This window comes from Lycorma delicatula, chromosome 1 (genome assembly GCF_047948215.1).
Source record: "Lycorma delicatula isolate Av1 chromosome 1, ASM4794821v1, whole genome shotgun sequence".
Classification (NCBI taxonomy): Eukaryota; Metazoa; Arthropoda; class Insecta; order Hemiptera; family Fulgoridae; genus Lycorma; species Lycorma delicatula.
The window spans coordinates 295460601-295604779 of NC_134455.1; the positions used below are offsets into that span (position 1 = coordinate 295460601).

At 31.1% G+C, this 144179-nt stretch overlaps 4 protein-coding genes across 14 annotated transcripts in view; 2 read left to right on the forward strand and 2 right to left on the reverse strand.

The window, feature by feature from the left end:
- Positions 1-1281: 1281 nt before the first annotated feature.
- LOC142333099 (zinc finger matrin-type protein 3-like) lies at positions 1282-62327 on the forward strand. Of its 5 annotated transcripts, XM_075380021.1 has the most exons (10): positions 1306-1336; positions 6818-6910; positions 11205-11388; positions 27551-27633; positions 34147-34281; positions 46855-46997; positions 51265-51384; positions 55576-55700; positions 58640-58726; positions 61961-62327. In XM_075380021.1, exons 3-10 carry the CDS (start codon positions 11322-11324, stop codon positions 62098-62100), a joined length of 900 nt encoding a protein of 299 aa, XP_075236136.1. In that variant the 5' UTR covers positions 1306-1336; positions 6818-6910; positions 11205-11321; the 3' UTR covers positions 62101-62327. The 5 variants fall into 5 exon arrangements, with proteins under 5 accessions (XP_075236120.1, XP_075236150.1, XP_075236136.1 ...); XM_075380005.1 differs by lacking the exon at positions 6818-6910 and having other exon boundaries at positions 1282-1336; XM_075380035.1 differs by lacking the exons at positions 6818-6910; positions 61961-62327 and adding an exon at positions 61599-61901 and having other exon boundaries at positions 1282-1336.
- A 16369-nt stretch (positions 62328-78696) lies between these two features.
- LOC142333120 (dnaJ homolog subfamily C member 30, mitochondrial-like) lies at positions 78697-82750 on the reverse strand. Its single transcript, XM_075380049.1, has 2 exons — positions 81527-82750; positions 78697-79165 (listed from the first exon to the last, which is right to left on the reverse strand). Exon 1 carries the CDS (start codon positions 82581-82583, stop codon positions 81975-81977), a length of 609 nt encoding a protein of 202 aa, XP_075236164.1. The 5' UTR covers positions 82584-82750; the 3' UTR covers positions 78697-79165; positions 81527-81974.
- A 7835-nt stretch (positions 82751-90585) lies between these two features.
- Positions 90586-108282, reverse strand: Polr2K (DNA-directed RNA polymerases I, II, and III subunit Rpb12). The gene is made up of 4 exons (XM_075380052.1): positions 108099-108282; positions 99662-99754; positions 91243-91285; positions 90586-91104 (listed from the first exon to the last, which is right to left on the reverse strand). Exons 1-3 carry the CDS (start codon positions 108154-108156, stop codon positions 91263-91265), a joined length of 174 nt encoding a protein of 57 aa, XP_075236167.1. The 5' UTR covers positions 108157-108282; the 3' UTR covers positions 90586-91104; positions 91243-91262.
- A 257-nt stretch (positions 108283-108539) lies between these two features.
- Positions 108540-144179, forward strand: part of LOC142333132 (sphingomyelin phosphodiesterase) — a 217670-nt gene continuing 182030 nt past the window's right edge. For 6 of the 7 annotated variants that reach the window (XM_075380078.1, XM_075380063.1, XM_075380101.1 and 3 more), the window contains exons 1-2: positions 108540-108691; positions 114255-114323. The gene's annotated coding sequence lies outside the window, so the exon portion shown is untranslated. Of the gene's footprint in view, positions 108692-114254; positions 114324-115254; positions 115405-144179 lie in introns of all 7 variants that reach the window. The other variant, XM_075380071.1, reaches the window with a different exon arrangement.

Below are 144179 nucleotides of genomic sequence, written 5' to 3' on the forward strand. Positions count from 1 at the left end.
TATCATATGGTACAGGAAGAATTCTCTTAAAGCAATAATAGATACACAAGCAATGTGACTTGTAGTGCCATCTTGCTGGATACACATAATTTGTAAAAATCAAATTATTCTTGCCTCAAAAATGACATGACCATGCTTGTCTAACACGCTGCAATGTATGGGTTGTAGTGTTTCCTTGACTTCATTAAAAGAAGATTGGTCCAATAATCCCAGATGATAAAAATTCACACCACACTGTGACCTTTGATCTATGTAGTAGTTTTCCATTCAATTGAAGTGGCTTTTCTGTGCTACAGTATCAAATATCTGCTTATTTATGTAGGCATTCAGGCGAAAATAAGCTTCATCTGATATCAATTTAATCCACCATCCAAATGGTGGATTAAGTTTTCATCACTATCCAAACACTGCAACATTTCTTGCCAAAAAATTCATGTAAGCAGTCAAATCAGCATGTTCTAATTTCTGAACAATTTGAATTTTATAGGAGGTGAAAACTTAAGTCCTTATGTAAGATTCTATAGATCAATGATTCACTGTCATTTAATGCACAGCAAGTTTAACAGAAGAACATTTTGGACTGCATGTTATGGCAGTTTGAACTCTATCAATGTTTCCTGGCTTCTAACACTTTTTGCTGCAACTTTATTTTTTTTAAAATTTAATGTGGATTGCCTTGGTCAAATTTTTTAAATCAAATAATAATTGCATTAACAGACAGCACTTAACCATTACATAGGATATTGAACGAATTGTGAAATAATCTTTGTACATTTGTCGCAGTCACCATTTATATAAAAAAATTTAATACTGATTTCACAATGTACAGGTGACCACTGTTCCATTTTTACTAAGTGGCACTGAATGACTGTGACAATGTACTATAAAGTTTGGTGCCCTCACCCAAACGTTAAATAAATAACCAAATTTTCCCGCTTCACGATGTACACTACAATAACAGAATTGTAACAAAATCTACTATTATAATTAAAATTAAAATAAATTACTTACGATTAGTCTCGTTAGAATTAATTTATTTAGTGATAGCAACTGAAATTAATTTGTAATATTGATAACGCCACATCAAACGTGTTTCCAATTGTGAATGACTAAAATTTTTTTTTTTATTTAAATTGTAAATTTTTAGCATTATATTGTATATTTTCTATTTTGAATACTATTTGTTATAGAATAATGTATAGTAATTGTACATGTTAATTTTAGTGGAAATAAAGAATTTGAATTAGGGAAATTTTTGTCTTAAAATTTTCTCCTCTTTAAGTTGTGTTTACGTTTTGATTTTAATGATGCTTACTATCGTATAACTTTTTGTGAAGTGAGTTGTAGTTTTCACTGTTAACGTAATCAAGTTTTTGTTCCTATGTTTTCTAAAGTTTATTTTTATATTTTCTAAAGTCCGATTATTGGGTTTAAGATCCTTTTTTATGCAACAGTTAATCTAAATGAGGTTATGTTGCGTACGTTAACCTATTAAACTTTTATCGCTTCTATGTGTTTATTTATTTATTCATTAGTTACGACAATCATCGCCCAGTTATAAAAGATGTTTAATTCTATATGATACAAGACTATTAAAATGATATTTATCAGACGAGATGTGTGATAAAAGATGGTGATAAGTTAAGGTTAATTTTCTGGTTATATATACCAATTCATCTGCAAAACAATGGTGTATTATCATTTATTTCTGAAATCATAATTAAATTGTAAAATGTTTTTGATGCGGGTGTTGATAACGCTGTGTCCGAAGACTTAGTAATAAAGTTGAATTAAATTGGGTTTTAATACCAAATTGCTCTAGTCAATTTCAAAACCTCTTTGGTATACTAGGTTACACATATTTACTCATTGTATATTTATAATTGCTAAACTATAAAGAGATATCAGTTTTATTTATGGATTTATTTTAATGTATTCTATTACTAGTAAAAGATTACACTCATTCAAAATTGATAGTTAGGTTGAATATCTAAGCATACTGAATATATATGATTAAAAGTGAATGTAAATTTTGGCAATTGCTTACTAGTGGTGTGTAGTTGGTTTTGCATTTCATTTCAAATTGCATCTGTTAGGTACACGTGTTTTGTTCTATAGTTAGGGGCCCATATATTTTGTTTTAAAATGTTTAATGTTAATTTTCTAATGTGTTTAAAAAATTCTTAATATAGCTTAGCAATTTTTCATTGATATTTTCTTACTCATCTCTTAAGGTGTAAGTTACTAGAACTTTGAAAAAACTAACTTCTGTTCCATGCCTATTTAATTAATAGAAATAAAGAAAAGCTCATGCTGTGCAGGGATTGTGCAGTCATTTTAATCACTGTGTAATTTTATGCATGCGTGCGTTCATTTTATTTTAATCATTTTGCTAAGTTTATAGTAGGCTCTTCTGAAATTTTTTATTATTGTATGGTAAATGTATAAAAATCAAATTTTTGAATGACTTACTTCTGCACAAGAGTGTAAATTTATTACAGAAAATTGGTTAATTAATATTGTGAAACATATAAACTAAACAAATGAGATATATAACAAAGTCATTTCACATGTTCTGTTATTTTTCATTTTACTTTATAAGTCACAATAATGTTACCTTGACCAGCTATGTTATATTATTTCAGACAAAGTGTAACTTTCTTTACTAAATAAATTTTCACTGATGTACTGTTTCACTTATTGTACACTGTCTAATGCTACAGTTTAACATGACATACTTTTTCAGTTATTTGTTAGAACATCTGTCGGCCCTACATTTAGAATTCCTAAAGTGATAATATAAATTTATTATAAGTTTATTTATTATAGGCAATAAATATTTGGAATTTTGTTTCTGTTAATTTAAACTTAGTTAATTTTAATATTTTAGCAAGTTTGAAATGATTCTTCAAAAATTTTTAACAGAAAAACCCATAGTTGCTATTTCAGCTTCCTCTTTTGTGGTGTTGAAGATGACAACCTACTTCATTGTTTGGAATTAAATAAATTGGAAATAGAAAAAAAAAACAAATTGGAATCACATCTCATCATGCTGATTAACCAATATTTTTATCTCTTATAATATCCTACATCTCCTTTCTTTTAACTTGCACGCAGACATCCTCTTCAGTATAAGTCAGTTGAGTTTATAAAATAAAAATCTGTACTACAGACATTATTTGAAATCCTTTTATTTTTAAAGTTATTTTCAGAAATACCACAGCTTATAACATTACAGCTACAAAAGGGTTCTGTGATCATAGTTTAAACTAAGGAATGATTCCTGTAAGGCAGCGTTTCTCAACCTAGGGGTAGCTGTGATATGAAAGGGGGTAGTGAAATTAGTCTACAACTTTATGCATAAACAATAGTGAAATCATTTTTTGAGAAAAAAACATTTTACTTACATTTTTATGTACACATGTAAACAAATAAATTAGTAAGATGGTTGCATTTGTTTTTCATTTAAAAATTTCTCCATACATGGATCTATATTAAAAACACTCAAAAGCAAATTGTTTTCAAGAGATAAAAGATCAAAGTTATATTTAATTTTTAGTGCAACCACAGACAAAATTTCCATATTCACTTTGACGAGCAAGCCAAACTATACGATAACTAAATTTTTAGATATTGATTGTAGTTGTAATATTTTATCAACAGATATTTAGATGAGCCGGTTGTAAATTGTAACCTGGCAACTTAGCAGCTGCAACATTTTACTAAATGGATTCAGTACCCATCTCTTTGAGGACTCATTTTTATCTTCCGAGAAATATTCCACTAACTGAATTTTTAGCTCATGCAAATGTATCTTCATGTTATCCAAACTGTAATGAACAATAGTGCTTTATTCATCCAAATCTTTCTCAATATAATTGAAGTGAGTGGAACATAAAAAAAATGTTTGCTTTGAAGGAAAATAAATCCAGATATCAAACTTCTTAATGAAAGCATGAACTTTGTGTCGTTAATAAAATGTTTTTATCACGTCCTTGTAAATTCACATTCAAGTCATTTGAACGCGTAAATACATCAGCTAAATAAGGCAACATCAACAACATACACTCATTATTCTGTAAAAACATTGAGAATGGCGTTTGCTTAGCCCAGAAAAATATTATTAATTCATCTCGCAATTCCAATAACTGAATTAATACTTCCCCTGCGATAACCATCTGACTTCTGTATGGAAAAGGAGAGATTTTTTTTTTTACTCATTTTATTGCATAGTTTAGCTAACAGCCTGTTCTGTAATGGTCGACTTCTAATAAAATTAACCAGTTTTACAAAGAATTTGTTGGAGATTTTCCAGAATATTTTTTGCAGGAAGAGCATGGTTGTGTAGGAAGCAGTGCATCCATTCCACCCTTGGTATAAGGCGATTTAATTTTTCCAGAAATTCACTGTTCTTTTCACCTTTGCACAATCACTACATATTGCAATAGATTTTGTCTAATCTATCATAGTTTTTAGTAGCTTCATAAAAAACATCAAAAAGACATTGTCCTATCGCATGATCAGGTATTGATTTGTAAAACAACATATTTCTTTGATTGATCTCTCCCTATGGCATTTATATCCCACAAAACAGAACTGAAAAATGTTTGCCACATCTGTTGAGATTCATCAATTTAATACTAAAAAATTCACTTGCAGAATTATGTAATCATGAATGTTAGCAGCCATGTCATGATTCACCTTGATACTGTATCGTTGGTAAGTGGAATTTTTTTTGCTTCTTCTACACTATTAAAACGCTGACCATATCAATTGCAGCAAGCAATATGAGGTTTACTGCGATTGTATGGTGTTTAGGCATCTTAGCCTTAATGTTATGAAATAAGATGCTTCAACTGTACTTTTATCATTATAGCTGGATGTACAAATAGAAGCTTGTTGATTTCTCAAAGTATGTAATTTTCTTAAGAAAAATTCTAAGAGTTTGCTTTTATGATCCGGATGTTTAATTTTCTAGTGTCGAATTAATTTACTGGACTTTCATTCATTGAATTTTTAAGGATTACCTTCTTTCACTACTCAAAAAATGGAAGAACATTGTTGAAGGACTTAAATGAACTTAAAGGATCACTGTTCTTTTTTGGTCCGTGTTAACAAACTAGCTACTATTTTTATATCATTGCTGCACTGACCTATTGCATTATGGCATCATACTACAAAGTGTTGGCCATTCTTTAAACTATGAATATTAATGTAGCCGATTTACAAACAGTGGCACAATATTTAAAGTTTACAGTCTTCCACTTCTAAGGTTTTCGTTTTACTTTTACTTTATTTTTAACCTCAAGAACCACCGTTGGATATTGCTTCAGACAATGAGATGAATGACAAGTAGTGTGTGAAAATGCCATGCCTGACTGGGATTCGAACCTGGTACCTCCGGATGAAAGGTTGAGACACTACCATTCATATCATGGAGGCTGGCTTGACTTTTCCTTGTATTTACTAAATTTAACTTTGCTATACATAGTATCTTTTTTTTTTTTTGGAATGCAACTAGATAAATGATAATATCAATAAGAACAGTACAAATGATGCAAGCATTTACTTATTAAAAAAAACATAAAGTAAAACAATAAAACAATAAACTCTAACACCATTAAAAAAACAGCCAATATGGTATATTAAGTCTTTTTTTCACTAACAAACAAAAAACCATACTAACAGATGTTTTATTTTATAAAACATATGTTGATAAATATTAATAAAAGAAAAAGAACAATTATTAAAATGAATAATTTCATTTTTTTTATCTTGTACCACTATAGCTGTACTTCCTAAGGAAATATATTATGCACTCCTTTCTTTTAGCATAATTTTTGATGTAATTGTTTTTGCAAAATATTCTGGAAAGAAAGTAGATCAGATTGTTTTTTTTTACTGATGAATTAATTCACACAGAAACTTACAAATATGCTTGTACGTGGGTATATGAACATGGAAATTTGTAGCATATGAAAAATGACTGGGATTTTAACCTGGGACTTATGGATGAAAGGCCAAGATACTGCCACTCCACCACCATGGAGATCGGCATTTGTTTTCTGTAATAACAGTATAATTTTTATTTATAAAAAACTAAAAGGAGCCATGTAAACTGAGGACTACAAATTAGTTGATCCTTTTAAAATACAGGAGGTAGTTGTGTATTTAAATATAAACAAATAAATTTTTTTCTAATTTACTTTAGTGATAATGGTAATTATATATAATGTAATGATAATTTTATATATATATATATATAAAGTTTTGCCAATTATCATTGAAGTAGTTATAGGGTTAAGTGTAATGAATTTTCTACTGTATTTCACATGTATGTTTGTTAATTTCAGTGATATAAGCATTTTAACATTATTCAAACCATGTTTGAAACATGGACAAAAATTTCCATGTTTCAAATGTCTGTGGAAATAAAAAATATTTTTTAATTTAAATATTAAAAACTTTTTTTAAAAATTTAAATCTATCTTGCAAGTTATTCATTGCATTTAAAATGTAAAAATTTCAATTTTTTTACGCTAGAGCTCTAGGGCTCATTTAATATTCTAACTCGAAACATATTGTGACAGTAGTAATTTTAGACTACCAGTCCTATTAAATTCTTGGCATTTAACTGGTATGATAATGGTTATATGAATTTGAATACTAGATCGTGGATACCGGTGTTCTTTGGTGGCTGGGCTTCAATTAACCACAAGTCTCAGGAATGGCCGACTTGAGACTGTACAAGACTACACTTAATTTACAATCATACATATCATTCTCATTTATCCTCTGAAGTAATACCTTACGATAGTTTCAGAGGCTGAACTGGAAAAAAAAGGTGTGATTGGAAAGAAACTTGATTCAGGTTGACATACTAAGTTTGCTTCATTAAACAACTGTATAAGTATGTGGAATATTGATAACCTTAGTTGACATGTTTTTAGTTTCTGACAATTTTTATCTAAAAGTTAATGAGTTGACATTCTAAGCAGTGTGATGGAATGTCATCCTTGCTATTTCATTTTTGTTAGTATTCGATAAATGTTTATAAAAATAAAATTTATAAAGTATGATTACAACTTCAGTCATATTTGGATATGGATGTAACCTTTCACGATAAAAAGAAAATTTTATGATGGTTAAATTTGTACTTTGGGATGGGCAGGACATTACTGATCAATAGCTTTTTTTTATGAATACTTTTTCAATTTGTAAATTTCACTGTGAAAGACTTGTTATCATTCCTGCCTTTTTATTTGAAGAATAAGTATATTTAAGAAGGCTTTAATGTTATTAACACTCAGGCTTTGTTGACTTTATATCATACGAAAGACTTTACCTTCTGCTATCTTTAATATTTGCATGTATTAAATAACTATGTGCATCTATCTGTTGTTTATTTTTTACATAGTAATTCTTTAATTTTATCTTGCTTAGATTACATTATAGATGACTCCTATTATATTTTAAATAAATTAATAGTTTACTCCTATTTTTATTACTTTTTTTTGTATACAATATTATTCTGTATTTGAAACAGTCAACTCATCCATTGTACCTATGGTCAACCGTAAATCTTTAAACTTGTATTCTTGTATTGGTATATTAATAGATAAACTAGCAGAATGTTGGATTCTAGGTTTATTTATTGATGAAATTTACCACAAGATATTTTTTGCATAATTCTAATTATTTTTAATACTTTTTTATTTTCACTTGAAAACAAAATTGTTATTTATATGTAAGTACTGAAGTGATATCTAAATTTGAAATTTTAATTTAAATAAATGTTGAATTTTAAACACTGTTTACTGAATTCTAAATAAACATTATATGAATATTTAGGATCATAATGACTATAACATTTAAATGTTAAAAAAAATAATGATCGATTGTAATCATAATTAATTAGTAAAAAACTATTAATAAAAGGATAAACTAATTATAAATTTGCCCTAACAGTCTTTGTGAACTATTATGAGCTAGTGATAATGCTAAGCATTGAGGAAATTTATAAAAAGACATTAATGAGCAAATTACTTTTTAGTAGTTAATAATATAAGTTAGAATTATCAGAAAATATCACTCTTATCATTCATCTATTTTTAATTTAAAAAATTATTATTTCAGTAATTACACTGCAATTTTTATTTCTTAATCCAAGCCCTGAAGTCACACTGTTTATGTTTAAGAATCCAATAGACACCATCAATATTTATTATCAATATTGGCAACTAATATTTTATTTTAATTAACTTAATTATCAGTATTTATTTTAAAAATAAATAATTTTAATTTTTTCTGAATATTCTATTTCATTATTTTCTGGAATGAATTTCCTTGTTAGTTTTACATTTTAATTGGTATAAAACCACTGTTTCAATTTGATTCAGGACCTGGATGTTTTTCATGATTCATCCCTAACTTTCTCTAATCACACACTGACTTGATAAAAAAGCTCAATTAAGGCCATTACATCTTTATATGTTGTACTGGTAAGGTCAGCAGATGAGAAAATTACTAATTTTTTAAGTTTGATGTATTATCTAAAATTGGCAGTTTTGTTACACCATGGATTACCTGTGATGAGCTTGATGACTCCTTATTCTCGGAAAATTTCAGTTCTATATTCAATATATAGTTCTAGATATTTATTTTATAATAAGCAAAATGTTACTAAATATTCACTTAATTCATTTCATGTGCTTGTGACAGCTTGGACTCAGATTTTACCATTGGAGTCTCAGGTCATTTGATCTATTATTGATGCAATCAAATAAAAATTTAAAAAAATCCCTTTTTTATGTTGTGTATGAGCATGCGTGCTCTCACACACATCTTTATATTTTTTCTGTTTCTATCTTTCCTTATTATTCTACTTTTCATCATTGCTGCTTATAATCTTTAATGGTAAAAAAAAGAAAAATTATTATTTTTTGGATCGTGTTATATCATACTTATACTGATATACAAGGACAAGTTAAAAATTATCTACACTTTCACCATAGGTTGTTATACTATCTTCTGCAAAATGTCTTCATGCATGCTTAGAGTTTATATGAATATGGTCATGTGTGTGCAAAATTTGATCGCGACATCATAGCCAGAAGGCAAATTACATGGTATCATTTTGTAAAAAATAAAGTTTAATGAAGACAAGTAAACATGCTCCTCTAGCAGTTTGAACCTTAATGTAATGAGCAGTGGTCTGATTTATGTGGTAGGGTGGTGTGAAAGGGGCTGAAATTCATTATAGACTTTTATCGCAATATAGGTCAGTGGTTTATCATGTAAAAGTGTTTTTCCCTGGATCGTGAAGTTTAAAATTAACTGGACGAGTGTGACATATGAAGAGAGAGATCATAACACCCGTCAGCCTCCAATGCGGGCAACAAGGTTCAACAAGCTTGAGAGATGGTTCTGGGAAATAGGCAAGTTACCATCAATGAGGTAGCATCTTCTTTGAACATTAGTCATGATTCTCCCCATAATTATCCATGATGAGCTTGGCTTGCATCAAGTCTCTGCGCCAAGACAGCTTACTGCAGAAACAAGCTCCAACGTGCTGACATCTGCCAACACGTACTTGATCGCTTCAACAAGGAAGGCGTGACACATTTTAAGCAGAATAGTCACCGGTGATGATACATGGGTTCATCACTATGAGCCAGAATCATGAGAGAATGGAGTGGAAACACCCAGGATCTCTGGCGAAGAAAAAATTCAAGACTGAGTTATCAGCAGGAAAGGATATGCTAACCATGTTTTGGGACACAAAAGGGCATATATGAGAAAACTTCATGAAAAGTGCACTACAATCAATGGCCCAAGTTCCAGTGAATTGTTGAATAACAAGCAGAAGTTAGTCATTCTCAAAAAACACTGTGGTCTATTGTCGAAGAAAGTGTTTTTGTAGGACAATGCCCACCCACACACAGCCATCCCACTGTTCAAACCATCAAGTGGAATTTTGAGGTAATATAACACCCCTACAGCCCAGATTTTTCTCCTTCCAACTTTCACCTGTTGGGCATCTCAAAGATGCTTTGTGAGATCGTTGATTTTCCACAGACTTAGACATGCAGAAAGCAGAGCAAAAGTGGCTTCGCGACCAACCAAAAACTTTCTTTTTGAAAAGAACAAACAAGTTTGTGGACTGCTGGACCAAGTGAATTGACATGGGAGAAGACAGTATAGAAAATTAATGTACATTTTGAACCAATATCTTTGTGTAAATCGATTATAGAATGAAAAGTGCCAATTTTTTACTCTTCCTCGTATAAATCTGAAAGATTTTTACTCAATCATGAAAAAACTACTTCAACTGATTTCCATAAATATTATTTTTATATTCATACTTTTTTTTGCACTGAAGCTTAAAAAATTCAGTATTATATGTTAATTTTTTGAAAAATTAAGAAATTATGTAATTTTGAAAAACATTTTCAGTTTGTGAACTGTGTAAATTTCTTCATTCAGGAAGTATTACTGGGTCAATTTCAATGAGTCCTTTTTTTTTTTGATAGAAAATACTTCATTTATAGGTTTCATTGTTATAAATATGTGTGCAAAGCTACAGGTGGTAATGTTTATACTAATACCGCCACTAATTCTGTATATTTACACTAAATATATTGGGTTAAGTTAATAATCGTTTTTTTGTGATATCATTTTCCACTGCAATTGAGTTAAACATTATTAGATTTCCTATTATGGGCAGGTAGGTCACTAAAAAATGAATAAAATACCTAGATTAAAAAAATATTATTTATACTATAGTTTTTATTTTAATGCACTATCCAAAAAAATTATAACATTTTAATTTAAACTGTAATGTATAATTTGGCTCCTGATTTTTTAAACTATATTTGTGTTACAATAGACTTCATGGTTTACAGAACTTCTAAATTTTGAATAATGATCTGTTTGGATTTACTGTTTAACTAACATATAATGTACTAATGTACATAACATTATATGTACTAACATATAATGTACTAATGTACTAATTAAACAAACTCAAAAAAAAAGAACATTTTAAAAGTAGATTTTTATAATCATATGTATTGAGGTCTAAGTATACAAGTATTATAAATTAAATAAAAACATTACAATGAAATCTTGCTTTATGCTTTTTCATTGAATCATTTTCACTAATAATTGGGTATAATTTCAAATGACGTGCTTCTCTGTTTCAGAATAAATTAAGTCAGAATAAAACTTGTAGTCAAACTTGAATAAAACTTGAAGCTGCTACTGCTTCTGTTAATTTACTCAAATTTTATTAATCAGCTACTTTTTACTTTCTTATTATTATGGATAGAAAACGGACTTATAATGAATCATTTAAATCAGAGCAGAGCCCTTCTAACAACAATTCAGGTATACTAGTTCAATTTTTAGATATAAAGAAGTTAAAATATTAAAGTATTTGCCATTTAAAATAAATTCTTTTTATTTTCTAAATTTCCTTTAAAACATTTATACAATTTTGTGTGAGGATGTATAAATGTGCTTCATTAGTTTAGAATATGTTAATGTGATTTTCTTTTTTATGTATTATTTACAGTAATGAAGAGGAATTTTTAAAATTATTGTGGAAAGTACTACAATGATTTTGATAGTATTTTGGGAATATTATGAAACTAAACACTATTTCTGGTCCTGGGCCCAAAAATTAAATATTGAGGTAAATTGAACTACCTCAATCTACTCGGATTGATAGCTTTCCAGTCATTCCTTTTTATTCTTCACCTCTTTTTCATTACTGGTTTTGTGGATGTGAGTCTCACCCTGCTAGATGTTCAGTGTTGAGAATGCTGGAACCTGAAGAGCTAGTGCATCCCAGTGTCATCTGATATGCCTATGAGCTAGCTAAAGGACTGTTTATCTCCTGTTTGGTGGTTGTTGAAGTTTAATGACTTTAGTGCCTTTGAATAAAAGCAGACCTCCTAATCCTCCCCCAAATGCAACTACCAAATGATTGTACATTTGTATGTTTCTTGAGTTAACACTGATCATCATTCCTTGCATGTACTATGACTTTGAAATGTTTTAGACAACTGCCAATACCATTATGAAATCAATAGATTATGTTTACATCTTGTTGAAATCTTGTAGTTGGTGAGAGTTTAAAATGCTAAATGCGAAATACACATTGAAAACTATATGCAATGTTATATTTTTTCTTTAAGGGAGACAGTGTGGATTTTAATTTTTTAGGGTATACATACGAGGTTTGATAAAAAAATACATGGAATTTTAGTTTTTCTCAAAAAATCTTTATTTAGTCATCAGTATTGTTTTTTCACTTTTAAAGTACTTTGCTTCAGATATACTACATTTGTGCCAGTGCTTTTTCCAATTTTGAAGCATCTCTGCAGTTTTCAGTATAGTGTTTAGCTCCTTCAGTGATACTGTTTTATCTCTTCAGTGTTGGCAAAATGTAGTTCTTTCATGGTTCTTTTCAGCTTGGGGAATAGGAAGAAGTCAGTGGGGGCCATGTCTAGCAAATATTGAGGTTGAGGCATTATAATGGTGTTGTTTTTGGCTTAACATTCATGAACAAACAGTGAAGTGTGAGCAGATGCATTACTGTGGTGCAATTACCATGAATTGTTTTGCCATAAATCCATTTGTTTTCTTCGGATTGCTTTACACAAATGGTATAGAACTTCTAGGTAGTACTTCTTATTGACCATACAACCTGGTTGCCAGGTTATACGGTCAACCTGCACGTTATTTTGCTCCCACACGTTTCATGCCTAAAACATTTGAAAAAATTGCTTGGCATGAACCAGATGATATGCCAACATCATCAGAAATTTCTCTGATAGTGATGTGGCAATTATCCATAATCATTTTTTTCACTCTTTGATGTTGTCATTGGTTGTTGATGTGCTGGAGCGTCCAGGATGCTTTTCATCTTCCAACATCTTCACAGCCCTCTTGGAAATGTTTATCCTACTTGTAGACTCTTGTTTTATTCCTAGACGTATTGCGAAAAGTAACATTCAACATTTTCCAAAGTGTTGCTGCACTTCATTCTATTCTCAAACCAAAATGTAATGCAAATTCTCGGTTCTACTTTTTCTACAAGTTAAAAATCACCAACCATATCAAAACACGTATAACTTTTTTGACAGCCAACAATAAACTAAGCTTCCTATATGATTACCAATGTTAATATATGTACAATTGTAGCAACACAACAAAGAAATTGTGACAATTGGACTTGTACAGCCTGGGAAATTAAAAAATTCTGCCTATTTTTTTACTAAACCTCATAAGATACAACTAGCTTATTTTTCTGTTAACCTTTGATCATCATGTGACATTGTTTTGATCACAGACTGATCAGTAAGAAAAGGCAAGACTATCTCACAATGTTTTGAATTTTTCATACAATTGCACACTTAGTCAAAACCTATCACACAAAGGACAGTATCCACCATCCATCCTATAAATTGGGTGTGTAAATTCACACTAGACTACACTCATTATTGATTATGTTAAATAATTAATTTTCATAATCAGAAATAGTACTGTGTTAATTTTATGAATTATGTTTTTTTATTACTGTTTAAATTTGAAACTGTCCTTTATCTCACATATGTACAACACTTGTTTCTGAAATCCATTATCTCATACGTTGTCATTTTTTATACTTCACAATCTACTGTGTTTTTTGTACTTCACAATCTTGGAAATTGTGTAAATGAACCCACAATTCAGAATCCTAGATCCTGGTGAACCACTACTATGGACATTTAACATGATTCATCTATGGAATGATTTTTGTTATCATATTTATAAATATTTCTTAATTGGAAATATTTTGGATATTTAAAATGCTTCTTTGTGTACTCTATTGCTTGTTATCCAAATTTTAAATACAAGAACTGTGAAACTAGCATAAATTTACTGTCAGATATATGAAACGTATGCTCAGATTGTTGTGAAGGATGTAATGATGAGCAAATGTATCTGGCAGATCAATGAAGGATGTGAAAATGTGCATAGTGACCAATCATCTGTGATCATTAATGGTTTGATGCTTTAACTGATTGAAAACTTCATGAGAACCAGACCATTCACTTTACCTTCTACTTGTAAAGGGTGTTTCTATCAAATACCCTAATAATCATCATCATTGAAAAATATATGTTTTTATTCTTTTGCGTGTTTGTATTTAATCATATGTGGTATTTAATCATTAATGAGGTTGTTTTGAAAATTTTCTTAAATTTTCAACCTTTCCTTTTCTTTTCATTCCTTGATCATTTTATCTATATTATTTGATTTGATTGTTTTTAGTGTGGTTTTTGGGAGATTTTTCTTTTCATAATTTTACTGATATTTTTTTTTCATTTTAAACAGAAAATTTCCTTGCATGATTTTGGTTAACTCATCAAATGTTTCTAATGATTTATATTAATTATTATTTTACCTTAGTTTGTTATTTGGTAAATGTTTGATTAATAGTTTTTAAGGGCGTTTCATAATGTTCTTCGGAGTTTCAAAAATTCATTAACAAAAAACTATTTCACTCATAAGAATAAAACAAGTACTGTACGAAAAAGTACTTCAAATAGTTTTTTTTCCACATATACTAGGCAGTTAGTAAACCATTTGCTCGCTAGCTGACGACAGTGGAGAAAATGGCTGCCATGGGAAGCGAGAAGTCGTTTTGTGTGTTAGAATTTCACTTGTCAAAGTCAATAATTTCTGTGCAACGTGTGTTTTGGTTGAAATTTCATAAGGAGCCACCAAGTGACAATTCAGTTCGTGCATGATATAAACAATTCAATGAAACTGGTTGCTTGTGCAAACAAAAATCAACTGGTCGTCCATCAACCTCAGAAGTCAATGTCGAACGTGTGCGTGCAAGTTTCATTCGCAACCCGTCAAAATCGACTGCGGCTGCAGGCAGAAAATTAGGAATTCCTAACAGTGTGGAGAGTTCTCCACAACAGTGTGGAGAGTTCTCCGTAAACATTATGCAAACCGTACCATCTTCAATTAATCCAGCTTCTTTCTGATGGAGAAAAAACATGTAGGCTCGATTTTTGTTTACAGTTACAGGAAAAGATGTTGTTCGATGAAGGTTTTGTAAGCAAGATAATTTTCAGCGATGAAGCTACTTTCCATATTAGCGGCAAAGTAAACCGTCATAATGTGCAAGTTTGGTGAACTGAAAACCCACACGCTTATGTGGAACACATTCGGGATTTTCCGAAAGTAAATGTTTTTTGTACAATCTCTCATGAGGCAGTGTATGGGTCGTTCTTTTTTTATGGAAACGACAGTAACCGGCATGATATACCTGGATATGTTACAATTATGGCTTATGCATCAGCTACTCAACGACTTCATTTTCCAGCAAGATGGTTGTCGTGCCCATTTTCATAACGAGGTTCAACAGTACCTTAACACAACATTACCTCGGCGCTGGGGATGTGCGTCTGAAGAAGACCAACACATTATGCTGTGGCCACCAAGATCACCAGACCTTACGCCATGTGATTTCTTTCTCTGGGGTTACGTGAAAGATACAGTGTTTATCCCACCAATGCTGCACGATATCGCTGAGCTAAAGGATCACAAAATCAATGCAATCAACTCTATCGAAAATGACATGTTAGAACAAGTTTGGCAAGAGCTAGACTTTCGTGTTGATGTGTGCTGTGTCACCAGGGAGCACATATTGAACATTTATAGATTTTAACAAAAACTGTTTGATTCCCTGCATCACCTCGTACAACTTTCATTTAGGTAAGTGAAATACTTTTTTGTACTGAATTTTTGTAACTCCTAAGAACATTATGAAACGTCCTATATATGTAGTTACATTTAAATAAGAAAATATTTACGTTATACTTTCAGTATCTATGTCATATGTTTCTGTTATAAGTTACATTATGTGAAGTATTAGTGCTTTCTAAATTAACATTTGCAATTTAAACAAGTAAGAAGAGTTCTAAATTTTAGATTATTGTTTATACTATCTTCAGTGTCGTATAGTAAAACAGAGATATTAATAAAACATATTGTTTCTTAATCATAAAAAGATATTTTGCATTTTTGTAGTTAATTTTGTGATTTTTAATACAATTTTTGTTTTATTTATTTTGAATATCAGAGAGATGGCTACAAATAAACTCAAAATTAATATAATTAAATTAAATTGTTTGTTCCTTTTCTATTCTAAATCCCATTTAGAAGTTAAAACTTTAAAAATAAATTTTTTCTGCAATAAATTTTTATAAATTAATTTTTTACAGATTAATTTTATATGATTAAATGATATTGTTGATTTTTGGTTTGGTTAAAAATTTTCATAACTTTCTTTTTCTTTCATTTGATTGGTTTTGATTTTTAAATAAAGTCGGAATTACTTATATATATTTGTTTTAAATAAAATTTATTTACATAAATTTGTCAAAATTAAATTGTCTAAAAGTGTTGTTGGAAAATTTGATTATTAACAATATAAAATTTAATTTCTGCTGTACTTAGAGGAAAGTTTGTTTTTTGAGCTACTGATCGTATAATTCTGGAACTACTTTTAAAAAAATGTTATGTTAAATAACATATAAAATCTCTTTATTAGTGTATCTTAATTTATTTCCCAATAATTTAATATAGGATTATTTTACCTTCAGAGCAAAAATTAGAGAAAAATTTTGTTTTGGATGAAATTAAAAAGCAGATTTTGTAGGTCCAAGTATCTAAAGGATTTTATCTCAAATAACTTCTGAGGAAAACTTCATGATAATCATTCTGTTTGCATATTTTCTAGTTAGAATAATAATTGATAAATAGATTATAGTTTAGATTCTTTAGCAATGATTAATTTTAAGCACCTCATTATTTGTTTCCGATAGGGAGTCTTATTCTTTAAGACTTTGGGGGATTGGCGTCCCCACAGGCCTAGCTTTTGCAGCTTTTCTTCCTACTACACACAGAGCTACAGAGCACTTTACATTATACACATAACTCTATACCAAGAACACTACACAATTTACAACATATACCCTTACACAACAACATCCTAAACTGTCTTTTCCTACACCTACACTTGGTAGTGTTGCAACACATTACAAAATGCAACCATAACTCAAGGTGGAAACTGTCACGCTGATGGGTGGTTAACTCTGTTTAGTGAGTCTCAAACGATGGACTTGCAGTTGATCTGTAAGAGGATGAGTGTCCTCTGGGCACCTGGGTGAACCCAGTTGTATTTAGCTCTAGCTCCTGTACACGTCCACTCTACTGGAGTGGTTCTTTTTGTCGCCAGTACTCATGGGAATCGTATATCAGTCTCAATTTCAAATCTTACAGTGGTTGTTGGTTCACTTGAAAAAACCAACAAAATCTGAAAGTTTGAAAACCAAATCTGAAAGTTCAGCCAACCTTGTTGGCCAAAGATGTATAGAGCAATAAGGAAACAAGAGATGTAACTGAAAGTACCAAGTTATTTAATATCCGTTTCCTTGTAGTGAAGTGTAAGCAAGAAGGTAGTCTCCATTCCTAATAAGCAAGTTAGTTTCTTGGTTTCTCCATTCCTAATAAGCAAGTTTTTGTAGCAGATTGTGGGTCACCAAAGTCATTAAAAAAACTTAGGAGTGGTTCCTTGTAAATAGAGGTAAATAATGATGAACAGAGTTGAAAGCTTTTGGCCCTTAGGTCTATAGGCAAGGACGAAGTAATAGTAGAGCCACATATCTCTAAATTCCAGCAAGGAAGTGATCTTTTGCTGAAACTTAGCAGATGTTGAACTGCCAAAGATCTTGGAAGAACTGTCACCACAGTCTTTTCACTTCTGTGCAGAGGATCATGAAGAAGGATAATGGCGTTGATGTGTCAATGTCCTCATTTATTCTTACCTTCTCCGCTCCGACTGAGAAAATAAGAATTGGCTACTTCTCTGTTCGTGTGCAACCATTCATACCTACGGTTTTGGTCACAACAAAATTGGTTGCACTAAGGTGCAAGTTTGTGTGCATTGTAGCTCTACAGGAAATTACGATAGTGAATGCACAGAAAGGTGTATCAACTGTAAGGGCTTACATTCAGCAAAATCTCGAGAATGCTCTGTTCATAAGGAGGAGCAAGCTATATTAAAGATTTGTATTGAGCAAAAAGTATCCTTTCTTGTGGCTTGTTGGGAATATAAAAAATCTCTGAACATGAGAAACACAATACAACCCAGCGTTAGTTTTGTACAAGCTCTCTTCAGCAAAGTACAGAAAGAGAATGAGTGTGCATCGTGCAAGGAACTGACCTAGTTGGTTCAAGCTTTATTGGACCAGGTAAAAGCCTTCACTTCTGCTAATGCATTGTTGAGTATATGCAAGAAAAAATATATTTTTGGTGGAAAGGCCAAGAGTAGTTTAACAAAAACCACTCCAGTTGCTACACCACTCAACAAAATTTCTGCTGCATCAACAATGCAGAACACCATTAATATCCAATGAAGGAATCTACAAAAAAATTGTCGCTTGGTACAGTATCTCTGGCCTCCCAGACTTCCAAGTCACTACCACTATCTCGAGCTCTCTTGAAGAATATGGAGGCAGATGAAGTGTCTGAATAAGCGCAACACTTACTAAAAATTATTAAAAGCAAAAAAAAAAATTGAATAGTGCTTACAAATAGCCTGCATGTAGTTTATGTATATAACAGAAAAAGAGTATTTATGGCTACAAATATTATTTATTGGAATGTTTGTAGTATCCATTCTTACTGTGAGGATATTGAATTCCTAATAAAGGAAGAAAATCCTTTAGTACTGTGTCTGCAGGAGACTCACCTCCATCCCCAGGATGATGTTTCTTTTTGTGCATATATTTGCGAAAGATACAACTATCAGACTGAGGGCAGAAGACGAGAAGGTTTTCCTGAGGGAAATCATTATAGCCACCCGTGTCCCACTAGTGACAAACATCCCTCCAGTCTCAGTGAAAATATTGGTGCCGTTTCAAATGAGACCATTTCATCTGCAATTTATATCTTCCTCCAAATTCTGATATTAGTGAGGATATCAGAATATCAGGATATAAATCTGTTTTCCCAAATTCCTACACCCTGCCTAATAACTGTTGATTTCAATCTACATCACGATTCTCGGGGCTCATCATCATGTTCATCCTGAGTTAATATAGTTGATTGACTGAGTCAGAACTTAGATCTCTGCTTACTGAACAATGGATCATGCATGTTTATGTCATCTTCATCAGGTACATTTTCATGCATCAATCTGTGGTTCCATTCAGCAGCCTTACTCCCATGTCTTGCCCAGTACATTTCCAATAACTTCTCTAGAAGCAATCATAGACTGGTTGTAATCTCAGTCGGTAATTGTGATTTGCCTCAGAGTCAGCCATGCTGATGGGTAGTTCAGAAAGTGGACTGGATTGGGTACAAGGACTCCTTTGGCTGGTAGGGTAATCCACCAACTTGCCAAGTTTACATACCAGAATTCTTGATAGCATGAATGACTTCATTCCTTTAACATCTGGTAACCCGAGACAGCCTGCTGTCCCTTGGTGGGATTAAGAGTGCAGATGTGCACTAAGAGATCGGTGCAGAACTTTATGAAATTTCAATCAATGACCAACAAATGAGTTGCTCTCTGCCTTCTACAACGCAAGAGCTGTTTGTTGTGTGCTAAATAGAATTATTGGCTGAATTACACTGAAACCATTTCTTGAACAACATCATCATCAGTTGCGTAGAGAAAGGTTCGAACCATGTGTGGATCGGTACAGTCAATACAGCTGATACAACTGCAAAGCAGTGAAAACTTTGTTATCTGCCATTTGATGTTGTGGCCACATTTGGAAGATCGTTTAGGGCAATTTTACTTACATCATCGTACTGCCCTGAGTTTGTGAGGTATAAGTTGCAGGTAGAAAATATCCTGTTGGTGATAGGAGTTGCTAAATGAATTAAACATTTCATTTTCTTACAGTGAGCTAAGATATACTTGAATAATTTTTGTGATACTTCCCTTGGAAATGGTAATATCAGGCACAGTATGTTATTACACCTCTCAGATGGTGCACTAGAACATCTTTTGTGTATCTATAATAAAATTTTCTCTGACGAGATGTTTTCAGATTCTTGATCAGGCACTGGTTATCCCCTTACTGAAACCCAGTAGGGATAAATTATGCTTGACAAGTTATTGCCCTATCTCCTTGACCAGTACCCCGTGCAAGGTGATGGAATGAATGGTAAACCATCATCTCATGTGATACCTTGAGAGAAACTCCCAGATTGCCCCAGAACAATGCAGTTTCCACCAGGCCATATCATCTATTGATCATGTAGTTGTCCTGGAAGCTGCTATTCAAAACACCTTCTTACGTTGCCAACACCTGCTGACTATACTTTTCAACTGAAAAAGGTGTATAACACCACATGAAGGAGAGGAATTCTAAATACACTTAATGAATGGGGTGTACAAGGTAATCTCCTTGCATTTATCAGGGATTTCCTCAGTAGTTGATCCTTCCGAGTTTGAGGAACAATTGTATCTGAAAGCTTCAGACTAGAAAATGGAGTTCCTCAGGGAAGTGTCCTAAGTGTTACTTTGTTCGCTGTATACTTAAATAGTATAAAAAACAGCATGCGAAAACTGGTTATGTGTTCTTTACTTGTAGATGATTTTACAATTTACATAGTATGTATAACATTAGCTACAGGTGAAAGACTGCAACAAAACATAATAACCTGCTTAGAATCGTGGTGTAAATCTACTAGAAAATCATTTTCCCTGGAAAAAACAGTGCATTTGCTTTTCCCAATTGAGAGAACATGTTGACCCTTAACTGCATTTACATGGTGAACCAGTTGAAGCATGCACATGGGTTAGATTTCTAGGTATGTTGTTTGACCAATGACTAACATGGGTAACACTTTTGAAGGAGCTGAAAGTAAAATGATTAGACATGCTGAGAGTTCTGTCTAATACCCCTTGGAAGCTGATCATGTATGCATGTTGCGCTTCTATTGAGTTTAGATCTGTTCCTGCCTGGACTACGGCTGCATACCTTATTTGTCAGCGAGGGCCATGCACTAAAGATGCTCGATGCAGTCCATCATTCATTCATCTGTCTTGTCACAGGTGTTTTTTGCTCAAGCCCCAGTGTAAGTCTGCTGGTGGGTAGTGGTGAGCCATCTCTTTGTAATAGATAGAAGCAAATGATATGCTCCCGTGAAATAACATTAAAACACAACCAACTCACCCAACCTTTGTTGTGTAATTCTCAAACAAGTATTGATTTGATTGGTATTGATTTTAATCAATACCAGGAACAGCTGAGATCTACTGCTCTAGTAGGCATAAGAGTTCAATGCCTTTTCTCAGCTCTAAGTATACAGTTGCCTCCAGTCCTTACTGTTGCTCCATGTTATTACCCTCCTTGGCAGCCCTCTCACATTAATTACTGCTTTGATCTTTGTCAATGTAATAAAAAGAATAGAAATCTGGTTGTCTTAAAAATTAATTTTATAATATTATAAATAGAATGAAACCTATGTTATAGTTTATACGAACAGCTCTTGAAACGTTAATTATGTTGGTTGTAGCTTTGTTGTTGGCAACAGAACATACATGTTTGGTCTTCCCAACATTACCAGTATTTTCGTTCCAGTACGGTATGCCATTAAGAAGACCTTACATATAATTAGCTCAGAATATTGACATGTTCTTGTTTGCTCATATTCCATGAGTGCCCTACAGATGATTAATGAGGTGTACTCTAGACACCCTGTTGTCTGTGAGATTCATTGTGTCATTTCACTAATGACTAGTTGTAATACAACAGTGAGCTTCTGCTGGAGCCCAGCCATATAGGAATTTCAGACAGTGAGTGCGCAGACAGTGCAGCAGAGGGGGCTTGTCTCCAGCCTCCTTTCACTGATTGTGTAACTTCTAACAATCTTATATTTCCTCTTTGAAGAGGGTGATTCATGATGATTGGCAAATTGAATGTGATGCTACTATGAACAACACATTTTGCCTAATTAAGAACACTGTTTCACCATGGAGCTCCACATGCAGAATTAACGGTCAAGAGGAGGTTATTATCTGCCGTTTGTGAATAGGAACACTAGCCTCACGCATGGATATCTGATGGCTTAAACAGATTCTCCAGTTCGTGCTTGCTGTGACTGCCGACTGATAGTACACCACATCCTTATGGATTGTATCCGTTACATGGCATTACATCAGAAGTTTAAGCTGGGGGATAACATTCGAATGTAGGGGATGATGAAACAAAGTTATCTTATGTTTTATGATTGCTTAGGGCCATCATTTTATATTAAACTACTTGAATTACTGTTTTTCAGCTATTTATGCCATAAAGCAGATGGTAATTTTATTATCTTATCAGATATACAACTTGATGTATCTTTATGTTTTTATTCTTATCTTGGCATATGCTACAAGTTTTTTCATTTTAAGATTTATTTTAATTGTGAATTTTAACATTTAATTTTTTTTTTTAAACACATATGTCATGTTCGAGTGACAATAATGCCCAAAGCATTTTTTGCCAAAAAAAAATCAAAATTAAAAAAATTAATTTTTTTTAGTCTGGGTGGAATAATATATATGTTTCTGAATATAATATGTTAAAAAAATATTATCCTTATTTTGCTATGCTGAATGGTTTCATAGTGTATATTAAACAATTGATGTGGTTTTACTGTTTAAAAAATTACGCTATGCTAAACTATATGATGCATATTGTATTTATTTAAACATATAATTTAAATCAATAAGTTATTCATTATCTTTTATTCTTATCAGTTTATGTGAAGTCAGGTAGTTTGAATTATGAATGAGAGTGTCTGCACTGTTGGTTTTCTGTGCATTTTGAGTATGGTTTGTTGGTTGTTTTGATTACGTTGAGGTTAAGAAAATTTATTTGCTTATTGTGTTTAATAGTTGAGTTGTATTTAATGGAGTGGTATATTTTATTTATTCAAGTTACTGTTTCTTTACATTGTTTTATGATGGCTTGGTATAATAAAATTGTTATCAGTATATCTGTGCCAGTGTATCATTTTGAGAGCATGTTTAGTGCTTGTGAGTGTGTGTGTGTGTGTGTGTGTGTGTGTGTGTGTGTGTGTGTTGGAAGATGTTTGCTAGGATGCTGAAAATGTGGAGCCTGTAGGAAGGCCATCAGGTTGTGTGCATTATATAACAGATGACCGTATCCTTACGCACAGATAACCAACAATAAGATGCACAATACCAAAAATCATCCAAACTCATCATATAAACTAGTTGCATTTGATTGCCTGATTCACAACTACATCAGCATTATATCAACATTCTCATTACTTGAAGTCCATAATTATCTTTATAAAAAGCTAGTACTCATAAACAGACTTAACACCTCATTACTCATATTCCCTCTTGAATAATTAAAAAAAATTAAAATAAAGACCAAAGAATACATTACATATTTATTATATTCATACACATAAATACCTAGAAAAAAGTACCTCAAATTAAAAATATGGCTTGCAGAACAATGAGCAAGAAAAAAATATTTAACACAGAACTCTAACAGAATCTCTGAAGTCAACTGAACTATAATGCATAATGTTCTAAATTTGTCAAAATGACAAAATTTGCAAAGATATAATAAATAAAACCTTTTAATAATACTAAGTCATTATTTATCAACCATCTCGTAAACAAAAATTCATCATCATTGACATTAATCATAATCTACATGTATGAAAAAGACCATATTTTAACACTTTCAACAAATACACAAAAACAAACAACCACATTGTGGTGTATTTTGTTTATTTACATTAATACCTTGGTTACATTGGCTTGTGATGTGTAGGCATAATAAAATTCTGTCATCAGCATATCTATGCCAATGTATTATTTTGAGAGCATTGAGGACATTGTACTGATTAAAAGACAATTCATATACAACTCATGTTTTCAATACATCTCTGCTGACTAAAAAAAAACTTCCAGCACTAACATCAGCTGATGCCTGTGTAAAAACTTCTTTGAAGATGATCCTTGAAGACTGAAAATTTTTTAAGAAAGTTAATTAAAATGAATTTATAAAATTTATGTTGGTATGTTGTTCAGTTTTCAGTTCTAAATGACTTCTTTTTAATTAAATAAGAAATAATTTCATCAGGAAGTCTGTCTTGTTGATATAGAAGACTTGTTACAGATTTAAATGAATTATATGGTAATGACATTTCTTCGTCATTTTCATCTTCATCTCAGCTAATTTTTTCTCAATATTGTTTTTGTTTTATAAAATCATTGATTATTTCATCTTCTCTAAGATACTTAGAGAAGTATCTTTGTCAGTTTCTTTGTAATCATTCAGTCAAATGTCATTATATGGAACTGTGACGTTCTGTAGTCTATTGTTAATTTTCAATCAAAAGATTTGGAATTTCTTCATTACATTGTTCAAATTCATCACATTCCAGGTTAAAACCAGCCTTACAAAACCAAGACAAAATCAAATCGTGATCATGCTTTTTGTTACCTCTTTAAAGCAATTTTCTTATGTTACTACATTATTTAGATTGATAGATTTACTCGTCTTCTTCGACATCCTTTTTTATTTTTGTTGATATTCTTTTAGGTTAGTAAACTTTGAGATTCTTAAATCTTGAAAGAATATTTAGAATACGTTTGAGAAGTAGTTTTTTTTCATCTGCTTAAAAAATAATTCTGTTCTTCACATTCTTGCAAGATTTTTGTCAAAACATAATTTTTCCTATAGACAGTTATTATTAATTATATAATAGTCCATTGACCTTAGAATGCTCTACATATGTAGCTTTTGAATCTTGTCATGTTTTGATTTAATCTTTTGCAATCGGCTAGAATTGGCTTGAAATTCAGATGAGTTTTTCTTCCATTATTACACTGACATCTTACAGTTTAAAATTTTAGTAAAGTTTCATTAACATCATATCCTCTAGATTTAACCCATTTCTTAGATTTAAAATATTTGTATGAGATATAAACTTACATATACTTGATGTTTTAAAATTGTAAAAGTGAAGCATGCTTGATTTCCAAAATTTAATAATCTTTTTACTTATCTCCTTCGTGGAGTTTTTTCAGTTGTTTGTTATTTGTTTTTTAATGCCAATGTATTTTTGCTTACAATTATAAATATCGCTTCATAAAATTTTAAATGAATTACACTGTTCAAAAAACTATGAAAGACTGACTGAAGGTTTAAGTGCTGATTGCTTTTATTTAAATATATAAGGGATTTTGTATGTGGGGTTTGTATTGAGGAATATAATTTATCAATGTTTTTTTGTTTTTTTTTCATTAAACTACCTTCACTATTTTGTTGTACAGAAATTCTACTTCTTTAATTATACATATTTTTATATGCCATAACGCCTCTTATGTTAAGTGTTCAATAATGTATTTTTCAAACAAAGAAATTCACTTATTACAATTATAGAGGCCTGACTATACAAGGTACACCCAAAACTTCCTGAAGTTTGAAATTATGTTCTGTTGCAGCATTGTAATGCAGGATAGTGCAATTTGTTATACAATCATTTTATTTTGTGTCAGTGTGTTCCAACTTATTTTACAACTTGTAAAACAAGTTGTGTCCACATTGTTTTACAACTTGTAACACAAGTTATTTTACAAGTTGGAACACACAGTCGCCAAAATAAAAATTAATGCTATTAAATAGCAACAAATTTGTATCAAATTCTCCTTCACACTTGGCATGATGATTCCATAAACTCACAATGCTAAGGCAAAGCATTTAGTAAACATGCTTTTGTTCAACACAAACGTACAATTATTAAAAAATTTTAAAAATGGACAACACTTGGTCATTGTTGTCAAGTGTTTGGTGTTTGCTCATCCTTGTGCATGACTAGTGTTTGATCGTCTGGTGCATCCTCTAAAACCAAATCAGTGGTTTTCAATTATTAACCAAATCAGTGGAATCCAATTATTCTGGAGAATAACCAGTAACATATACAAGACTGCAAGAATGCTGTATGGTGTTTGTCAACAAATTCACTTGAGCTCAACGTATACATTGCTGAAACATTGTTCCAAAGCTGCTCAGTATTGAAAAGAAAAAACCATGTACAAGTCAGCTCTGAGTTGAAAGAACTTTCCAAAAAACCCCAGACTTCATCCTTAGCATCATTACTAATGATGAATCATGGTTTCATGAATAAGATCCTGAATTGAAGCACCAGTCATTACAGTAGAAAAGTCCATCTGTACTATAGCCAAAAAGAGCAAGACAAGTTCAAAGTAACATTGAGTCAAAGTTGATTAGTTTTTTTATTCTGTTGTCATCATGCACGAAGTTTCTTCCTTCAGATTTAACTGTGAAAGAATAATTTTACTGTAACATACTGAAGAACTTAAAGATGTCCTTTTTAAGTTCCTTCAAGCCTTTGTCCAAATGGCCTGACAATTTTTAACAAAATTTTGGTGTTTTATTAAGTCAGTGTACCCACTCATTTGACAGTTAAATTATTTATGCTTAATTTATTGGTATTTACTAACGTGATATCCCACACCCTCCCTACTCACCAGACCTCGGCTCATGTAATGTCTTCCTGTTTTCAAAGATGAAATTGAAGCTAAAGAGATGAAATTTCAAGACAATAATAAATCGAAAGTAAATTGCAGGATGTAATGAATACATCCTGATGAAAAAGGATTTCTAGAACTGTTCAGTCATGGGAAAAACTGTTAGATCATGCTGTCCTTGCAGAAGGTGTTGATGTAGGCCAATAATTTTTAAGATAATGAATTCATTTTTTATAGGCTAACTTCAGAAACTTTAGGATAGCACCTCATAGATATCATGCGCACAATCATACTTGGAGCACATATAATTTCCTGTAAATGTAACAAACCTCTGTTGTTGCTCAAAATAATTACTTTTAAATAAACTTGTATCTGGCAAAATCTTAATGCAAATCAGTCTAACCACTGATTTGTATTATTTGATGTATATAAATACTGTAAATGTATAAACACTATGATGTTTGTATAAAGTAGTGAATTGTGACTGCCATAAATTTTAAATTATAGCATTTAGGATTCTGTTTTTGGAACATAGTAAATATATTATTAAAAAGAAACTTATGTGGACTGTTGATTTTGAATTTACATCTTAATGTTATTAAGGTTTGTTAGATAAATTAAATCTTTTTTCAGATTGTGTCTTCAGATAATAATAATAGTTTTAAATTGGCCAAATAAAAATTTATTAACCAGATTAAAAAATGTTACACCATGGCAGAAGTTATTCAGTCTATCCATGTGTCATCTAAGGGTTATATTAAAGAACTGAATGTAAACTTAAGTGAAATAATTCTAGATTCTACTTTCTACATGTACAATTAGTAACTACCATTATGTTAAATAACTATTAATTCTGAACTCTTTTCTTAGTATGCAGCAAAGCAAAGTGAATTTTGTTCTATACATGATTTTTTTTTTTTTTTTGTTATTGTTTGACAGGTGGAGAGAATAAAGATAATCGTTTACCTAGAGAACTTACCGAAAAATTTGGACCATTACATTGTAAACTATGCAATATAACAGTAAGTCTCTTATTTAACTATAGAGGCACTATAATTTTTTCTACTGTTAATGTTATTTATTTTTATATAATACTCTTTACCTTTATAAAACAAAAAAGTCTTGTAAAGGTTAAGGAAACCTGTCTTCTTTTGGATGTGTGTTTCCCTCGGTCAATATGAATTATATAGAATTGCCAAGCCCAACTTCCCAACTGTGTTTTGGCTTAAGGTTGTTGTAGGTAGCATAATTTTTTGTTAAAATGGTGATAAAACAAATAATAAAAAATAGTTGTGAATAAAACATGCTGATATTTATTTAAAAAAATAATTTTTAATAGGGTTTTTAAGAAGATATTAAGACTATATTTATATTTAAATTCTTTTGTTAACCTAAACTACACCTGATGTATCAAATTTTTCTTCATTAAATAATTTTCCCTCTTTTGCCGTATTTTTTGTGTTTGTTTATTATTTTTTACTTCTTTATATATACTTATGGTTATACTTTTATTTTCCTTATTTTTTTATTTTCCTTTAAATGGAAGAATTTATTCATATAAATTGGTTTTTCTCTGAAAAAATTAATTATAATTTTTATTAAGGTAAAAAAACTAAATTCATCTTCATTTTTGAATTCACCAGAAATTCTTATACAATAATTTATATTGTGAAAACAAAGTGATTAAAGGTTTCTTTTTTGTAAGTAGAATAGCTATTATTTGTTTTTTATAAAAAGGTATAACATTATTTAGGTTAAGAGTGCTAAGAGTCGACTGCTAAGCATACAATAATTGAAAATAATACTGTATATCCGTTTACTTCTTTTGTGAGATTTTAGATAATTGGTGTACCAAACCACGATTCTGACACTTCATTGAAGAGCAACAGTTTTAACTTATGAAGTTGGCCTTGTATGTTTGCACAGCTAATCACACTAATCTATAGTGTTACAGTATACTATGGGGCAGTTGAGATATGAATAGATCATAACATCTTCAGTTTACACAAATTTAAAGAATATCAACTTATTTGTTTAATGTGAATATATCATGGTTTTAACAAAGCCATTAAGCTATCAAAATAATAAACTTTTTTTCTTCTTCAGTCATTTGACTGGTTTGATGCAGCTCTCCAAGATTCCCTATCTACTGCTAGTCGTTTCATTTCGGTATACCCCCTACATCCTACATCCCTAACAATTTGTTTTACATATTTCAAACGTTGCCTGCCTACACAATTTTTTCCTTCTACCTGTCCCTCCAATATTAAAGCGACTATTCCAGGATGCTTTAATATGTGGCTTTGAATATGTGGATGCTTTAATATAAGTCTGTTTCTTCTTTTAGCTATATTTTTCCAAATGCTTCTTTCTTCATCTATCTGCCACAACACCTCTTCATTTGTCACTGTATCCACCCATCTGATTTTCAACATTCTCCTATAGCACCACATTTTAAATGCTTCTAATCTTTTCTTCTCAGGTACTCCGATCGTCCAAGTTTCATTTCCATATAAAGCGAAACTCCAAACATATACTTTCAAAAATCTTTTCCTGACATTTAATTTTTGATGAAAACAAATTATATTTCTGAATGAAAGCTCGTTTCGCCTGTGGTATTCGGCATTTTATGACACTCCTGCTTCGTCCATGTTTAGTAATTCTACTTCCCAAATAACAAAATTCTTCTACCTCCATAATCTTTTCTTCTCCTATTTTCACATTCAGTGGTCCATATTTTTTATTTCTACTACATTTCATTACTTTCATTTTGTTCTTGTTTATCTTCATGCGGTAGTTCTTGCGTAGGACTTCATCCATACCATTCATCATTTCTTCTAAATCCTTTTTACTTTCAGCTAGAATTACTATATCATCAGCAAATCATAGCATCTTTATCTTTTCACCTTGTACTGTTACTCTGAATCTAAATTGTTCTTTAACATCATTAACTGCTAGTTCTATGTAAAGATTAAACAGTAACAGGGATAGGGAACATCCTTGTCGGACTACCTTTCTTATTACGGCTTCTTTCTTATGTTCTTCAATTATTACTGTTGTTGTTTGATTCCTGTAAATGTAGCAATTGTTCTTCTATCTCTGTATTTGAATCTAATGTTTTTAAAATGCTGAACATTTTATTGCAGTCTAGGTTATTGAATGCCTTTTCTAGGTCTATAAATGCCAAGTATATTGGTTTGTTTTTTTTTAATCTTCCTTCTACTATTAATCTGAGACCTAAAATTGCTTCCTTTGTCCCTATACTTTTCCTGAAACCAAATTGGTCTTCTAACACTTCTTCCACTCTCCTCTCAGTTCTTCTGTATAGAATTCTAATTAAAATTTTTTATGCATGCCTAGTTAAATTAATTGTTCTGTATTCTTCACATTTATCTGCTCCTGCTTTCTTTGGTATCATGAGTATAACACTTTTTTTGAAGTCTGACGGAACTTCCCCTTTTTCATAAATATTACACACCAGTTTGTATAATCTATCAATTGTTTCCTCACCTGTACTGTGCAGTAATTGTACAGGTATTCTGTCTATTCCAGGAGCCTTTCTGCCATTCAAATCTTTTAATGCTCACTAAAATTCAGATCTCAGTATTGTTTCTCCCATTTCTTCCTCTATAACACCATTTTATAATTCATTTCCTCCGTATAACTATTCAAAATATATTCCATCCACCTATCGACTTTACCTTTTGTATTATAAATTGGTGTTCCATCTTTGTTTAACACATTGGATTTTAATTTATGTAACCCAAAATTTTCCTTTACTTTCCTGTATGCTCCGTCTATTTTTACTAATGTTCATTTCTCTTTCCGCTTCTGAACACTTTTCTTTAATCCATTCTTCTTTCGCTAGTTTGCACTTCCTGTTTATAGTATTTCTTAATTGTCAATAGTGCCTTTTATTTACTTTCTTCATCACTAGCATTCTTATATTTTCTACGTTCATCCATCAGCTGCAATATATCATCTGAAACCCAAGGTTTTCTATCAGTTCTCTTTGTTCCGTCTAAGTTTGCTTCTGCTGATTTAAGAATTTCGTTTTTAACATTTTCTCATTCTTCTTGTACATTTTCTACCTTATCTTTTTTACTCAGATTTCTTGCGATGTCCTCCTCAAAAATCTTCTTTCCTCCTTTCCTCACGCTTCTCTAAATTCCACCAATTCATCTGACACATTTTCTTCAGGTTTTTAAACCCCAATCTACATTTCATTATCTCTAAATTATGGTCGCTATCAATGTCTGATCCAGGATAAGTTTTGCAGTCAACGAGTTGATTTCTAAATCTTTGCTTAACCATGATATAATCTATCTGATACCTTCCAGTATCGCCTGGCTTTTTCCAAGTGTAAATTCTTCTATTATGATTTTTAAATTGGGTGTTGGCAATTACTAAATTATACTTCGTGCAAAATTCTATAAGTCGGTCCCCTCTTTCATTCCTTTTGCCCAGCCCGTATTCACCCACTATATTTCCTTCCTTGCCTTTTCCAATGCTTGCATTCCAATCTCCAACTATTATTAAATTTTCATCTCCTTTTACGTGTTTAATTGCTTCATCAATCTCTTTGTATACACACTCTACCTCATCATCATCATGGGCGCTTGTAGGCATATAGACGTTAACAATCGTTGTCGGTTTAGGTTTTGATTTTATCCTTATTACAATGATTCTATCGCTATGCGTTTTGAAATACTCCACTCTCCTCCCTATCTTCTTGTTCATCACGAAACCTACTCCTGCCTGCCCATTATTTGACGCTGAGTTAATTACTCTAAAATCACCTGACCAAAAGTCGCCTTCCTCTTCCCACTGAACTTCACTAATTCCTACTATATCCACATTTGTCCTACCCATTTCCCTTTTTAAATTTTCTAGCCTACCAACCTTTTTCAAGCTTCTAACATTCCACGCTCCGACTCGTAGAATGTTATTTTTTAATTTTCTGGTGACCCCTTCCTTAGTAGTCCCTACCCGGAGATCCGAACGGGGGACTATTTTACCTCCGGAATATTTTACCAAGGAAAGCGCCTCCATTATTGCTATGTGAAAATGCAGAGAGCCACATTTTCTTGGAAAAATAGCAGCTGTAGTTTTCCATTGCTTTCAGCTGCGCAGTACTCAGAGGACTGAGTGATGTTGATACGGCCGTTTAAGTCGTCCTGACTCACGCCCCTAACAACTACTGAAAGAGCTGCTGCCCTCTTTCAGGAATCATTCCTTAGTCTGGCTCTTAACAGATACCTCTCCGATATGGTTGCACCTTCGATCCAGCTACTCTGTATCACTGAGCACTCAAGCCCCCTCACCAACGGCAAGGTCTCATGATTCATAGAGAGAGAATAATGAGCTATGAAAATAATATTCACTGTTGAGATAGCCATTAAAGGACACCCATAGCATGTAGATACAAACACTCCAATAGGTCATCTATTTGTAACTGAGAATCAAATATGTGAAGCAGAACAACAAAAAAAATATAGAAAGATTGTTGCAAACCTGTACTTAAGAACTAGGCCTTAATAAACCAGTTTATAGAATTTTTAATGACTTTACTTATAGGTTAAAACTTAAGAATTTACTTGCCTGCTACCCAAAAATACACAGTCATGAATAGTTTTTAACAAAGTAAATAATATTTCAATCATAGTAATAAAATAGTAGCATTTTATGGGTCTGATCTTGTTCATTGATGTAACTTCTGGATGTAAGCTAATGAATAACTTATTGCCTTATTGAGCACAGCATTACACCCCCAAAATGAATTTGTGGTGTTTCCTTACATATCATATTGTAATGGTCATCCAATTTTCTTTTCTTAAATAGTGTGATGTTACATATATATGTGTACGTAGTAGCCAGCCAAAATTATTGGCGAAACTATTATATTTTAATAAGATGATGTTTCTCCACATCATATAATATCATTGAAAGTTTCTGGATGAAACATTTCAATAGCATTGTATAGCATTGGTGAGTAAAAGGAACAATTATTGCAATCACCAAAACTCATATCTACAGACTTCTACTGTTGTAGTTACATTTAAAAAAAAATAATATACATAGGAGGTGTGATCAAAAAGTCTTCAACCTTGGCTCATAGAAAAAAATAATACTTAACATATTTAGTTCAGTGACTTGTCCCCTTCAAAGTAAGCCTTTTATATTGTAACATGGTTAACCCAGCGATATTTCCATTGTTGAAACAGTTTTCGAAGTCACTTTTAGTGAACATTATTCCTCCTGTTGTATTTCTTTTGATTCTTCTTTGTCTTTAAGTGTTTCCTCTAAGCAGAATTTTAAGGCCAGGAAAGAGCCAAAAATCACAAGGAACCATTCCTGGTGAGTAAGGAGTCTGCTAAAATCATCTGATTCATGTTTTGCATAGTTATGATGTATGGAGGAGCATTGTCTAGATGAATTTTCCATCTGCAATTTTCCTAAAGCTGTGATCTCTTGTGTTGAGCAGCACCTCTTACCACACTATGAACAGTACTTTTTATTGACAGTTTGTTAAGCATATTCGTGTTGAGTCATGTCTTGGTAATCAAAAAATGACTGTCAGTAAGACCTTTCATGATTGTCTGGCTGTCTTTAGCTACAAAACCTGAAATTCTGGGATAATTATGCCATTGTCTAAGGATCTTACCCTTAGACCCGTGTTTCATCTCTGGTTATTATTTTTCTCATTACATCAGGATCACTATTAGCCCATTCCAGTGTGCACAATTTGCAATCAGTTTTCCTTTTGTTCATGAATGAGAAGTTGTATGACAAATTTTGCTGCTATTTGTCGCATCCCAAGATCTTCTGTTAAAATTGATTGCACCAAGCCAAATGAAAGTCATACTTCATCTTCAAGCTCTCTGTTATTTGGCGATCATTCATTGCCATTTGTTGAACTTGCTCAATTTTCCTTCGGGAATGGTTGCAGGTAAGAAAATTTGCCAGAGTGTTTGTCACTTTCAACAGACATTCGGCCATCTTGGAAATGTTAGTATCACTCTTTAGTTTGTTTAACATCCGTACCTTGATCTGCAAATAGCTTTTGGTGATCAAGCTGGCGACTGGCAGCAAAATAGTGAATCATATGTAACAAATACGAGTCAAGGTCACATTCCACATTGGTCCCTCTTCTGTGTTATAGCTGGTTACCACAATAAAAAATGAGGTCAGATTCTTTTTGATCATACCTCGTATTATGTCTGATGTGTTTTATATGTGTGGCAATGATAAATATCTGCAGGAAAACAAATAGAAATCATCTTTGAATTCCACTAAACATATAACAAAATTGGCAGTTGGCTGCTTCATTTAGCATATATTTAAAATGTTAGTCAGTGTATGCGAAGATAGTTCTCATTCTGAAACATTCATCATGAACAGTGACAATGCATAATTATTGTTTGTTCATATATATTTCAGTTTTACAGTATTGCAGTATTCTGTGTACTGTTAATTTTTAAGAATAATGTAAGAGTAACGTCTATATTATTTACATGATGAATTTTGAATTTTAGGCCAGTTCAACTGTCAGTGCAAAAGTTCATTATGCTGGTAAACCACATAGAAAAAACATGAGAAAGTTTCTAGAAGACTGGTCTAAAAGAACTGGGGAACCAATGCCAAAACTGAGTAAACCTGAGGAAGTTGAGGTAATTATTATTTTATTTAGCTTGTTTACATGTATCAAAGTAATGTGTATGAATTTTGTTGAATTAATTGTTTTTGAATAACTTTTGGAAAAATGCTAGTAATAGGTTGGATTTTTGCATAGATTTTCCTAAACAGTATAATAAAGATTTCCACCAGTTAGACTAAAAATATATCGGCCATTTTCCTTACCTTAAATTGTCTTTCTAAGAGAAATTATATTAATTTATAAATTTTTGTAAAGAGGTTATTTTATAGTATAAATAATTGAATGAATAAATTAATGTAAATATAGTGAAACATGAGAAAATTATTTCACAACGAAGAAACAATTTTTTCTTACCAGTAATATATGAGATTATAACTACTTTCATTATTGTGAATATTAAGGACATGTCAAGATGATTCGTAGCAAATGAAGATGACTTTAATTCAGAAAATATTTTTGAGGAATATAACTAAGATTATAGGGCATGAGACAAAATACTCCTGAAACTGGTAGAGCAGTTTTCAAGAATAGCAAACATCTGTATCAGGCTTATGAAGAAAAGTTAGAAATGGTTTCTCACGGCCTTCTTCACTGAGTCAAATGTGCTATTGTCCATCAGGATGGCAAGCCCACTTAAATGTAAATGATATTTAGCTCTGAAGATGTTAGCTCCACTTGTTTATTACTGGCCTTGTTATGAACATCACTTCTCCCAGTGAAAATAGCTCTGACTGATGCCTCTTGTACATCAGGCTCTTTAAATATGTCTTAGCCATAAAAAAAAAAATTAGGACATATGTATAAACCAAAAAATTACGCTTCACCTTTCTATTATGAAACAATGTGTTAATACTTGGGGGAATTAAAAAACTCTGAGATTATCTTATAAAGTATACAAAGCACATCGTGATGTGGATTTGCAGCAGCTACAAGCAGTGTCTCTTGTGTCAATATGTTGAGGAATTTCATTCTATATACAATGGGATCTGTGCTTTTGATCGCATCTACAGTTGTCCTTTCTGCTCTGTTTTGTGGTAGGTCTGATCCAGCAGGCCTATTGAAGTAAAGCAATAACCCAGGTAGGTTGTTTTGGGCAGCACCTACATTTCAAAGCAAGCTGAACATCTGTGAGAACAAAAAGAGGTGAGTAATCCTCCATAGAGGAGTAATCCTCTATGGCCACAATTCTTGAAAATGTGGACAAAATCAATTGTTTGTCCTTGATCGTCAGATTGCCATTGCCAGATTTGATTGTAATGTCTTGAAGCGTCAGAGGGTGGACATTTAGCACAAATAACCTGTACTTCTGCAGTAGGGTGATTGGGTGTTGTCGTTACAATAATGCTCCTACCTGTACAGCTTAAAATACTCATGAGTTTTTCAACTGCATCTTGTTTTTTCCTTCATACCCCTGAAGTCACTCCTTGTGACTTCTTCTTCCTCTAGGTGAAGCCCAAGTTGAAATGTTCCAGTTTTGACTGCATTGTAGATTCAGTGAGTCATAGAAAGTGATATGATTAAAGAATAGGATTTCCTCAGAGCATTGCAACAGTGAGAGAATCGCTGGGAGTAGTGTATGCCGTACAAGAAGCCTATTTAAAAAAGGATAATATTTCAATTTAAACTTTGTAATTTTTTATATATTAAGTCTCAGAATTGTTTAATTGCTGCTTATGTACACTGTCTCTTCAGTAGAAGAAAAAAAAACAGTGTTTATGTTAAAAAAGAAAAACAGAGGAGGTAGATAAGAAATTTAATAAAATGTAAAAGTGTATAAGATCGAGGACTATCCTTAGTGGGAGCTGTGTTGAAGTTTACTAAACAATAATAACCTAAGGTCATCTTAACACTTTTGCATGAAAAGAATAAGAACAAAATGTTGTATTAGTATGTAATAATAATAAATTTAAGTATATTCTATTAGTGAAATAAAGTAACAATATTATCTGTTACTAATAATACTATATTATCTAAATTAATGACTTGACATTATTGGCTTGCTAAAATCTACATACGAGGGTAAATCAAATATAAACAGGATTTTATTTTTTTTTTAAATAAATTTTTTGAAAAATAAAAGGCAAATATAATTTATTTTTCTACATAGTTTCCTGCTTTAGAAATAAATTTTTCCCAACGAGAAGGAAGGTTTTTTAACGCAGCATCGTAGAATGAAGCTGGTTGCGTCAGGAGCCAGTTGTGCACAAATCCCCCCATGCTCTTGTCATCTACAAATCGTTGCTCTCCTAGAGCTTCTTTAAGCGGCCCAAACAAATGAAAAGCAAGGCGATAGGTCGAGGCTGTAGGGAGGATGATCAAGTTGAATTCAATGCATTTCTTCCAGTTTTGAGACCATTAGAGCTGCAGTATGTGGTCTGGCGTTGTGGAGGAGGTTGGCCTCTCGAATTGGTTGGTCTCACCTTTTGTGGTGATATGCATCCTGACCCCCATAGGAGAAGATGCCACCCCCTCCATTTCAAAATGGGCTTTACTGGAGGTCATCTTTGAAACCTTGGCTTTTACATATTCCAGTCTGCCTTGGCCAGGATGCCACGATGCGAATGCCACGAGTGACATTCCCATCAGTGTACTACTGTTTAATGAACTTAAAACAAAACACATCTCACCGAGTCTTAAGCAAGACTGAAAATACCTAACTAAACAAAGGAATTGAACTACTTACCCACAGAAGGTAAAAGTGAGTTCAATACCCAACACGAAAAATAAAAATATTACACAGAACAATATAACAACACAGTAACATTGAAATAAAACAAAACAAATGACAAGAACAACAACAAAAACATAATTTATAAAACAAAACATCAACAAAAATAGAATAAAAGATAAATCCAAGCAGAGCTCTAGATCCCCTCAGCAATCCTTTACTTTGCTAAGTACACTACAAAACTCTCCACTATTATCCATTTGGCCTGGCTTCTTCAGTTTACACGGAGATCGAATGTCAACCCAATAAGATCAAGACAGATGGTCTCCGTATGCATTAACTCGTATTTCGAGCACTCATAAAGAACACGGTAGGTGTCGTCCAATTGTCTACACTGAGAACACATCTCAGAATCTACCAGGCCGAATTTCTGCAGTCTGCCCCTAAAAGTACTATGGCTGGAAAGAAATTGTGTCACATATTTATTAGGGTGCACCCAAGAGGCGTCCCATTTAACTTCTCATTTATACATAGATACAGAACTTTTTCAAAGACCTTGCCAATAACTGGAAGTAACGTCAGAGGCCTATACGACGAACTAACAGCAGGATCCTTGTCACCACCTTTAAAGAACAATTTCACAATCCCCTTCTTCCAACACATAGGGAATTATCCTCCAAACAACAGTTTATTAAATACACCTGTGACAACTCTCACACTTCACCCCAACTGAGTGAACAAGAAGCTCTACCATTATTCCATCAAAGCCTGGGACCTTACCCATACCTAAACTACAGATAGCATGATGCACCTCAGCCTCTGTGATCTCCAAGGACACTGCACCCCTTTGGAACTGAGCGACCTCCTACTGCACCCGCATATGGTATGCGGTCTCTCCAGCTTCACTATCATGAGGCAATAAATCATTTAGTAATATGTGTAAAATTTCAGAAGTATCTGAAATTACACCAAACCTGATCAAGAGAGCAGACAGAAAAATGTCCTTTTGTCGTTTGTGTCCCAAGACCCTATATACTACACCCCAGGGATCCCTGTTCCCCTGCTCATGAACAGAGTCATTACTAGGGTTGTATTCAGCAACAAGGATTGCCTGTCGTTCTTGATCACTCTCACGTTGAGAAGCTCTCCACAAACGACAAACCGCCCTATTCCACCATGATGCATTTCTCTTTCAACCAGAACATCTGGGAATTGAACACTCAGTGGCATCAAGAAAAGTTGCCGACAAACCAACTGCCAGATCTTACAAATCCAGACTCCGATCCAAACTTGGAGCCTGGTCAAAAGTAAATCAACAAACTTCTTCCAGTCTGCATGCCTGTGGAGGAAACAACCCTGCTGAACCAGAACGTTACATTGGTAGCGCGCACTCAAGCCACCAGCAATCTCATAGACAATCAATGTATGATTGCTCAAGCAATCAACTTCTTTCCAATTACAAACATTGGCAGGGGTTTAGCTACCAACAATAACATCGATGTTTGGTCCACCAAACAATCAACACCCATCTACCATACCTACGTAGGTGGGCAACTCACCAGGTACGTTATATACATGTAGATCATGCTGGGCCAAGCCTGTATTAATAGAGCTGCCTCTATATTAATTCACCGCAAACATCAGTGAAACCACTATGCCACAAGAGTGACTTATTATTCATATCCACACCTATAAGGATAGGACCAGTACCAGAGAATCATAAGATTTTATCCTAGACCTCAAGATGACGATCAGCAGGATCTCTATAGTAGAAATATGAACTAGCAACTTAGATATGCAAGTTCTGAACATCCACACAGACATTATGATGGTTATCCAAGAGTTGTCGAATAAAGACACAATCAAGTTTCCTTCTCCACAAAACAATGGACATGCTTTCAGAACCACAATAGAACCTCTTCCAACGAAAAAACCTGACAGATCACTGGACACAATATATGGATGCTACAACAAGACAAAATTCAAACCTCTACATCAATCTCTCCAAACTCAACCTGAACAGTGTAAGCACCCTGAGCATTCAACTGAACAAATCTAATCATTTAATAAAATAGAATTATAGTACATATCGAGAGCTCTCTGATAACACCCACAATCTTTACTGTTCACAGAGTCCATATCATCCTTTTGAAGACGTTTGCAATTAACACAAGTTGGACCCTCCAACTTCTTTGGACACTCCTCATGCATGTGTTTTTCATCACCACAATGAGCACAAACTGCAGGATGTTCACAGAACTTAGCCCTGTTACCAAACCTGGAGCACTTGAAACAGCGCTGGACATCTAAATACGTCTTGACCTTACATGAAGTGAAGTCTACAAACTACCTGCTCTCTGCAGTGAAGCTGCTGAAAGGTTTAGGGCCTAACCTCAAAAATCCCATGAAAGTGCTCCGCCTCATGCCTATCCGATTTAAATAATAATCAACATTCAGACTTGAATATAGCCTCATCCATCTGAGTATTTTGCTCCCTAATGAAAGCCATTTATTCTTCCTCAGACAGCCGTCGATCTGTGTCATAGACAATGTGCACAGTTTCTTTGTCATCAGCAATGACAACTAAACCCTTCTTCATCTCTCTAACATTACAAATTCTCAGGTTCTGCCTCTTATTTCGAAGGATGGCCTGAAACTTGTCCTTCATCTCCATAGTTTTTTTAGTAGTGCCCCCTCCTTTAGGTTGACGAACACAACCTCTGGCTGCTTACGAGACAGACTAGCCTCCCTTTCAGAACCTCCGTGTAGTGTTTACCCTGTGGAACCATGGGAGGGGCGGAAACTGTCTCCGTCACAATCTCTCTCACCTCAGGCTTAATAGCCAATCTTTCATAGCCTTGAGCCTAGGCCTCAACAATGGGTTTGAGTTCCCTGATCTTAGGGAGGATCTTATATAGCAAATTTAGTCTTAGCACCTCTTGGGTTCTCCAAACATTGAATCAAGACGTCATACTTCTCTTCAAATGCCTGCACTAACAGGACCGAATCTCCAGCCCTCCCATTACCTTCAGAAAACTTCTCTTCTCAATCATTAATTGATTAGTACTCTTTCCAGTATACGAAGATCCATAAGCACTTGCTCGCAACACCTCTTCCCTAGAAGCTGATAAAGAGTCGTTGAGCTCCATTACATTGATCGTCTCCGTAATCTCTTCGCAAGGATTAGCCCACTTGGACTTACCCTTATTTACTTCAGGTCCAAACATTTACAAAATCATAAACACAACAAAAATAGTAACCTAAACAGTGGTAATTAATTAACACTAAATACAAAATAAACAAAAACAATGTTTGCTTACAAACTATAAAGATAAACACATAAAACTATTGCCCAATAACAAGCACATACACTGATGATGTTGACCAGAAACAGGCTACATACAAATAAAGATGGTTGCTATCAACAACAGCTGTTAAAAAGAAAATAACAGCTAACTTAATAATAAATAAATGTCAGAAACTGAAGTAACACTAAACAATAAAAACAAATATACAACAAAACAAAACAGAAGTATTGGTTTCATCCCCAGGTGTACAGTTCAAAGGAAAGTTAAACTACACTCCAAACTAGCCTAGATAGCCTGTCAGGCTAACTACGCAGATTAATATCAAACAAGACTAATAAAACACTCCAGAAGACCTAAAACAAGTACTAAACCATACACCATATCATAGTGAACATAATCAACTAACAAACTATATTATAACAATAAAGTTACATCAAATAAATATCCAAATAGCAGAGCCTAAACACAAAATCAACCTTTCCTACTCGTGCTGTATGTTGAACTCTGTGGTGATATGCAGCCCTCAGCTCATTCAACAGCTTGCAGTAGTAAGCAGCATTGATTGTGCATCACCCATGCAAAAAATCAATGAGCAAAATGCCTTGCCAGTCGAAAAAAACAGTTAAAAGAACCTTGCCAGCTGACAGTCAAATCTTGGCTTTCACTGGGGCTGCCTCCCCCTTTCCGCCCCCACTGCATACTGGCTTATTTCAACTGGAGAATGTAGTGGTGGGCCCACATTTCATCACAGGTGACGATCCAAGTCAAAAATGCATCACCTTCTTTTGCAAACCTTGCTGTAAGCCTTTGACAGACCTTTTCTGTCAAACTTTTGACAGATAGAAGTTAATGTCTCAACTTCAAAAGGCGAGGGACCCATGTGGCACATACTTTATGGAACTGTAGATTGCTTGTGATGATCGCTTAAGAGTTCCCATAACTTATTCCGACCTGTTTTACAATTTTGGATACTTTCACCTGTTGATCATCTTCAAGAATGTCTTGAACCACACGAATGTTTTAGTCTGTAATGCTGGTCCGGCGACGGCGATCATGTTCCTGATTTTCCACTCGTTCTTGTCCTTCCTTAAACCCTTTATGCCAGGCAAACATACGAGCCTTTGACAGTGTTTGGTTCCTGAACCGTGCAGTCAATTTCTGAAAAATTTCTGTCGCTTGAACTCCTTCATGAGCAAGAAATTTTATAATCATGCATTGTGCATGATTATAAAATCATACACAATGCATGGAGGGGTGTACCTGTTGTTTTGACATTATAAATGTTACTGATGAATTGGTTGGGATTGTGGAATGGCCAGCTCTCCCCACTCCTAATGACCCTGCCCAAGCATTCTAGAAGCATGGGCCGAGTCCTACCAACTGTAGATGCTCAGGAACAAAAATCCCGTTTATATTTAATTTACCATTGTACTAAATATTAATACCAAAATGTTGCATATGCATGTCTGAATGGCATACTATGACAGAATTTTGTTACTGATTAGAAATATTAAAAAATCTGTCTAAAAATGATTTTAATTTTTAGGTGAGATAATTATATTGTATCAATTGGTTTAAGATAAAAGTTGATGTACCTTCATCTGTTTCTGATAAAGTGAATTTATCTTGAGTTAAATATTCACTTGCCTTAACTCATTCAGGATTGGGTGTTGTTTTGTTTTTCTCATTAAACATAAGTCTTTTATTGTTATTAGTATTTATTTAATTAATTATTACACAGATCATATCAGGAATAGGTGGGAGTGCTATTTTGTTTTCTGTTTGTTAAAAGAAGGAGCTGTCCCAACATTTGCCTTGGTGGATGCAGAGAGATTTTGATAAAACCTTGATTTGAGAGGAATCAAAATGCTCAGTTAATTATAGAATAAAAAAAAAGTAATTAAAATCAATATTAATTATTTAAAATATAAAACACATTAATAATAATGTAAATACAACTATAATGCAATGAAAACTAACTATAAAGTAAATCTAAAATGAAATTAACTACTAAATAAATTACAGTACAGAAGGTATTAATGTAAATTATTTGAGCACATATTTTTTGTACACATTGAACAGAGATGCAGAAAACTAAGTTTTTTTTTTAAGTAGTATTATTAAAAGTTTATTTACATACTCTGTCACACAATAGTGTTGGGTCATAGTAAAATACTTCTGTTGGCTGGATTGATAGAGGTGGAATATTTTTTTTTTTAAATAAGTGATTTTTTTCTAACAAAGATTACACATTATAAATATAAACAGATCAGTAAGTTAACTTTTTTAATTTACTAAATGTTAGTCTGTGATAAATGTTAGTATGATTTATATTTTTGGGTTTCAAACAATATGATTTGACATCCCATTTTTGCATCTCGGAAAGTTGTTCTGACATTCTGAGGTAGCCCAAGAGATGGCTATTTTACTTCAGACAGGAATATAATACATAAACATAATAAATATTTAATGTTGATGACAAGCCTAGTGTTTTATTAAGATTCTTCAAAGCAAAACAGTATAGTTTAGTATGTTGTAAAGGAAATCAATTTTACCATCCCAAGAGAATTCATTATTTAAAGAACACCCAAAATTTATTTTACTCTGAGCAACTGAAATACTATTGATATTATTAATGGGAATTCTACCCACACAATTAGCAGCATTTGAATCTATCTGAGAAGCATGATGCATTAGTTTTATTCGTATTTATTGTTAGATGGTTACAGTTCATCCAGTGAATAATTTTTTAACTGCTAATAATACATTGAATTTTATGTTCTAGGATACTAAAAGTCCACTTGCTTTTGTGCAGCCAACTTTGAAGGATTTATTGAATTTGTATTTAGTTTTACTTCTTTTTACTTCCTTGTATGAAGTAAAGGAAGTAAAAAGAAGGTCTGTTACTACTGCCCTGTCTATGTACTATTCTTTGACTGAGTTGTCTAGGATGTCAGGGAACCTAAGAAGGTATTTCTTCGTACAAGGAAGTATTGTGATGGGAAAAATTTTGATTTTCAGATTTCAAGGGAAATATCCATTTTGATCATCCCTGAATCCATTTTGACTAGTATCGGTGTGACGTCTGTATGTATGTACGTATGTTTGTGCATACATATGTATCGTGCATTACTCTAAAACGGTTAGCTGTAGAATGTTGAAATTTTGAAGTTAGGACTGTTGTGATATCTAGTTGTACACCCATTTTGACTGAACATTTGATATTTTAGACTTTCTCTTAACTGCAGTAATAAGCCCTTATTGAGATCTTTTCAATGATATATCATAAGTGGTACTTATTTTCGTTGGTTCCAGAGTTATAGCTAAATAAAATTTTAATTAATGAAATATTTATATCTTACAAGGGAAGGCACATTGGTTTGAATCTGACTTCATTTCCTTTTTTTTTTAATTTAAATAAATATATTAATTTATTAATAATTAACTTCTGATTGTAAAAAAAAATTACAATAAATAATAATTCAATAACAAAAAAATTGGAGGATTGTATCTCATTTATAAATGAAACAATTTTAAATGAAGTGCACCAAAAACTGCGTAGATGTAATTTAATAGGTGTACAAGGAAGTCATGTGCAGAGCAGTATATAGGCAGCCTTCATCATGAAATTCTTCATATCAGTTCATGGATACTGTTACATATAGGTAGAGATTTTTGGAATTCTTTTCAAAATCACTGCACTGTCACATTGAAGTGGTTTTTGTATATTCTAACATTACTTGGAGTCATCCTTGCTACTGTTCTGTAGCAGAAAAATCATGACAACTGCATACACACAGTTTTCTCAATAATTGAAGAGTTTTTCTTCATTTTAATATAATGTAACCTATTATTTGTAAATGGTAACCTTTAAAAATGTTTCACAGTCTTTTCAGTAATCCAAAATGTATAAAAAATGTAAAATAACATTAAATAGGACAATTGTGATAATAAATTATTATTAGTGAAGTAAAAGTACTACTAGAAATAAAAAAAACAGTCACATTTTTTTGTGGAAAAATCATTGGTGAACACATAGTAACCCACTGACAAGTTTTGAAAAATATGGCTAATTGTTACACAACATCCTCAATAATATTCATACATGTGTATATTAATTTCCATACATGTGTATATTCATACATATTAATTCCCATAACCATAATGATTATAGACAATCTAAGATAAAGGATCATCTCCAAAAATGGCGTAACCGTTCTCAGGAATAATAAAAATCCCATGCCAAACCTACTAAGGAATTTATTAATAAATTAGTTCCCTGTAGTATTCTTCAAAATAGAAGGCAACAGAGACCTAAAGATACAATGTTGGTGTTGATGCATATTGTCATGTCAAGTCCTTATATGAAATTCACCTTATAAGTAAAATCTTCCCTCTGTCCATCACAAGGATTGGCAATGAATATCATTATTATCAGAAAAAGCAATTTTATCAGTGTTATTTATGCCTCAAATGCTTTCCATGTGACACATTCATGAGAAAGAGACACAGACTGTGTAATTGTAAAGCAACTATGTAAATTTAATGTTCTATAATGTACACCTTTCTGTGGGAAACAATGGATTGATTACATACACATCGTCAGTACATCATCTATGTCTCCATCATTTCTCTCCCAAGCCTTTTCCTTTATACCCTTATAGTTCGCAGTTTTCACCTCATCTATTAACTCATCTTTCTTCCTCACTTCCTTTCTCCTTCTACAGATCCTTCCAATGTAGTTGTTAAGACTCCACATCCTTTAACCACATTTCCTAAGCAGTCTCCTTTTATTTTATGTACGTCCCACATAACTGTTCTTTCTTCTTTAATTCTGTTCATTACTTCTTCATTACTCACTTTTCCATCCATCTTATTTTCTCCACCTTTCCCCATATCCACATCCCAAAAGTCTCAATCCAATTCCTTCTTCAGTCAGGTAGGTAGGGACAGCTAGATTGTCATACATGATTTAGATAACCTCTTCCTTAACTCTAACTCCAGACTTTTAATAATTCCCTCTTCTTATTAAAGATTTCCTTTGCCATTGGTGTCCTTCCTTTTATGTCCTTGGTACTCCAGCCCTCTGTCACCAAATATCTATATAAAATATAGAAATATTTATAAACACCCAAATATCTGTAATTTTTTTACTTTATCTTCTTCCTTCACTTATCCTTACCACTAAATCTTCTTTGTTGTTTACTTCAATCACTCTAGTTTTTCCTACATTTATTCTCATTCCATCCTCTTTCATTCCTTCCTCTAGGACTGTTAATAGTCTTTGAAGTATGTATGTACCATCTGTAATTACCATACCATCTGCAAACCTTATGCATCTTATTTTTCATCCTCTTATACTTATTCCTTCTTCTCTTTCTTGTAATATGTTTCTTATCATATCTTCAGAGCAGATGTTGAATAGTGTCAATGAGAGGCAGTATCCTTGCTTAACACCTCGACCTAGACCCGTCCAGTCAGTTATATTCTTATGTAGATTCATTGTCACAATTTTTGTCATGTGTAATTCTTTAATTGATCTTCTTTCTTTCTATTCTACTTTTTATTCTTTAGGATTCTTTATCATTTTCTCCCATTTGTCTCAATATCACCTGTCTTCTCTAAATCTATGAAACACAGACTAATTCTTCCTCTTCCTCTCTCTAAATATCTCTCCAATCATCTTTCTTTCTTCCACAATGGAATAAAGTAACTTTTTTACTTTTCATTTCACTGCCCTTTCCACCTTACTTGATCCTAATATACGTGATCCGTTGATCCTAATTACGTGATCCTAATATATCCATTTTATTTATCTTCATTTCCCTGTTGAATTCTCTAACTTTTAACAAAGTTTGACATTCCAAGTTCTGATAGGCAATTGGTCTTTTAACTTCATTTGTTGTTCCTCGTGGAGACCTGAATGAGAAGAGATTCTAACTCTGGAACATTCAACAGAAAAAGCTAACATAATAGTGTAACACAAGGAATTATCACTAAGATCTTTAATATAGTGGTTTTTTTGTTGCCTTCTGTATTCTAATACCACTGACTTCCTTTAGAAGTTCCTCCATATTTGGGAGAATTCCCACCCCTCAGGGCAATAGAGTGCCCTGTACCCATCACTGCCTTTCACCCTTTGAAGAGACAATTGGCCCTTGTAATGAGAGGGACTCCTTATACTGGGAATAACTCGATTCCTTCATTTGTTAACTGCTTGTATACATAGTAGTTAATATATATAGTCGTTGCCCCCTTTCCACCACCAGAAGGTGAATATCATGATTTTCCCATCATTAAATCTGTGACTTAATAAGCATTTCTTAGATTCTCTGTTACTTGTAGAGAGGTACATACAGTCAGTATTAAAATTTAATTAAAACAAAATGTATTCCAAAGTTTCATTTGTCCTTTTAGCAGTGATGTATCATTGAGTAGCCGTCAATGAGTCAATGTTGTCCACTATTTTTGTCTTGTCACTTAGTCTGAAATAATGTTACCTTTAATTTGTAAACTTATTAAATTTTCATTTGTGACGTTTTTTACTTGGTATTAATGTTCTTATATAATTCTTGAAACCTATCTAATGGTATTTGTTTATGTTTAACAGTTGAAACAAGATGTTACATATTGTAATGTTTGTAACTTAGTTCTTACATCAGTTAATAATGCCCAAGAACATTATGCAGGTAAAAATCATATTAAGGCTTTAAGAAGAGGTTATCTAAAAAATGAGAAATCAAAAACAGGCATGTGAGTATTGAACAATTTTTTGTGGTTAATTTCTGAGTTTTTACTGAAAAAGTTTTATCAATTCAAAAAAATAATTTATTACAAAAGTCTGATTTTAGAAGCTATTTAAAATTAAAAAGAATTATTAAAATTGTAAGCATCTGTATTTTTTTAAATAGGTTGATATTCAATTTTTTTTAATTTGGTTATTTTTTCTGTTGTGGATTTTTTTTATAAAAGTATCCAGTAATGTCAGTTTTTGTTGGTTTAAGAACTTAATAAAAAATTTGAAATTTAATGGGTCAGATGATGTTTTGGAACTGGACTATCAAATTTCATGATATATAAAAAAATTTTGTCTGTTCCGTATTATGTTGGTTGATTGCTGGGGAAAAATTCTCCAACTTCTTATTCTAGAGAATTATCGGTAAATATGTAAAAGGCTAACTTTTAGAGATCTGATTCCAAAGTCCTTATTTGACTGATTATAACTCATAAAATACATGAATAGTTTGTTTAAAATTTTGAAACATTTTTATCCACAACTACAGTTTGTCAAGATGTGGGGGTACTGTTTCAAACTTACATATTAAATTATTCTCTTATATTAAATATTAAAACGAAAAGTTTTGGTGGACTGATTTTTATTACTTTTTTTTGTAATAAAAACATGGTAGACATATTTCCACGATGGATATTATGGATGATGGGAAATAATGTTGGCAGATTCATTTTGGGCCTCCATGGTGCGAGTGGTAGCATCTTAACCTTTCATCCGGAGATTCCGGGTTTGAATCCCAGTCAGGCATGACATTTTCACACGCTAAAAAAATTGTCATTCATCTCATCCTTTGAAGTAGTAACTAATGGTGGTCCCGGAGTTTAAATAAAGAAGATTCTGGCAATAAAAGTAAACAGAAGCCTTACTGATAAAAATGTTAGTTATTCTAAAGGAATTTGAGAGATTTTTTTTAAGATTTTACAAAAATCTAATGATTAATGTTTAAGATACTTAATCTCGAATTTGATTATAGGTAACATTTAACTAATCAGTATTAATTCTACATGTAATAAATTTTGTATAAGACAAAATTAAACATATGCAATAAAGTATTCATGAAACTATTTTAAATTTTAAACAAATAATAGTATTTTATCTTTTTTATAATTGTCCTTCAACTATTGTCAATTGATTCTTCACTGTTCTGTATGTTCCTTTTAATGTGTTTATAATTTTTTCCTCCCAAAAAGTCAGGAATTTTTCTTGCACTTTTTATTTTAGTGTTATAACCTTGAACATGCTACACATGTGTTTTAATGAGATAGATGAAATCATAGGTGAAAAAAGTGCCATACCCTTACCAGGAATGAAAACAGAAGCCGACTGATATAGCAGCCAGCATTCTAACCATTAGACCAATGGACACTCAACATAACAGTACTTTTCCTTTTTTCCTCTTACTCTTTTGCTTTTTATTTTCCTTTGAATCATCCCTTTTATATTTAATTCCTTCTTAATGCATGGTCACTCTATATCACTTTCCTTTTTCTTATTACACTCATCAAGCATATTTCTATTCCCATTTTCTTAAATACCCTATTTTCTTTACCTTAACTCTATTTTACTTTCTTAATCTTCTTTCATAACTGCATTTCTAAGCTTTTCAGATACTTTTCTTTATTCTTCTTGGACCATTTTGCTGCCTTATTTATTACTAGCACTCTTACAAAATGTTTTGCAAACCTCTTTCTATTAAATTATAAAGGGTCTGCCAACAGGATTTGATGAATTTAGTGGTACTATAATGGCCATGAGTCTCAGGGAGAATATTCAATTACTGCTACAATGAACTATACAGTCCTTACCATTCGGTAGACTGTAATTAATTGGCCAATAGACAGGTTTTTTCTGCGACAGTATTAATTTAATAAAGGTTCTGTCCAAATTATGGACTTTGAAGATGCTGTAGTATTCCTTCTCATAATTTTGTCTTGCTTGGATGAATACTTTTAATGCTAGGAGGTGGTGTAAGTTCATCTTTTGATGTTGAATGTTAATAATGCTTGAGAACGTTGACCAAGTGAGGTTAGTCATGCATGAAATCTACAGTCCACCATGCATAGGCCTTAGGATTGTCAAATAGAAATGTAAGGAGAATTTTTTTGATTGGTTTATTTTACCACCTTTATAGATTACTGGTAACCTTTAAAATTAGCCTAGAAAAACTTTTGCAATTGAATTTGGTTGATTAGATATTGAAAAAATGAATGAAACTCTTGTTATTCTTGTTATGACTTATGAAGTACTTTTCATTTAAGAGGATACATAAATAAAATTATTCCTGTTGAGCTTCTGTTAATGCTTTAAAGGTCTATGAAAAACTATTAAATTGTGAAGGAGTGACAGAATGGTGTACTGCGTTTCCAAATTTTATCAATTGTCTACATTTTTTGAGGTAAAAGTAGTATTGCAGTATCAGTGAATGGTGAACAGCACCGAAAATGCCACAGAATTATTTTTTTACAGACGACTCCTTGAAGACAGAACTTAACACAGAAAAAATTTGATTTCAACAAGAAGATTTCAAGGTGTCTTGCCACATTTATTCGTTATTTATTAACAAAGTTACTCGTCTTCGAACTTAAAAAAACGTGTTTTTTGGATACATGTTTGTATGAACCCTTTCTCTTATTTCAAGCTCTAGAATCAGTTCCCAAATTTTTATCTTTCCTTCTGAATCACTCTGTATATTATTAACTGTCAGTTACAAAAATTAGATATTTTAACTCTTTGTAATTCATATATTTATTAGGGGCCAATAACTCTATGTTTATTTTATAAATTCTAAAAAAATTGTCTCATCCAATAGCACACCACACATACATTTTTTCACTGTCAGACTGATGTTCAGTAATGGTATGTGGATGTTCGATACCCATATAGGAGCATTATGCTGATATACTCCACTTCCAGAAACATGAACGTTGCTTCATCACTGAAAACGAACTTGATTAAAAAAACATTATCCTGTTCCAACCTATTCAGAATGTCTACAGCAAAATAAAATTGTTTCACTTTGTCCTGTGGATAAAGTTGTTATAACACCTGAATTTTGTACACAGTGAAACGTAACTGTCTTTTTAACTCATTGTGAACAGTTGTTTTAGTAATGCCTACTGCCTAGAACACTTTCACATTGATTTCTTCGAGCTGCGCAAGAAACCTTTTTGCTTGCTTCCATCGTTTCATCAGATACTGATGACCATCCTGGACGTGTTTGCTTCAGTAGGCTGTCTGTTTCTTTGAGTTGTTTGTCTCATCATCTAATGTTATTTTGATGGGGGGGGGGGGGGGGTTTCATTGTACACATGATGGTATTTACGCTTAACACATATAACTGACTCAAACATAGCAGGCCACAACACACATTGAACCTTCCCATGTTTGTTACCACAAATATGTGACTAATGCACAGGTGCTTGTGTACTGGAAATTCAATATGCATGTGCAAGCTTTCACACACAAACTTGGAGTGCTTCTCTTTTATTTAACATACAGTTCATCTCTCTATAATACTTTGTCCTGAAGCTATAACAATTTAAAACTCCACTATTATTTTACGGACACTGTATATATATATATATATATATATATATATATATATATATATATAAAATGTTTATATATTTATTATAAGAAAGACAAAGAATTAAAGAGAAAAATGCAAAATGTAATTAGTTAATTATAATAAAATTAGTTAATTAAGCAAAATTAAATTAAGTAATAAGTATTTAACACTAAGAATTTTACTGTTATGGTTTATTTAAAACTAAAATATTAAATTAATTAAATGAGAAAATAAATGCCACTTTTTGTCAAAATTATTTTAAAATGTAATTTAACAAAAGAAAAATTGTTTATGAAATGGCATAAGAAAATTCTAAACAAAAGATTTTTATTGTTGAAATTAAATTTTGGAAAAATAATCTACTCATTTAAAATAATATTAAAGTAAATTATTATAAATACAGTAGAATAGTTTTTATTGATTTATTGTTGTTTTAGTTATTGAGCTTTATTATGATATTGCCAATCTCTATGGCAAGGTAGTAATGTTTCTGTCCTTCATCTGGAAATACTGGGTTTATGCCCCAGTTAGGCATATCATTTTTCAGTTGCTTCAAAAGTTCATTATCATCCATTGGCAGCTGTTAGAGAGCGGTATCTGTTGTTACATAAGTAAATAAATAAGTATTTAGAGTACATTGTTTTAATTTTACTTCTCAGAAATGTTTCAAATGACCCAACTGGTAGATTTGGAATTGGCATGGCATTTCTTAAGCCAGAGGAAAAAGCACAGCTGCAAGAGAAACAGAAAGTGGAAGCGAAACAAGAAAAAAAGAACATGTGAGTATATTTTTAATTACTTAAATAGGTAATTTTGAATTGAAAAATGGTAAGTTTGTGTAAGTACATTTATGTAAAACTTTGAATGACTGTCACAATAGACTAATTTTTAATAAACATCTCAATAGCATGGTGAATAAGTTGGTTACTAGCTTTGGTCTAATAATTAGTAGGACAATAGATTCAGTCTTACTGCAGTAATCAACATATACAGAGTGATTCAGGAGGATAGGGCAATACTTTGACAACTCATTCTAGAGGCTAAAAATAAGAAAAAATTTCATATAATCATAGGTTCAAAAACGCTTCGTTAGCGAGTTATACAGGGTGAAAGATTTTGCCCGAGTTTCAGTTCCTCTGGGCAAATTAAGGCTTTCTGAAATTCTGGGAAGGTCAATTAAGGGGCAAATTTAATTGTTTCTTATGGTTTTTGAGCTGGGAAATCGAAAAAAATTAGGTCCCAGAACTGTATCTCTCTTAGTTTGTAAGATTTGGTGTTTGTAAAACACCAAAAATAGGGTCAAAAAACACATTTTTTTTACGTTTGACATACAATAACATTGTTAAATTGGCAATAAATCATACATTTTTTAAACATAAATTGTGGAGATTTTAATTATAAGAAGATTGATGTAAATAATGTCAACAGAAAACAAATAAAATTTTAAACATGTTGATTCTTATTAACAACAAAACCAATGAAAACATAGAAGAAAATGTTACAAAAAAAGAAAACAGATGTATCTAGTAGGTACAATAATTTTAGACTTGTTTTCCTACGGAAAACAAGTTGGCAACACTGATTTTTTTCACCACAATTTGTTTAAATACTACTCATTGTTGTCAGTTAATTGTGGTAATGTGTTAAATAACCTTTTGCTGATCAATCTGTTTGCAGTATTACGTTGAATTCTTATTGTAAAAATTTCAGAAAACTGTTAAGAAGTGTAATTTTGTATTCATTTTACAGTGCTTAAAAATCAAGTCTGTTAAAAAAAGTGAAATTCTGTTTAGTTTTGTTTTAAAAAATTCCGCGTATCTTCGCTAATGTCAAATATGCCGACATGATTTTCATCTATGGATTTTGCAATGGAAGTGCTGCGGCAGCGATTACGGAATATCGACGTAGGTATCCTGGTCGTGTTGTACCAAATCGTAAAGTATTTAGTAGAATTTTTAATAACCTTCGTCAGAATGTTACACTTCCCAGTGCTCATATTTCATATGAATGACAAGCAAATCATGCTGATGAAGGTGAAAACATTCTGCAGATGGTTCAACGTAGTCCAGCAATGAGCACACAATTAATTGCTACACGGCTCAATATTTCACAAAGTAGAGAGTATGGAGGACATTAAATAATAATGGATTGCATCTTATTCATATTCAGAAAGTGCAACATCTCCAGCCTGGTGACTACGCCAGCCGGCTGCAGTTTTGTCAATGGGTTAGTAGGAATCAACATTTAATTCCATTTATACTATTTTTGGATGAAGCTACTTTCACTCGTAACGGAATAAACAACACACGGAATGCGCATCGGTGGTCTGAAGAAAACCCACATGCTACAGTGGAAAGAAATTTCCAGCAACAATTTTCAGTGAATGTTTGGTGTAGTATCATAGATGACCAATTAATTGGTCCTTTCATACTACAACATCGTGTCACAGGGAGAAATTATGTGGAATTTTTACGTAATGAATTTATTATATTGCTGGAAAATAACCCCTTAGCAAAACGAATTGAAATCTATTACCAACTTGATGGAGCTCCTACACATTTTACTAATGAAGTAAGGCAATGTCTTGATGAAAAGTTTGCTGGTAAATGGATAGGACGTGGAGGGCCGGTTAATTGGTCACTGAGATCTCCAGACCTCACTCCGTTGGATTATTGTTTGTGGGGATGGTTGAAAAGTGAGGTTTACAAGCAAAAAGTAGACACACGTGATAAACTGATTGCTCACATTCTCAACGCTGCAGCTATAATCAAGGAATGCAAAGATATCGTTAGACTGGCAACACAAAATCTAGTACAACGCGTTGAAAAGTGCATTGAACACAAGGGTGGCATTTTTGAAAGTTATTAAACTACATGAAATACTACTTCTAAGCAGTATTTTATCATTATCATAAAAAAACGTAATTATTCTTTCTTCCTCCAGTTATTTTGTACTGCACATAACAAAAAAGTTTTTTCAATCTGTTGAAAATTAATCTGTTTTGTTGTTAATAAAAGTCGACATGTTTAAAATTTTATTTGTTTTCTGTTGACATTATTTACATCAATCTTCTTATAATTAAATTTTCTACAATTTATGTTTAAAAAATGTTTGATTTATTGCCAATTTAACGTTATTGTACGTCAAATGTAAAAAAAATGTTTTTTTACCTTATTTTTGGCGTTTTACATGGGATATCTTAGAAACTAAGAGAGGTACAGTTCTGGGGACCTATTTTTTTTATTTCCCAGCTCAAAAACCATAAGAAACAATTGAATTTGCCCCTTAATTGACCTTCCCAGAATTTCAGAAAGCCTTAATTTACCCGGAGGAACTGAAACTCGGGCGAAATCTTTCACCCTGTATAACTCGCTAACGAAGTGTTTTCAGACCTATGTTTATATAAACTTTTTTCTTATTTTTTGCCTCTAGAATGAGCTGGGTGGCAAAGAATTGCCCTATCCTCCCGAATCACTCTGTATATATTAGTATTTTTTTTTTAGATCTTGACAAATATGCTATAAGAAGTCAGGAATCCTTTTGTATTGTCCAAGAAGGGTATTAAAAATATTGAGAATAAGTATTTATGAACAAACAGTGGTAGTATTGAAGTGTAATGGGAGACTAAGGATTATAAGTAATTAATATAATGTAATTAATTGATGGTTTATCAACCTGAGAAATAACTAATTGAAACTAACATACATTATTAAATTTTATTTGTTTTTCATATGAAATTAATTAGAAGCTATTTTTATTATCTTAAGAAGCGTTTTTCTCCTATCTTTTTTTAATTGATAATTTAATCATAACAAATTTATATTTTTTGAATGTTTTTTTTATCATTTCCATTACATTGTTTAAACCTCTTTTTATTTTTCTTTAGAACATTTATTCTGATGGCTTAGTTCACTTAATATAGCTTTTGCAGATGGACTGATATGTTTCATGTTATTTATTATTGCTATTTCTCAAAACGATCACAAATTTTCAACAAAATAAGTTACTGCACATTCATAAGTCTTTTTATAAAAAAGCTCAAGTAATCATAGCTTTATAAGTAAGCTTATTTTATTAAGATAATCAACATCAATATTGCTGTCTTTATTTTAGTCCTATCTCACTCCCATAAATGACTGTTTGCTTTTGATGACTAATTGGTTTTCATATGCTTTATGAGTAATATTTATTTCAAAATAATAATATATCCTTCTTAATGCCATTAAAATTAAATTTATAGATTCGTCAGATACATAATATTTTATCTATCTGATGATGGGCTGAGCCCGAATTCAGTTGTACAAAAAATCATACCTGCTATAATGTAAGTAATAGTAAAAAGTTTAATCATATTAATAAATAGTATTACAATGTTGATCATATTAAAAAAAAATTTTAATAATTTCGGTTAATCTGATAATCAATGTAATTAATGTGATCCAGTAATGCTACTGGAATTTCCATTAGCATTTGATGAAATTGTTGTAGAAGAAAAGAACCTTATACCAAAGATCAGTTGTAATTTCATATCCTAAAAGCAATTGGATCTTAAAAAAAATAATGTAGACATCTTTTAGTGTGTTATCTGATGAAAGATTCATTTATTTTATGCGGTCAAACAAAAAATTTTGAAAATCAGTAAATTGTTATCCAGCAATTTAATGCATTGCCAACTTAATGCAGGTCAATTAAAATGCTAACTGTAGCAGAGTATATTTATGGAAGTTGATAAGAAAGCTTAGATTCAAATATTAATGCAAATTTCTTACTGAAAGACTAGACATTGCAGCTTGAAGAATGTGCTATGTAAAGACTAGTCTAAAGCACAGAGAAGAGTAATTTGCAAGGTTATAGAGTGTAATATAAGTAAATTCATTCTGTAACAATACATTAAAATAATCAGCTTTTTGTTTCAAGGTTTTTTTTTACAGATCGCTCTGAAACATAATGTTTGATTGGTTTGATTTTAGGTGGGTTTGTGAATTATGTAATGTTAGGACGCATACTGAAGAACAGTTAATGATCCATTTAGGGGGTTCTAAACATTTAAAAGCTGTAAAACGATCTCAGACACCATCTGTTGTTCCAGCTCCAGGTTAATTTACTTATTTCTGATAAGTATTTTGTTTTGTTATTTGAATTAATATTATATATATATATATATGACTGTTAATGTTGATAAATTAAAAAATGGATAACTTTTTTAAGCAATTAAAATTTTTTTTTTTTTTTTTTTTATAACAAAATACAAATATTAATTATGATAAATTAAAAAAAAAAAATATAAATTTAAAAAGGTTAATGAAAGCTTGTATTATTACTCATAAATTTATTTGTTTCAGTTAAGTTCTTGTTCAGATATTTTCTTTTAAAAGCAACAATGTTCTTTTCTGGATATTTTGAATATTTGAGATGAGATGCTAATAAAATCATTAAAACAGATTTTTTTTAATCAAAACATATTTTTGTCAATAAAAACATAAGAGCAAGCAAGTTATGCGATTTGGTGGTGATATTTCTTTTATACACCCAATTTCTAAAAAATAATCAAAATGTTTATTTCTTATTTTTGTATCACACATTAGTTTTATTATTGTTGAACCAAAATAATTTAACTGATGAATAATGCCAGTTAATTGCAATTAACACATTTTGCACAACTTCTTTTTACTTTGTATGTTATAAAATAGGTATGGATCTGTAAATGTTATGTCAATGATTGAAACCCAAAACTCATTGAAATTACTGATGAATTAGGCCAATAAAAATATTTTTAAACAAGATTTATACTAAAATATTATGTTGCAAAGTAGTTGAGATATGTTGGGGGTTCAGTGAATGTACACTATATAGTTCTAGTATGACTATATACCATAAACATCTACTTCTTGGAAAATGTCTGGTGGTTTGATCAGAATAATTTTTTCTTAGTTAGTTGTTATTTTTAGGTTTAATTGTTATATTCCAGGGTTCATAAATGTCTTGTATAGGAAGAAGTGGAGGCAGTAGTGTAGGATAAGTGGTCATAACAGCAGTCAGCTTTCAGATCTATAAGGTCTACAATTGACAAAAAAATGTCACCTTGAAGTTGATGTTTGGGAAACCATTTCATACACAGAAGAAAAGTGTACGTCCTTAATGACTTAGAAAAAATATAAAACATTTCCTTTGCAGTAATGCAAAAACTTGGTTTAAGTCCTCTTGATAAAGGCTGTAATTAAATATCATAGCAAGATGTTGAAGAGTTGCAGTTAAAAAAGGGTCTAAGACAAGGGTGTTGCTTTGCAAAAATGATGTGAGAAATGTTTAAATGTGGGTGTGTAGATTAGAAATGTTACGGTTTTTAATCTTCTATTTGTTAATTGTTCAAATGTAACAGTTAAAGATAAAGATGATCCTCATTTTATTGTGAGACAGGTTAAGGAAGAACATTGTCTAGCTGGGCTGAAAATGAATAAGATAAAGTGTAAACTCTTTGGCTGTAGTTATATTGGGAATTTTATGTAACTAGACAGAGACAATCTATTGTAAGAGGGAATATTATAGAGCCATCATAAAATATTGGTTCTTGCAACTGATTAAGATTGTTGGTTAAATATCTACTTTGTGAAAAGAAGTTTTAAGACTACGTAGACAGAATAAATGTTAACAAAAAATAGGGGTAAGTAAGGTTTTTACATGAAATGGGAAAAAATAAATCTAGTGTGGTATGATAATGTAAACAGGATGGTAGACTATCAAATGTAATTTTTGGTTGGGTATCAACTGGAAGTAAGTTCAGAGGACATAGACAATGTGACTGGAATAACAAGATTCAGTTGCCAAATTTAGCAAGATATCTGAAGGTAAATGATTGTCATGTTTGTAAGTTAAAACTGAGAACATAGAATTATGCTAAAAATTAGTAGGAGGTTGGATTCCCCATAAATTCTTTTGTTAGTTTTGATCTTTCTCAGCAAGGAATTGGATGCATTTTAAAACTGATGAAAATTTAAGGTTTGTATCACCTATATCACTGTTTATTTAGATTGGGCATATTATTTATAAATTCAGAAATCTACTAATAAAGAGCTATGCCAAACAGTTATTCGAATAGCTTGGAAAACAATAAAATTCTCAAAAATTATTTTCAAAAGTTTTTAATTTATTCTAAAACTAGAAAAGCATTTCAGTTGTTAAACATTCGTCAATAAATACAGAGGAAACTCTGTGTAAAAAATAAATTAATGAATTAATGAAAAAAAAAAGTAGTCATAAAAACATTATTTACTAAATAAACAATACTTATGAATGCTATAAAACAAATAGTTATAACAGTATTTTTAATACTAGTAAAAGATGTAAACATTTGTTATCATTTTACTAACAAGAATATTTTTTTTAGAACTGATATTTTGTTGGCAACATATCCAACTTATCAGAATAATAATTATATTTGTAATAGAACAGAAAATTTAAAAAAAATGCTTTTGTGCTAAAATAGAATAAATGAATAAAATCTGTCAGTAAAAGTTTTGACTATTCATAATGTTGGATATTAAATATTGCACATTATTCATTTCCCAGCTGTATCATTACACAATGTAGAGTATACACCATGTACATGCTATTTTACATTTTTTTAAGTTTTGATATCTAGCATGTTTTTATTTATGGAAGTATAAATTAAGAAAGCAACATGAGCTCAAAAATATAAAAAATGAATGTGCCCCTGGTGATATATCACTTTAAGTCCTCAACCAACCTGTTATATTGAAAAACAGTTATAAGGTAGATGAGCTTATGTATAGCATAATCTCGCTTAAGTAAAATACCTAATTTCAAAGATATATGAAGCTGTCTTTTACTTGTTCAGTTGTTTGTCACTTGATGTACTACTTTATTTTTAATAATTTAAATTCTTTGTTATCCATTTATGTTAATAATTAGTGTTTTAAAATTATGTGATGTTATAAAAATTTATTTTTGTAAGTTTTCTGTTTCAGCCTATTTTGTATGAATAATGTGCTTTTTGTTATTAAACTGAATTTTCAGTGAATCCATCTGAATCTATCCTTGCTAGTGTTATACGACCAGTTGATTCTGGAGGTACAGATTATTCAATGCATCGTACACCTTCAGGTAACTGATTTTCCACTAAAATTCTGTTTTTATTTAGTACAATAAGAGAGAGGTTTTTGTGTTAAATATGTAATAAGAAGATATCTTTTTACATTATTTGTTATCGTATAATTTTTTTAAATGTTTTTCCAATAAATAAAATGAGTAGTTTAATAAATTTATGTTATGTTCTTTACTTTTTTAAAGTTTTAAGATGTAGGGTTGTTTATCAATATTTTTAAATACAGTTTGAAAGTTTAATAATGAGACTTCTTAAAAGAAATATCCATATCACAGTTTATTTTTCTAAGTTGAACACACTTACCACTTATTCTACTCTGAAGCAGTTTCACAATCGATTACTGTTTCATTAGATGAAATAGTCAGCATTACAAGATTTAAATAAATATATATTAATTACAACAGTTTTTTTTGTCTGTTTAAAAATTACACTCTGAAACACATGTGTAAATACAATTTGTGTATTTATTACTGTATTACAATAATTTTTTTTATTTTTATCAAAACTCCAAACAAATTTAAAAATCAAACTGACTAGGTCCCAGCTAGTTTGTGTTACTGATGTGGTTACAAAATGATATTTTTATTGCAGCATTCTAGTAATGAGTTGCAATTTTAAATCTTTCAGATTTAATTGTACTTATCATTTTTGTTGTTAATAACCAATAAAGCAGCAAAATTTTTCTTTTGTTGTTTTAATATTTGGTTTACCATTTCAAAAACAAAAAAACACCTACAAAGGTTTTTATGTTTTATTAGTTTATTTAGAGACATGTAATAGGTATTTGAAATATTTTATGAAAGTTTGGTTATAAATTTTGTATTCTCTGAAGGCTAAAATAACCCTTAAACCAAATTGAGCGAGATAATCTTTATACATCATGTAGTAAGATTCAACTTTTTTCAGATCAGTGGCAATATATCTTATCATTGGATCATATTATTATGTCACTTGTACAGATTAGAGTACAGTTTCTTTTTTATTAATTAGACATAAGTTTATATGGTTATTGAATTTCAACCTACTCATTATTTTCTATGTAGTTTCAATAAAAATTAAAAGAATAAAAAACAGACTTCATATTTATATATCTCTGATTAGTAATTAACACATAATAATATTTACAAACATAGTAAAAAATCAAATTTCAATGTATTTCTATAAGGAAAGAAGTTCATTTTGTTTAAGTCACTATATCTCAGCTAGATAATAAACTAATATTACTAGGATCTTAGTTATCTTAATGATTACTAAAAAACGTTTTTTAATGGTATATTTGGTTTTCTAAAACTTAAAATTAATCTCCATCAAAGTACTCTTCTTTTGACTAGATACATTTGTACCAGTGTTTTTTTCACGACTGAAAACATTTCTGAAAGTTTTCAGTCTTGATGTATTTTGATGATATTGTTTTTTTTTTTAATTTGTTCGTATTGCCAAAACTTTTCACTTTCATTTGAAATTTCATACAAAAACACAAAAAAAAGTCAGCTGGTTAGAGGGTTTTGCGCACTGTCGTGTAATTTTCTCAAAAACTCCAAATAAAGTTGTTGATTCTCAGGTTGCTCAGCAGGAACAAATTCTTTATGTGCAATTCATATAAAATAAAAAAACAAACAAATCAAGAAGGATTTATCATTGGATCAGTTTTGTTGGGCTTTCTTGATTTTGATGTAAGTGATGTTTTCCATTAGTTTCATGCTGTTTAGTGGCGGCTCGTGTATAGGCACTGCGGAACTGTACCACCTCCCTATTTTTAAATGGTATTATCGATAACATTTAATATAATGCGTCTTTTTTAAAAATTATTTCTTTATACTTGTAAGAATATATAATCCTTAAGCTTAATTTCAGTAGCCATCCCCCAGTATATGAAAAATATATAAAAAACTTTGTATGGAACTGTGCGCTTCACAGTTCCAGGAGTGTGGTGTTTGGCTGTTGTGTGCACATGTACATAGGAAGCTGCATGCGTGCAAGAGAGAGTACTGTTGCTCCTGCAGTGCCGACCTGGCATGCTGGTGGAAGATAGTATTTTTTTAACTTTGCGTGTGTTATGCTAAAAACCACGTACCATATTCTTCAATGTGATAAGTGTAGTATTAGATTATTATCCTGCTTCCAGTTATTCTATTTGATTCTTTTTTTTTTCAGTTCTTTTATTTCACAGAAAACTTTAACCATGACCTTGAAAAGGCCCAGAAAAATATTTTCTGGAGCAGCACCCTCACTAATTTCAGCTACAAGCCACCATTAGTGCTGTTTCTAGTTTGTAATTACAATATCAATCTCATCTATGATTACAACTTTTGAAAAAATTGTATCGTTTCAAACTTGTTCGCTCAAGTCATGACAACAATCAAACATTATTATTTTTATCCTCTGTCAAGTTAGAATAAAATTTTGCATAAACATGTTTCATTTTCAAAATTTCTCTTAACATTTGATGGCAAATATTTAATCTGTCTGTCTGGTTTGTCTGACCAGAAATCTCATCAATGGTTTATAAAAATCTTCATCGTTTATCGAAAACTTTTTTAACATTTTTGATCAGCCATTTTTGTTGTCTTCAGGTGACATTTATCCTCATTTGAAATTTGAATATCAATGCATACTTGTATCTTACTAAAACCTCATTGAAGTGTTAAATCAATTTCAGCTGCTAATTTTCCTAAAAGAAAACAAAACTTACTGCACATATTTCTTTTTAATTTTATCCTGATAAAATTGTGAATTTTATGTTGATTCTTGAAACAACAATCAAGTTATAACAAAGCTACATGATCAATTACTTGAGATTTTTTTTGACCTCAGTGTCATAATATCTAGCAAAACATCTTGCAGTTAGTTCATGCCATATTCAACTTCCAGGTATTTGGATACCCATTCTTATGTAATGAAACGACAAGATAGAAATCAAAGGAGTTTTAAGAGACAAAGTTATAAAATATATCAACTACAATCTATCATCACTGGTAGCAGAAAAGTGATTATATGGTAGTATTCTGTAATCTGCTTATTTGTAAGTATTAATAATTATCATAGATACGACTTCAAAAAATAAACTGTATTTCTAAAACCTTCTGTAAATTATGGTCTGGCCTGTTGTAAGACATCAGTATGAGAAAAGCTGACATGTCTGATAATTATTAAAATGTTCTTTACTTTCGCTAACTTTATTTATTCTAATATCTACATTTTTACAGCTACCAATTGTTTGATTTTGCTTGCAGGTAATTATTATTGTCAGTGTTGTAATGTTACATTAAATTCATCAGATCAGTTTGGTCAACATATTGAAAGCAAGAAACATAAATTTAAGTATGCTTCATCAAGAAAGCCTATGAATAAAACTGATAGGGTACCAAGTTAATGTATATTTCATTTTACCACTATTCAAATGTACGTGTAAGCTAAGTCAACTAAAAGTGCAATAGTGATTATTGAATAAGTTTTCTTTCTGACATCTATTCACTACTTTTAATGTAATTATAGTTAAAAAAATATATTTTACTGACCTTTATAATAGAATATACTTTTAAGTTTATGTATGCATTTCATTAAATATATAAAAAAATTTTTTTAATCAGGAATATAATGTCGGTGAATTAATATACAGAAACTTACCTAATATGGAATATGGGTATTTAATCCTATTTAAGTTAAAGGGAGAGGTTTCTTTCCAAGTTTTTATCCAGATAGAAGTTACCTGTTAAAATGATGTAAGTGCATAGCATTGACCAAATTAACTATAAGTATATATTTTTTAATCAGAAAATTAATTTATTAATAATAATTATAATGCATGTACAGAATCAATTTTTTTTTTAAATATGAGAGCTAACCTGTTGATCATTTTTGTGGATATGTTGTAATAAATGTGCTATATACCTAATTCCTGATTTTTACTGGATGTTTGCAAAGTAATTCCCTTGGAAAGCTGTGAACTGATCCCAGTACTTAGATCACTGAATTTTGTGGTATAGTTTTCAGAACTACTGGCACAATTTTTTTCATCAAATGTGGTATTTAGTTTATATAAACCAGAAATCGGATCCAGTGAATAGTAATTTATTTTCAATTACAAATATGTTTTTACTAGATCAGAGTTTGCTCCCAGACAGTAATGTGTAAGTTTTCATTACTGTGACATGTCACCGCAAAGTTCTTCATCTAAGATTTTCTTTACTGTGCTCCTGATAATCATTCAAAAATGTTCACACACAATTTGAACTGAACATTATTCTGGTGTCATTGTTCTTTTCATTTAAGACTAGTTTTATGTTCTATCATCAATAACATTTTCACCTGAAAAATGTTTTACTTGCTTTAAAATAATGTTTTCTTTTTATATTATTCCTAAATATTTGCAATAATTTATCTTTTATCTTATTTAAAATTTTGCCAGGTTTAAAAAGAAGTGTAATATTTTTTTACCACTCTTATATTAACTCGTTCTTGGATTATATATGCAAGACTCACGATACAGAACCTTTCAGTCGAATTTTGAAGCACTTCTGCTTATCCATTTCGTCTGAAATTTGCAAACAGGTTTGCTCCTGATGACAACACATTTTAGCAACATTTTGAAGTTGCTAATATGCATTAATTAGTAAAAAAAATGCCCCTTTAACTTATGCAAACTTGTTTACATGCATATTTTCATAAAAAAAGAATTACCCGTGTTTTTGATATTGTCATTTCAATTGATGAAATTGAACGAAATTATTTTTTCTATGGCTGAGGCAAAAATTCAAATTTCATAGTTACATTCAATAATTATGTCTGATGATTCATGATAGTTATGAGCTAGTAAATAAAAGTCATTACTCCTCTTCAATCACAAGTGAGAAGTACACATTTTCCCCACGTAGATTACAAACTAAGATCAAAATCACCATAAAATTACAAAAAAAAAAGAAAAAAAAAGAACATCAAAAAGGTTCAAAAAAGTAATTTTGCTGCCAACAGAACTTGAACATGCGACCGCACCCATGATGAAAAAAAATTGCCTGCAACGTTTGTTAAATTATGGTTGGAGTTTGGAAATCAGGAATTTCCTTTGGTGTATTGAGTGACATTACTGTCTGTCTGGTAATGTATGAATGCATGAGAGATTTTAATATGTGAGACTAGACCCTAAGATTTGTGCTGTTTGAAGAGTATGTAAGTATAATACAGTAATATTTTAAGATATTTGAACCTTTAAAGCTATACTATATACTCTTGTCTGTGGTATTGGAAATTGGAGGCTTGAAAATTTTAAAAGATCGCTCAAACCTATGCACTAGCACAGCTGTAAAGTATAAACTAATGAAGACTGAAAAGTAGAAAATAAAAAATTTTTAAAACACCACTTACATTAAACGCACAGAATGGTAAAAGATAATTTTAGGATGGTATCTCAGAATGGATTTGACAACAAGCTTTGATGGTGATATCTAAGATTATGTGAAAGCCATAACTTCAAATTAAAAATTTGATGTTTTTGGCAATTTTTTCATATGCGTGATGAATACCCTAAAGAGAAGGAAGCAAAGATTTATACTTTGACATAAGCTCCCCACTCTTCAGGAAATTCATCATGCATATGAAAAATATAAATTTTTAATTTGAAGGTATGACTTTCACATAATCTTACATATCACCGTCAAAGCTTGTTGTCAAACCCATTCTGAGATTCCGTCGTAAAATTATTTTTTACCTTTTAGTGCGTTTAATTAAAGAGTGGTGATTTAAAATATTATTTTTTTTTTTTTTTTTCTGCTTTTTAGTGCATTTAATGAGTGGTTTTTAAAAAGTGTATTATATATTTTTTGTAGTTTATTGTTTTGATTCAAGTAATGATAGTCTCTTGATGGCAAATCAAATCATGTATACAATTATGAACACACAGGAAGAGACTGCTACAGTTCCACAATATGTATAACGTATTAAAAAGTAAATGAAACCAAATTTTAACACGTTAACGACTATCCCAAAATTTTAAACATTTACTCCTGGACAAAGGCAGACTTTTGTTGTATTTTAGTAAAACAAAGTTTTATAATATCTTTACTTAGGTCAAAAAGATGCTGGGAAAGAGTTTTATATTAAAAAAAACCTGTGCACCAAATTAGTACATGTGGTCTAAGTTAAAAGAAAGTGTTAACTTTACCACTGACCATGTGCACCATATTGGGTCACAAACAATTTTTTTTTTTACATTTTATTGAGTTAATAGAAAAGAATTGTGTTCCAAAAACAAAAATTGTGTATTTTTATTATGTATATTATATAACATGAATGGCATTAGAAAAAACAACTTGCACACATATACTATATTTTCAGACCAAGCAGGACAAAAAGAATAATATACTTTTTTGGCATTTTTCATTGCTGATTGGTGTCCTTTTCTTTTAGAATATTGTTTATAACAAGTTGAACACCTGCCTCTAGTTCCCTTTTCTTTTTTAGTATGCTGCAGCTGATGTTCATGTCTAGGTTGACTTACCAAATTCATTAGGGCAAAAACAACACTTTCATGAAATTCTGTTATACTCATGTTTTTTCCAGTAACTTCTTGGAACCCAACCACGGCATTAACTGTAACAGTATTTATCAATAGTTCAATTACGATATTCCTATACCATTTGATCCCACAGGGTACTGGAGAACTATAGGATGCTTTTTGACCAGAAATATCAATAACCCTTTAGCTGTATTGTATTTAAATATAGTTGACAGTTTCAAAACAGGACCTCTTTTTCTGTGAACTTCAATCATTTCTGGGATAAATTTGGTTGTTAGGAATAAGATGTCACACTTATCCCTCCACTTTCCTACAACTTTTGTAGCTTCATTTCACCCCATTTCAATTTGGCATTTAGCCTTCAGATTAAATTTCTGGATCTGCCTTAGGGTACCAACTAGATTTATATGGATATTATTTAGTTTATATTCTAACCCCACACTTTTGTAAGAGTTGTCAGTAAAAAGGGGTTCTGTTTGTATTCAGGAGGGATTCCATCACCACTCTTGTGATGATGGAACATCACCACAATCAACATCTAAGACTTATCTGATGTTTGTACATGGTGGCCACCATATATTTTAACTGAATAAGTGTAGCCTCTATCAACACAAAGATTGAATTGTTTCACAACATATTTGTGTCTCTTCCCAGGGATGTATTGACGGAAGCTTAATCTACCCCAAAATGGTACTAATGTCTCATTAATATAGACCTTTTCTTTTGGCATGCAAATGTGTTGAAATTTCCTACTTAAAATTTATACAGGTTTCTGACCCTGTAGTTTAGTGTATATTAGCTGCTGTTTTTATTATGTTTAGATACGTATTTATCTTTGTAATGTCAGAGATCTATAATACTGGGATGCCTAGGGAGGTATTGTTGTCTCCAATAATAAGAATGGGCTAATAAAAGAGAGCCCTGTATTTATAAGACAAGGGTGGCCGTACAATGGCTGGGATAGGCTGAAATAACTAAAAAGTGGTGCTGTTTCATAATCATGTAGTTGCAAAGCCATTTTACGGAAGTATGGCATACCACAAGGTGTACTTTGGATTACTAAACTATGTACTATTGAACAGCAGAATGTAAATTATCACATAGAAGGGAGGCCTTAAACTGTTGTATCATGAACATAATGCATTACAACTCTTATTCTCTAGTTCTACTGTTTTCATCACAAACAAAGGTTATTGTGGGAAGATGAAGGGGTCTTTAAGATACATAGATGCCATTCGAGGAGCTGTGGACAGGAAGGATATTACATTGCTGTTCCTTTGTGGACCACCAATGTACTATGGTATAGCTATGGGAAGGGGACTTGAAATGTGGCAACACGTAGGGCCAGGGAGGCAACCTTTATGCCTAGGGTGTAGGGTGCGCTCACACGCAAGAGTGGGTGGAGAACTCTCCAAGGGTGGCATAAAAAACCCTCAAGGTGTGTGTGTGGGGAGCGCTGAAATGCGAAAGATGCACGCAATGTCCATCTGAAGCATATAGGTTAGGGCCGAGAAGGGTAGCTCCCCTGTGGAGGGGCATGTTGGCTAACCAGAAGCAGGAGTTGACATCTCTCTGGGGTGCACGGGAGACCCTGATGGGACATCCTGCAGGAGGACGAGTCAGGGAGGGTAGAGACTATTGCCATGACATCCTGATGTGACAGTGATGCTTAATTGCCGGCCTAGTTGCCTTGGGGGTGTTTAAAAAAGTTTGAAAAGAAGGTGGAGAAACCTTGTACAATCTGTCTCCTGGTGAGCAATTTTCATTATCAGAAACTTGTAGGAAATATAACAATGCCTCAAAGTGATTTCTACTCATATGGCTTAAATTTGGAACTTCACTTTTTTAGAGAACCTTTTTACTAAAATAATCCCCAAGGGCAAGTTTTTGATCAAGTTCCATCCAAATTATAAGACCAAAAAATAAAGTTCATTTGCATCTGTATCATACCATTTACACAAAATAGAATGTTTACTGATGACTTTTCACATATACCCTTTAGCCGCTGTTGTTCGGCGTTTCTATTTGTAACTAGTAAATTTTGAACTTCGTTGAAAAATAAGAGGAAAATCAATAGGATTATGATTTTTGAGCCAATTGAGTTCTTCTTGTCAAAATCCTGGTCTTGCAGAAAATATAAATTTGAGTTTATCAGATGTAGAAACTTCATTCCACACTATATGATTACTTCTTTGAGCAAAACTAGAAAAATCAGGATCATCACTTAAGTCTTTATCAGGTGAATCATGTCTACTGGAAGAACCAGGTGTAGGTTCAATTTTTTTTTTTTACTTGACAAAATAACCTAATCAGTACTTGTACTGACCTCATCTTCATCTGATTCAAATATGGGATCTACATATGAAAAGGAGTTGTCGTTCTCACTACAATCAAAGTAACTGTCTTCCAAAATTTGTCAAAGTTGTTCATCAGGTAGTCTTTTACTACCCACATTTATATCATACACAAAAAAAAACACAATACAGCTATCCAAAACAATAACATAAATGCTAACCTAAATTTAGTGTCTTTTACTCCCAGTATGAATATCATACACAACCAAAATATGTGGTACAACTGTAAAGTAAATACTAACCTAATATTTAGTGTCGTGCCTTCTGTATTGTTCACAATTGAGCTTATTTTACAGTAGCAAAAATTCAATAATAATAACTGGCACTACTAGTGACACAGAAATATACACTTTTACTAACACAAAAAAGTTTTTTTTTATAATATAGAACTTATATTTTATATTAAGTTATTTAATACATTTTTCAACCCAAGGAGATTTTATATTTCCCAGGGCCTAGATCTACTGAACACCGCATTTAAATACACTACCAGCATCCCTGTTAGACCCACATGACTTGAAACACAGACATGCACTCTCCTCAAATAAGCCCACATGGTCTCTGCAGAAAACTTGGTGTGCACCCATATGGTGCACATGGTCGTTAACGTGTTAATAAATAAAATGTTTTAAAAATTTGCATTGTAACATTTTCAGTCTCATGTGTGCTTACCTTCAGTAACTGCTGTTATTGTTGGCTTTTTTTTTTTAGTTAAAAAGATTTATATTTAGAATATGATCAAAAATTTTGTTGGGTTTGATTTGTGTCTGCTCATTTAGCGTAGTTTTGCGTATGAAAATAATTTTCTGCTGACATTAACTGATACCAGGTGGTATCAGTCACTGAAGATGGCCAAAACAGCAACTAAAAACATATTTATTAGCACTGATTTGGTTTGTTACAGTTTTAAATAATTTACATCATCAAATCATATGTAAAATTATATCATATAACAACCCAAGATTTCGTATGTCAACTGCCCAGACTTTCGGTTTCATATAGCTTCTAAATGAACTGGTTTCTGGTTTGATTCCACGAAGAGTCTGGTATCTTTTGATTCAACATTTCATCCTTCCCATCTTCCCGAATACAATTTTTGTAAATCACATCTAAGGTTTTAATAAAAAATAAGATAAATGTTATTGTTATCAAGTTAATATGACATTTATGTTATACCAAATGAAAGTATTTTTTTCTTTTGCAGTTTTGTTCCTCTTAAATACTTTTAACAGCTGTGTAAAGTTTTTTCATTTAAAATGATCTTACCAATTGTCTAAATTATCACAAATTCTAAAATAATGAAGTTCTCAATATAATTTCTTAATTATGTTTATCATAATGGTTCTTAGTTTTTTTATATAATGCCTAATGCTGTTTTTGGACTTGCTGGAGCGAGAACCAGATCAAAATACTGATATTTCATTTGTATATATCTACTTTGTTATTATTGGACATTTTGAGTTTTATTGTAGAAAAAGAACTAATGTTCTGTCATTTATACATTCTGAAGTCCTTGAGCATTTAATTTTTTTTTATTTTTCCAACTGGCTTAAGTTTTTAATGTACATTTTGTTTAGACTAACATGTACATTTGTTTATTATTTTTTTAAATCACTATTTTCAGTTTTTGTTTTTTAAGTAATTTGTTTTGAATAGTTTCGCTTAAAAACTGGATAATTTTTCTAATTTGGTTTTTCATTTCAAAAACATGTTTTTCTCGACTTTACCAGAATGAAAGGATCTAAACTTTTAGTTAAATAATGACTTTAAAAAATTATATTTTAAAAACAGTTTTTTTGTGTACATACAAATAGAACAAAATATTGTTTTCAAAAATATAAATTGTAAATAAAATTATCTTTTAAAGAAAATGTGTACTTTTTTTTATGAAATTTAGTCTCTTAAACCCTCATTTTTTTGTTTCGTATTATTAAATTGAAACAAACAAAGTTATTTTTATTCTACTGAACTCTTCCTATAATACTCCTTGAAAACTTCTCTTTTTGTCTTTGTTCTGCTCACACCTTACTGTGGATTTTTTGTCTGAAATTTTATCTTCCTGTTCCATTACAAAGATTGCTTTCTCTTGGTCATTTTTATTTTTCAGTTCTTCATTCAGAATTCCCATTATGGTAACTTCCTCATATACTATTCCCTCAAACAACTTCCATTCCATCTTTCTTCATTTCTTATTTAACTTCTTTCCTAATCGCAGATTTTTTTCGTTGTCTTGTATAATACTCAATATAATTCTTTGAAACATTTACCACACAACACTAAGCTTCTTACTTCCTGGAAAAAATTCCATCATCTTCCACCTCACTAACCAGATGCAAAAAACATTTTATTATAACCAGCTCTTTTATTTGGTAATTTTTTTCCTGTACCCCACAATTCATTATATTGCTTTTCCATCAACTTATCTTCATTACACTTTCCATACTCCAGACAACTTGGCTACTCTTTACTTTCTGTTCTATCACAAAATAATCACTGTTTTTCTTGCATATTTATGTTTTTCAGCATTTTCTTTTCTTATGTAAATCTCATCCATTTTATTAGTAGGGAAAAAATACAGAGGTTATTGTAAATAGATATTATATAAGCAGAGACATATAAAAGAAGTATCATTTCAGATCTGTTCTTAAATCAAATAATTTTGTGTTCCAGTTTTTGTTTATATTCTTTTCCAACATAAACTGCCCATTGACAACATCCTCTTAATTAACTGTATAGCAGTTGTTCAGTATGAGTAAATATAATCTTCAAATCCAATTAAAGTGAACCCCCTTCCACTACTTTGCATATTCAATAAATGTTTTCTAAATTATGTCAGAACTTCAACCAGGAGTAAATACTGATTAAGAAAAAGAGAAAGAAGAAAACCATATGATGTTTGATTATGATTCTTTAGTCAGGAAATGGTTTTATGGCCTTCACAAGTAATTTAGAAGCTTTTCCATTATAATATTGATGGTGGCTTGTAGTCAGTTAGTATGAGAATATTTTAAGCAAAAGTGTTTGTCATAAAGATACTAAATTACAAGCCAAAAACCTTTTGAAAAAAGGTTTTTGAGAGTGAGAATATCGGTTTCATTAAAATGTTTTAGACTGGTGATGCCAATTCTAGCAGTGGTGTAAATAGCTGGAAGATTTCTTATTGTAAACATATACTGAAAGGAGTTATAAGTTCTTAAAAATAATTAGTTCTAATACCAATGCAAAATAAATTCATTTTACTTGCAGACACTACAATCATTTTACTCATCGGTACTAAAAATATTACAGAGGTAATTTTAAGCATACAGTATTACTCAATGTTATATTTTTTATTTAAACAAATAAAAATTGCCTTAGGGTAACTAAAGGAGGTCTTGCATATACACAATTTTCAGACATGCAGTAATCAATTGGAAAATTTACTTAGTCATATTAACAATACAGGAAAATGTTATCACAACATCAAACTCTGAAAGTAAGTGGTGGCATGTCTACTTTTCAAACAAATGGTTATTGGTTGATGAGGCTTTTCATTTTTCACACACTAAACAATTAATTTCTCATCATAAGAAAAGAAGAGAGGTGTTGTGTCAGTGGGTAGTTCCAGACTAAATAAATAAATAAATAGTTGTATATACCTGTAGGAGAAAAGTTAAACTGTTTTGATATGGTAGACTAATAACAGTTCTTTGTAAAAGTTTTTTTCATGATTCTTATGAACTTGTTTATTTTTAACACGTTTGCGATGGCCGCAAAAATGCATAGGTTTTTTATTTGCCGTAGTTGTTTACACGTATACTTAAAAAAAAAACCGGAAATTTTCTTTTTACTTATTTAGTTTATATTTGATGACATATACATGAGACAAGTAATTTCAAAGAAATAAAACTGCAATCACTTGTTTTATTTACTTTTTTGCGTGTACCCTGTCAGGTACACGACGCGCCTCTTTTATGATTATAACTCTTGGGCGTCGTGCACCCGCACGGGTACATGAGCTCTCGTATTCCTCTGAGCCTGCCGCTAGGTGCGTCACTAGTTGTGTATTTACTGTATTTCAATTTAGAACTTAAAAATAGTTTTAATTTTTAATTTGTATTGGGCAAAGTTTGAAATATTTATCTGAATAAAATAGTTATTTGTAAACTTGTATTATATACAAGTAATTCTTTCATGACACTTCTAATAAGCTGTTGTATGGTTTTAAACACCTACAATATAGCTAGACTAAAAATAAATGCTATAAGAAACTTGTGGAAACATGTACCCCGCTGGGGGCTTGACGCACCTTACTAATGGGCAAAGTGCATCCCTACAGTTACACGACGTCATTTAAAAAAGATTTTGTGTACCCGTACGGGCGTACGACGGTGTTACAGAACACTTGAAAAAAGTACCTTTTGATTCACTGTGGAGATAAACTGCCTTGCTGCTGTTTTTCCTGTAAGCTTAATGTAGGAAATGCAGGTTTTTTTTTTTTTTACATAAATCATTTATATTATATATGCAGGTGTTTCTAAAATGTGGGCTGGCTACACTTTTTCGGATTCTACTTGTAAAACTAAACAAAAAATATCCTTAAAAAAGTGGGAATTTCTCCTTCGTTCGCCCACAGTCCACCATTTTGTTATTTTTATACAATAATTGATATCTCAAATTCGGATTGATAAATCACATTAATATTTGGTGAGCGTCTTGGTAATAAATTTTTAAAATTAGTAAAAAATCAGGGCTTAATACGTTTGAAAATTACAAAATGGCGGTCATGTTTAATTTTCAGTCCTTTATATCTCCATAAATACTATTTTTATTAAAGTTTATATTTGCCAAAATATTAAGCCTTTCATTTTGAACAAAACGACATTCTATTTTTTAAAATCGGTTAACATATAGCCGAGTTACGAGAAAAAAATCTAGGTAATTTTGTGTTATAATTATTGGGTCTATTATTGTGGTAAAATTATTACTTAATTTGATATAATTTACAATACTAGATTTAACAATAAATAAAAACTAATATTTCATCGAACTGAACGTAAAATGGAGACCATGAAAACACACATAATTACAATTTCTCACATAACTCTGCTATTTGTTAACAGATTTTCAAAAATAAAATGTCAATTTGTTCAAAATAAAAGGCTTAATATTTTAATAAATAACATACATTTTGTAATTTAAGTCCTGATTTTTTGGTGATTTTAAAACTTTATTACCTAGATGCTTACCAAATATTAATGGGATTCGTCTATAACTTGAGATATAATTTTTATATAAAAATAGCAAAATGGTGGTCAGGAGGAGAACGAAGGAGAAATCGCCATTTTTACCAAGTATATTTTTTTGTTTAGTTTTACAAGTAGTATCTGAAAAAGACAGTCTGTCCACCATTTTAGAAACATTCTGTATATTTTAAATTATTGACAATATTTTTATTAAACTTAAAACAAAAATTGTTTGACACTGATGTCATAATCATTAAATCAAATAAAAATGGCATGTACCTGTGTTGATATTTAGGCATAAATGTGTATAAAGTATATTCATAAGCAAAGAATGTAGTAAGGTGGATTCTTAAAATTACCAACTATTTATAAAAATTAAAGTACTAAAATTGAGAACTTGCAAATTTGAGTAAATGTTAATATAAGATGACTTATTTTACTTAAAATATTCAAAATATAAGAAGTTATATGTTATTATTTATATCTTTGGTTCCCCTTTGAGACAATTGTGCAGTTTTTTTACAAAAGAAAGAGGTTAAAAGCTCTTAAAAGTTTAAGCCTTTTTAATAATAGTTGCTTCACACTATCAGTCTTTTTAACCCTGTAATACTTTTAATGCATGTAAGATACCATGCCAGTTTTAGAAAGCCTAACAAACAAAAAAGAAAACAGCCTTTGTTTCTTTAAAAAAAAAAATTGTTATGATGAAAAATCTTCAATACTTTTAAATATTTTCTTAAACGAAACTGCATATTATTTCTCAGAAATTAACATAGATATTATCAAGCTATATATGTTCATTGGAACTTTAAAAGAAAATGAAATTGAAACAACATATTTAACATCAGCTTTTCTCGAAAATTCTTCTATGAAAAGTTTAATAAAAAGCTTTGTTGCCGGTAGTGAGAAGTTAAAGCTGCAGTTGAAGAGGAATTTAAATTTCTATAGAATCCCTCGCAGTTAGTTTGAAAGTTAAAGATATCCAAATACGTTAATTTGGAATAAAGCAATGTGAGGATGAAAAAAAACTATGAGGATGAAAAAATCAGAATATCAAAACAGATTACTAAAGATGTAACTCATACATTTGTTGAGGGTAAAATTTTAACTTAGAACAGAATGTTAGAAGAAATTTAGCATCAAACCAATTAAATTGATAAAAAGAAATAGCTAGAAAGGATAATCAATTAAATCCAATTTTTTCCTGGAAATAAACACATCAATAAGTGTTGATTGCATTCTTAACCAATTCAAATCTAACAATGTTGGGTCTGATACAAAAGCAAGGGTGATATAGTGAGTTTAGTTAATTGTAATTTGTTGTGTGAAAATTACCCACCCTTTATGAAAGGGCAACTTGTAAAAGGTTAGAATCCTTTTTTAAACATAATTCCATCTAATCAGCAGATTTTATGAAACAGATCCCCACTCCTAAGTTACGGGTGATCATTTATATAGAGAGTATTCAAACTTGAATACTGAGAAAATTAGCTAATTTTCTCAAGCTTTTAATAAAATCTCGCACACCAATTAAAAAAAAAAGTTATAATTCAGTAAATAAAAATGTAAAAAAGGCTTTCCTTAATAAGTTTCAAAAATCTTTATCTAATTCCTTTCATGGTACAACGTATATGTTTAATGGCATTATCAGTAAATTCAAATCTGACTTTAAGATAAGTTTCAGGAAATGTTTCTTAGAATCTACTTCTGGGTGCACTTTTGTTTTTAGATCTGATATCCTTTACCAGCTACGTTAAATTAGTAAGGGTGCTGATACTTCTTTTGTGATTGAACAAAAATAATGATTTATAGTTACTTAGAATTACTTACATTTTTTAACCCGGCTATTATTACATTATTTTCTCCTTAGTACCCTTTACCCAAATTCCACTTAATCCATTTCTCTCATAATAACCAATTAGATGTGATCCAACAATTTCAATTTTTCATTTTGAATTATTAATGATATCCCTTTGGAAAAATTTCTGGCTATTTAACCTTGATTCTCATTTAAACTGGTCCAATCTAATGTCTTTGTAATAAAATAAGTTTAAATTTATATTTTCTTGGATCTCGTGGCTGTTACTGTGTCTGCTATCAGTTACCACCTCTGGTGATAAGAGCTATGCTTGCTAACTATAGTTGGAGGGTACTGGGGAAATAAAATACCCAGGGTAGACAAAAACCAGTGAACCATTAACGGTCTTTAAGGTGGATGAGGAAGAAATTCCCAACAGCAGAGAATGCAGAAGAATCTAGGAGGTGGGTCTCCGAATGAAACCCAGAGCGAGTCCACGAGCTCTGAGATGGTAGCCTCACCATTAGTCTTACTCTACAAAGCATTGGTAGTGCTTTTATAGGAAATCTTTTCTTACTCCCAATCTTCATGCAGAAAATCAGGACAGGATTATTGGAAAAATAACCAAAAACATGCCCTCTATTTTACTAAACATATATTATTTGTCATGTAAGTTGATATCATTGATTGATATCATTTTTGAAAAGTTTTAACACAATCGCATATAGTTTATTATCCAAAAAAATGCAAAGGATTCCAATTTCTTTCAGTTCATCAATAACTTGATCATCTACCATTATAGTAATTGCTTTAATTAGCTGCTTGTTACTAAATATCAAATAGTTTGTGATCAAATCATAATCTAAACCCTGAAGAAATGCATTAATTGCTCTGGATACTTTTTACTTTCGATCAATGGATATTTGATATGAAATTCAAATTGTTGCATCATGCACATAACTATCTATTAGATTATTTACAAGTGTAAATTAATCTGAACACAGATTTTATTTAATAAAAGGCAACTTTATTTTAAAAAACTCATAACTGTATAATTATTCTTAATTACTTCACGTACACAGTTTTGCATCAATTCAACAGGTATACTACACCTTTTTTTTTAATCTTGATACTTTTGAAACCAATATATTGCTTTAATGAGGTCAATTTTGTAGTACAATTCATTTTTGAATCATTTTTTGATGACTATTGTCCAAATACATTCAGATGGGTTTAAGTCTAGAGAGTTGCCTGGCCGTGGGAGCACTTTTATGATTCATTCTTCAAAATATTTTTCCACTTTTTTGGTAGTATGGCACAGTGACAAATCTTCTTGGAATACTCCATTGCCTTGTGAGAATTTGTTTTGAAGTTGTGTCACAACCCTTTCTGTCAGAATCTTGATTTATCCATCACTTTTCAAAATACAATCTACAGGAGGTAATAAACAAGGGTAAACCCCAAAATGTTTTTTTTCTGATATGAGCCGGTGATGTATTTTCATCAGATGCTTTTCTAATGTATGGAACCCTTGCCCTGAATATAAAAATGTGATTTGTCAGAAAACAAAACATTTTTCCAGTCTTCTTTGGTCCAGTTGACAGCTGCTTTGTCCCACATAAGCCTTTTTTGTAAATTGCTAGTGTTAAAACCTGCTTTTTAGCTGGCTGACAAGGTTTCCATCCAGCTGCAGAAGTTGGTGTCCAACAATTGTAAAGTAAAAATCTGTTCCTCTGGCTGGTAATTCTCGATTTAAGTCCACAGCAGATAATTTTGGATCAAGTTTACTTTTTCTCACCAATAACCGATCCTGTGATGGAGTGTAGTTTTCTTTTATGGCCACATTTGCTTTTCATTCAAAGTGGAACCAGTTTCTTTAAACCGTTTTCAAATAGCATTAACTGTCCCTAGTCCAACACCACACTCAAAAGTTGTTTGTCAGTGTCATACTGGTATAATTATAGAGAAACAATTTTCGAATGTATATAAATAATATTCAGGATACATAGAAATATGATTTTGTAATAAAGAATGAAATTAACTTTCACAAAACACTATTTATAACATGAAAATTGCTAAATAACCTCACATTACACACAGAGAATTTAAAGAATGGGTGTGATCAAGTGTAACTGCACCATAAAAATAAACAAAAAATTCTCTATGTTTGGATTACTTTCATGATACTGTAATAAGATAATAAATAGCAGTATGTTAAAAAATTTGTTTATGTTTTTATTTTTCTAACTTAATACTTCCTTAAGCTATGTACTGAACACTTAATTTTCAGTAAGCTTTATTTTCTCTAAGCAGTTCATTACATATACATTTTCTTTATTTTGCTCTGTCAAAAAAAAAAAGTCAACAGTTTTATATACAGTAAATGTAGTGTCAGTGTGTAATATTTTTAGAATATCTCACCAGGTCGTAATCTTAAATTATTGGATGTAAACCACAAAACCACAACAGATGTTTTGTAGTTTGGAGATAATTCATTTAGTGAACACTTTCATATTTGAACAAGATACAATGTTGCCTATATATTTTCAGGTAAATCTTAAGTCAATAAGCTAAATATCAAAATATAGTTTATATAACGAATATTACATCTACACAGAAAATTGTTGACTAAATTATTTTCATTTGTCACCTGAACTAGGCTATATAAATTTACAAATTTCATTCAAATTCATAATACATAGGTATTATTTTCTTACAAATTTATGATCACTAAAATAAAATAATTTGTATTTATTAAAAAACCATTTTTTGAGTAATTTTCAGTACTCTGTACTGACTCACAGTCATTGAAAAAAATTATTACATTATGATTTAAAGTGTCAGGAGATATTCAGTTCAACATTTTACTTAACCATAAATCTTCTTATGGAGAATTTATAGCAACAGAGGGGAACACATTCTTATAGATCCAACAACATCCTACAGTTGACAAAGCAAAATCTAGTAAAGACATTATACAACATTTACTTAGTATTACTAGCTTAAGAGTCTGAAGAAGTTTGTTTGACTCATCAAATTAGGTGTACATCATTTTTCAATAAGTATGTACACTAATATATTGAAGTATTTTTTTTATCAATAGATATGCCAGTAGAAAATCTCACATATGAATGTGGTTTTTATTTTGTTATTTAATATTTTTTGAAAGTATATTCAAATGAGAAAAAGACTTTTCCAAAAGCCGTATACAAAAAGAAACATGAAAACAAAATACAAGGGTAAATCAAAAATTAAAAAAAAAAGAAGTTATTTTTGTTTGCAGTCAAATAAAATATGCTTATTTTTCATGTGCTCCTTATGCTATTGGTCCACCTTCTGAATTCCTTCCTGGAAGAAACATTTGGTCTGGTGCATAGCCAAATCTTGCAACACTTCTATGACCTCTCTATCATAACAAAAATTATTTCCTTGCAGCTCTTCTTTCTGTCAGCCAAAAGAGATAAAACTGTAAAGTGGGTGATCCAATAGCTCAAAACTGCAAGGGATATATATATGCAATTCTGCTGTTTTCTGAGATATAAAGCTTCTTATAAAATTGCATAAAAAATTCAGGTAAAACTATATTTCAGCTTGTATTTATGGAGATTTTCTATGATATATATATATATATCACATATGATAGATTTTCTATCTATTACAGAACATACTTCTGTTTTTTATATCAAGTGAAGAACTCTTTAACTGTACTGTGTACAGTAAAATTTCTATGAAACAGAAGTTAACTAATTGTTGTGAGGAAAATGTAGATCCCTTATACATTTATCAGCTTTATGAGGAAGGAGGCTGGATTTTAGAGATACTGTGCTAATATAGCCAGCTAAACTAAGCATTATCTTGTGGCATTTGTTTTTAATTTTAGTTTTCTACTTAGCAAGCATGCAAAATTGTTTTATTTCTAACAAATCACTCTGCATGTTAAATAAATCTGAATATGCACTAGTGGGTAGTAGTCCACTAGATCTTTTGTAAAGTTAATGTTCCATTTGGAATAAAAATTTCTTACTATCTCAAACACATCAAAAACCTATAATGCAAACGGTATTAAAAAAAAATAATAAACTGTAATTATTCATAACATTTATTTTCAGGTATATTTGATAATCTGAAACTACACATACTATATCCTTTGTACAACATTCAAAAACTAAACATTAAATAACAGCAAAATAATTTTATTTTTTAAAATGGCTCTATGACAGAAAACATGCAGTTCCCACCTCCATTTATTAAACATTTTTCTTTTTTACACTTAACAGATAGATACCTTTTCTATTTTCTTCAATAAATTATGAGGCATGTCATTATTTTAAATAAAATAGGCTTCTTTACTACAAAAATTTTTAAAAAATATTTCAACCAAATATTTAATTCATCTTCCTAAAACCAAAATTTCTGGTCGGCCAGCCAACATCAGAGGTAGCAGTTGCTAGATTTTTAAGAGCATGAGTTTTATTTTTTTATACATGTCGAAGCTTAACTTCTTAAAATTTGAACATGTTCATTCACAATATGTAGAATATTTTTAGCTCCTGAAAAAATTCACATTTTTCATTTGTTTAGTATAGTTTTGGCAATTTTTAAAATAAAATATTTATTTATAGTATACTTATTTTAAGGTTAAAATAATAAAAATGTTATATTACATTCATTCAGAGGCTACTACTGCTTGTTGGTGGTGCTTGCCATTAATGTTTAAAATGAGCTTTGGAAATCAGTGTTGATTTGATGTTGAAAGAATGCGAGTGATCTAAATTGTATTTGTTAATATAGAATGTTGTTTTTGAGTGTTTTTTATACTTTGAATTGCTGAAATTTGACAAGTTTGTTGTTTATATCTTCATTATGTTCATAAGATTTTCATATTATAACTGATATTACTACACATTTAGACTGCTTTGATGAAATGTTTTGTTGGGGATATCAGCAGTGGAGGAAAGTGTTATTGTTGTGCACTGTTGTGAAGTACTGTTAAAAGTATTCTTTGTATTGTTGTGAAAAGCTCCACTCTGTTCAGTTTATAATATAAAATCTGTTCCGTCAAATGTTTATATATACCAAAGTAAATCAATGATATTTAAAAACTTTTCAATATTTAAAAAATTCAAAATATTACAGAAACCAAAATTCATACTTATTTTAGAATTAAACACTCTACATACAATTTCAAAAATACTCGTTGAAAAAATTTATATCAATGTAAACAGGTGAATAATAAAACAATCCATTAAAAAATATTAACATTAGTTAAAAATAAAATATATCTTTGTATTAAACTGTTACTAACATTGAGGGACTCAGTAGAGTACTCAAGGTTCTATAGCAAAACTATTTTTTTTATACATTGTGAATTTTCAAGAGTACCATTTTAAATTATCACAATACTTAATGATCATATCAACAAAAGGATTAACATTTTTATTTTTTTTATACATTTTTTTTTGCACTTAAGAATTCAAATAAGGAACAACTGCAATCACTGTATTATAAGCAGGGATATATTATGTGGTCGTTAATACATTACAATATCTTTATTCACTCTAATATTTAAAGAGTGCATATACCAAACTCTAGTAAAATCTCAGGCTCTTTTAATGCTTGCATAAATATCACTAACACTTAGGATTACTATGTTTATGTGTGTGCAATTAATAATAAAAGAACTCGCTAAACTTGTCCGTGTAGCTCAACATTAATATAATATAATACAAATGTAATATAAATAAAAATGGAATTAATTAATAAAGCAAATTAATTACTAATATAAATTAATAATTTTGTTAAGTGATATCACTTACAACATTATTAATTTATCTATATAAAAAATAACATTTTATGAACCAACCAAACAGTATCTGATGAACATATACATTTAAAATTGAAACCAACATTTCAAAACAGTACAGTCAGTCACCTACTGCAGCAGCTAGAGGTAGTACAATACAATAATACTTTAATGAATATAATACTGTTTCAAGAAGAAAAATGTAACTGCTCTTTAGCTACATAAATGTACAAAGTGGTACATTTATGTAGCTTTTTGATTTCAAATTGGTATAGATCTATCAAACATTAGAAAATGGATGTAATGGGTAGTTTTTTAGAGTGATAGAACTTTCGATAAGGACAGCTGTCATTTGTTTTGTTTTTGACATTTTGCTCTGTCATTTCAGATCAGTGAGCATTGGCAAATGCTCATGGAAAGACTGATGCTCGCAACAATGTTTACAAATTGTGGAAATATATTTCCAAAATTAATGTTCTGTTTTCCAAACGTATAGAGCACTTTGTAATTTTTATGGTGCACATCATTAACTAGAGTTAATGATGATACGCCATTACTTCTTAACTTGCCAATGACCTCTGCTTTTATCTAACACAGCTGGAGATAAATTGTATTCTACGAGACCTCTTTGTTTTTCAACAAATCCATTAATGATAATATCTAAATATATAAAGTAATGCTCTTCAGAATTCTTTGGCTCCACTTTTTTCCATCCATTGGCAATGTATTCACTAACAGCATACACTAAATATAGGGAAAATGAAGAGCTAATATCCAACATCACTTACATTGTCCATATATTAATAATAATAGCCTCATCTGAAATCAGATTAACATGATAACAGCAAGAGCCAATACTATTTACTGTACAAAAAATCTGACATTGAATCTGATGATTTGATGCTAGGAAGTGTTTTTTAAAGTTTAACTTATGAATTCAGATTTTTAAATAAATTTTATTGACAGTAATAAAAAATATCTATATATTTAACAGCTACAAACCAAGTGTTTGTCTATCTACAGTTAAAAGAAAATAATTAAAAACTAATTGCATAAAATTATAACAAATTATTCTTTATAATTTAAAAAAAAAAATCTATATACATACCTGTACTGAAAAATACTGTAAAATTCTTTAATTAAGAGTAACTGTTCTCCAAAAAGGCATAGGTGAATAGTCAGTCATCCACCTACAGAAGCTTCACCATACTCAAAAGCATGGATTATGTTGTAATACAATCTGTAGTTATTAACACAGCAAGAAAGATGAATGTGAAAACAAAATATTGAAATTGTTTTAATCAGAAAATCATATGTGTAACACTTGCTTAATAGCAGTTACACAGTTGTTTGCTATTCAATTTTTCTAACGATACTAAACAGGTTTTAAATCAAAACTAAATTGATTAAAATAATACAAACTTTAAGATTAGTACTAATAAAATCCAAAAAATTATATGCAGTTCAAATGATAAATCATGAAGATTAAATATTTTCTTTCACAGCCTTCTCCAATTTACAAGTCAACAATAACTACAACTAACAATAAATCCCTTTTACTGTTTACTATTTTTAGCAGGTAGAGGATTATCAACACTGTTGTTCATTGTAGAATGCAGTGCATACAAACCCATAAACATTACTACAATAGCAAAAACTACTGTTAATCTATCCGTTTCCAAGTTCTCTTGAGAAGCAGTTTTTAAATCTTCATATCTCTGTTTTGCTGCGGCTCTTCTTAAAACACTCTCTCCATAATGAGCTCTACTCCATGCTTCAAAATTATACAGTGGAGTTCTACCTTCTTGAGGAACATACCGACTCTTTCTGGGCTTCTGTCTAATTGCAGAATTTGAAGGCGACACATTACCTACACCTTTATCATATAATTTTCTATTACTTCGGTTGCTAAGAATCTCATATGCTTCTGTCACATCTCTAAATTTTTTCAAAGCTTCATCACTTCCATCATTTTTGTCAGGGTGATATAAGAGGGTTAAATTATAATAAGCTTTTTTAATATCCGCTAATGTTGCATTAGGTGTTAAACCTAATGTATTGTAATGATTTTTCCTACGTTCACTACACAATGAAAGCCACCTGCACTGATTAATTAACTTTAAAATGCTACCTTCACGACTGATCAAAATATTCTTGACTTCCATAGGTTAGTCTACCAATGTAATAACATGGACTACATAAGTAATTAACACGTGGGGGCTGTAATGTATTCACTACTAAATTTTAACTTTAAAATAAAAAAAGGTTTTCCTAATCGTAAATGCCATATACAAATCAACATCACATTAACCTCTACGAGTCAATAGCAATGTTGCCAACATAGCAATAAAAGAAACGAAGATTTAATTTGCAATATTGTTACAAAAATAAACAAATATGTATATTAGTGGACTAAAAACATTGTAACGAATAATAAAATGTGTGGTAACGTACTTAAATAAAAATTATTATTAAATATAATTTTTCTTACTATAGTAAAAAAAAATCTCAGGTTATATTAATGTTATCAATACTATATTATCATAATTATAATATACGGTGTATGAAATGCTATCTTTTAAGTATTTTCACTTCGGAAGAAGATAGGAAATGATTCGTGGAATAAGCAGTTTTTCGCAAACTCTGTTCTCGGTTGTAGTTAGATGGAACGTCACAGATGGCGTAAAGAATCGTATGATAAAAAAACTAAAGTATTTATTGCACTATATTCAACTTACATTAATTGTAATCTAAACGTACTTATCTTAATTAAATTTAAAAACTTTCTTAGTATGTAAATATGCGGTTACAAAATCTTTTCAGATACAGATACAGTTTGTGATGGCGACCCAATCTTTAAGTATTGAGGAAACACCTTTAACATGTGGTTAAAAATAATACTGTATTTTCTGGGATATTTCCCTTAAATGGCATCATTTACATTTTTGTAAGGAAGAAAAGTATAAACGCGCTTCGGTATAGGATGGAATGAGAGCCGCATGGAGCGCCATTACTGCTGCAATTAAATTATTTTCAATAATCAAGCAAGTTGAATCCTTCGTTCATTGTCATTAAAATTTTTATTTTTAATGTATGTTGATTATTACTGTATATTGTATGTTTAGTATTAAATAAAAATACCAATTTGTTAAAAAATAATAATTTTAAACAATTAAAGAGCAATAAAAATGTTATCAATTGAATGGTTATGTCCTGATATTAATCTACCACCGCCAAGGGCCATTAGCGGCAGTGCCGACAACATGCAATAATTTTGTAATTACAGCCTATACTAAGGTGCTTTTACACCATTCCCCAAAAAACGCAAATACTGCCATTTAACCGAAAAGGTTTGTTCGTTGGTGGTTGGGTTTCAATTAACCCAGATTAAGTCAAAGTAGTGGTTGAACTAAGTGTGTTGCAGACTACATGTTTCCTGTTACATTTACACTTACATTGCAGCTACGTCAGACCTGGCAAGTCAGTAGCAATAATTGTATTTGCCCGTAGGTACACACACACAGAGAGCGAGATCGAGCAGTAGCTGGAAAACTGGTTGTTGAAATATATACATCTATCTATATTGTGTTTGTTAGTTTGGTGTGTAGTGTTTGTTAAATTTTCTGATTTTGTAAATTTAATAATTTTAAGTTCATGTATTATAAAGTGTTTAAATTCTGCATGCAGTAATATGCTCGTATATTGATGGTTCTAATGCAAAAACAGATATGTTGTTAATATGTGATTTTTCAAGAGATCTGTTTAGGTAGTGATTATTCAGACAGAAAATAAAACTTACCTGAATCATCGCTACCTAATTATGACAGAATAAATAAATAAATGCTTTACATTGAATTGTCATACACACATTGCTGGGTATGCATTACACTATCTTTTTCGGTAACCTAGTTCTGCACGTTTAATTATTATTAAGTGAAAATAAATTAAATTTATATATTTTTTTTCAATTATCAATCAAGTGCGAGTAAGAAATTATTGCATATTTTTTAATTATTATTTGACTATTGTATTGTACATTTATTTTATTGATAGTGTATTTCAAAATGAATATCGGGGTTTTAAAGCTAGGTAATATTTCTCAAATTTCACGTAAATTGATTAATTATATGAAATGAAAGAGCGACTCAAATAGTTTTAGCTGTGGGCAAGCTCAAAAACTGTTTCCTGTACATTCCGCTTGAAAGCACTAGTTAGTGGTGGGATAAACGATTCTTTTTCAGGAATTGATTCTTTCGATTCGATTCTCAGAAAGGATTCGTAAAAAAGAATCGTTCCTCCGATTCAATGATTCTTTTCCTTCCCACCACTACCAGAGCTGTAAACTCTAATGCGCATGCTCTGTTTCTCTTCATCACTCATGTTTAGCGCGGTTCATCTCTCCACATACTCCTGTTCGACTAAATTGATGTATACCTACCAAATGTCTTCGATTATTCTCTTTTCATCTTTATTCGACTCTTAAGTAAACAAACATCTGATTCTTTTTCGGTTGAATACGATTTTTAGTAGCCTATCACTTCTAATACGCATGCTCTATTCTCTTCCATCTACCCAACGATTCTCCTTATTTCATCTCTTATTATGTTACACAATATTAATTACTGTCGTTCTTTTGCGCATACTGTCATGCTAAAGATATATTTTACAATTATTCTTAGTAGACGGATAAAAGACGACAGTCGATTCTGCTTTCATGGTGAATAATCTTGGGGTGTTCTATTTAGAGTTGTGTTTTTAGTTTGTTTATATTTTTTTTTATTTGGGCCTACTTAATTTTGTAACATTTTTTTACTTTACATAATCAGAAGACGATTTTTTTTCTAAATGTTTATCGGTATTATTTTTTTAAATCATTAGTTTTTACGTAAGTAGATATTTTATAAGCACTTTTAAAAAATAATATTTTGTTTTTAAATTTATAAACATGAGCTGCAGAAAAATAAGTCACATCTGGACTTGCTTTTCCGAAGCAAGCCCTGGAAAAGCTTTGTGTAATTTTTGCCATAGTTCAGTATCCTATGCCGGTGTTCCCAGTAATCTATCTCGTCATATTAAAATTAAACACCCAGGAGTTGATATTTCAAGACAAAAAAATCCTTGTCCTGATTATGTTTCAGAAATACATTATAACTTAAATTAACAAACCTTATTGAATCGCCTAATCCTTCTTCTGTGCTTCCAATAACACCTTTGTCCTAAAAAAAAACACAACAGTTGTCCTTTACTTCTTTTGTTACAAACCTGTCCCTCAAAGTAAAAACCGAGCGTTAGATATTCAATTAATTAGGTTAGTAACTAAAGAATATCAACCTATTTCACTCGTTGAGGATGAAGAATTCAAGAAGTTACCAAAATGCCTACTCAAAACTTTCACATAAAGTTCGAAGTATTCAGATCGAACAAGGCGATAGGTTTGAAACCGAACAAGAAATTATTGAACCCTCCATTTCAACTGCATGGGAAGATTTTGATAAAAGAGTAACACCAATTTTAACTAATTCAAACCCAACAGTAGCAGAAAGTTTAGAGCTAGATAAATATATAATTGAACCGCTCATCTCAAGAACAAAAATCCTCTCTCTTGGTGGAAAGAAAGGCGGTTAATTTATCCAAGATTATTTTAAATAATGCAAACTAGACTTTGCATTCCTGCAACCTCTGTTGCCTGTGAACGAATTTTTTCAAAAGCAGCACAATTAATAACAGAAAGGCGAAATAGACCTACATCAAAGAATTTCGAAAAAATTATATTTCTACATGTAAATATGCAAAATACTATAAAGTTTATTTGAAAGGTGTTAACTAATTTTTTATTTTGCTTAATTTTAATTTTTTTCATTATTTTTTTATGATAATAGAACCAACAATTTTTAAAAACAAAATTTTTGTGTGTCTGTGTAAAAGTAACTGTGCGCGTATTAGTAAAAACATAAAGTAAATATAAAATAACATAAATACGATAAAAAAAAACAAAGACGGAATCAATGGATCGCTCAAAAATAAGGTATAGTACAAGCTATATTATTTTAAATTATTCATTTGTCATTTATAGCTTTAGAAAAATTAAATTTAGAAAGATAAATTTTCTAGTTATAAATAATTTTACTTGGTCTAGTAGTGAACGCGTTTATGCAAATCAGCTGATTTCCAAGTCGAGATAATCTCACAGATACTTTTATACGGATTTGGCTCTCATTCGCTGTAGTTGAAGAGAAAAAAATTGTTTTATGGGGCTTAAGATAAAATTTAATTGTTTCAGATTAACTCAGTTAAATAGAACAGTTAATGAAAATATTTTATAATCAGAAGTAATAAATTTGCCGAATGTCAATAAACAATAGTGATGGTGATGTAATAAGTTATGAGTCACATGTGGAAAACAATAAATAAATAAAATAAACGTAGGTTAGAATTTGATATGGTAGGAGGATCCCTCACTACAAGCTATGAATCGAATCGTAGTTGAGAAAGATTTCGTTTCCCATCGCCTATCCATTTCATTGTTAAGAATCGGCTTCTCCTGCAAACCGATCCTCGATTCTTTCGTTCAGTATAAAGAATCGAATCCAAGGAACGACTCGTTCACGATTCTTCCCATTACTAGCAAAGATGGCGACTACAAAAACAGAAAGCTTTCTGTTTTCTTGCAGTATGCAAAGTGTGAATCTGTAATTACCGTTCAACGTGTGTTTTGTTGTGATCCCCCGAGTGACAATAACATTCATGTAAGGTATAAACAATTTCAACCATTGGCTGCATTTGAAGAGTACAGGACGACCGAATGTGTCCTTAGACAATTTTGAACATTTATGTCTTTTGTGCGTAGTTCTAGGAAATCCATTAGGAAGGCTAGCTGCAAATTAGCAATTCCAGTGACGTCTGCAAGGAGAGTTTTAAGTAAACTCTAATAACTGCGTCCGTATCGTTTACAGCTGTTAGAAGCTCTAAATCCTGCAGTAACGATGAAGACTTTCTTTATCGTATCGTATTCAGTGACGAATCAACATTTCGTGTTATTAGGAATAAAAAACACTCATAATGTGCGTATCTGCATATCAGAAAAATCTCACAAAATATTGCAGTGTGAACAAGGCCGCCCAAAACTGCATGCTTTTTAAGCCATATCCCGACCACAAGTTCTTTTTCGCGTGTCTGGGTGAACTATTTTGTTGTTACAACTATGTTTCTCAACTACAGTACAAACCATAGAACTTTATTTGGCAACAAGATTGACGCCTCCTCACTCGCATAACGCTGTACATGATCGGTTGAATGAAATTCTCCCCGACCGCCAGGGGTTGTTTGCCGTGTCCTCCATGTTTGCCCGATCTGACCCTGTACGATTTTTTTTAGGGGTTTATAAAGGATTAAATGTATGTGCCACCATTACCAGCTGATCTACCTGACTTGAGACAGGATTGAAGAAACTGTCGCATCAATTACTGCAGACTAGCTGATCAAAGTATAGGATGAACTCTCCTATCGGCTGGATGTGTACTATGTGATGAATGGTTATCACATTGAACACTTATAGGAAAAACTGTTTGAGTTTTTCAATGTCAGTAAAACTTAATAAATATTACATAACTTTAAAACCCCAATATTCATTTTGAAAAGTAATTATCAAAAGAATCTATTGAAAAGGGTAATGTTATAAACGCAATTAATGCATCAACAACTGGTGTAAAAAATTTATACGACTCATGCTTATAAACAATGATAACATGTGATATGATTTTAATTTAATTTAGCGCAATCCATCTGAGAAAAAGAAACACTTCTCTTTACATAAAAATGAAGTAAAACAACTTATAGTAAAAAAGTTAGAAAATTGTGATGAAATTATATATTTATCTTAAAAATAAAAAAAATTAAGAAAGTATGTTACTGCTATATTAAAATTTCATAAAGTAAAACAGAAAGAATGTTTGTTGTCTCAATGTATTTCTTCATTACCCGATAAGCTACTGTCTGTTGAACTATTGTCATAGTTTCCCAAATTTATTACCATATCTTCAATAATATTATCATTCAAACTGTCTGCCCATGCTTTTTTTTTCTTCAATTAAAATGTTGAATGCAATTTTTCGAAGAATTTGCATCTACTTTATTAACACCTATCAATAATTTGTTTGATCACCTAACTTAATGTTGTGTTGTTACTCCCAATGTAGCTTTTTTATTGTGCACAATCAATTTTACAGGATTAAAATTGCAAAGATTTGCAGGAAGACGCAACATGACACAATTTTTTGATTTTGCGATTACATCTACTTGATAATGTATATTTTTGTTTGATTGATTTTATTATATTTAAAAGTTCTACTTTTGCACGCCTTCAGTATACACAATTTTAATCATTCGGCAGTTTCCAATTTTCAGGTCGAAGTGTTTGGAATTTCTTCAGTTTACAGATAATAGTACGATCCATTATCCATTAATTCTTCAGCAACAATTTAGACAATATTTTTAAACCCCCTGCATAAAATTTTCACTATTCATTTCATCATGATACACTTGAAAAAACTGTATTATCCATAAATCACCATCCAAAAACCCATTTTTGCTTCCATCGTGCATTACTATTAATCATTGACAAACCTTTTAAGCATCTCTTGCACTATTTGTTTCATTATCCACCCATACTTTTTCCCGTGCATGTCCCGCATTAACCAGAGTTTGATCTACATAATAAATTATTCTACTCTCTTGACGAAATCACCTTATTTCTCTTAAATATTCCCTACGCTATCAAATAATATCTTGGTGTTCAATCAATAAAGAATTATTTTTTCTGGACATGAAACGAAAATTCATTAATTTTCATACACGATGTAATGTACTACTAGAAAAATTTGGCAGTTCGGAATTGGTATTCACGACATTTAATATTCTGTTTAAGTTGCAAGCTCGTTATTGAAATAAATGAATGAACTTTTTTCTGCTAGCGGTTTTTGTAAAATGGTCAAACTTTTCAATCATTTTCACACACTTTTGAGTCTTTTAGGGCTAATAAGTTTATCATCAATTTTTTTGTTTCTTTATTATATTAAAAACTGTTCTTTATCCAATGAATGTTGCACTATTGCTTTTCAAGCAATGTCTCTGATTGCATTTTCAGGGTTATTTATTTTACGGTTTTATATATATACATTGCTGAATATTTTTTTCAAAGCTACTTGAGGTTTGGTTTATTTTTCAAGAGAATTACTAATTGTTAAAACCTGATTGGCACAAAAATACATGATAAATTCATTAATGAAAATATCACTGAATAAAACTTTTATAAAAATGAACTATATAATTGTCGTACAATATGGAACAACACAATAACATATACTGAAATACTTTCTTTCACTGAACTGAATAATTTTGTGAAACATTACAAATGATGTTATTGTTATTAAACATCAAACACTGAACAAAATCTTCAGTTACTTATCATCAGCATGTCATGGCGCCAGATACATGATAGCTTACAGTACATTATTATATGCATAAAGCAATAATTGCAATTGCACCTGGGAGTGATGAAATGATTCAGTTTAAACTGTTGAAACATTACTCATACGAGATGTATTCAAAAAGTAACAAGAATTTTTGATTTTTGGAACGAATTTTATTTATTCATCTACATTAATGTTGTCCCCTTCAAAATAGGTCCCGTTAAATATTATACATTTATGCTACCACTTTTTCCAATCCCCAAAACACTCTAGAACTCAATCTTTGAAATAGTGTTTAGCTCTTTCAGTGATTCTCTTTTAATCTATCCTGTGCTTTTGTCCAATCAGGTTTTAACAATGAATAATTCTATTGAAAAATAAACCAACCCCTCAAGTAGCTCCAAAAAAATATTCAGCAATGTATATATAACCTTAAAATAAAATAACCCTGAAAATGTAGTCGGAGACATTGCTTGGAAAGCAATAGTGCAAGTCATTAGCAAAAGAACAGTTTTTAATATAATAAAGAAACAAAAAATTGATGGTAAACATGTTAGCCCTAAAAGACTCAAAAGCATGTGAAAATGATTGAAAAGTTCAACCATTTTACGAAAACATATTATGAATACATAAATGTCATTAACATATGTTATGTGTATATAAAAAAGTGTATATTCTTTTTATAAATAAAACAGTAATCTTTAATTAAATAATATTTTAATATATTTTATAAAACAATTTTATAACGTGAAAATATCAGAACAATATAAACAGTGTCAATTAAAAAATATATGTTTTCTGTATATAAAAATGAGTATATACTTTTTATGAATAAAACAGTAATCTTTAATTAAATAAAATTTTTATATATTCTATAAAGCAAACAATTTTATCGAGAAAATATCAGAACACTACAAACAGTGTCAATTACAAAATATATGTTTCATGTATAAAAAAAAAATTGTATATTATTTTTATGAATAAAACAGTAATCTTTAATTAAATAAAAATTTGATATATTTTATAATTATTTATTTTACAAAACAAGAAATTTATAATGTGAAAATATCAGAACACTATAAACAGTATTAATTACAAATACATTTTTGTGGATGTTAAAAACTGATTATTCTTTTCATGATTAGTAATATTAAATTAAATAAAATTTTGTTATATTTTATAAAAAAAACAATTTTATAATATGAAGATATCAGAACACTATAAACAGTACAAATTACAAAATAAATGTTTTGTATAAATTAAAAAATATTTATTCTTTAATTAAAACACTTTTTAATATACACAAATTATGTATCTTGTAATTGACACTGTTTATAGTGTTCTGATATTTTAACATTATAAAATTGTTTGTTTTTTTTATCTTGCATCAAATACTACCACTGAAAAATATGTTAAGGAAACTACACAAATGCATTATCAACAAAAACAAAGTATATATAAATTAAATGAAGAATATACAAGGTATAATAAAAAAGTATCGTGACTGATTGAATTTGTTTTAAATATTTTAAGTTCAAATATACAAGCCACTAATCTCCTTTACTAATTCTGAATCAACAGTTTTTGATGTTCTTTTTGGTCACCTGTCGCCACCAATCTTTGATGGAAGGTTTTTGCCACCTCCCTCATGTGATAATCAACAGACAAAATAGTAAGAACTGATCTGTATGGGACGATCAGTGCTAGGTTCCCTGACTCCCAGAAGACATTTACCTTGCATGGCTTAGTGAATTTTTGTATCATTTCATCAATGCAACTTGAAGGACATTCATCACAATTCTACAATCTTTTAATCCACTCAACAGATGCACATGACATTACCTTACATCATAGGGCCTTACCTTACATATACAAAATACTGATAATTTTGAAATTAAGGCATTTCCAACGAAATGCTGCATAAAATACACAAAAAACAATTGTAAAATCAGCTGTCCAAAGAAAACTGGGGCAACACTAGATAATATGAAATATTCATACAACCATGTTAACTGATAGAGCCCCAAATGCAAATAACAAAGGACCACTTCTTCATGGCAACTGTCTTGCACTGTTGATTTTCACTGCAGTATAATAATTTTAATATGAAAGCTTATTATCAAATACTGTATTGTCCATTAATCATTCTGTAAAGCTTCCTTCAGCTGATTTTCCACAAGTAGTTTGCCACTACTTTAATGATTTACATGTTGAAGATGAGTGGAATGTTAAAAATAAGAACTGCCTCTTCCATGTTAAAAAAACACTTTTCATGGTAATGGTGGCACAACAAAAAACTGTGACTAAGGCAAGCCTGCATCAACTATACAGTGGCCAGATTTTAACAGGAAAAAATATGTTCAGATTTTGCTATGACAACATCCCAGGAATAATAATTTTTTATTCCTGGGATTGTTTAATTATTAATTATAATTAAATAATAATAATAATTTTTAATTATTAATTATTTTATGCTTTTATAAACATAAGCAAACAGCTTGAAACTGGAGAGAAGATTTGATACTTCTATGAAAATTAATAACAAAAATTTTGTTTAGTGATTACAGCACTTCATTTATTTTGAAGTATGATACATTTTCATTTCAAAATAATGAAATCCATTAAAATAAGAAAAATAAAAGAAATAATGTCTGGGTGAAACACTTCTTTTATCTAGTTCAAGAATTTCATTCCAGATCAACTAATGGTACAATTAGTATGGTATAAAGAAAACTAATGTCACTAGAATATACTAGAGCTACCATTTACCATTCAGCATCAAATTGCTTGCACAAATAACTTATTTACTTAAGCACACAGAAATAAAATTCACAGTTGTTTTAATTAAAAATATAATTCAGTATATATTTAAAACTGTATTATCTGCTAGCTAATTAAGTAGTTTTAACTGGTTTAATATATATATATATATATATATATATATGTATTTTTTAATAATCAAATTTTAGCACTCCAATGTAAATACAGTTTCATCATATTTGAAACTTATTCTGCTGTTACATTAGTATAGTTTCAGTGGTGATGTAAATAAACTATACTGAATACTGATCAGTAATTACTTGTTAAGAAAAGTAATTACTTATTTACAATAGTATTAAAAGTTAGTGAATAAACATTTTCCTTTTCTCATAAGTAATTACACTTATTGAGAAAAGTATTCTCTTAACAGTTAGTGAATAAACATTTTCTTTTTCTTATAAGTAATCACGTTTAATCTTAAGAGTTTGTGTGTAGTTTACTTTCAAGTAAAAGTATTTCTTTCTCTTAAGAAATTGCTGACGGTGCATAGATGTTAAAAATAAGCCTGCATGTTTAAACTTGTTCATACAAAAATGGAAGGAGTCTGATGATTCATGTCCATCCATGATGATATCATTTTCGTTAAAGTTAATCATCTCTGTATATCACGTATTCCTTGCTAATCAACTCTACTTTTCAACTGGATTGTTAAACATCTCTACAAGTAAAGAAGAAACACAATTTTCACCAGTTTCAGACAATACCAATAATGTGGTTGATGGTAGGGCAATTAAGAAATCACAGTTTAAATAAGTCTTTGGCCTTTAAATTTATATATGCTACAGAAAAAGCATGGGCAAACATTTTGAAAGAATTTGAACAGTGCACATGAAAGAAAATGTCATTGGGAAAAATAAAAAAAATGTATAACCTGAAACATGAAATTAAAAAGAAGACAGACAAGCAGAAAACAGGCAACAAGATGATAAAAATTTAATTAGGAGAATGATTTGTTAAGCCTCCTAGAAGAATATGAAAATCCCAATTTTGAAACAAGTTCCAGCGGCAGCAAGTGTTGGAATCGAAGATAGGAAAGATAAATATACTCCAGCAGAATGTGAAACACTGGTAATTTTCGTAACTGATGTGGATAATTGTAATGCCAAGCTGGCTTTGAAACGAAAAACAGGTGACACTGATAAAACAGCTCCCTTGTCAAACAGTGAATTACAGAGAATTGTTTTCCATGAACAATTACAACTCATCAGAACTCAAATGAAATGATAAGTGAAAATGAAAAACGAAGAAATAAAATTTCAGAGAGAATTACTGGAGTTCAAAAAATTGCAAAAAAAGCTGTACTTGGTAAGGAAACTGATACCACTTTGTTTGCATCTTACAATGAACAAATTAAGGACCAATTTGACATTTCTTATTTTAACTTATGATATTTTCCCTAACATGTTTTGTAACTAAGTTTGTTTTCTTTTATACACAAAAAAAAAAAAAATAAATAAATAACCCTTGGATCTTTAGTGGTCTTCACCAGATATGTATGAGGCATATACATAGACCTACATACGTACGTATGAATACATTGTGTACATACATGTGCATACATTCAAACATAAGTTTTCCCCTACCAGCCTATGTATTTGTATGTAATAATTATTTATTTATTTTGTATTTATTTAATTATTTTTTATTACCAATAATTTTTTTAATTTTATTTACTTACAATTTTTTTAGACATAACTACATTCTTACATTGGAACATTAATTATTTATTTTAATCAAATAAAAGGGATAAATGCAAATACACAGGACAAATGGATTAAAAATTAGGATTTTTATTTCAATTATTAATTAACTCCAAGTATACCCATTACTTCAGCTCTCTTCTTTTTATCTACCCTAATTCTTCCTCTACTTCATCATTTTCCAAAATTTCCTCATCTGCTATTTTGTATACATTCATCAGTTTTCAAAAATAGTGTAAAATGTCGCAAGCAAGAAAAAGTTTTGGAACTTTTTCTAATTTTACTCAAACCAGGTTTTCCAATAATGGGAACTGCTGCTTTATTTGCCGAAAAAAATTCTCAATAATTTCTCTTTCTTTGTTTAGTTGTTTTTGAAAGTTTTTTTTCATTACTATCAGGATACTAAATGGCGTAAGCAGTATTACAATATTTAGAGGCTTCTAAAAAACTAAGCATATGATTCCCACGCCTCATTTTCAGAAAGTAGTTTGAAATGAAGTTTCTACCATATGTGGTTTATGTTTGAACTTGATATCTTTGGAAGCAAGGAAGTTATTAAAATTTTAAACATCAAAAATGTGCAAAATTGGCTATCCCACCTTTACAAAATCATCACTTAAAATACATGAAACATCTTACAAATAAAATAACCCCTATTTTCAACTCTATAAACCTGGTAGAATAGTAATGAAAATAAATAAACCACCAGCTATATCATGGCAAACGTCAGTAATCCAAATACAACCTCATCCTGCGGTCTACTTGGGTGATTTTAATAGCCACCATGAGCAATGGAAATATAAGGATTGTGATGTGAACGGTGAGGCTCTGGTGAGATGGGCTGAGGATGAGAATCTTAGTCTTGCCTTTGATGCTAAAGACCGATTTACTTTTAAATCAACGGCTTGGAGGCGGGAGTATAACCCGGATCTATGTTTCACATCAACTGACAGCAAAAGTCGGCCACTGCTAGTCACCTGAAAAGTTCTCTGCAACTTTCCCCACAGCCAGCACCCACCGTCTAGTTATTATAGAGGCAGGTAGCCGAATTTCTCTCGCGACCTCTGTGCCCCTAGATGGAACTTCAAAAAGGCTAACTGGGAAAATTTTTCAGGGATCTGGTAAATGCCTATGCTGGATACCACCAATAAGCAAAAACTATAGCAGATTTATTGGAGCAGTAACAAGTATCGCTAAGAGGTGCATCCCTAGAGGGTTTTGCAGAGAATATATCCCAGGGAGGTCCCAAAATAGCGAAGTTCTCTACTGAAGCTTCCTCAAGACAGGAGATCAAGAGGTGGCAGACGAGCTTCTCCACAGCCTTGATGCTGCAAGACAACAGAAACGGTGGGAAGCCTGAACTTTCAGACCTTGAGTCGTCATGCATGGACTCTTAAGAAAATTAGGAAGCGGATCTCCTACTCAGAGACCAAAAGCAGGTGTCTCCCCAAACACTGTGGTATCCCACATAGTGGCAACAAGACCACCAAGAAACAGGATGCACACAATTGAGATAAAACACGAACTAAGAAACTTGAGGAGGAAGGCAGGAGAGACTGAGTAGGCTCACCCTTTTACACTTGAAGAGATTGAGTCAGCGCTCAAAGATGTTGCTCCAGGGTTCAATGGTATCAATCCGGAATTTTTATTAAACTGTGGAAAATACGCAAAACTTTGGCTGGCCAGATTCTTCACTGACATAATGCAGACTGGTAGCGTGCCTAGAGGGTTCAAGCGATCGAAGGTAGTAGCCATTTTAAAACCAGGCAAACCAGCAAACTTACCTAAGAACTACACGCCTATAGCATTGCTGTTAGTGACATATAAATTACTAGAAAGGCTTATCTACAACAGAATCTGTCAGAGGATATTGATGTTATACCAATTGAACAAGCAGGCTTTAGGCCAGAACAAAGTTGCACCGACCAGGTTCTCTCACTCACAGCATACATTGAGGCGGGGTTCCAAAGAAATCTTAAAATCTCTGCTGCATTTGTTGATTTATCAGCCGCTTACGACACTGTCTGGAGAGAAGGCATGATTTGTAAGGTCCTCCGTCTAATTCCATGCAAACTAACAGCTTACCTCCTTAATAACATGTTGAATGACAGAATGTTCCATGTTATCATGGGATCTGATATAAGCTCACCAAGGAAACTCAAGAACGGCCTGCCACAAGGGTCGGTACTTGCACCTCTTCTTTTCAGCCTCTATGTTGTGGACATGCCAGAGACAAGATCTAAAAAGCATGGCTACGCCGATGACTGGGTGCTAACAATAAAATGTAGATCATTTGTACAGTCGGAAGAGGTCCTGATGGCTGACCTGGAGAAACTGGGAAGGAACTTCCGGAGATGGCTCCAACCAAATGATAGTAAAACAGAGGTGTCATTCTTCCATCTGAGTAACAAGTTTGTTAGTATGGAGCTTAAAATTCTATTCGAGGATACATGGCGTGAGACTTGATAGAATGCTTTCATTTAAGGAGCACATAATGAAAACTGCAGGGAAATTGAGAGCGAGAAACAACATCATACATAAGCTCTGTGGAACGACATGGGGAGCATCGGCTTCTACTTTGCGCACTCAGCTCTGAACCTGGTCTTCTTAGCTGCTGAATATTGTGTACTAGTGTGGCTTAACAGCCCTTATGTATATAGAATTGATGCTCAACTTAATAACACTATGAGAATGATTGCCAGGGTTATCAGGTCTACTCCTATGGAATGGCTCCTGGTATTGAGTCACATACCACCCCGAACCTGCACTGTATGAACGCTCTTGTAAGAGAGTACAAGAAGATTATGGACAATCGAAACCTGCCAATACATGAGGACATTGAGGATGCCAATCATGGTTGCCTTCGACGATCGAGAAAGCCACCTATCAAAACAGCAATTGCTGCCACAGAGGACAGATTTAACCTGACTGACGCCTGGCGTCAGTCAGATTACTCAAAGGCCGCCGAGTTTTGACTTGCCACGTAAGACATGGTCAATGCTAAACAGAATACGGACTCAGCATGGTAGGTGCGCCTATTTCCTGTATAAATGAGGTAAAACACTGACGCCACTTTGCAAGTGTGGTGAAAATCAAACTGTCAAGACACATCACAGAAGTTTGCCCTAGGACAGCTTATGAAGCGAATCCTGAAGATTGCCTGATGGCGACTCCAAAATCAGTAGCATATATTAGTTTGTAATTTTGACTGTAGTTGGTGTTATGTTTTAGTGCCATACGCTAAATAAGTAGTAATGAAAATAAATAAAATTTATCAGCAACCCTTTAATTATGGGCGATTGGTATAGATTGACACAATATTAAACAAAATAGTAAAAAGTATTTTTCAAAAATTTATATTACAAATTCTGCTAAGTAGTAGTTATGCCCAGTGCCAGGTTTACACTTTTTGCACCCATGAGCCCAGACAAAATTGCCCCTCCACCTGTCCCTTCTCCTGGATCCAATTGTTAACACTAATGCTAACACTATTCCAACTAAATAGATGATTCTGTAAATCGCCTTCATAAATCATAAAAGTTTGTAAACATTTTCTTTCAAAGTTTTTTAACAAGACAAGTTATACACTGATACATTCTACTGTATACTTACTACATTAACTTTTTATACTTTAATACCGTAATTACAAAGGTGAAAATCAACCTTTCAAAACATGGTGTAAAAGGTATTAAGAGATAACAACAATTTTCAAGTATAATATAAAGGTTATATTACCTATGTGTGAGTTTTCTAAATCAAGTGAAACTGTAGTACATCAAAACTCCTTACCTCTTGCTTTAACACGAGCAAAACCAATAAAAACATCATGGAAAACAAAGTTTCATAATCAACATTTTTGCAATTGCTGAAACAACTAGATGAACCAATCTTTTCTGAGTATGAGTAATCTCAAGTAATTTTTAATTTTTACTCCACACACACACACACACACACACACACACACACACACTCATGCATCTCTCATGTATCTCATGCATGTGCGCATGCATGAGATACCATCAACCTAGATGTACACCACCACATCAAAGACTGTTCAGTCAAGAAGGTGAGGGGTACTCCCATATGTGTGAATTGTTCCCGAGTAGAGAAGCCAGCTGGCCATGATTGTATATCGCAGGATGGTCCTGCGTACAGGCGTGTGCAGGACTGTTGCTTAGTCGGATAGATTTTTATTTTGACATTGAGGTGGCAGCTATTACAGTTTTCTATTTGTTGTTTATATTTCATGTTAGGTGTAGGATTATGGTCAGGAGTTTTGTTGGTTAGTAATTTATTTTTGTAGTTGGGTGTTTGTGTACGTTGGTAGTTGGTTAATGTAGTTCTGGTTGGTGATTTGTTTGGTTTTGTTGGGTTATATGTTAATGTTTTCATTGTTTTTATTTGATATTTAATTTTTTCAGTTCTTTTTTTTGTTTCTATTTCCATGTGTTGAACAGATGTTTAGTTTGACTTGTGTTTTTTGTTTTCTGTATTACATGTAGGATAATTATTAGTGCAGGTTTTGTTTGATTAGTTAATTTGTTTTATTGTTAATAGTTTACTGTTCAGAGTTTATTGCTGGTTTTTCCGGTTTATTAGCGTGGTTTATGTTATATGTTTTTGTTTTGTGTACTGTTGTTAATGTTTTAGATTTTTGTTAGGCTCTTGTTTCTGTTTATAATTTTCAATGTTTTGTTTTAGATTTGTGTATTTAGCGTTCAGTGTTGCGGGTTGAACTCACTCATTTTTCCATCGGGTATTTATTTTAATTAAATTACTTATTTTTAAATTATCATTATAAATTATATAGATTTATTCATATCCTCTACTGTATTTACGTTTAAACTGGGAAACTGCAAACTTATGCCAATTAAGTTTAACATCTGCTGTTACACCAAACAGATTTAAAAGAACGTATTGAAACACTGACAATATTATTCGTCAATGAATAAATATATAATAACTAACATATTTACAGCAGAGTAATAACATGAATTACCTATAGTAATATAAAAGTTGAAGAATTTTTCTTTTACTGTAATCAATGCACCTTAGATCCACTCTCAATCACTTATGATTAGAAACAATTTTGTTACACTATAACGAAAAATTCACTATAACGAGTTAAATATTGACATATGCAGTAGAACTAACAAAAATAAAAAAATAATTAATTAAATAGATTACAGACTAAACTAATAAAAGTAACCAAAATAGAGTACAAAACTAATTAAAAAGTGCAAATTTAAAGGATACATCTTTTTGTTCTTTTTTTGTACATAATACGATATCCACATTCCCTGCAACGGATTGGGTCTCTGGGTCTTATTTCATTTTCATGATGACAATCTGAAATAAAAGCAATAATAATTAGTCTATACAAAAATGGACTGTAATAAATAAAATACAAATAATTCATATGATTTATAATTTTTTTTACTCGACTCTCATTTTGTCCATCATATTTAATTTAATAACACTGAAGTGAAAAATCAGGGTTAAAAGAGTTACAAACTTCTGCATTTTTCTCAAAAAACAACAGTGCAAATTAAAGTAATTAAAGAAATGACAGATGGAAATTACGATGCATTGGTGGGGTTTTGAAGTATTTATTTCAAACTTTTACAGGTTGGGACAGAGGGTGTTAAATGGTGTTCTATACTCTATCAGCTGATGTTATTTTCAGTCAAATTTTTAAAACTAGCATAGTATGTGGTCAAATAAATTAAAAATGTACTTTCCTAACTGTATTTTGCATATCATGGATTTATATATTTTACAACGTTTAAGATATGGTTCTTTTTTATGTAGGTGTATCATATATCATTGGTTGGCAATCAATACTTGCTAAGTCTGAATTTTACTGAAAATGAGATTTTTGCATCCTTTGATTCCTTTCTCTTTGTTTCTAAGCTCTATAATGATAGTATAATAAAGCCTGAGTTAAGAGAAGGTGGATCTAATGGAATCCTGTCTACAACAAAAACTTTCCCTGGTTCCATAATGTTTACCAAAGGTATGATGTTAATTTTCCCTGAAATAACAGAAACCTGGTTGACGTGGAAATGGAAAAATCTCACAAGTTAGCGGAAACATTTTTTGAGAATCGTGAAGAGTACTATAATTTATACAAAAAAAAATACTATGTATATTATTTAATGCTATACAAAAAGTATAGTACTAAATTTTCTCATGATATAAAATAGAATACGTATACTGTACAATACTATACATACTGTACTATGGTATGTTACAAATTACCCTGCACAAACAAAAATAAAAACTACTCATCTCAGAATTGAAACTGATAAATTCACATTTAACACTACATAAATCTTTACATTTTTAGTAACTCATCGCCAATTATAATAGATGATGACAGACAGACAGAGACTGTTAAAACCTTGTACAGGCGACGGCACACAGTCATCGTTGTTTTGGCTACTTACAGAAACTAGCCTTTATGCCCACTACCCTGTGAATCATAACTTAACACACTCTCATCATTCCTTATCTTGAGTCTAAATTTTTATTTAAATGATGTAATGCCACTATATATAACTTATCCATGTGTCGTTTTTGTTCACATCAACAAAGTCTTCTTTACTGTGTGTGTGTGTGTGTGTGAAACATTTTTGTTTTTCGTTCATTCACTGAATTTGTCATTTTAATTTTGATTTTTTTTATGGATCAATATTACAGTTCAGTACCTAAAGTATGGAACTGTACATTATGATTGTTAGTTTAGTGTTCTTCCAGATATTGTGTATTAGTGTAACAAGTATAGTGTCAAAAAAGAGATGTGTTGGACTTAAATACAAAAATCAAAGTAATTAAAGCTAGCAAAAATGACAAACTGTCTGTTAAAAAACTTAGTCAAAAAATTTGGTGTAGGTAAGAATCAAATCTATGAAATTTAAAAAGATAAAAACCAGTTAGTTATAAACTGAATGGTTAAAAGGGAGCGGTTCATATGAAAGGCATATGTGGAAACTGGCAACGAAGAAATTAATAAAACTGTTTGGGAGCGGTTTGTGAGTGTGAGGGCAAGAAAGTTACCAATTTTAGAAAAAATTGTACAGCACCAAGCAAAGGAAATTGCAGAGAAATTAGGAAGCACCAATTTCAGTGCTTCAAACAGTTGGCTAAGTTTTAAAAAGTAGCATCAAACTGTGTTTAAAGAAGTGGTACGGCAAGGCTGGAGATGTGTGTGACGAGACAATAACTGACAAGAAAACAAAACTTGCTTCTTTAACTGAAAATTACGAACCTAGAAATATTGCAAACAGGGACAAAACTGGACTTTTATTTCGTACATTACCAAGTAAGACTCTGGTTGAAGGAGAATGTTGTACAAAAGGAAAGCATTCTAAGGAAAGATTGACAGTTTTTGTTTGTGGTTTTATGACAGGAGAACTGGAAAAACCGCTTGTTATTGTAAAGTCTAATAAGTGAGGTGTTTTAAAAACATTAATAAAGACAATCTTTCTGTAGAATGGAGATCCAATAAAGAATCAAGGATGATGTCGTGTATTATGGAGGAGTGGTTGCAAGGATTTAACAGAAGAATGGAGCAGCAAAATAGACATGTTCTTCTCTTTTTAGATAATGCCACATGTCATACAGATATTGTATTAAGCCATGTTAAATTAGCTTGGTTCCCACCAAATACGACAAGCGTTACCCAGCCTATGGACCAGGGTGTAATTAAATGTTTCAAATTACACTACCATAGATTTTTAATGAAATCTCTGGATATAACAAATATCTTTTCCTTCTTTTGTATTTTCAAGATTAATTGCCAGGGCAATTATCAGTTTATTATGTTCTGTTACAGGATGGATTATCCATTAAATGGGAGTGATCGATATAACAAAATAGTTGAAATAGCAAAAAGAATTGCAGTGGAAGAAAATTCTGTACACAATGAAACAACAGGAACAGAAAACATTGAAAACTTAAATATAAGTAACACGCCTATTTGCATTGCTGTGGAAAGGGAAATTTTCTAGATATTTCAGTTAGCATGACAGACCCAAGTAACAGTATGGTATATGAAATATTAACTGAATCAAATGATAATCTTAACCCAGCTACTGCTTATTTAGTTTATGTCACTGTTATTAATAGTGATTGTAACAAAACTTTGACTAGCTTAAACGATCCTGTATTAACCAATGAATGCAATGTAGAAACCTCTGAAGATTTAAATATTTCTACAATCGTCTTTGATCTTATGCAAAAAATAATTCCACTTTCTCTGATAACAAGTTTAAAGATATGGATTGCTTTGAGATACCAATCACAAACCTGTTACAAGAAAACATAGAAATTGAAAATTTAGCCTCAAATATCCAAGACATTAAAGATCAGTCACCTGTAAATAATAGTGAAAAGTTGGAACTTGAAGATGGTTCAGAAAAGCTGGAAGAATTGCAAAACTCTGTACTAAGTAATCGTTCATACAAACCATGGTCTTGGAAAAGAAATATACATAAATGTAGTAGAGAGAAATTACTTAATTATAAAGGTTTAAAAAAGGTAATGTTCCAGGAAAATGGGAGTATAGTCAGGAAAAAACCAACAAAATTGAAACAATCTTGTAACTGTAAATTGAGTTTAGGAAATACAAAACTGTACTGAGTTTAAGCACTTTAAGATTGAGAAGATGGTCAGCCTTATTATGGATTCAAAATAACTAAAATTTGCCCACAAACCAGTAGGTTTCTGAAGGCGTCTCAGATAAGCAGGTTGATGAACCCTCTTGTTTGTCTGAAAAATCTAAAAGTTGTCGTCTTGTGTCAGATAAGAAACTTATAGAACTAAAAAATCATCAGGAAGAATTTTTGAGACTTGCCCAAAATGGAATCACATTATTGCTGTCACAATACTGGGAAACTATACTTTGAAACAGTTTGGAACTCTAAGATGAAACTGTTCAAATAATATTATAAAGAAGTCTGTCAGTCACAAGAAAGAACACCTTTGAGATTTAAGACGTATGGACAAATGTTGAAAAAGTTTAGATTTGACATGTATCTGCCAAGAAAAAATCAGTGTGATCTGTGTACCAGTTATAAATTAGGAAACACAACTAAAGAGAATTATAAAAACCATATAAAAAATAAAAATGATGCTAGAAAAGAGAAACAAGAAGATAATTTAAAAGGTGATGGGTTCACATGTTCACAATGGATTTAAAAGTGGTTTTGACACCAAACCTTAAAGTTTCAGCTCTTTATTACAAACTGAAACTTTGTGTGTATAATTTTACGTTTTATAATAACAAAACAAAGGACAATTATTGCTATTTATGACACAAATCAGAAGGTGGTACACTTCCCAAGAATTTTCTTCTGTTATTTGATTTTTATTTATCAAAAGATTAGTGTAAAATCAGGCGAAACTGTCATCTTATTTAGTATTGGTTGAACCTATCAGAATAGGAATTTGACATTATCTAACGCTCTGTTTCACCTGAGTCAAAAGCAGTATATTGCAATTATTTAAAAATTTCTTGAGAAAGGTTACACTCAAATGCAGTGTGACAGTATCCACACATGTATTGAGAGAAGGTTAAAGGCATCTACACACAGAAGCATTTATTATACCAGTACTAAAACCTGGTAAAGACAAAACCAACCCCTCAAGCTACCGCCCTTTCTATAACAAGCGTTTTGTGTAAAATAATGGAAAGAATAGTAAACCGCAGGCTTACATGGTACTTGGAGAGACATGGCTTTCTATCTTCAGAACAGTGTGGTTTCCAACAAGGACGTTTTTCCATTGAACATTTAGTGTCAATGGAAACAGCCAAACAAAACGCTTTCCTAAACTGCCAGCACCTCATTGCTATCTTCTTTGATATAAAAAAGACGTACAACACGGCCTGGCGACGTGGTATTCTTAACAACCTCAAGGAATGGGGAATCAAAGGCAATATGCTTGCTTTTATCTGGGGATTCTTAAATCACCGAACGTTTTGTGTTCGTGTGGACAATTCGCTCTCAGGTAGTGTCATCTTGGAGAATGGAGTGCCTCAAGGAAGTGTATTAAGTGCCACCTTATTTTCTGTAGCCATAAATAGTATTACCAATTTACATTACAGCTATTTTGTAATAGCTATTTACATTGCGAGTCGTTCAATACGCACAGTGGGAAGACTACTACAGAATACTATATTTCACCTTGAAGCTTGGTCCAGGATTACTGGTTTCACATTTTCATCCGACAAAACAAAATGTGTAGTCTTTTCTTGGCTACGAAACCCTTCAAGATTTTCTGAACGAAGAGCTTATTGCTATCTCTTCTTACTTCAAGTTTTTAGGTTTATTTTTTGATAGCTGTCTTACTTGGGTCAAACATATAAAAGAACTAAAAACAAAATATTCCAAACTTTTAGATATGATGCTAGTCCTTAGTAACACCAATGGGGGAGCCGATCGGTCATGTATGATACGTTTTTACTATTCCTTTTTTCGTTCCCATTTAGATTATGGTTGTGTCGCCTACTCTTCAGCTTGTCAAACCGTGCTCAGAATGCTGGATGGTGTACGTCTTGCTTTCCTTTGGCTTGGCTTGCCACAGGCACGTTTAAGTCAAGCACTGTCACAAGCTTACTTGTAGTTTGTGGTGAACCATCACTTTGGGACAGATGAGACCAGCTTTTATTATCTTATTTTGCTCGTCACAAAGGACAGCCAAATCACCCAGCTTTTGACTCAGTCCTTAGAAATCTAGAATTTCTAGATTAATTTAGAAAAGTATGAGGACCGTCCACATTGTACTGTACCTGTAGGTGTCCTTACCCGATGTTTGCTGCAGCATATAAATGTTGACACACTGTCATTCTTTCCTCCATGGGGAATAAATCTTATAAATTTTACTTTTGACCTTATGACATACAATAAACAATCAACACTACTTACTGTCTTCCAGCAAATGTTTCAGTGTGTTCTCTCCAAGATGAACCCAGACACGGTGGTATACACTGATGAATCGAAACAAAACGATACCGTTGGTTGTGTGTTTGTTGTCAATGAAAGAACTTATATGTTTGGTCTACCCAGTATTACGAGTGTGTTTACCGCTGAACTATACTCTATAAATAAGGCTCTAAATATCATTAACCCTAAATATAGAAACATTCTTATTTGCAGTGACTTGTGCAGTGCTCTCCAAGCCTTAAAGAACTCTTATTCCAAACATTCTATCGTCATTGAAATTTACAACGAAATCGCTGAGTTGAATAATCGCAACACAGAAGTAAGTTTTTGCTGGGTCCCTAGCCACGTAGGGATTCCAGGTAATGAACATGCAGATTCCGCTGCCAAAGAAGCATGTAATCAGCCTCCTTTCACTAACCGAGTTGCTACTTCTGATTTTATTAATTGTGTAAAACAATAACTGAGAGCAAAGTGGTAAGGTGACTGGACTGATAATAAACTACGGCAGATTAAACATTCTGTGTTACCATGGGACTCCTCATGCAGAAAAATTCGGCGTGAGGAAGTAGTCCTCTGTCAATTGCAGATAGGACATACAAGGATCACACACAAGTACCTGATGTCAGAAGAACATGCAACCCTATGCGCATGATGCAACTGCCGCATGACTGTGTGCCACATACTCATAGATTGTATATGTTATGCGGCGTTGCGTCGTAAATTTAATCTACCCAGAAATGTCCGTGGTGTCTTGTACAATGATAATGAAATTTTAAACCACATGTTTCTATTTTTGCGTAGTACTGGGTTAATACAAAAATTTTAATATTGTCGTGTATATTTTTTATGCTCGAAGAGTTTTTAATAAGTTTGTTTTTTATTTTTTTTTATTTTACTTTTAATTTTTTTGGTTCTGTGTTTCTGATTTTGTTATTTGAGTAGGGAGCCTTTTACACTCCCTATCGGAATTTGGTAAATTTTATATAGTTTCTTTTTTTTTATTATTTTAGCTTCTACGTTTTAAAGACTCCGTCTGTAATATTAGTTTAAAGTTTTACTTCACTTTTTTAATTTTTGTTTTAAACTTAGTTTTTTAATTTTTTATTATATAATTTATATTAGTTTTAAGTTTTATTTAATTCTGTTATTTTAGTTTTTAGCCTAGTTAAGTTTTATGTTAGATCTTTTATGGTTTTTAGTTTTCTTTTTAGTCTTTTTGTTATCTGAGAATGGGCCCTTTACACCCATCTCGGACTTTGTTAAATTCTATTCACTTTTGGTTTTATTTTAGATTTTATCTGTGATATTAGTTGTAAGTTTAAAACATCTTTTAGATTAGCTTTATTTTCTTTTATTTTTTTATTAAAAAAAAATTCCAGGCGATGATAACATGCAGGTGTTTTTCGCCCCCACCCCAAAAAAAAAATTCTACGCACAAACACAGTATATTGATAACTGCAAAACTGCCAGAGTTGACGGTAAGCCTTACCATGTCTTTTATTTAGATCATAAGTTCTTCCAAGACTACTCAGGATTAAATTATGTATCAGCTATTAGGCGAGGACGTAGCACAGGAGATCCAGATGTAACTGATATCAGATCTGTAAGATATAGTTCAGATGGAATTTTTTACAAATTAAAATATGATGAGTGGAAACCTCTTCCTAAGCGTTTCAAAAAATTTGGTGATGAAAATTCAAAGTTTTTGAAAGCATTATACTCACAGACTAGAAAAATTACAAAACAAAAGTATAACCATCTTCAACAGCTTAAATTGTTCATTCCAGCCAATTACCAATCAACATTCTATGAGGGCTTAAATCATAAGTAACAATTATTCAACCAGTTCAAATTCTCATGTTTTTACATGATCTGCTACTTCTGTTTTTAATATTTTTTTCCAATATTCTTTTCTTTAATTATAATTTTTTTATTTTATTTAATTGAAGTTTCTGATATGCGTTCGGTATATGTAGTGATATTAAGAAAAAAATTTTAAAAAGCTATTATACTCGTATTCAATTTTCTTCTTTACACAACCTCTCTCTCTTTTTCTGTTTAGCCTCCGGAACCACTGTAAGGTATTACTTCAGGGGATAAATTAGGATATGTATGAATGTAAACTTTACTGCTATTATGATCCTTTATTGGCTAAATTTCCTTCTTATATTAAATTAGAAAAAAAAAACTACTGTCTGCTATAGATGCCACTGCAAAATCTGCTAAATCTTATTTACAAAGAAAGAATGATTAATATCACAATTTTATAATATTTGAAAACACTACAACTTAATAACATGTAAAAAATTATGAGTATATGCTGTGTCATGTTAAAAGCAAAACTAAATTAATAATGAAGATAACTTTTAGCTCTCCTGGAAAATTTTAGTGAAAAGACTTAGCAGGTTTTGACTGCCAGCCAACAATATATTTTTTAAATATTAAATCCACCAATATTAACAACAAATTTAAGTCACAAAAAGAGCACATCTTAACACACTTTATCGTAAAATAAGGACCCAAAAGCAAACAACAATGATACACCTAAAAATACAATTAAGATTTTATTCAATCAAATTATACTTGTATATATTTCTAATTCAGCGGATTAATGGCAAACAGTGGTAACCTTACTTAACAAACATGTTTGCAAAAAAAAAATTCCAAACAAAACGCGTTATAATCATTTTTAACTACGTAATAACTTAACAAAATCTAACAGTAAACTGAAATAGTGAAAAACATACCTCCACAGATGTACACCATGGGCGTTTTTGTTAGAGACTGCTCCTTATTTTGTTCCATATTAACAAACAGTAAGTAAAATAATTAAAAAACCCAAATTTTTACTAGATTAATATCTAACCTCAAACTTCTAAAATCTACAAGGATCAACGAAAAATAGACCATACCGTAATATTTCGCAATACTATCGTCTTCGTTTAGAAATCTATCGATAGTTCAATAGTGACTCTTATGTCATATAAAATGCTTTTAATATTTTATAAAGGCTTCTGATTTTGCCAAATAAACCTTAACCGTAAGATAACATAATGCAGCTAACAAATAATCTTTTATTTTATTATTTACAAGTCTTTTTTATTTAATTTACCAAAGTGAATATGTATCTATGGTGTAGGATGTTGCTTGTTAAGTTGGCTGCACTTAGTCCAGCTGTGTGACTGCTCCAAAGTTACTAGAGTTGTTATTCTGTTCAGATCGTTGTCACGTGTATCTGTGTGAGTGTGGTAAGATGGTAAATCGTCTAATTGTGTGCGTTGTAATTCCATTATCGCGCAGTTGAAACAAATGTTACATTACATCTCGGTTAACATTTAAGGTAAATTTCTGATATATATTTTTTGTATTTAATTAAATGTTAGTATTTTTTAATAATTATAAATTTTTATAGATTCAAAACGCCCGCCGATAATTTCATTAGTTACTAGCGAAAAATTTGAACATCTTGCCAGTTCAAAATTACGTATAATATTTGATTATCTGTAATTTTTTCTGGACTTAATTTTATCCCAATCATGTAAACATAACCAATAAATTAACATCTTAATGTATGTTATTAGAGATTTAGCCCCATTTAATAACCCATCGGGTTGGTCTAGTGATGAACTCGTCATCGCAAATCAGCCGATTTCGAACTCAAGAGTTCTAAGCTTCAAATCTTAGTAAAAGCAGTTACTTTTATACGGATTTAAATACTAAATCGTGGATAGAGGTGTTCTTTGGTGGTTGGGTTTTAATTAACCATCATCTCGGGGATTGTCGACTTGAGACTGTACAAGACAACATTTACATTCATACATATCATCCTCATAAGTAATATCTTTACGGTGGTTCCGGAGGCTAAACAGAAAAATTAAAAAGTAAGCTCCATTTAATGAATAAAACAAGCATACGCGAAATATTTTCGGCCTACGTTTTAATTTTGAGCGAACTACTGGTTCACCTAAATACCGGTACATTGTTGAGGAATATGCTCTGCATCAATTGTGAAATGTCAATTTTATCTTGTTCACGGAAATCTTAAAGAAATTATAATAATTTATTTGCATTTTAAAGGCCCATTTTAGATTGCTCCAGACCAAGGGACAGCTAAACTGACCATACAATTTTATACATTTGTTAAATTATTCTTCTATGACCTCCATTCCTTTTGAATGCGTTTTTATTTATTTCATTTTATTGATTCCGGTGAGTTTTTCAAAATAGAATGATAGGATAATATTAAACTACTTTACGTAAAATCATTTGAAATTTTGAAGTGGATTTTTCTGTCTGAAAAAGACGTCTCGACGTTTTCTTATTCTAGAATATAATTGAAGTTATAATAAAACTGCCCGTAGTTTTTTTTTTTTTTTTTTTTTTAATAAGAAGTATGTCCATCAGATAAGGTATAAAATATTCTCATTAATTTCAGTAAACGAGAAGCGTAATGTAGAAAGAAAAGTAAAATCGATGCATTCTAGTAAACGTTTAACTAAATTTAATGATACTCGGACATGTCTAAATAAGATGGAAACACGTAAAAGATAAAATAAACAAAACACATTAAATAAATAGATAGATATTTCTCGTAACCAAATTCTGTAAACCGAAAAACATTTTAGGTCAAGATCATGCGGTAATAAATGGAAATGGGATAAGCCGAATGATCTCGGATCACTAGTATTATTATATTTGATCCTGCCTACTGACGAAAATTATTATGATGTACCGAGCAAAGGCGTTTATTTCTTCTGTCGACTTGCAGATTACGAACTAGCGTAATTGCTCCGTAGCAAACTGTGTAAATAGCCTTTCGCAAAAAGAAATACTAAGGTTTTTAACAGAGTACAGTATTTCTTTGAGTATGTTCATTCTACTGTTATAATTTTACATGTATATGTATGTGTGCGCGCGTGTTCTATGTATTTAGTTAGGTTGCGTTTTCATTTTACTTGATTTACTTGATTTTCACGATGGCGTACCGTATATGTTTAATTTTATAAACTTTTTAATTAATTTTTAAATCAATTAGTAATTAATTGTTAATTTATTTAAGTCAATTCACGTCAGGGATAAAAAGAATACTTTTATCGATCGTGTAACTTGATTGTTATATTAAAATTATGCATTCTGGAACACATATCTACTATCCAATTCATAAAGATATCATCCATGCAGGTTATTAAACTTTGACGTCATCAGTTAATTAAAATAATTTTAATAACCAGGCCTGTGAGACGAGGCTGATATGTATAACATGTAAATGAAGTGTAGTCTTGTACAGACTTAGGCCGACCAATCCTGAGATATGGTTAAACTACAATCATCAAGTACACCGGCATCCAGTATCTACTAGTAGTATTCAAATCCGTACAAAATCAACAAACGTTTACTAGAATTTAAACCTCAGAACCTTCGACTTCGAAAATCTGTTGTTGAGCAACTGATTTGCGACGAAGAGTTTACCACTAGATCAGCCCGACGGGCGTTTTTTTTCTAATGATATTTCTAAAGTTTTGTTTATTTTGTATTTCCGAATAAAAATGTTTAAGCGAGTTGGATAATTTAACAAACATTGTTTATTAAAGTTAATCATAATGATCTGTGGCCCTAGAAAAAGGGACCACTTGCGTATTATTTTTCTTTATGATCAGCGATTGTCAGTATGAGTACCAGCACGGTTTCATTTGCAGACCTAACCTTAAGTTAAGTAGGGCGCCGACCAAAACGGTGTGGAAAAGACGTGGTAACAGTTAACTTAATAATAATGGATAATACTTGTAGATTGATTAGCGGAAATAAAAGCGATTTTCCGTGCGGCGGCTGAAAGTGCCGCAGAACACTCGTTCACCACTCTTTTACTCGCCCAAGGCGTTATATATTCGCTACTTCGACGCTTGTTATTCAGTAGTGCCACTCCAATTCCGTACATAATCATTCGGCAGAAGATTCTCGTTTTATTATTTCTTAGCTTAATTTGCTATTATTAAAATACCTTCTGCTGCTGTTAGTATACATTTTACTAATTTCAGATAGTAATATTTGAAATAAATGCTCAATTTTTTTTCTCGGTGGAATAATTAAATCTTTAAATCTTATTTCCTTGTAAATCTAGTTCTTTAAACATACTAAATACCGGCCTCCGTGGCGCGAGTGGTAGCGTCTCGGCCTTTCATCCGGAGGTTCTGGGTTCAAATCCCGGTCAGGCACGACATTTTCACACACTCTACAAATCATTCATCTCATCCTCTGAAGCAATATCTAGCTGTGGTTCTGGGGGATAAACAAACAAAAAAGAAAAAAAGAAATATACATAATGTTCTGAAATATTTTTCTCTCGCCAAAAATAGATGTATCCAAATTAGTCTTCTCTTATAAACATATTAATTTAATTTATTTGTTTATCAGATGTGTCTTATACGAGTTTACACATCTTGTCTTCAAATGATATTGTGATTGATAGGTTTTAGGATTCTCCTGGCGTTTAGACACGTCGCTTCAGATTACCGCCACCTATTCGGCCATACCGCTTACCTGTAAACTCTGTTGGCGCCGGACCTTGTATTAAAGTGGGCGACCATTAGCAGACTTGTAGAACAGTATTTATAAGGTTTATTTATTTGTATGAGATCTTGCAGTTTTTTTCTAATTCTTTATGTATGTTTAAACAATAAATTATGTTAAAACCTAATTAATAAACATAATGGGTACTTAAAAATTATGTTTATATATATTTTGTAGTTTATCTTTGATGCAAAACTACTCAACCGATTAAGATATAACGATTATCGTTATATCTTAAAAGAAAACAGGACTATTATAACCGTTGCAAAATGTATCACCATTTCAAAGTGATGGCCGCTTTAATGGCCTACGGTAACAAACGGATTATGTTCCTTGCTGATTTTCAACTTTACTGTGGCCAAACCGTTAATTAAATCGAATTTGGGAACCGCTTGCAGAATTTTAAACTAAATTTTCTACTAAGAAATTTTTCTTTTTTCTCGATACCTCTTTCGGTTATCGGATGAAGTAGATAGAACGTGCGACGGTGTAGGCTTGGCGGCTCACAACAGCATAGCCGCTACCACTGCTACTTTGTGCGAGCGCCTTGACTAGCTGTACCTGCCTCTGATTACTCGCATAAAAAACAAAAAATAATAAAAAATGAAAAGCAAAGCTTTTCATTTTTTATTATTTTTACCGTACCTTACACAATTACTATCAATTCACAAGCAAACATCAAGTAACGACGCCCGTTCCGCCAAAAGCGTAAACTCTAGAAAACTGAAGAGGCGTACCAACCTGTGAGTTATGGGATCATCTGTTTTTCAAATCAGAAAAAAATATTACCCCGTGTGCATTACTTAAGTTAAAGTTTAAGTGAAAAAAAATATACTTCACATGTTCTTATTATTATCGATCAGCCGATAGGATAGCTCCATATCCATAAATTATCTTTGCATTTTTTAATTAATAACGATTAATCTACTTCGAGATATTAAAGGCAACAATCAGAATTTCTATCTTAAAATTCTGTGTCTGCTAATTCTTCTGTCGAATAAGTGAAGGATTACCGATGCAATATTTTAAATCGAGCTCCTAAATGACGATTAAATATTAACTTACGAATGTCAAGAGTATAAATTCTATTTTGATGGCCTTAACATATTTTATTTATTTATTTATTTTTCTGGTTAGCCTCCAGAACCACCGTTAGGTATTCCTTCAGAGGTTGAAATGACGATATTATGTATGAATGTAATATAAATGAATTGTAGTCTTGTACAGTCTCAGGTCGACCGTTCCTGAGACTGAAAACCAACCGCCAAAGAACATCGGTATCCATGATCTGGTATTCAAATCCGTATAAAAGCCTTTACTAGGATTTGAACCTTAGAACTCTCAACTTTGAAATCAGCTGATCTGCAGTGACGAGTTCACCGCTAGACCAACCCGATGGATTGGCCTTAACATACTGATAACTCTTAACATAACTTACAAGCGGTTCGGTGGAGTCGACAGAAAAGGACAACTAATTCTCCTGATACTTCTGTAATAAAATGTTTATTATTCTTGAAAATGTTTGAACTATTTTCGGAAACGACTTGTTTATATCTTATTAGGTCCATTAAAACCTTTACTTTTTAGCATGTAACAGAGTACTTCTCGGAAAATTCTGATCGTTTAAATTTGATATTTTTGGTTTATATTATGCAGAGATAGAATTAATTTGTTTTATTTCCCGTAAAATTTAAGAATTTCCCAAAAATATATTGTTGATATATACGCTTATGTGGATATATTTCCGCTTTCTAGATTTTGAGTAATAGTTAAGTAATAATCATAATTAAAACCTAAATCCTACGTAACTTTTATTTTCTACAGAATTGGGGTTTGGTTAGTTTTCTTCTAACCTTTTAGTAGTTAGTTATATTTGCGGAGAAATTTAATGGTTCAAAAGAAAGTATTCTTTAGTTATTTCTATAACATTATGCATTTTAGAATTAATTTTAGGTAACTTAAAAAAATAAACATTTCATTTAAAATTGTCAATCAAGCCTGATTTATTTTGTGCCCCTTCACGATTTTTTCCTTTTTTACGATAAAAAATAGTTTATATTTAAAGGCTTTTCTTTAGAAAAACATAATTCTTTAACACATATATAAGGATGCTTTGAAGTCTCTATTTGTTTTTGTTAATTTAAAATCGGTAATAAAATCATTATTTTTTATTTTAATTTTAAAATGAATCGATTTGATCAAGTTATTACTAATTTAATAATCCAATATGATTATAAACCGATATAATCATAAAGTGTAAGTAATATAATGTAGATTTTTGTAGATAGTTTCTTATTCTATTTTATTACCTAACACGATCAAATTGAATTTTTCAGTTGAATCAAGAAGAAGTCAGACGTCATAGCAGGATACATATTACGCTCTTAATAGAATTTTATATGAAGGTAAATTGAATTTATTTTGCGTTCAGATATTTTTTACTTAAAAAAATTCTAAAAGTTAAGAGACGGTGGCTGGAAAAAATCATATAAGCGTAAGCACTTTCATTTTATTGTAAATTTTTAAAAAATTGCAGGAAGGCTTAAGAATATAGTGTTTGTCGATCACTTTTTAACTTAATTCGACTCTACGACCGTATGAAACCAATATGCTTAATAACCAATCTTTTTTCCTTTTCCTCGATAAGTTTGGATGTTGCAGAAACAACCATTTTTAACTATTATTAATTATTTTTTCAAGTCATAGCTACTTTGCTAAGGAAGTTATATTTAAAATTTAAAAGTCTGGTATTTTCGTTTTATTAGGTTTAAAAAAAATATGTAAATAAAAACCACTATTATTACTGTAGATGAATTTAAAAAAAAATATAAAATCGAAGTAAAATATTTTAATCCAGAGCAATCGATGTACAGTGTACAGTAACTCTCAAGGAAATGATAAATTGGCGCTAATCAATGTTTTTTTAACGAACTTTTATTTTTGTCCCTATCCTAATAAATATTACTATTAGAACCTATTTACATTTTCTTATTCGGCTTACCAAAACTACTACCAAGGGTCTTCATTTTTTTCTTTTAAATAACCATTCTGAAACGCCTATATTACTGAAAAATGGTTGATATTAGGGAAATCGTTTATCCATAAACGTCCAAATTGGATTTTTACTGCTGCATCATATAGTACTAGTAGTGCCAACACACTTTTGGACACCCAGGTAGAACTACTGCGCATCTGTATGTTTATTCTTTCTAAATTTTGATGAGCAGCACTGTTTTCTCGACTAATTTGGCCGTTTTTGAATGATTGATTTTCCTGTTGTAAATAGTCTTTCTTTTTTTTGGTATAAAGAGAAGCAAAAATAAAATACTTTTTCAGATTTCGTGTGGTTATATCAAGACTCATCTGATACATAGAATACAGACTGATTAATTTAATAGGGTAAAGAATCAAGCTCACCCTAGACTTTTTCATCGTTATTAAGCTTCAGATTTATCGATTGCGCGACTAGTACAGAAATTGAATGTTGTAAGTACGATTTTTAATGGAATAATTAAATATCTCATTTTATTGTCTCGATTTATTTATAGCTTATATTATTTTCAATAATATAGTTAAGTAATAGCTAATGATTATTTTATTTTACGAGGGTATTTCTCATTTCGCACATTTCGATACGTTCAGCATCGCTGAATTATATCAGTAACAATAAAATAGATTTCTTTTCGTTTGATTTAATCGCTCAAAGATGATTTAATAAAACGTAATTTGTTATAATTATTGTAAAGTTTTTTTTCAAAATGTACAGAAAATTGCAAAATTAAACCGATTTCCTGTAAATGACAACGTGCTCTGAGTTTATCTTAAATACTTAAATCTATAAAGTTCATTAAGTAAACTTGTTTTTACACACCCATGTTTGCGCGAGTGAAAAAATTGGCCGTTCAAAAACTCCTCACTCGTTTAATCCCGCTAATTATTATACCTCCCGCTGTGTACACCTACGGTAAACAACATAAATTCGACACTCAGCCAAACAGTCCCGAACCACAGATCTTTAGCTGAATTTTTTTTTTGTTATGAAAATGTCACTCGTTTTTAATCTGTAAGTAGTTATTATTTCGGCAGTATTTTTAATCGGTTTATTGTAACTGGCTGAATTATTGTTGTGGAGCCAGTTTTTGAAGTTAGTGAACGAGGCGACGAAGTATTAGTTCGGGTGGCGGAAATTTTACTTTTACAAAACTATTAAAAATTAATGGATTGTTTTGCCGTTACAATATATCAAAACATGTAAAGCTAAAGTGAGGATAGTGGAACCGGAAAAGATTGTATTCAGAAGTGAATTAGAGCGCAATCACAACAAGAATTTCAAATTATAGATGAATAGGTAAGTGTGCATTTTTATAAATCTAATTGCATCCTTTTTTGACCTAAATAGCTTTTTACAGTTATTAGTTTGGTCACCGATCTACTCGTAATTTGGACTTTTATCTTTTAACAGAGACTTATTTAAATTTTATCAGTAAAACATTTGTATTTTTAATGTTTCATTTATTTGTATTCTTCGTAAAAATATGTTAATAAATTATTATTTATTTGCGTTTTCGTATTGTTGCAATTAAATTATTAATACAATTGTATTATAATATAATAAATTAAAATAATATATATACATATGTCTGTGTGTGTGCACGTAGTAAAAAATATTCAAGTTAAAAAGTAAACTTTACAGAAGAATCGAACCTACTTAAAAAAAAAAATGTACTAAAAATAAAATCTAAAGAAGAATTTTTAGATTAGAAATTGCAATTTTTAGTTAAAATATACTCTATTTTTTAAATATCGGTATTTTTGTATTTTTATAGTTTTACGTTTGTTTAAAATTATATACACCTACAAAAACACTGTCCTTGTGAAAACAAACACAATTGGGAATGGCGTGCGCAGCGAGTTCTGCGGCCATGGGATAAGTCCTCTTTGGATCAAGGGGAAGGCACATCGGTTCAAATCAGACTTCATCTTTTTTTTCTTAACATTTTTTTAAATTTAAATGTATTGATGTATAATAATTGTTATCACAGATTGTAAAAAAAGTTTTACGATAAATAATAATTTAATAATAAAAAAATATCGGAAGTTATTCATGAAATAAAATTTTATGTACTTTTTATTTTTTTAAATGTGCGTATGTAATTTAATAGGCATACAAGGAAGTTATGTGGTGCCCACATCAGATTTTTTCTTCTGCGTTTAATAAAAATAAGAATAGGAGCATAAAAAAACTTTTAAAGAAGACTACTAACGAGCGTGAGCTAAGATTCTTTGAATTGTTGGATTATTATAAATTATAGTAATTGAATGACTGTAAATATTTTTATCCAAAAAGTTTTCCATTTATTTCTCTTGGATTTGTGTGTGAAAATATTGCTATATGGATTGGTAGCGTTTCTGCCATTCATCCGAAAGGTTCTGGATTCGATCCCGTTCAGGCTTGGCATTTTTCATACATTACAGAAGTCACTTATCACAAAGTAACTATAATTAGGTGTAAATCTGTTGTTTTAGAATAAATAAATAAGTAGCCATCAACCATAAATAAATTATAATACTAAAGTAAGCCAGTACTAAATGATAATGACGGTAAAAACATGTTCAAAATCTTTAAATTGTCTATGTAGACGAAATAGTTTTCATTTAATATAGTCCTGTTTAAATTATATGAAAAAATGTACAACGGGATCACCATAAAAACTTACATTTCACGAAGAATGAACACGTATTAAAAAAAAAAATATGTATGGATAGAATAGAAAAACTAGTTTTATTGAAGTCCGACTATAAATCGTCACATAAACTCACTATAAACATACGTTTGCAAACGCTTCGTTAGCGAGTTACGGCTAGCGAAAGATTTCGCCCGGAACTCAGCTCTCCCAATGAAATGAGGTCGTACTGAAATTTTTAGGGCGTTAATTGAGGGGCAAAATTAATGTTTTCCTATGGTTTTTGACCTGGAAGATTGAATAAAATAGGTTCCAGAACTGTATCTCTAGTAGTTTTCATGATATCCGAAGTAAAACTGAAAAATTTGTGATCTGAAAACAGTTTTTTTTTAGGTTTTCAATGCAGTAACTTTGTTAAATACTAATAAATGCGTCAAATTTATGAACAAAACTTGTAGAGAATTTAGTTCTAAAATTAGTGATGTAAATATGTCCAATAAAAAATCAAATAAACGTTTTAAAAAATTTGATTTTACTAAAAAAGGAACAGAACAAGGAATAAATAAAATGACTTACACGTTGGAAATGGCTTATTTTTCAGTATATTAAAAAAATTATTGTGTTTAATTTTGTTTTATTAAATTTAATTTTTATACCTTACAGATATTGTACAAAATGATCTTGATAATTTATGCAAAATCTAGTGCGACGTATAATATCAAAGGAAGCTTTACTAATAGTATCATAGTCGTTTTTAAGATATTTAAAATTAGGTTCAATAACAATGAAGGATAAAACAGAATTTTTTTTGTCTCAGGAAGAAAAATATGTGACTGATAGTAGTTTTTCTCCTGAATTCATATATTATATCGGTTTTTCCCATTACGCAAGGTTTCCGAGAGACAGGAATTTATAATTTCAAACATTTTAATACTTTCTGCATTCTTAACTACACAATATTCAAACATTTGACTCGCATAGAAAGTAAAAAGTGACGATTTTCTGCTACATTTCGCTTGTGGAGCATCCCTCTTGATGGTCCAACATTAATCGGCCAGCATGTTAGGATTCCATTTGCCTTGATACTTCTTTTCCATAGCTGAAATCTCTTGATGAAAGTTTTCCCCGTGCTCATCGCTCATTGGGCCAAGATTTTACGGGAAGAAATCTAGGTGCGGGTGCAGGAAGTGTACTTTTAAGGACATATTACAACCCAACGTTTTGTAAGATATTATAAGATTGTTGACAATATCACACGGTAATTTTCCGCCTTTCGATTTTCTAAAAAACTGTGAGTAACATTTTTCAATGCTTTCTCAAGTGGATTGAATGGGTCCTCAAATTTTTCATCATGCATCAGTGATTTTATTTGTTGACCTACAAATATTCCTTCTTTAATTTTTGCATCACTAATTTTAGGAAACTTCTGTTTGAAGTACATGAAACCAGGAGCATTGTCCATGGCCTTGACGAAATTCTTCATTAATCCTAGTTTTATATGTGTCGGAGGTAAATACACATTTTTAGGATTACATAATTGGTCATGTTTCACATTTTTCTGTTCAGGAATGAGTGATTTGCGTTTAGGCCATTCTTTTCCAATGAAATGGATTTTTCTGTCCCCATTATCCCATTCACACAAAAAACAACAGTAATTTGTATAACCAAGCTGCAGACTAAGAATAAGTGCAATTACCTTCAAATCACCACAAATATTCCATTCATATACTGATACTGAAGGTTTTCAAATGTTTCATAAATGCTTTCATATGTTTCTTTCATACTAGCAGAGTGAGTCATAGATACTGATGGGAATTTAATGTAGTTATGAAAAAGCACAGCTTTTAAACTAACTTTAGAGAAATCAGTGAACAAGCGCCATTCTGTTGGGTTATGTTCATTACAAAGTCTCCATTAGAGAAGACATGTCATTACAAAATAGAAAGCTATTTTCTTCAGAAAAATAGTCTTTAAATTCAGAATGACAATTATGATAAGTCTTTGTATTCTTATATTCTTTGTATTCTTTTGAAGAAGATTCCATCCTTTTAGCCGGCATTTCAGACTGTTTTTTGGATAACTTTAAATCTCGTATGACATCGTTAAGATTTTCTTGAGTCACTAAATTAGGCTCAGATGAACTGCTTTGTTCAAAAGTTGAATCACCAGAATCTGTTTCTTTTTCTTCCTTACTTCCATCAAACTTCGAGCTCTCTTAATCTAATGCCACTTGTTATGGAGCTTTGGTTGGGCAATTCTTCGCAATACGGAACTGTTCTCATTGCAGATTGCAAGTTAGGGTACATCACTGGATGTTTTGATTTTGACGTAATCCCTTTAATGTTTTTTAGGCAGAAATAAGTCAGAAGAGTGATCTTTGCGTTCTCTCCAAATCATAGGTATAGCAAATAGCATGTGGCGTGCGCCGTGTGCCATTTTTTCATGCAGTGAGAAGCCTAGAACTTGGTAACAGATATGTGGGGCCCAGGCCCTTGTTTAGTCCTCCAATTTACACCCAAAATAAAGTTCATAACACGTTTTTACTAATGGAGTAAGGTTTCGCCTTTGGGACTTGAGCGTCACTTCACCATATACGTAACAAAAATTGTTATGATGATCTAAAAAACCGTAGACATTTTGTAAATAACGACTAATTAAAAGAAAGAAGGTTGTAAATATGTTATACACAATAATTCAGACACACAATGACGTGTTTACTGGTTCACTACCTCACAACTGGCATCGTTTTGATGAATGTGTGCTACACTACTCAAGTTTGTACATCTCTATACACGTCTGAACCTGCACAACAGTAGCAACGCTACAGAACCAAATGAGTTAGCTCATTTGGTTCCATCATATTTACGGTGTTCTAGGAGCTTTTACTTGACAATGAACAAATGGACGAAAAAACGTTTTAAAATATTTAAAAAAATTAAAATAACAAAACCGTGGGTGCTGGAGAAATTCCGAATACATATCTGAAATCAGGATAAAAGACTGCATTAAGTACACATAATTTTATTCGTGAGAGAAATATCATGTTGACCTGTGTAATTCTTCTTTGGAATTAACTTGTTCTGTTTAAACAACTTCCTTTAAATGATCCCAAGGGTAATACTCCATATGATTTTAATCGTGGCTCTTAGAAGACCAGTTAATTAGCCCACATAAACCAGTCCATCTGCCTGGAAAACAGAAATTTAAATGTTGTCTAATGTCTTGTGAATAATGAGGTGGTGCACCGTCAAGTTGGAATAACATTTGCTGCCTTTTTTCAAAAGGTACATCTTCTAGCAGAACCGGCTATTGATTTTGTAAAAACCTTTGTTCACAATACCAGAAAGGCGATTTTGAAAAATACGGTTCACTTAACTAGTCCCCAACATTTATCGAAAATAAATGTAATGTACATACATTTATCGAAAATCGGGTTTGAAAGTTTGACTCTGTAATTACATTCGGATTTTCAGTTGACCGGATATTCACGTTTTGCAGCCCTTTTTTTAATGAAAATTTGCTTAGTAATTAAATCAGCAACTTTCCTACGCGTAGTTATTTAATGTACGACTATTATTACATACTACCATTGTGATCATCGTTATACATTGAACTAGTTTTTAATTATCTGGCTAATAGTTGAAAAGTCTATAAGATTATTTTCACAAAACTCATTGAATCTCACCGAGTTTAATGTGATAAAGAAACAAATTTCTGTTTGAAAAATATTGAACTGTTCATGTGGTACATATTTAAAAAGAATATGGACTCGCAGTCGTCATATTGAATCACCACTTTTAAGGACCACGATGATTCACTTTTATTAATGATCAGAGATTTATTAATTTGAATTTAATTACGATTTTTCTTTAGTAATAGATTGATTTAATTTAGTAAAGGTCATGAAAAGTAATAATAATGTTACTTAGAGATTAATTATAAACTAATTGAATAGATGAATTAAAAAATAATTAATCCTATTACAATTTACTCCCGTGATTAATTGTTGTATTAAATTTAGGTTTCTTAGTATTTTAATATATATTTTTAATTATAAATGTAAAGAAAATAATTATGGTAATAAGTGTAAACGTTGTAACGTTTTATATTTTGAACATATCATTCTAACGGTTGTTTTGATTCTTTATAACGGGCTCTTAATTCCGTTAACGTTTTATTCGTTTTGGTTGCATGTTGCCTTGTTTAATAATTTATAGAACAATATCGATTCAGATGTGGATGGTTTTCTTCATAAAAATTAATACGTAAGATGTAATCGAATATGTTATCTGAATTGTGTGTAGTATTTTATTTAAACAAACTGTTTTTTATTCTGCTGTGTAATTACAAATTTTTTATTTATCACATTAAGATTTATGTTGAAAATAATTTTTTTTTTGCCTCCACTTGAAAAAATAACCTTGTAATTATAAAAATAATTAAGTGTGTTTAGTATTTTCTTTGGTTTTTGGTTATCAGAATATAAATTGCTTATATCCCGTCAAGTAACGTTATGATTTTATCATGTCTATTATAATCAATAGTAGACCTATTAATTTTATTTCATAATTGCTAGTCTACTAGCAATTAGTCCGATAGAAATATAATTTTTTAATATTGATATAAGTGAAGTCGTATTTTATAACTAAAAATTAGGTTATTTTGTAACTAATTAATAAAAATTAATTATTAACTAAAAAATAAATAAATTATGATAGTCATATTTATTATTTGTTTATTTATAGGTTGTTTTGCTATTTCTTTATTTTGAAATAAATAGATGTATTATTGTACAGCCAAGAATTCAACTACGCGCGCCATTTTGTTTCTTTCAAGTAGTAAGAAAACTGACAAATACGGGTATTTTACTCTTATCGGTATATAAAGTACGTTACTGTGAAGATTCACGCCAACAATGTACATTTGCTACGTCACTGATAAAGAAGGAATTGCCCCAGAATTTGGCTGGATAAATCAGAGAAAACCGTGTCGGAATAACGTCATAGATTAAAAATTAATTGCAAAATAAAAAAAAAAACAAATATAAGTGTATAATAATAATTTAACATATAAATACGTTAAATAATAGTTAATAAAAACTATTAAAGAATAAATTTATTTACACTTCATTCGAAGATGCAAAAAAAAAATAGGTTATTATTATTTTTTTTTTTAATTTATGCACATATTTTTATTTTATTTTAAAAGGGACATCATTAATTAAAACTTGAAGGGAAGTATAAAAAGGGCCTTTCTTGTTAAACCCAAGTATCGTTTGAGTTACACGAAAATACGATAACGCATCTGTTCTCTGGTTCAGTCAAATAGAATTTTCCATTTTATGGATGCTTCTGCTTTTAATAATAAAATTTAGCAAAGTTTGCAAATTCACACTAGCGTTCCCCCATCACGGCTTCGCCCGCGCTGTATGGTTACTTGCGTTTCCCGTCGCGGTCAATTTATTTTTAATTTTGGTAGGTGCTCTCAGTTGCGTCGCACAATTTAATTACTTTATGTTATGTTTTATAGTCAAGTATCCAGTCGCGTAGCACATACAGAATCGGTGGATGTGTTGGTTGAGCCGCCGCGCCGTACCCCTTAAAAATTCGAAAATAAAAAAACCGAAAATGGTTTTTAAATATTTATCTGAAGAGTATTTTCAAGCCCCAATATAGTGAATATCTCGTTTAGTATAGTCGGAAATGGGGAAAATTTACAAGCATTGTTAAATTTTTTTTTACCCTTCTTTACATTTTTCAATGTTGAATTCCGAAAAATCTGGGACTGGTTTTTAGTTATGAACATGAAAATTACACACGTCAAAAATAAAGTTAATATCTTCATTTGTTACCGAGAAATTCCAAAAAATAACCGTGTTTCAAAAAAAATTCAACATCTATTTTAATCCTTTAAACTCGGAATTTCAAAAAGATTATTACTTCTTTAAATATTGGCATGAAGGTTGCACACACCAAAAATCAAGTTAGTTTTTATATTCATTTGTTACCGAGAAATTAAAAAAAAAACAGTAATTTTCATTATTACGCCATTTTAACTCTTTAAACTCGGAATTTCAAAAAATCCTTTTTTAGTGTTCACTCACACCGTAAGAAGAACATGTATACACAAATTTATCTTCAGTAGATTTCGCTGTGCGTTGATGAATCAAGTCAGTCAGGACAAGTTGATTTATAGGTATAGGTATGTGTGTGTATATATATATATATATATATATTCTGTTAAATAAACCACCTAGTATAGAATATTGATATAAAACGTACCTTACCTTAATTTTTCATGAGGTTAAGGTATTACATGAAATTATTCATGAATAATGTGAATATATATATATATATATATTATATCTAATTTTATAAAATAATATTTTTTACCATTATATCTGCATGTGTTCATTAATTTTGACTGAGAATCGTATTTATTTGACGAGTAATTAAACGGAATAAGTAAAAAAATATTTTATAGAGCTCTTTTAAATAATTTTTTCCTCTTCGAAAGATTGTAAATCTTCAACCAACTAGTGGTTTAAACGTTGGTTTCTACACCTCGATAATAAGGATTCATTTAGGTCTAGAAAATGATTTAAAATAGGTGTTTAGCATGAGTGTGATATAAATAATAAAATAAAATGAAATGTAGAATAATAATTTGATAAACAATTATAAAAATATGTATTAATTTTTTTAAATCGTTTTCTTTTTATGACAGTAAAGTAGTACGCAAAGATCAGCTGCGAAGATATACTGTCGGTAATATTTTATGAACTGCGAAACAGCTTAAAAAATAATGACGACGTAATTATCAATTATTCGCGTTGACCGTAGTAGTCTCCTACGCATTAATGTATACGGAAGAGTGAGTCAGTGCTATGTAAAGGGTGGGGATTTTGTCAAAATCTTAATTCGTACATCAGTTAAAAGTTTTCGTAAATTGACATTTAATTTCGTAAAAGTAAAGTGATGTACCTATAATAGTGTTTAACATTTTGTAAAGGTCCGTCTACATTTACTGTCGCCTCATTAAACTGCCTCGTCTGCTGAAAGAAAATTATCCGTAGCCTTTTGCAATCATGTCTGCTCACTGACACACACTCTCTTTGTTTTCCCCTCCCACCCAGTCGCCCTCATTCTTATGCCCCCTTTGCAGCCCTCATTTTTCCCTTGTTAATTAACTGTTTGGTAGATTTTTCTACTGGTGTTATTTCATGAAATATGTTTAATGAAGCTATGTTCCAAAATTAAATAAACCTTTTAGGTTATGCAGTTCTAAAAGGAAATCCAGATTATCGTCCTGCGTCTATTTCGTTTTTATATACAAATTAATATTGTGATATTATTTTAGTATAATGTTCAATTTTTCTGTTGTAATTAAAAAAAACCCTTAGGTCTTTTCTCTTATGTACCTGTCACTCTGTTTTTGCGTCTTTTTTTAATTATTACACTGATAGAAAAAAAAAATTTTCAATGTTTCTCTACGTGTGAAACCATATCTTGAATTGCTTTTTTGAGTACATTACAGATCTGTAAATACAATTTCTCTATCGCCCTTAGTTTCAAATAAATTACGCTTCAAAAGAAATCTGTAAAATTTATAATTTTGCATGACCATACCTGTGTTAGAATGATTTCGCTGATGCTTTTCTTTTATAAATAACCTCAGGTACATCCCGAATTAATGTCCAACAGTATTCGGCTAGCATTTTAGTAGACCATTTCCCTTTATAGCGGCTTTCCATCACCGAAATGTCTTGTGGAAATGCTCACCGTGTTCATCGCTTACATCTGCAAGGTTGTCCGGGAAAAAATCCAGATGTGAATGGAGGAAATTTGTAATGTGGCTTATTAGAAGATAAATCAAAATCATTGTCTTCTTCAGTACTGCTCGATTCTTCATCGCTGCTTTCGAAACATACATTCCCAGGTGGCTCAGGAACTGGAATAATTTTACTGTGAGGTACAGGCCTGATTGCAGGTTGCAATGAAGGATATTTTACCTTATATTTAGATTTTTTAGAAATTCCAGACACACTTGTTAAACAGAAGTAACAATCGATTACATGATCCTTTGGTTCACGCCAGAACATAGGTACACCAAATGAAAAGCCTACCGTGTACCTTTCAGCCATCCTCTTAAATATACAGAACAATTAGTACATACTACATGAGAAGCCCACGTCTTATCCTGATCACCAACTTTACACTGAAAATACAAATGATATGTTGTTTTTTTTTATTAAAGGTGTAATATTTTTTCTATCTGATTTTACGGTAAACTCACCACATACATAACAAAAGGCATCCGCATCATTTACACAATTTCGAGGCATTATGACACTGCACTGTTAATAAACTTAAGACAGCAATAACACTGTACAAAATTAATTCATTTCTAAATCCAGTGCTTAATGCAAACACAGCTGTGTTTTCAGCTACATGTTTTGACCTGCACAGACATGATTAATCTTGTCCATGAAGGCTCACTCTTCAGTATTAGATATGATGTCATAATATGTGATTATGATATGATTTAATTCTTTGTCTAGTATTGTTTATTTGTAGCTTACAGTTAACAAAGCTAAACAATAAAACATGAGCTAACAAAATACAATATATAGGAGCTTAAAATGCTAATTATATGTTGAAAAATCCTTTAATTAAAAACTATTCAAAAACTGTGTCGATAGAAAGATTATGAATTGATATTCGTTTTCAACATCAAAAAACAGATTAAATCATGTTTCGCACGGTAGGAAACAAAAATTATGTTTATCAGTGTTATTTAACGAAATCACGGCGTTATATTGCTATGACCTTCTACACATAAGCCGTGCATTTTATCAGGCGCATACGACGGTTACCGTATATAATGCCGCTCTTTTGTTAATATGAATTTTATTGTGTCCTATCAGTTACTTACTTAAGGAAAGTTAATTTACTAGTATAAGCTCATTTTTGTCGCTGTAGACTCCTAATGTTCTGTCACTAAAACTGATCTCTTACTACGTCTTCAATGAAAGAAAATTACTTAATTGATGTCGTTTAATATATAACCACTTCGTCGCGATACTGTTAGTTGTAAATTTTATGTCGGAAATATCGCTGTTCGAATTAGCTACAAGTCTTTATTAGAAGGAAAATATCGTTGAATTTTTACAAAATCACACTATCAGCACAAAACGCATTTTTTTTAAAACTACCAACCGATGACTTGACGTCGTCCGACGAACACGATCGTTGGAGGTGCTGCAGATATGAGATAATGTTAAGGAAGGGGCACCTGCTTTGAGGAAGGTCGATTTGCTTTAGAAACCGGATTTATATTCATAAATTGTCATAACAGAATTTATAGGACGAAGCAGTTACGACAGCGAGAATTTTTGTAGATGAACTGAAAATGAACGCCGATGGTATTACTGATCAGAAGAACTATTTACGTCAGGTTTATGCCAACTACCTGAGAAAAAACAACGGAATATTTACGTACAATAGAAGACTATAGATTGACGAGTAGCAGTTTTCGAAACCGAAAAGCAATATCAGACGCTTATACCCATCACAGTGAGTGTCCGGTGAGATATGCCGTCAAGATAACAAATGAGGGCATCATAAACGCGGTACCAGATCGTATTACAGAAACTTTACTTTGCACCATACGGGAGTGCATCGAGCCGGTTATACATTTCATTCATTAAGTCAACTCCTTAAAGAATCTTATTGATCGCAGCTCAAAAATTAACTATGGAGTCGATGTAGGCTTCCGCGAAGTGAAGAAATCGAATGTAAGTCTGGATATCCCGTAAATTAGTAGACTTATTCTTTTGCTAATGCTTGTGGCTGTAACACAAATTGGAATTCTGGCCTTCCGAAATAACAAATTTTGTACAACACATATTACGTAAGCGAAATATTTACTTAATTTTCTGTATAGTTCAGTATATAAAACAAATGAAGGAAAGGTAAGAGAACATAAGAGAAAAGACCCAAGATCTTAAATAGTTGATTTTGTATGAATATTTTAGATATAAAATTAACGTTCTAAGATACATGAATCTAATTATTTTACGTATTAAATGATTATTTATTTTGCTTGCTGCGTGATTTAATCTGGTAGAAAACAAATTTACGATAAAGTTGATTCCTGTAGTGTCCATTGTCAAAAATACATTGAATTTTACCTGTTTAAATTTTTATTGTTTGCTGTGTCTATTTAATATTTAGGTAAGGTCCTTTTTACTCCCAAGACAAACACGTATTTTAGTTCCTCTTATTTCTGCGATTACTGTACTAGTATTAGACATTGTATTTATATATGCAAATTATTTACTGTTTCGGAAGCTACGGTGTTTTCGCATGAATGTTTGATACACAACGTTGTCTTGAAGTGCTAACTTTTTTTATATTAAAGAACGTTTACATTTCGAACCGGGTTCGTGGACATAAGATTTATGACCTGACGTAAAACTCAAATCGGATTTGATTACATTAATATTACCGGTTTAACATACATCGTAATTTGTATAATTTGTAAGCGATGCAGTATATAACCTAACTGTCATTAAGGTCACGTTTCAGTTCGAAAAATCTGAAACCTTTTCCAAAAAAATTGAGTTATTCTTGTCTTTTCTAGTATTGTTATTAGGGTAATTTTAATAATAATCACTATCCATAAAAAAAGATGGTGCATGGGTTTGTTTGTTGTATGTGAGTAGTGCGTAAATAGGAGAGCGGCGTCACAAGTGCCTAGCCCTTCCGCGGGGAGTGCTAGTGTCGCGTCCGCCATTTTGGTTTTTCCCTTTTCTCCCTGTGGGAATTTCCCATTTCCCTTTGCGGGAAGTTTGAAATTCCACAGGGTAGCCAACTTTGGTAATGTTAATTCAGTTTGAATATTATTTATTATAAATTATAAATAAAAAAAAATAATAAATTATAAATAAAATGAAGAAAATATAAAAGAATAAAATATAAATAAATAAAATGAATAAAATATAAAATAAAACAATGAAATATAAAAGAATAAAATGAATAAAATATAAATAAAAAAAATGAATAAAATATAAATTTAAAAATTGTTTTATATTTTATTAATTATTCTTTTATATTATTAAATATTTACTTTCTTTTAATTTGTTTAACATTTTTTTATATCATATCATAATGTCATATTTAAAGTAAATTAAACAAGAGTTATTACGTAGTTAGACTTACCTAAATGCAAATAACACTGTAAAATATAGTTTTTTTTACAACTGATGTTCGCTCTTCTAAATATCGCTCTTGCAAATAATATTTTTTTACAATCGACGTTCACTCTTCAAAATACCGCTTTCACAAGCAAATAATACTTTTTTTACACACGATGTTGACTATTCAACAGTTAGTGAAAAAATGACTAAATGTTGCGAATGCTTTATATATACACACGAAAGGAAACTGATTAAAAAAAATGTAACCGTTTTTTTTTTAATTATCCATTTTAATCCGACTCGGTCGGTTGTTCACCAGTGTGAACTGGTTTGATGCAGTTGTATACATCACAGGTCGAGGATGTGGGTACTGGGTTTCAGACATTGTGATTGGTGGACAGCGTGGTAGGTGAAAAGGAAAAAAATATTCCACCTAAACTAAAATCATTTCGTCATTTATTCAGTTGAGCGTTGGATCGTGCACGGTTAAGATGTCTGTCTCCGTGGACGCACGCACGCGCAGTCATCGCACTCTATGACAATATGGTGAGTATCTTAAAACACGCTTATTTTACAAACACACATACCGTATTACGTGCCAGGTGTGACGTCACAAGATGGCGGTTGAACCACCGCCCGCCGCTGTTGTCGTCGACTTATATACAACTTATTTTGCTCTCCGACCAGGGGAGCCGCTGCAGCCGAATGGTCTAAGGCGTCAGTCAGTCAGTCGCGTCCCGCCGTGTCTAGGTTCAATCCCTAGCCGACCTGGTTTTTTTTTCACTTTAAATATTATTTATTTATTTAATTCAAACATACCGCTACACAACAGCGGTACCACCAACCTTTGAATTAAATAATATTCAAACTGAATTAACATTACCAAAGTTGGCTACCCTGTGGAATTTCAAACTTCCCGCAAAGGGAAATGGGAAATTCCCACAGGGAGAAAAGGGAAAACCAACATGGCGGACGCGACACTAGCACTCCCCGCGGGAGGGCTAGGCACTTGTGACGCCGCTCTCCTATTTACGCACTACTTAAGTGCCTACATTTTTATTTTAGTTGCTATTGGCGCGGAGCGGACCAATGGTGGGTGCGCCGGGCGGCTACGCGCAGCCCACGAACGATTTACACCTCTTAATACGAACGATTTATCTAAAATTATATTTATGTTTTGGGAATAAAATAGGAAAACACTAGGGTCAAACCTGTGTTAAAAAATCACAACTCAAGAAACAGCCAAAAAGTTCAGGATTTTAACGTTTTTTTTTTCTAGTAGTTTTGTTGTTAGTAGCTAAATTCATGAAAGTTCTTTATTTATAATTGGCAAAAACATTTTACAAAAATTGTGTATGTGTAATGAAACAAACCATGTAACATTTTCGCGGCGGGCCGTTGGCCCGCGTTTTTCCTAGAATTTATTAAAAGATTATGTTAAAAGATAAACATAATTTAAATTTAATAAAATTAAATAAAATTTTATTTAATAAAATAATTAAAATTCGTATTATATTAAAAAAATTTGCTAGATTTTATCAGAAGACTATTTTTAATAAATAGTCATACATTGAGCTAAAAATCGAGTTACAGCCAGTGACAGTGGGTCTCGAATATTCATTCCTTTTAAAGTAATATTGTGGTCCCTGTTCATGACATTGTAAACCTTTTGACGTAAAATAATATGAAGTCGGATTAAAATGTATATTATTTTCAGGAAACAAAATTGAAATATTAAAAAAATATCTATTTATATAAAGCTCATTTTTCATTTACATTACTAGATAAAATGCAATATATTCGAATTATATTTTAATTTTTAGGCCGTCGAAGACGCAATTAAAGAATCAATGGAAAAATTTGAGAGCAAAATATCTTACGTAGACTAGAAATCTGAAACAAAGGTGTTAATTTGTCTGATATGACCTTTTTTTAATGAAGTAATGAAATGCTTGAAAATATTCCAAGGAGAAAAATTAAATTAAAAATAAATAATAGAAAAAATTTATGTTAAAAAAAAATGTCTTAACATTTATTTTATAAGCGAACTTGTGTGTATAAATTTGTTTCCTACTTTATCGACCCCATTTACTCTTTGCAGATTTAAAAATTCTAGACCACGTTTAATTTATTTTGACGTTCAAAGATCTGTGCAAAGTAAATTATTTTAAGTTTAGAAAATACCTTTACGTTAATAAAGTATTTAGCTTTGTTTAAAGCAATCAGAATCTTTCTTTCTATAAAAATTTAAATTATTATCTGTGAATAATAATAGTAACTGATAGATGTCAGCTGAGATGAGTATGCATTTTTGCAGCTGTTTTCGTGTAATAATTTCTAAATTTCACGTTTAAATATTCTTCATGAAACCAGATCATGTAATGCGACTGATTCAGTTAATTCGAGAAAGTGACCTACTAAATTGTACAATAATATACAAATATACAAACATTAATATCGTCAACGATTCTATTTCTGTATTTTTATTATTATTAATACAGAATACAGTAATAATAATAATAATATTATTAAACTTTTTTATTTTTATTCTTTGAGCGTGTCAACCCGTTATTTATTTAATTATTTTTTCATATATTTTTCCTATATTAATATTATTATTAAGTAACTTAACTTAGAGGCGATTTTTTTAAATAATTGTAAAATAGTATCGAAAAATATTAAATCGATTTTATATTTTATTCTTATTTTATGTCTTTTGGATGAATTCTGCTTCTAGGTAAAGAAAAAAAATATTTGGTATTTTTCTAATATTTGGTGTATTTATAATTTCATAAATAATTTTACAGTTTTATAGTTTAAACTCTGCATTTGTTGATGGCAGTTGATTTAGATTAAACTATACAGAGTGAATTATGAACTGCTAAATATCATGTTCTAAATAAGTGTAATTCCTGTTAAATAAATTATAAATACAGTAAATTTGAAATCTGTTCGAAATAAACAGCCGATGTAAAACTGTTATTTCTTTTAAATATATGTTGTTTTTAAAAACTAATTTTAATTCATTTAGTGAATATTCTTGTGATCTCTCTAACATCAGAACATATAAAATTATACAGGTGATTCACGAAGAATGTAGCAGACTTTCAGGACATATTCTGCTGGTGAAAATAGAGAAGAAAGTTCACATAAACATAGGTTCGGAAACGATTCGTTTGCGAATGTCGACTGGCGAAAGTTTTTTCCTTGATTTCTGTGCCTTCGGTAAAATTAAGCAGTGAAATTAAATTATTATTAATTAGATTTCTGTTTATTAATATTTATATGTTCGTAAATGTTCCTGAAATCGATTTAAAATTTCCGTTATACATTCAGTATAGAATTTTTAACAATTTTGATCTCCGCATTTATTTCACAAACTTCCGAATTGTTATAAATGTCATAATAACTAGAATTATTATTATTTTATCTAAATTTTTATTATTTGTTTTTAAGGCAATTTTATAATTTGTTAAATGAATGTTGTAAATGGTCTTTGAAACGCTAAATAATATAAACATCGAGTAGTGGGATTAAAGATATAATTCAACAGGAATGCAGATTTGTTTTGTTTTATCTTCTCGAAGCCTTTTCTTTGCATCATTTGACACTTCTCATGGAAATTGTTCATTAGTAACACATTTTTTAATGTCAAAAGAACACTGGGACGACATTTCCAAACCACATTATATCTAGTTCAATTCTAGGTCGTTGTTCATCCATTTTTTCTTGGCACTTAATAGTTACACCAGCGGTAATTAAGGGGTTTACTTTTAAATATTTATTTATTTTCTAATGTGTACGTTGTAATTTGTTAAACTAGTGAGCAATAAGCTTTTTTATTGAAGTAGTTTTGTACAGATTCAGGCCGACCATTCCTGAGATGCGTGCTTAATTGAACCTCAATCACCAAAAATCTAATTAATTTTTACTAGGATTTGAACCTGAGGTTCGACTTCGAACCTCAGAATTGTCGCCTTCGAAAACGTGCTGTTAAATATAGCAGAAATTTTTTACTATTTACAGATATTGATATCGTCGTTTCTTATCACAAATGCGTATGTGATTATTTCTTCCGGACTGCGTTAATAAACGTTGCATATTTAAATAAACCAGGGTTTTATCGACATTTCATAATTGCTCCATTAAACAGTTATTTTTACTTTGTAGTCTAGTGCTATAGCTGTAGAAGGGAAAGTATTGTAATTGGTCCAATTTGAGCATATGCGGTTTTCACCGGATCTTGACGTTTTGACACCCAACGAACCCAAAAAACCGGATGAAAATTTTCCGAATGTTTGTATGTACGTGTGTGTGTTCAGTGTCGCACTCTAAATCACCTTATATCTCCAGAACTACTGGACCGATTTTGAACTTGGTCAGATTACTTCTGTATATGGGTCACTGATACCATTAAATTTTCAACTTAAAAGGTCAAGGGGATGAGTCTGTAGGGCAAAGTCACTCTCAGTATCTCGAGATTTCGCCTAGTTTAAGGCCTTATTTTTCTTGGGTAAATTTTTTGACAATTAAAAAATAATATTTGTAAAAAAAAGTTGGCAAAATTGCACCCCTACCCCAAAAAAATGCTCTAAACTAGTGGCTAAATGGATATACTACGTCAATAGTACCCTGTTACCACAAGACAAGCTAGTGTAGCACTGGCGTATTTTAAATTAAGTTGTGTGTGTAAGCCGTGCATCAGAAAAAATCCGCGTGACGGGTAAGTCCTACAACTGTGTTGTCAGCTTTTTTTTTACAATTGATTATTTCATTTTTGAAAGGGTAGATGTTTTTCCTCATAGGCATGCGACTAACGTTGGCGTTTTCTTATGAAGAATCCCTGCCTATTAATGAAACGACGTTGTAAATGGCTAGACTGTAAATCTTTTGTTCGGTATTTAAAATTTCTTCGCTATTCTTGCGCCTTTAGTTGTGTCATTTCTATTGGTAGAGCGAACCCTTGTTGGCGTTTCTATTGAATATACAATAACAGCTGTTCTACTTGTGGGAATTTCCGTATTCCGTTGAGAAACATTGCTCGACGTTTTTATTACAGTTCTTAAGCTTTTTCCTCTGTTTTAATTGTTATTAAACTTACCTTAGTGAAAAGATTATTTTAGTGATGATAATCTAGTAGTTATTTTTTTCATATACGTAGTGAAGAATTTTTTTACAAAAAAATCCCGTGGTGTACAAAAACGATTCACGATATTTTCCTTTTTTGTCGTTATTAATGCTTAGTATTGGATTATTTTAGCTTAATATCATTGTAAGTCTTTTTGATACAAAAATTAGTTGAGAGACATCAAACCCGCGGTTTAATAAAAGCTTTTGTTTCTTGCGAACTGCAAGCGGTTTTTCATACGTTCTGTATTTTTAAATACGTTCCACCTGGATTTATATAAAAATTATTATTATATAAACAAGAAAATCTAAATAAAATAAAACTGTTGAAAAAACAAATCGCAAAAATGATAGCTAATCAGTCGTTTAAATTTGAACTTTTTGAAGTCGATTAAATGGTTGGTTTTTCATTTAGTCCCACATTCAGAACATAAAAATTAAAAAAAAAAATTGAAAAGTCTTATTTTTAGTTCGTTTTTTTAAGTCTGTTTTATTTTTATTTGCCTCTTCATAATCTATGGTTTTTTAAACGTTTTATTGAATTATTTTTAGAAAAACATCGCTAACAAGAGATAAATATTAAAAATTAAAAAAGTCGACTACAAAAAAAAAAACATTGCTAACAAACAATGCTGTTAATATAGGATAATTAAAGGGCGTGCGGGTGACAATTTTTTATATAGTATATTTTTCCATATTTTTTAAATTTATTTAAACACATGCATATTTTTGTAGCCTATGAAGCTACATAAGGATTCCAACACGGGGTCATATATCTAAATCGGTTCAGCCGTTGAGCTGCTACACTAGAACATACATACACCCTAAATATATTACTCATTTTTGGGCAGTTGTATAAAACCTATGAGATGTTTCATTTAAAACATTTCATATTTAGAGAGGTTTGCCGTTCATATCAATTCGTACAATAATTTTAAATAAAATCAAAATCAACCTGTAAGAGTTGCTTTTCAAGTAGTATGTAGAATTAAACACATACTTCTGTAAAGTACTGAAGGATAATCATGTTTTTTATTTTTATTATTATTTTATAAAGTTCCATTTTTACCGTCCCAAGATTAAAAAGTACATGTCTCACGCATAAACAGTAATCGTGGAAAAAATTAGCTTTATTAAACTGAGATTGATTCTTTCTTATTTATTGAGTGCTTTTGATAAATGTTCCCCTTGATTATCTGAGTTTTTTCCCCCTACGGCGGAATATAATATTTTAGATATAACACCGTTTTTTTTCGAATGGCAGTTAGTTTTGTTTGCTTTACTATCTATTAAGAAATTTTTAAAAAAATATTTTTTTTTTTTAATGTTGCAGTTTTTTTTATAAATATTTTTTTTTTTTATAAAACGCGTATTTTCTTTTCAAATTATTTGAAGTGAAAGTAGAAGTTAAATAAAAATAATAATAATAATATGTTGAGAAAGTATGCATACGTGTGTCGTGTATAAAACTTATAAAAAAAAGGACATTTTCTGTAAAAATGTATCAGTTGGCACGTATCACCTGCATTGAAGAAAGATGTTCCCTATATTATAAAAGTAGATAATTGATAAAACGATATACGAAAATAATATGATAGAATTGGAAGGTGATACACTCCATATTATCAGCATTAACCTGATTTTTTGAAATATTTCTTTTTGCTTTTTTAATTTTTTTCGTCTTAAAAAATTCTGCCTTTGCAAATTTAATAGTAATTTCACTGTAACAAGAAAAGTAGTTTTGTTTATAATAGTAGTGTAATTTAAAATTGTATATAAAACAAGTTTTAAAAAATACAGTAGCGTTTATAATTTTTTTTTTATAGTAGTAGTAACAGTAAAATGAAGCAAAAGGCGCCAGCATCAGCTGATCGTGTTAACCTACTTAATGATGAGTTTACACGACGACGTAGCACGTGTACTTAAACCGGTTCCGGCGGAATGCGCCCCAAATGTTGCCCTGGAAATTTGCTGTGGGAGGTCAGACTCGGTCATTTTAAAGTACTTTCTTCCTGAGGCGTGTTTGTTATATGGCGCCGATAGTCAGCTGAGACGTGGCTTATTATTTACCTATTCGTTATCGGATGGTATTATTTTTTTTAAGGTATAGCCTATTAATCTCAAAAATTACATTTATTCCCTTGAATAATTAAATAATTTCTTTTTACACTTTAAACTTTCTTTATTTTTGTTGCTTTTACTTATTTGTTTCTTTACTTTATTAGTCTATTATATACATATATTGCCGAATTAATACACAAATTTATTTATTTTGAGGGAGCTGTCATCCCACGATTATGTTATTTCAATTAAGTAACGGATAAAATCCTGGGTTCTGAACTTTTAATGAGATTTTCTTCTCTTTCAGATCAACATCTCTTTCAGATTAACTAATATTTTTTTTTGTACGAGGATTTATTTTTATTATTAAATTATATGTCGCAAAAATAGCGCTACCACATCCTTACTCTTGTAAGTAAATATTTAAAAATCTGCTTTTGTGTTGGTTGTTAGAAGTAGGATGTATCGGTGCGACCACAGTCTTTTATCGATAATTCCGCTTTTCCAGTTGATTATTAACTTTTGATTTGTTGATTTTAAATTGCTGTACTTTTAAAAGTGTTTTTGATCGATGCAAATACTCCATTTCATATTCATGAAACAGTTTATCGGGTTAGCCTAGGCTAGGATAGTAGTCAACGATGTATTTCTGATGAAACGATTAAATGTTGGTAAACCAAACATATAACAAAAATTTACGGGTTTCTTATTTAGGAACCTTGTAAAGATCGATCTGATTGTATACTTATACTAAATAAAACAAATCTTAGGAAAGTTATCAGTTTCTCGACTGAACGTATTTTGTAAATAGTCCAATGATATCGTTAGACATCATTTTTCTAAAATTTAATTAGTTTCAGGACAAAAGAGATTTAATCTTTTGAAGTTTCCCTCGTTCCGGGTGTAGGCTCTGAGCTTGTAAGTTAGAGGCATATTTTTCAAATCGTAAAGTTGTAGGCTCAGTTCAAATAGAAGATTCACAAAAAGCTTTTTTAGGCTGTGGTGTTTGAGCGCTGAGACCGCATTAATGTAATCTGAAGACGCTCTTCTTGTTTATAGAGTAAAAACAGCAAAGAAAGTTATCACTGAAAGTGTGTATTTCCCTGTTATTAATTCGGGTTATTTTTCTAGTCCCTGTATCTAAATGACGTTCGTACATTGGTTTCTCTGACGATAGATTGTGATTGTATCAGTAAATATATACGAGTAAATATATATACTCGTATATATACATTTCTAGATAAAAAAAAATGATCTACCTTAAACGTATAGACCGTGCGAAGAAATCCATTCCTTTTTAATACAAAACATTAATATAATTTTTGATGGTATAGTAAGAAGTGCGTTTATAATACAGTGTTCAAAAGTGACGCAACGTTATTATTGAAGAATGTTTCCTTCTTTTTTTGCATGTTTAACTGAGGAAAAATGGGTTACACAATGCAGCAAAGAATATTCATTGTCTCCTAATACATTAGATTAGATTACCAATTATGCCCAGACCCAGAATGCCTTCACATAAAAGTAAGGTATGGATGCACCAAACAAGTCCTCCATCAAGCGGCTGTACAAGTTCCAAGAGACAGGGAATGAAGCAGATGCAGCCAAAAGCGGCCGATCGAAAGTGCTAACACCAGAAAATTTGATCGACGTGCAGGTTGCTTATTTTATTAGTCCCGAAAATTCTGTGCGACTACCTACCCCACACGGCATGGCGATAATGTTTAAAGATGCATCTGTACAGAACTCGTGTTGTTCACGAGTTGTTACCTGCAGACACTGGAAAACGTGTAGCTTTCTGTCATCGGTAACATCACATTGGGAGGGAACTCGATAACTGGTTTTGGTGTGACGAGGCACGGTTCCACGTTGATGGAGTGAATGCACAAATTCATGCGTTTGGTGTACGGAAATCCACATCAGCTGCACAGACAAAAAGTGGGTGTTTGGTGTGCAGTGTCACGTATGCAAATCTTCATGACATTCTTTCACGGCACAGTAAACAGTGAGCGCTGCATACAGATGGTACAGCAATTTGTAAACACTATACCTGCAGACCAGGTAAAGTGCACGTGGTATCGGCAGGACAATGCTACTGCTTATACAGCCAAAAACACTATGACTTTTTTTGGATCGGTATTTTCGTGTGGGCAAGTGATTTCGAAGTGGTTGTGGCCCCCTCGGTCTGATTTACCCCCTCCTGAGGTTCTCTTGTGGGATTACCTTAAGGATGCTGCTTACAAAACTCATCCTCGCACCGTCCCCGAATTGCAGAACGAAATTGAACGATGTGTCGCTGCAACTCCTCAAAAAACGTTACAGCATGTGTTCAAGAGTATGAAACGTCGTATTCAATTATGTGAATCGCATAATGGAGGTCACTTTTAACAAATATTGTAACTTACTCATTTTCCCATAAAATTGCCTCATTTTTTGAACATTCTGTATTATAAGTACCATTCCTTTTGTTAAATTCAAATTTATTAATAGATTTTATATTTCTTGAAGTGTTAATAAGGAAGCCAGTTTAAGATCGCCCTAATTGTGTTGTTAACTTCTGTAACCACTATCTTAAATTTTCTACAGAATAATAAAATCTAGAGGTTCATCTATTTACTTGGTAATTGTATTATTAACAACTAACTGAGCGATTTGGGATTCTTTGTACTTTTCTAATTTACTCCGTACTAACTCTACATACTAAAATTTTCAGGAATTCGTTAAAGTATTACAGATGTTTACGAATCCATCTTATTCTAAGTTTAAGCGGTTCTTGTATAAGCTGTTTTATTTTCGTTAAGGTGTTAAACGGGTTTCAAAAGGAAGTTTTTATTTACATATGCTCTCTTATCAAGGAACACAGTTTAAATTAGAGCTTCCATCCGAAATACGCTCATCTACTATAGTATCAGATCGGAAATACTGAAAGGTAATTACTCATTTTAGGATAAATTGGTATTATAAAATTGCAATAATATGTCAGTTATTTTTTAATTTTAGTTTTTATTCTGTTATTATAATTAATTAAGAAGGTTATTAATTTATTCTTGTAGGTTTCGTTATTAATTTGCATTTTCTCACTATTATATTATAACATAACTGAAGTTTATAATTTATTTATAAATCTTGCGCATGTTTGTAAATAAATATTCTGAACGTTTAGAAATTTTGATTTAAAAAAGAATAGTAAAAAACTATTCTATTTCGTATAAATTATGCTTGTAATAATGCCAAACGCTCTAGAGATGGAAGCGCTGAAAGAGCAAACGCAGAAAATGGCGTTTGCGTTCAACTTAACACGAAATTTATATAATAAAAATTGCTTTTGCATAATACTAAACTACGACATAATAAAACAGTTATTCTTCCTGAGGCGTTATATGGCGATGAGTAAGAAAATTTTAAGAAACATATATGGACCTGATTACCAGGTTGGAATTTACAAACTAAAAAGTGAAACAGAAATTTATAAAAGTACAGAAAAAATAAAAGACACCATCCGAAGAAGAAGATTACCACGTTATGGGCATTTATATAAATTAACAAAATAAATATTTAACTTTTATAACAGAACTATTAAAACTAGTTGGTTGGACTAGTAGAAAACAACTTAAAGCTTTAAAAATCTCCAAAGAAACCTGTTTAAATACAGCCGATTTAGAAAATCAATCAAAGAATCTAAGTTTCCAGAGAAGAAGGATAAGAGGAGTATAGAAAGAAAGTGGACCGAGAAAGAAAAACAACAGAGTGAAAACGTGGAAAAATATTGGGAAAACAAAAGAAGTTCCAAACTATTATGCAGACGTAATCCTTAGTGGTCCGGACGAACAAAAAAACAAAAAATTCTTGTAAGTAAAATATATTTGCACCAAGCATTCTATTATTCGTTAAAGTTTAGATAGCTCGGTTGACGCTCAGAGTAGGAATGAATTGCTGAACAGGCGATCCATTTCTACCCTTTAGAATTGTTGGCATCTTGCTTCGTGGAAGTATGACATCTTGTCGTGTCATTGTAGAGGAAAATCAAATTAAAGTTGTAAAAGTTCAACAATATTCCAAATGTTTGTTAGATTTACTTTAAGTCAAGAGAAGGATAAAATATTGAGACCGTTTATTTCTCCCATGTCTGGCGATTGATGAGAAAATCTAATATATACTCGACAATTTACAGTAACAGTACGTTGATCTGAGCTTGAATAATACTATAAAAGTTTTTAAGAACTTGCTTTATACTTTTTAGTCGTACTTTAATCAAATTGCATATCATACATCACATGAGTTTAATTAGTAGGTTAATTTGAATTTTCAAAACTCCGCATAGCCGTTTTGCAAATTTTGCAGTTTTTTATACCCGTATCTTTAATTTCCACCCTTAATTTATGCCCGTACGGGGGGATTTTTGCAAAACTAATGGTGGATTATTGTATTGTCACCCGAACTTAGTAACTCTGCAAACTTTCATCAATCGGCAATGTCACGAAGTATGTTAAATTAAGAATGCAAGATTTGAGGACAAGCATGAAAAAAATTGAAAAAACATTGTTAAAATAAGGCAAGTAAAAAAATTTCACACCCCATTTATTTATCCACACATTACATCATAATCATACACGATAAGGTGATTAAATGAAATTCCCGGTATCCGAATGCTACACCTCAGAAAGAAAAAAAAAAAAAGAAAAGTGTACAAGTTTTTTTTTTCATTTATTTTCTTTACTACTAGCGACAATAACCACCATTTTATCAAACATACTCATATCTTTCCTACGGTTTATTATAGTAATAAACTTGATATTACTGTTTTTAAAATGTTAAGATCGTTTTGGTGAGACCAAAGAATTTTGGTTTACAATCAACATATAACAAAATTGATTGCACCAATGAAAAAAATGCCTTAAGCATTTTAATATACATTTAAAAAATGTAAGAATAAACATCTTGTAAACGATTGTAAAAACTGTTATAAAAATCAATATTTGCAACGTGAGCGAATGAATACTCGTGTGCTGTTGTAGAAATAGTCTCAAGAATGTAGTAGCTTTTAAACGCTTTCAATAAATAAAACTTATCAGTATTTATTGCAATTATACTGTAATTAAAAAGTAGTAATTTATAAGACTAGTTTTTAATTTTTATATTCTTATTGATTTAATTAAACTCTCTTACGATTTATTTTATATTTTCTACAATTTTTTTAGCCTCATCTATAAATATTCAGTTGCTAGAACACTTTCTATAATAACGCTAGAATAATAATGCTAGAATTCTTTATATAATAAAATATAAAATTTTAAGAAACAGAGTACAAAATCTTTAACAGTTCCTTTTTTTTATTTGAGCGAACAGAATTTTTATTTATTTATTATCGTATAACGTTCAGTGAATGTAGTTTTCCTTAATCTTAATTAGTCGCGTTATATCGTTGCCGATATATTCATAGCTTCATAATTATGATAAAAAAATAACGGTAGATTATTCTCAAACTACCTTTCTGTAAAACTATGCAGTGTCTTTTCATGCCTGATAATTTCTCTTAAAAAATGAAACAAAAATTATTTTTTATTACTGTTTAATAATATTATTTTGCGCCGTGTAAAAAACATACAAATATTTTCTAAAAATATCTCTTATTAGTCGTCTAATAACTAATCTTTTCTCATTGCCTCGCTCTGTTTGGGCTTTTTTTTTTGTAACAGCTACTTTTCAACTATCTCATAACTCTTTCAGTTGGCAAAGGTTATTTTTTAAAAAAGTGGTATTTGAAAATAAATCATTTAAAGTATCTTCTACATTATCTACTTAAAATAGAAAAGATTTTTAACTACTTAAAATTCCGTAGGTGACTGTTGATATTGAAGGCTCCAGATAATCAAATTCTAACGAAGTTACTTTGCATTGATCATATTAGCATGAAAATTTAATTTTAGTTTATTTACAAGTAGCACTTCATTTGTTACGTAATGATGTTTTCAACTGATATAAATTTTTTTTATTCAGTTTATCAATACGGACGTCATTTAGTTTTATTATTATTATTATTACTGAAACAATTAACTACTTGAAAAATAATTGCTTCACAAATGCTAAAATTGTGCGAGAACTGTGAAAAAAATATCGATTACGGCGTAGAAATTTTTTATGCGTTTCTCACATGCTTAAAATACAAGTTAAAAAAAAGTAGTTGTTCTTTTGATCAGTTTTTCCTTTTTTTTGAGAAAAGTAAGTAATGAAATGAAATTGTACAATTTATTAGAAAAAAACAGTGAATAAAATAAGAATATAATTCAGTTTTTTACAGTTATTATGAAGGGAGTAGATAAAAACTCATCGACTAAGACGAAAGTTGTTGATAAAGGCATAATTGTGTAAATACGTAAATTATAATTCTAAGTATAAAAAAGAAAAAAACAGATTTTTGGCAAAAAACGAAATAATGTATTTTTTGATTGCTGAAATTATTGAATTTACAGCTATGATTGACTAATTCTGTTGCTGGTAATAGTTTTTTTATCAGCATTTCAAAAAGTTATTTTATAAATCTTTTAAACGTAGTACAATCTGAAATTAGTTAAAGTACTTTTTTTAAGAAAAAATTGTTAATCATTCATTTTAATTTATTTAAAAATTATGATTATTTCCAATTTTTATTACGATTATTATTATTATTATGATTGTTTTTTACTATTCGTGTGTTAAAAATACATGTTAACAAGTAACAAATAATGTATTTTCCTCAAAAAGTACAAAAAATCTATTTTTCCAAATTAACTAACGTTCCTTAAAAAAAGATATATCAGTTATTTATTTCTTGACTGTTGGTATGAAATTATTAGCTGTTAAACCGTTATTCTACAATTAGGATCCTAAAAATATCTATATATATATATATATATATATATATATATATATATATATTAATTGGAGGATTGTGGAACTTTTTTAAGAACTTGAATGTAATGTAAACCTAATGATAGTGGATTAAAAAAATTGAAAATAAATTTTAGATTAGCGAGGCACATGTGTAATTTCATCTTTAGTTATTCATTACCTCCTAAGTCATAACGGAATTCCCCAACCGTTAAATTATAAACATTCAATTACCATACCACAGGTTATTAGAAACGTTTTACCCACGATTGTACAAAAATACGGCCCCATGAACCGTTATATAAAGTCATGTATTCGTGTCCTCGTTAAAGATTGTTGTTACAACGCATAATAAGTCGAGGGATGCAAGCGAAAACAGTTTTTTAGTGCCAGTACGAGGAGGCTGTGGTAATAAACGATAAAAGCTAGGCATTCTGTTTTTGTTATACAGTAACCCTTACTGGCATTTTTAATTTTTATACAGTACTAGCGTACCCCGTCGCGACTTCGCCCACAATATAGATGTAGCTTCACTCGCAATGCTTTTTTTATAAATAAAAAATATGTAGTCAACAATATTATATTTAAATTTTTATTAAATCCTGATAAAACGGTAAATAAAATTTTTTATGAAAAATACTGAAGGAATATACGATAAACAATGAATTGTAGCCCAGAACTTAAATAAAGGAAAACAAAAAAGGAAGATAAGGAAATTGAACATTATTTGTTAGACCAATCCATTTTATGAATGAATTAAAATAGTTCAGTATAAACGCCAATAAAGATAAACAAAAAAATTATTACAATCCCAAATCTAGCATCCCCATCGCGGCTTCGCCCGTGCTTTATGGTTACTTGCGCTTCCCGTCACCATCAGAGGGTCATGGCTCGCTTCGCTCTCCCTTTCTTTTTTCCCGTTTCTCTTTCCCTTACTTATCTTTCCCCTTCCTCTTCCCCCACTTCCCTTTCCCCCTTTCTCTTTCCTCTGTTCTTTTTTCTCTTTTCGTTTTCCCTTTTTTTCTTTTTTCCATTGTCCCCTTCTTCCTTTTTTACCCTTTTACCTTTTTCGATTTTTCCCTTTTCCGAGTTTTCCCTTTCTCCCTTCTTCCCCGCGCGTAAATCGGTCCAGTAGTTTTTTTTAGTCTCTGCGGACACACATATCGGAAACATTGCAATGGAATCGTAAAATATTTAGTATAGCGTCTGTTGCTTTTACGTCCAACAGATAGCGTTGTTAACATGAAATTTAGTTTTTTATCGATTTGAACCCCTTAAAATCAAAATTTCGCCAAATCCTTTCTTAGTGCACGCCTACTTAA

What these genes read in the sequence shown, in the direction of transcription:
- LOC142333099 (XM_075380005.1), top strand. Translation starts at nt 11,322, where the DNA reads ATGGATAGAAAACGGACTTATAATGAATCATTTAAATCAGAGCAGAGC. An exon ending in CCCTTCTAACAACAATTCAG is followed by an intron (nt 11,389 to 27,550) that starts GTATACTAGTTC and finishes ATTGTTTGACAG; the next exon opens with GTGGAGAGAATAAAGATAAT. An exon ending in GTAAACCTGAGGAAGTTGAG is followed by an intron (nt 34,282 to 46,854) that starts GTAATTATTATT and finishes TATGTTTAACAG; the next exon opens with TTGAAACAAGATGTTACATA.
- LOC142333120 (XM_075380049.1), bottom strand. Translation starts at nt 82,583, where the DNA reads ATGGAAGTCAAGAATATTTTGATCAGTCGTGAAGGTAGCATTTTAAAG.
- Polr2K (XM_075380052.1), bottom strand. Translation starts at nt 108,156, where the DNA reads ATGGAACAAAATAAGGAGCAGTCTCTAACAAAAACGCCCATGGTGTAC. An exon ending in CATGGTGTACATCTGTGGAG is followed by an intron (nt 99,755 to 108,098) that starts GTATGTTTTTCA and finishes CTTTTATTTCAG; the next exon opens with ATTGTCATCATGAAAATGAA. An exon ending in CAAAAAAAGAACAAAAAGAT is followed by an intron (nt 91,286 to 99,661) that starts GTATCCTTTAAA and finishes CATATTTTTCAG; the next exon opens with TGGTAGTATTTGATGCAAGA.